Genomic DNA, 144,179 nt, shown 5'->3' on the forward strand with positions numbered 1-144,179 from the left:
CCCTGAAGCGGTCACTGGCTGACCTAGGTGCAAAGCACCACACTGCAGTGGAAAGAGAATAGACACCCAGCTCAGGATGGTGGCAGCAGAGAGGAGAGTGTAGGGGGAACACGGGGTGGGCAGGGGAGTTGGTGCTTAGGCAGGTGGGCTCCTGGCTGTTCAAGTGTGACACACGCAGTTTAGAAGGAATCCCAGGACAAGTCCAATAACCCAATTATATCTCAGACAGCCTGATAATGACGTAAGAGAAAGGAAGAGGAGCAAGCCATAGAGAACAGATTCGTCTCAATGTGGTAGGAGACGTGCAACCTTTTAAAAGACAAGGAGGCTGGGTGTGGTGGCTCACACCTGTAATCCTAGCACTTTGGCATGCTGAGATGGGAGGATTGCTTGAGCTCAGGAGTTTGAGACTAGCCTGAGCAAGAGCGAGACCCTGTCTCTTCGAAAAATAGAAAAATTAGCTGGGCGTGGTGGCACACACCTGTAGTACCAGCCACTTGGGAGGTTGAGGCAGGAGGATCGATGGAGCCCAGCAGTTGGAGGCTGTAGTGAGCTATGATGATGCCACTGCACTTTAGCCTGGGTGACAGAGCAAGACCGTGTCTCAAAAAAAAAAAAAAAAAGGAAAGAAAGGAAGGAAGTAAGGAAGGAAAGAAGGAAGGAAGAAAGGAAGAAAGGAAGACAAGACAAGGAACAGAAACAGCAGGTGCTTTAGCATGGGCTTGTGAGCCTGCAGAAGCTAAAACTTGCTACCTTTGCCAATCTGGATGCTTCCTGGGTTGGTCAGTTTTGTGTTTCAGGCCAACCTCAGGGTACCTCCTTCCGGTGAATCCAGTGAGGTTCCCTGAACTCTGGCCTGGGCTTTGTTACCGTTCCCAGCTTTGCCCTGCCTCCAGGGACATCTCATCTTCCCAGTGCCCACTCTGACCACCACTCTAATTTTTAAATTCATGCCCCATACTCTTGGGTTCTCTGAGGTGAGGGATTTGGCAGGAAGAGGAACAGTGGTTCAGTATTGAATTTTTTCAGTGCCTACAGAAAAATGAGCTGGAGATATACAGTTGGAAATGGGAATCTAGAGATTTGAGTGTTTCTCAAATTTGATACAGTTGAGAGCGTTCCTCAGGGCACCAGCCTTGGTCTTTTTCTCTTCTCTCCCCACCTGCTCTCCCTGAGCAATGTCATCTTCACTTCCTCATGGTTCACATGGCCACTGACAAGCTGATGGCTCCCTGTCTGTCCTCTAAGATAGCTTGACTGTGCTCTTTCATAATGTTCAATGTTCAGTTCCCTTCGCTATAACCTATGACTCCAAAGAACAGGACTGTCTTCATTTATCATTAAACCTCATCTCCTCGCACACCCAATAGTACTTACATTTGTTGAATGAATGCTGATTCCAATAGCAGGAGGAAGATTAAATAATGACAGTTCCATACAACAGAACATCAAGCAGCTATTATAAAATCTTGTTTTTGAAAAATATTTAGTGACATGGGAAAGCGCTGACAAACTAGAGGGTGAAATGGCAGAGATACAATACTGCATCTTCATAGGATTGCAACCTTACAAAAACATACACATCTATGAGCAGACAAAAAAGATGAGAAGAAAACACATCACCATCTTAGTGGAAATTATCTCCAGTGATAGGATTTTGTTGCTTTTGTTTTTTCAACTTTCCTATAGTTCCCAAATTTTCAATGAGAAAGTATCATTTTTCCTATTATTTAAATATAACTGACTGTTAATACTTTATGGTATATTTTATTTCTAAATACTTGCCTTAATTATCCTCCTTTTATCTGCTATTGAGAGTTAACACCAATTGTGAAACAAATTTCTATTAATACCCACTGGTTAGGGATCATAGATTTTCACACACGTATTTTCAGTTCACACATGAAAGCTACACTGAATTAATAAATCTGGGACTTGACTATTTGCTGCAAACCAGCAGAGGTATGTATATGGAATTTTATCCTATTTCTATTAACTCAGCCACTCTTGTGATTGTAATATAATTTTTTAGAAGGCAAAAAGTACATTAGCTAAGAAGTGATGGAAAGTCAGAGTTGTAAGGATTAAAGATACTTTGGGGCTGGGCATGGTGGCTCTCGCCTGTAACCCTAGCTGGGAGGCCGAGGCAGGAGGATCGCTTGAGCTCAGGAGTTTGAGGTTGCAGTGAGCTACGATGACACCATTGCACTTTATCCGGGATAACAAAGTGAGACTTTGACTCAAAAAAAAAAAAGATAATTTTGATTTTCAAAAAGTATTCAGTAGAAATCTTTCTTTGAAAGCTCTTAAAAGCGTATGTGCCGTATATCTATATACATGTATGCATAAACACATCTGAATTGTTCCCTTTTAATAAAATAAAACAACTTCAGGTGAGCACTATGGTTTTAAATGGGTAAATGCTTGGACTAGTGTCTCTGTGGCTCAGGCTTCTATTTGTCCCTTCATTGTGCCCTGGAGGCCCCTCGCACAGGTCCATCCTTCAGGCCACCTTCTGTAGTCCTCCTCCTATTAACGCTCTACGGGACCAATCTCGGCCTTGTCAGAGGGAGGTGTTAAAGCTTTGATTATATTTCTTTGTATTTTCCTTTCCACATTCACCCAAATACATGTATTATTACATAGTTTTCTTGTTTCATCCTGTTACTGATAACATTAAGAGTGTCTCTGCTGGTGCATTCATGCCCGCTGTGCAGGCTGGGGAAGGCATGTGGTAAATCACTGTGTATAGGACACAGAGGCTTAGGTTACTTAAATTACAAAATTAAATAAAAGGCATCTGTGGAACATCCTGAAAATAATTCAATTGCTCTAAAATAATCTATATGTAGTATATCTTCCCCCTTGAGACTTTAAAAAAAATTCACTATTTCCCCAATGAAGACACATATCAATATCTCATTTGTATTATTTGAGATTCTTTGGGTGCAAGTTACAGAAACCAACTCTAGCTAGGGCAAGAGAAGAGTACTATGTCACAGAAACATGGAGAGTTCTTTCCCTGCCCTTGCAGTTGGGCTTCTGCAAGGACGAAAACAGACCAGAACAGTGGTGGCCTCTTTGGGTTTTTTCCCAATAGATTTAGGGGGTACAAGTGTTTGGTTTTCATCTGTTTCTCTTTCTGCAGGTCAGCATTCTTGCTCAGATCTATGTGGCAGAACTCGGCTGCCCCACATCTCCTGGGCTTACATGTTACAGCTTTGCCCTACAAGCAGCTAACCTCCCTTCCCAGTCCCAAGTCCAAAAGGCTTTGAAGAGAATCAGATTAGTGCAACTCAGGCTAATTGTCCATTCTTGGTGCCTTCAACTGGTGACACAGGTAAAGTGGGTTAGTCATGGCTCCTGGAAGCCCACACTGTGGATGAGGGGCAGGTCTCAGAGAAGCAAGACTCATGTGTGCAAGGGAGACACTCCAAACTGATAGCCTTGTAAGTATAATAGAATAGATCAACGGCAGAGAGCTTCTAGAGCAGCAGTTTCTAAATGTGGGCCCAGGGAACAGAGAGGTCAACAAGACATATCTCTGGGGAGAGTAACCATCAATATTAAAGGAGTCCAAAAACCTCCCCATTAACAACCTTTAATTCATACACACACACACACACACACACACACACACAATTAGGAAACCCATTTTTTATAATACACACCATCCTATTAACATGAACTAAACAATCTCAACCATTCAGCTATTAGATATTGCAGGGTTAGAGAGGAATGTCTGATTTAAATGAGATTGTTAATGAAAAATTGAGAAATTTTGAATCTAAACCTACATAATGAACAGCCATGAATCTGGCCCTAAGTACATTATACTTCATTAGACTTGATCATTTAAACAGATTAAAAGAAACAATAACTCAGGTAAAACTTTTTAATTCTCAATTTATTCTTATAGTTAGGAAAAATATTTTGTTCCATATGGGTTAGTTTGTTTAATTAAAATTTCTTGTTTCTTGATTCTGTCACATATAAAATTACACATGGAAAAAACAAAGGGACGCTAGGATTTGAGTATAAGATGAAGGTTTATAGTAAAAGTTAATCTTTTACATAATTTTTGGGACTACCTTGAACTCTACTAAAGTATTGTATTTCTTCATTCTAAATTTCATAAAGAATGTAATTTTTTTCTATGTGTATTATATTTAAGTTATATGTATTTTCTTTTATTTTTAATTATATAAGTAATATATACTACTTGTAAAACATTCTTGCAATGTGTAAAACACACTGGTATAATCTTTCACTCTCATTATACTCTCCTCTCCAAAAGAGCCACTTCAACATTTTAGTATTATTTTCTGCTAAAAAGTTATATGCCTTTTTGAGCAAAGGTCTATGATATGATTTATGAACAATTAAAAAAAATTTCACCCATTAGATTTTCAGGCCTTAGCATAATTTTCAATTGCTCAAAAACACATTGATGTTATTCGATTTTATTTATGTCTCTTTTATTTTTCTGTAAGTAGATATAACTCTTCAAAAATATAGTCAATTCCCCAACTTATATGTTGTTCTTCAAAAATATCAACCTTCTCAAGACAATGAATATTGCATCTTGTACCTGAAACAAGGAGAAAGGGCAAGAAGTTAAAACATTATGAGGAATGACATCAAGGGTTATTCTAAAAATACTTTAAATGATTTTAAAAATAGTATGTACTGAAACTTTTTCTCTTCTTTTTAATCAAAATGGGGAAATGCTAAGGGCAGATTTTCTGAACTCTGAATTGTTATCACTTATAGCCCCTGAGAGCAAAAATAAATATGCCATCTCTCTAGAAACGTTCAAATGTCTTCAACATAAAGCATATAGCTAAAAAGACACATTACAGAGACTGGTTCCTTTTCTGGAATAAAACAATCTTTAATAAAATTGTCTCTTTTAAATTTTATATACATACTTTAGATACTAATAGTTCACTAATGGCTCAAAACAGTTAACCACTGACTGTATTTAAAAAGTTATAGCAAAAGTTATAGTATAACTTACCAAACAACCTTTTAATTTCAGCAGCTGGAACATAAAACGGTGGGCCTAAGTAAAAGAGAAGTGCAGTGAAGATTAATTTCTATAAATCTTCTAATTCTAAAGAGAAACAAATTCTCAGGACCCACCTCTCAGCTTATTTCCAATGACCTGGGTGTATTTATTTTATATTCAACTTAATTATCCAAATAGGTGACCACGTGGCATGTTCTAATTCTTCTTTTGCAGATCTCATACCAAAGAAGTAAACTGGCTTACTGAGGGGATGGCAATGTTATGTACCCAGAGAGACAGCCAAGCCAGCTGAGTGCCTTAGGAACATTGAAATCAAAGTGGAATTCATCAGCAAATTCCTTTGGGTTTTCCTTCATCTTCCAGGGTATTGGTTTTCTATGACTCACCTACATTCTATACCCCTTTCCCACTCTGCTGCGGGATATGGATTTTATAAGGAACCTTAGTTCTGCCCCTTTCAAGAGCAGTATTCTGAGTCTCCACCTCCAGACAGAGCCTGCTGTGTTTTCTTCCCACAGCCCCTTCCTTAGGCCTCCTGTTTATGAACAGAATTTAAATCAGATTAGCAGAGCTAACTGCTGTCTCCCTTAATTTCTATTTTCATCTGATGGTCTCAGACTTAATTAAGGATATTAGGTCTCATCTTTTAATGAGTTTTTAAGACTCGATTTACTCAAACAGAAAAAAAAATACTAACGTATGTAAATATTTATAAAACAAGGCACCTTAGAAACTCAGTTAAAAATCAGAAAGGGGATTTTTACAAATTAAAAGTCCGCATATTTTGTTTTCACTTCTCCCTGACAATAAAAGTCCAGCCATGACAAAGGTTCAGTTTCAATGTCCAAAGGCATCAAAATGAGTCCAGAAGAAAACATGCATTTTACAGATTCAAAACAAAGAGTTATAAAAGAATGCAATAGATAAATTATAAAATTTCACAAGTTAAAAAACAGCAACAATTTAGAGGTTTTTCCTGCCCAACTGCTCCCTCCCCAACCCACATCTCACCCCATCCACTATGAGGGTACATTTGTGTGTGCAGACAGCAGTCCAACACATTGCTACCACCATGGATGCCAGGGGTTTGCAATATCCACAGCAGGGCAACCAAACTGCTCCTTCCTCCTAATCCAGGGCTCATGAGATTTTTATATTAGGATCATCCATTTCCCCCCTCTTCTATAGTTTGAGCTATGAATGGTGGGCAAAGTGGGAGACGAATGCAAGAAAAACACAGTTTGGAAAGAGAAAAAAATGTTTCTAGTTTCCATGAGCCAAAAATGGAATTTATCTTCATGTATACAAGCAGTATGCTTCCTATGAGATAAATTAAGAGAAAATAATTCTTATCCATGTCATAGAATTACATCAGGAAATTAGGCAACTATAAAAAGAGAGAAAAAAACATTTTACCTGGATGTTTAGTTGGATCGTAAGACATAACAGCCAGGAGGTATCGAAACCCTTTTCTCAGGAGGGACGACATTATATCTGCATAGCTAAAAAGAACACAAGAAGGTTTTTGTTACCATTTCTCTACACAGGCAAAGGCTGGGGCGGGGGGCAAGAGGCAGGGAAGGAAGCTGGCATTTGCTCTCAGCGACATTACTGAGTTTAGTTCTCCTAACCATCACATGAGGTCGATTCTTATTTTAAAAGTGAGAAATGGGCTCAGCAAATTATGTCGCCTGCCTAAGCTGGGACATGGTCAAGATGGGAACCAAACTGAGGCCTGTGTCCAGTGCCGGTCGGACCAGAAGACCTCACACAAACACGAGCAGAGGCTCCTTCCAGCATGATGCTCTGCTGACCTTGGACGTACTGCCTGAAGGACCGCCGTGCTTCTGCGTGCTGGAGGGCAGTGGTTTCTACACCAGGCCGGATGTCAAAATCTCCTGGGTGTTTGTTGAAAGAAAAGATGCTTGAGTTCCATCCCCACTGACTGATGCAGTAGGTCTGCTGTGGGGCCTGGGATCCTGCAATTTAACACATATCCCAGGTGACAGGGACCTCTCCAGGGGCGTATGTAAGAGGTACAAAACACAACCCCTTTCCCCTATTTAGTTGGAGAGAAACAAGACTAACAAGCAGGCAAAAAAAAAAAAAAAAGAGGCATTAAATTAAAGTTCTACAGGTGTGGCATAAACCACAAGTGCTGCTGGAACATCTTTTGAGTAGGTGGCTCAGGGAGCAGGTGACGCCACTTCCCAGCCAGGTCTGATTGGTTCAGAGTGGGGCCCTGACCCTAACAGTACCCATCAGTAGACTGGCCGGGACCTGATACAGAATGATGAGTTGGACCAATCAAATGACACATTTGGACATCAAGAGACCAAAGAGGAATTGCTAGCAAGCTGTGGTCGTTGTACTGAAAGTTAGAGCTTTTGTGCTGCGTTGAGTTTGGAGCAAGGGAGTTTGGAGGGTTGTCAGCAAGTCAGCTATGTGGGGACAGAAATGGAGAAGCACAGGCGGAAGGACAGAAGGACAGAGGTGACGCAGCAGGGAGGTGGAGATGCCATGACAGCCAGGCCCACAGAGACGGACAGATGCCCCCGCTCAAGGGAGGAGCCTGCCTATACTGTGATCCCTGCCCAGCGCTGTGTGGGATTAGGAGTGTGGACTCTGTGAGATGCCTGAGCTCAAACCCAGCTCCTCCACTCGCTGGTTATGTAAGCTCGACAAATTTTCAACCTCTCTGTGCCTCAGTTTCCTCACCTGTAAAATGGGGATAAGACTAGTAACCACCTCACAAGTTGCTATGCAAATTCAAGAGTGGATCACTCTTCTTTGCAGGTGAAAGAACCACACCAAAGCAAACTTTTGGGCAGAAACCTTGACATCTTAACTTTCTAATTCTTGTTCTTAAGAAGAGCTAAGAAGAAACTTGCTGTCCCCATGAAGGTGATCAGGCAGACTGGTTTGCAGGGTTTCCCAGGATAACAGACTTCCTTTCTTTTGCAGTGTGGACTTTCTCTCTCAACCAGTCTCAAAAGATTCAGAAAAAGGAGAGAGGTATGCCCCACTGATTTATGTTAGGCGATAGCTCAAGAGTTACAGCAGAAAATACGTAAGTACATGACAATGTGCAATCTAAGCAGAAGACACCCAGTAGTAACAATAGTACTGAGATAAAGTCATAACACACTCAGTACCAAGACATTAAGTACCAGTATATAAAGTAGTTTATCTTTCTATTGGTTCAAAGTAAGTAGTCATTTTGGTAACAAAGGCCAATACGTTCTCGGGTTCTCAGGTGACCACACACACACACACACACACACACACACACACACACACACACACACACACACTGCTGGGAGGAGAGGGAAGAGGTACAGTGGGAGAACTAGGGAGGACACAGAGTCTATGGCCAAGCTAGAACAGGATTCCCTAAATTAGAGTTCCAGAAGGGTCCTCATTATTCCTCATTAACCACAAATAAACAGTTCAGAGTCCATTCAGATGGATTTTATATCCAAGGACAAATGACGTGGTGATGGTTGGCAGGAAACAGTCTATTTCCCTTGCACCGAGTCTAGTTTTCTTCAATTTATTTATTTATTTATTTATTTGATACGGAGTCTTGCTCTGTTGCCTGGGCTAGAGTGCAGTGGCATTACCCTAGCTCACAGCAACCTCAAACTCATGGGCTCAGGCTACCCTCCTGCCTCAGCCTCCTGAGTAGCTGGGACTACAGACATGCACCACCATGCCCAGCTAATTCTTTCTACTTTTAGTTGCCCAGCTAATTTTTTTCCATTTTTAGCAGAGATGGGGGTCTTGTTCTTGCTCAGGCTGGTCTCAAACTCCTGAGCTCAAGCAATCCTCCTGCCTCAGCCTCCCAGAGTGCTAGGATTACAGGTGTGAGCCATTTCACCCTGCCTCTTCCATACATTCATCAAAAAAATATTTACCAAGGGGCAGGTACAGTGGCTAATGCCAAATCCTGTGCTTTTTAGACAAAGCTGGTATTAGATTTAGGTCTTCTAACTCCAAATACAATAAACTATTTCAAACTAGTAAAAGTCCAGCTAATTTTCTGCAACTCAGAAAGTGTATAGCATACTAAATTAAAAAGGCAAAAAGAAAAAAAAGGAAAGAAAAAAAGAAAAAGAAAAACCAGCATAATTAAAGAAACCAAATTACCTACCATTCACGGTCACCAGGATTAATGGCAACTAATGCTCCTCTATCCCAAATCCTGTCAAATTTGCCAATATTTGTTCTACCAGAAAGGAAGAGAAAAAAAATGCAACATTTTATGTAAAAAAAAAAAAAAAATCAAATCTTTAACAGAATGAACCATGCTCCCCATGGTGCGTGCTGGTACTCCACCAATTGTCAAGAAATTAAGATCCCATGTCTGCTTTTCCTCACAGAGTCCGTAAGGATGTGTTGACCTGGGTGTGGAGTGTCTACCTCCTCTTGGTTGCAGGAGCCTGGGGCAGCAGCCTCCCCACTCTGATATGACTTGGGAGCATGAATGAGGAACAATGCACAGTGTGTGACAACTCTGCTCCCAGCCCCTGGCTTAGGTATCAGAGACTTTCAGGAGATCTTGCCTCCCTCTGCACCTCGAAATTCATTTCTGTTACAGGCCCAGGTGCAAGGTAGAAGACACTGTCTTCCTCTCTTTTCCTTTTCTCTACCTGCCTTGGGACACAATAATGTTTCCCATCATTTGGGAGCTATCTAAGACAAACACATTAAGTGTGCAGACATCTAGGCTATAATAAAAACCACTGCAGAACAGAGACTCAAATCCGTGCTTCATGGATGTTACAAAAGGGGATGGGAGTGATGAAAAGACCTCCACCCTCACGCCCACACTGCCTAGCAAGCACTCAAATTTTTAAAAGTACAGCTGTGGTATTCGGTCCTACCTGGGAAGATCAAAAATGCTGCAACAGTACAATGAAATGTTCCCTGAAGAACTCTGAAATGAAACAATGAAAAAAATTTTTTCTACTTACTTAGGAGATACTTGAATGGTCAAGGTGCCCATTCATGGGCCCAAGCAAAGCAAAGGTGTTAGACAGAGAATATATATTGAACATAATTAAAGTGAACACTTTTACCGCACTTTACTGGCACCTTACTTTTTTCTTTTAAAACCTGTGTAGGGTTCTTTTGGGTCAACTCACAGAGGAAAATCATAGTCAGGGTAACCCTGAAGATTATTTAGCTATTATTTGTTTTAGAGCTTGCCATAAAATTCTAGCAATGTTTCCCTGAGCAGATCCTAATATTTTGACTCTGCTAACGTCAAATCTGCAGGTCAAGCAATGAGCAGGAAGGCTGACATAGATAGGCCGGATATGTTAAGTTATTCACGAAACATGCACTTGTGCTGATTCTCTTGTTTTTTGCTCATTGATATAGCTCATGAACATTTATTTACTGAGCATCTAGTAGACAGGACACCTATCCTGGGTTCTAGACGGTGGACGTGAATTCAACACAGTCTCTGACTGCAGGGAGGACAGCCTGGAGCGGAGAGGTGTGGGCACAGAGAAACACTGCGATATAAAATGGTCTGTACTATTACGGTTGTGCACTCGGGAACTATGTGAACACAGAAGACACAGCAGAGGCCTGCCTGGAAGCAGCAGGGAAGGCTGAATAATAGCTGGCTTTTGAAAAGGTGTCTTGGTGCATCTGCTGATGCATCCAGGGGGTGGGCTGGGGGTGCACCCAGAGGGAGCAACATGACACAGACTTGAGCAGTCTGGGAGTGGGCATGAATGGCAGGGTAGCAAAGGTGTGTCAGGACATCAGACTGCTGGATTTTATTCTGAAATGAGGCACCCACACAGGTTCACAGGTAGAGGAGGAAGGGTCTTTGAACACCAGCCTGGGAGCATCAGCTCAGAAAGGGCTGGGCCTGGAGGCAGGAGAACAGCTGGTAGATTTCAACTTAGCCTGCAGATTGGGATCACTAGGGAGCTTTAAACTGTGCCGATGCCAGGGCCCCACTCCTGGAGATTCTTATTGAATTGGGCTGAGGTGAGACCTTTGCTTTGGAAATTTTTATAAGATCCACAGATGATTTCAAATGTGCAGCCATGGCTGGGAACTGCTGCTCCTAGAGGAGTCTGGAAGTAGGACTAGCCTCTTTGGACTGAATAAACTCCTTGGAGTTTTTAAATGATTTGGGAATGGGGTGAGAGGAAGCTATAAAACAAGGTACTATCAAGCTTCCTACTGATCTGAGCAATTAATTTCACTATTTAGAAAAGAGTACTTTGTGAGAGTCTGAATATACAAATGGACGATGGCCAGACCCTAGATTGGAGGTCCCCAACCTTTTTGGCACCAGGGACTGGTTTCATGGAAGACAGTTTTACCATGGACAGGATGGGGGGGGGGTGGTAGGCAGAGCTCAGGCGGTGATGCCAGCAATGGGGAGCAGCTGTAAATGCAGAGAAGCTTCGCTGGCTCACACAATGCTCACCTCCTGCTGTGCGGCCTGGTTCCTAACAGGCCACAGACTGATACCAGAACCATAGATGACAATAGACCTCTGACCCACAACCTCTGCAGCAACTGGCCTGGGAAACCAAACCACAACTTCTGCAGTGACTTGGCCAGTGACTGCCAGCTTCCCTGGTTTTTACCAATACCTGACTTCTAATTCAGGACCAACTAGAGAAAGGCAAATATGCTCCCACAACCAATCATACAGGATGCCCTGTTTCTAGTTGCCCACCTCCGGCTTCCCCATGCCAACAGCCTCCCATCAGCACACACCTGAAGCCTTTGCTTTTGCCCACTTCAAAGCTTTCCCACCCCCCTGCCTGCCTGTGAGTCTCTGCCAGACACGAATGGCTGACTCTCTCTGAACACACAGCCTCTGCTTGTCTCACAGGGGTGGTATATATTTATTTTCACGTTATTACCCCAAACTGGTGAAGCAGTTACACTGGATCATTCTGGTCATAGGTTGAAGAAAAATCCCAGACTTATAATTTCCAGCCCAGACACCACCCTGTGCTCTAGAGACGTAAAACCTTCGTCATGCCACAGGTCCCTTAAACTTAACATCTTCAGAACACTCATTGTCTCTGCCCTTCCACTTGCTTCTCCCGGATTCTCTACCATCCAACCAGTTATCTGAGGCAGAAACGTGAACTCACCACTCCTTTGGTTCCCCACTCAATTAGCCACAAAATTCTGTTGGTTTGACATTGTAAACGTTGCTTTAATGCATCTTATACACTCCATATGCCCCGTCATTCAGGCCTTCGTGATCGCTTTCCTCGTCCACTGCCCACAGACTGCTACCTGGTCTCTCTGCCAGGAGCCTACTTCCCTTCAAATTACTTCCCATAAAGGGGACTTATCGCAAAAGCAAATCCGGCTGTGTTATGCTCCCAGGGAAAACCCTGCTGTGCAGTATGAAGTACAAGCTTCCCAGGGCATCTGAGACCACGGACATGGGCCCTGCCTGTCTCCAGCCCTACCTGTCACCATGTTGCAGGAAGCACCCCCAGCCTGCACAGGGTAACACTGTTTCCCAAGTCTTTATACTTAGCCTCATGTATTACAAAGAGCTTCATCCCTGTTTCTCTTCTCTCCTAAGCTATGAGATCCTTTCAGGGTAGGGACTATGTTATCTTTCTCTCTTCAATGTCTTTTTATTATTATTATTATTATTTTTCTTTTGAGACAGAGTCTCGCTGTGTTGTCTGGGCTAGAGTGAGTGCCATGGCATCAGCCTAGCTCACAGCAACCTCAAACTCCTGGGCTCAAGCGATCCTCCTGCCTCAGCCTCCTGAGTAGCTGGGACTACAGGCATGCGCCACCATGCCCAGCTAATTTTTTCTATATATATTTTTAGTTGGCCAGATTATTTCTTTCTATTTTTAGTAGAGACGGGGGTCTCGCTCTTGCTCAGGCTGGTCTCGAACTCCTGACCTCGAGCGATCTACCCGCTTCGGCCTCCCAGAGTGCTAGAATTACAGGCATCAGCCACCGTGCCCAGCCTCTTCAACATCTTAATCAGAGTCTGGAATATGATAGGTTCTCAAAAAATGCATTTGTGAAAAACCAAACAAACCCCAAAACAGGAGTATAGAGAGACTTTGACCTCATCTTTTACATATATGTTAATATAATGTCTAGGTGCATGTATATGATAAAGAGAAGCCCTCTGACACATGTGTAGTGCCCTCATTTACTCATGCTGAGAAAAAACTTTTTTGTGGGGGCATGGAAACAATTTTTTACCCAAACCAAAACCAACCTTAAATATTCTGGCTCCAGGAATTTCTGTGATTGGTTCTTCTGAGAATGAAACATTCTGCTCTGTAAAAAATTCTCGTATCCCAAGTTCACTGATTTCCACACCAACTACACTGTGTCCCAGGTCTGCAAACCTGCATAAAAGCATACATTTACACTTAAATTTTTTTCCAAATTCAGTACTAAATAAAGGGCTATATATACTCCAATAAACATACATTTTCCTTAATTCTTTATTTTTTTTAATTTAAAGATTTTTTTTAGAGACAGGGTCTCACTCACTCTGTGCAGCCTTGAACTCCTGGGCCCAAGGGATCCTTCCATTTCAGCCTCCTGAGCACCTGGGACTACAGGTGTATATCGCCAAGACTGGATAATTAAAAAAAAACCTTTTGTACAGACAGGGTCTGGATACGTTGCCCAGGCTGGCACCGAACTCTTGGCCTCACACACTAGGATAATAACTGTGAGCTACCACACCTGCCCACATTTTCCTTAATGTTAAGTGATTTATATGAATTTAGGCTCACAGGGTTTCATAGAACATATAGGAAAGTGTATCTATGTATTTCAAACCTCATGTTATGTGGAATTCTGAAAAATTGATTTATGTGACCTTAGGAAAAAATTAAAAAGTTGGAAAATTATATCTTAAAATATTGACTAATACAAATGCATTTGACTAGAGGAAATGCTTTCAATTTCCCTAAATGAGTGTTGTCCATTAAAATTTTCTGCAATGATGAAAATGTCTGTATCTGTGCAGTCCAACACAACATCCATCAGTCAATCATACTGGCTATTGAGTATTTGAGATATGGCTAATCTGACTGAAGAATTGAATTTTAAATTTTCTTTTAGTTTAAATTTAACTAGCCACATGTGGCTAGTAGCCACTGTATTAGAGCACACAGCTCTAGGACATTAGCATCGAAAAAAAAATTAGCTGGATGTAGGGGCACACACTGTAGTCCTAGCTACTTGGGAAGCTGAGGCAGGAGGATCCCTTGAGCCCAGGAGTTTGAGGTTACAGTGAGCTATGATTGTGCCACTGCACTGTAGCCTAGGTGACAGAGTAAGACCTGGTCTCTAAAAAAAAAAAAAAAAAAAAAATTACCAGGCTGATAGAGAAGATGAGATAGGTCACAACATTAAAAAAGTCAGTGCCACATTAAAAAGAAAAAAGACAGGAATCTAAACAACAGTTTTACACATGGTAAATGGTTAAGAAACAAATAAATACTACACTGTGGCACTTTACCTTGAAAAAGACCTAAAGTTTACTTGTAGAACTGTCTGTTGGAAGGGCTGCAGTTTGTGAGTCATTATGAAGTGATGGAAGGAGGGTTTTTGGAAATCAAATGTTAAGTTGTATAATAGTAACAGCTGTGGACTGGGGAGGTTTCTAGCACCTGAGGTAAACTGATGTAGCTGGGAGATGTTTCAAGTATGCGCACGTGTGCATTTTGTCTATTCACACATGACTTAGTTCAGTTGGGTGTAGTTTTCTGCTTTTTACCCAAGGCTTCATGCAGACGAAATCACACACAAATGTGAAAATCACTTCATGCTCAAATTGTTCCCAATTGAGTTAGAATTAAATTCATAGTTTCAAAACGAGATATAGCAGGTCTGATTGTACCTATTATCTACTTAAGAGTACAAGCTTTCGATGTGGGGAGAGCATGAACTGTTCTAAATGAAATATCTTAATAACTTATCTGTCATATTTCCTAGGAAATTTGTAAGCTAACATATAGCGAATATATTTTTATACTTCATACATTTTTTTGAAGTTATAAAAGGTAAACAAAAAGCTATTCAAATTGACTGCATGCATTTTTATTTCCTGTTCAACATATGGAAAAATGAAGCATAGCCTACTACAGCCTGGCATAAAAACAAAACACAAAACCTAAATATCTTAAACATTTCATCTTAATGCTTTTTTGTATTAGCTCATGGATAGTTTATCTATTCACATCTGATGTCTGTATAGACCCCAATGTATAGATTAGTTACATCATTAAAAACTCTCTAATACAATAACTTACACACAATTATGGTAGCTCAGTTCTGATATTTTTATTACAGATGGCTTCAGACCCAAAATATTCAACAATCATATTTAACTGGCTATTTCATCATATCATTTTCCTTATGTTGCCTCAATATCTCTGCTAGAGCTACATTATTACCATTTATGATAGCACTGTAAGGCAATCTGTTTAATAGAGTTAGTATGTTTCTTGTAGGTGGTTTCCAAAGTAACTTTCTCTTCTGACTCTGTGGTTAAGATATAGGTCTAATAATATAGTGTAAATGTTCTCAATTTCTTGGCCACACTTGAATCTTAAGCCAAAACAGCCACTGAACAAATGCTCTCAGCTACAAGTTGAGGGAGTGTGAGCTGGCTGTAAAAATTCTATCATCTCTACTCGAAACTCAACTCCAAATGCATGCATGCTCTGTGAGTCAGTCACCAATATTTATATAGGGAACAGAATATTTTTAAGTAACTGTATTTTGCTTTTACTAACCTTTTACATACATCTTTTTTTCTTTCCTGCTTGATGTTCAAAGTTCTCAATATTCAAGCTTATAAATGAATACATATCTTGGCAGGTATGACTACATCTATAGATTATCACAACAGAGTTCTGTATAGAGAATGATTTTGAGGTTTGTGACTTCAGGGTAACCCATAGTAATAATGGCTTGTTATTTAACATGAATTCTCTTTGTAGAGATTTATTCACAAGGAATACTTTCTTCATCACTGGTTTTATAACAATGATTCATGATAACAAAGTCTTCCATGTACTCCTAGGGGGAGGGGAGAATTGAGCTGAACTGTGGACTATAAATATTGTCCTGCCAAAAAGTTGTAATTCATTTTGAATTTTTCTGTCTGCACCACTTCAAGTATCTAAAATTAACTTTGCTAAATTTCTAAACCACCTACAAAAACTGAACCACACACAAAGGTCCAGGAAATGTAAGAGAGAAGGCGGGATTTTCTCCCCCATGGTTCCAAACTAATTCTTTTTCTTGGAAACTCAATACAGAAAGACTAGGTCATACCTGTTTCTGCTCCATTTCTTACTGTTGAGAATATTACCTCCAATTATGTGCCCAATACGAATAGTCTACTAAAAATAAGGAATCCCTGTGCATTTCACTGAGAATAGACTTTTTAACCCACATCCTGTTAAACATTCACCCATAGAATTCATCATTGCAACAAGAGAATATGTTAATTATTATCTTCTCATACCATTTCATCTCAACTGCTTTTCCGCAAAGAGGAAAAAATACCCTCAGTCCACTCTCGCCTTTAAGAAAAGTATCCAAATGCTTCTTTAATAGCCTGGAGAGGAAAAAAATCAGTTGTTTTTTGAGGGGGTTTCAGTCAGCCTAATACATAGAGGAAAGGACAGTTGTATGATACTAAGCTCTTTTCATGCACTGCCTCACTTAATATTCCGAACAACCTTAACAAATATATTAATTATTATAATCTCCAGTTTACATATGAAGAAACAGGAAGAACACCATTCCTTTTCAGTATAAAGAATTGGAGGCATAAACTTTGTTTGAACATCTGCTGTATGTATAAACATGCATGATCAGTACATAGATGCTGCAGGGGATGTTTAAAAAAGACATATTTCATAAATCTGAGATGCCATCAATTTTAAGTTACACCATCATTTATACACTGTGGGCAGAAAAGACACTGTCAATTAAACTGTGACATGCCATAGATGCACTGTGGTATTAAAATGTGAAAAACTAAAATGTGTACTTTAAAATCAGTCAAATAATGTATATCTATATTATTTCTATCTCAAAGTCACTTTCTGATAGAGCATTTCTCTGTTATTAGTATGTACCAAACACTTCTTACTGATGTCCTTCTTCTTGATGAAATGCAATTTTGCGGTTCACCCACTTGTCTTGCCATTCTTCCAGAGTTAGTACTTGGTTTTTCTGTACCTCAGTATCAGGGTCCTCTTTAATATCAGGCAAAATTTTTGTATTATCCATAGTTTCGTAAATATCTTTGTCTCACAAGGATATGTCTCCAAGGCCTAAATGGAAAACATTTGCAATGTTGTCATTTCAAGGGCATCACAATTCTACTGATGAATTAATCGAACATCTATTACCCCTATTATCCTTACCAGTATGGCTTTTAAAGACATTTCACCATCCAATGAAAAGGCCAATGAAAAAATTACTTTTCACTGAGGATGGTGGTAGAAGCATACCTCATAATACACATCAGGAAAGATCTTTAAATAAATTATATCTTAACATTAGAGTAAAAGGGTTTGATTTAAGTGAAAAAAGCTGGGGAGGGGACAAAAACTAGTTTGTTCCACAGTTATAATTTTCGTGAGCTTAGGATGTTTTCTAGTATCTTATTTCCTCTTTAATTTTTTTTTCTTTTTTCTTTTATTTATTTCAGCTCTTCATGGGGGTACAAAAGCTCAGGTTATATATATTGTCCGTGTCCCGCCCATCCCCCCGAGTCAGAGCCTCAGGCGTGTCCATTCTCCAGACAGTGCGCCTGGCACTCACCATGTAGTCATACCTCCATCCCCTCCCCCTCTTTAATTTTTTGAATTTCTTTTAATATTTACTTCTTACTTTTATCTATAATACACACAATGTAAAGAGTTCAACAGATTTGTTATGAAATTAGCAGTCCCCATTCCCAAAGAGAGAAGAAACCATCTTTAACTCTTTTAGTTGAATCTTGAAGTCTGTCTACCTCTGTATCTCAAATTAGCATGCTCATTTTGTATATTCTTGATTTTTCACTTCTAGGTAGCACCTAGCACTCTTTCAACTTCCTGACACATATACCACCTTCTTATCTTTCCTATCCTTCCAATGTAGTCATCATGTTTTTGATTAAATGCTTGGGGTGCACATTATTACGACTAGGTAAATGCTATTCACAGCTAAGCTATGTAGTATTCTATGATGACTTTGCCTTTTCCATACAACTTTTTAATGCTGTAGTTAATAATTGTCTAGCTTTTTCATTTATAAAATTTCTATGTACTTGTTACTAACTCAACTCTAAACTCTGCCAATTGTTCCAATCTCCTGTTAATGTACTCTCAATCTCTTTAGTCATCAGATAATCAATATCATCTTCTTAGAGAAGACTTCTGACTTCCAGTAGACAACTAGCATTCTGAGATGTCTCTGATGATCAGCATTCTGGGAATTTCCTTCTTGTCTGAATCTCCAGTTTCCTTTATCCCACATTTTCCTCTTTTCTTTTTCTTTTTTTTTTTTTGTCACCACCCTTATATTGGTAAAGCACAATCTCCAGCAGCTTCCCGACAAAGAGTGCAAGGGAGAAATTTTTTTCCGTGACTTTGCATGCATAAAATGTCTTTATACTATTTACCATTTTTGATGTACAGTTCTGCTGAATATTGACTTCTTGGTGAGAATCCATTTTCTCTCCCAATTTTGAAGGAATTGCTAGAATGTCTTCTACCTTTCAGAGTTATTGCTTAAGTTCAAAGACATTCTGACCCTTATATTTTTCCACGTGGCAATTATTTTCTCTCTCAAAGATTTTCTTTGCTCCTAGTTTTTGTAATTTCATAATTTTATGCCTTATTTTGGGTTTACTTACATCTATTTGGCCAAGTTCTTTAAATCTAGAAGTGCATATCCTTTAATTCTGGAAAAAAAATCTTGAATAATTCAGATGATGATTTATGTCCCATTGGTTTTTTCTTTTTATTTATTTCTCTTTCTGGGACCCCTATGATTTGTCTACAGAACTTCCTGGCTTGGTATGACAAATTTCTCATTTTATCTGTTTTCTATCTCTTCATCTTTTTGCCCTATTTTCTGAGAGATTACCTATATTCTTATCTTTCTACCTTTCTGTTTCTTCCTTTCTGCTACAAAGTCTTTAATTTTCAGGAGTTCCTTTTTGTTCTCTGATGTTCTCTTTTTATATTATTTCGTTCTTATTTCATGGATATAATATTTTCTCTTATTTATCTACATAGTCTGTTACTGACATGTCAGTTTTTCTGTCGGTTTCTTTTGGCCTATATCTTTCAGATTATAGAATTTCCTCAAATGCCTAGCAATTCTCATTATCTGTTCATATTTAAGAGCAGGTACCAAAATGCTGAGGGGAAGGCTAAGAATGTGGATGGGGTTTATTGACTGTAAGCTTTACTGTAGGATGATGTGAGTGGATTTCATTTGGAAACCTAGATGTCATTATCTTCATTTTCTTTGACTTTCCATAGATGGATCTCTCAATTCCTGGGGCCACTGTTCTATACTCTCACGAGAGAAGGAGAATAGAAGTGAGGGAGGGTCCCAGCATTCAGTCTGCCTGTGTTCAGTTAATCCTTCTATTTTCAGTATAGTATTCCCATCCTCAGCTGTGTCTCAACTGTGTACTGTGTCTTCTCAGTCCAGAGACTCTTTGTTTTACCCTCTCCAGAGAATAAAACCCCACAGCCTGCTGGTGTGGTGAGGGGCAGATACCTGATTGCAAGAAGTTGAGAAAGGAATCTGGGGATTTAGCTTTTCTTAACCAGAATTTCAAGCAATCCTTCTTGTGTCAATCACACCCTTTCGCTTCATGGAAGTACCTGTTGCTGCTAATCCTGAGCATTTGGGGATTTTGCAAAACAAAATGGGTTGCTCATTGACTTTCCGCATTGCTGGTTTAGAATTCAGCTTTCTTGAATTTGTAAAATTCTTTCTCCCTTGTCCATCTGCCTTCTAGATTCCAAAATGTTATTGGTTTTGTCTCCTCTCCTATCCTAGTGGTTTATGCCTTAAAAAAAATCCTGTTATTGTTATCAGGAGGGAGCAAAAGTAGATGACGTAGGTTCAATGTCCTATCTCTACTCCACAAATTTGTATTTTCAAATAAATTTTTATAGCTTCTTTTTTGCATGGGAAAAATATGTAAATCTATGTGCAGATCTATCTGAATGTATGAGGAAAATGCCTGTCCTTTCAATGTCAACTTTGCAATATTAAGGACAGTATAACACCATAATTCTAACATTCCCTTTAAATCATTAGTGAAACTAGATCTCACTTTGAGAAAGAAAGAAAAACTAATTTAGTTTGGATTATACTAGTATGCTATTATTGGTGGGTCTAATTTAATGATTAACCCGGGAAAGCAAACATTACATAGAAGCAAGTATTTCAGGAAAACTTCTTTTGTCATGAAATTTGGCCTTTGTATGCCTAGGATTTAGGGAGAAGGCATTTCTTTCATTACTGGGAGCATGCATTCACTTCTCAGCAAACCTTTGTTAGCAAATGGCTTTTGCTAAGACCCTAATGATGTCAGGAGGTGACTCAGAGTTTTCCGAGAGGTCAGTGGGAGTATCTGTATAATATGCTAGGTAAAGAAGAGCAGAAGAGAGTTGCAGTTTTCCCATCCTTATTTTCAGCCAGAAATTCTGGAACCTAAACTCCAGGCTTCATAAAGCAGTTCTCTACATAAAATAAAGGGATGCATAATCTTCTATCATAGAGCCACTGCAACCCAGAACTGCACACCTCTAAACCTTTCATACAAACCTGAAATAAACTGTATAATATCATTAATATAAACTTAATCACTTCTTAGCTGTTCTAACAGTCATTTCTGGAGACACAAAAAGTTTCTGTGATACAATAAAAGTGCACATTACAAGAATCAGGGAAGGTAAATTTCACAATACTTCCTGATCATAAACAGAAGTTGCAAATATGCTCCTGTGGTCGCCTAAGTTCTCAGGTTGTTCTGGTCTCCTTACCCACTTTAAAAAAACAAAATTCTGCTTTAGTTTTATTTTTAAATTTCGTTAAATTGAAGAGTAACTTCCGTAAGGTGCACAAATCTTAAAAGAGGATGGCTCAGTGAATTTTTTACACATGCACACATCTGTGTAATCACCACAGAGCAAGACAGAATATTTACAGCATTTCAGTTGCCCACATTCCCAGGGCATGGCTATTTGGCCATACTTCTCTTACCTTACAAATGGCAAATACACAGCAATGCTTTGGAGCCACTTTGGATCATGGGCTCAGATAGGTCATTTAGTGCTCGACCTCGTGATTTCCAGTTACCGCTTCTGCTCCGTGAATCCCATTTCAGAGCGCGGATCGCTGGGCTGTCCACGCTTGTTGGGACCCCGGTTCCCAGGAATCCTATCCCAAGGCCACAGACTCCAGCAAGTCGTTCCACTTCTCCCCCGGCACCCTCCCTGCGCCCGGGGAGCCTACCTCGCTCACAGCGGACTGCAGACCACGGCCTCCAGCGCTGGAGCCTCACCCACGCCCCGCCTCAGCCCCGCCCCCGCCTCAGGCCCCGCCCCCGCTCGCAGACCCCGCCCCCTTCCCTGAGCCCGGGTGTGCGCAGCGGCGGAAATGGGCAGGGCGGGGCGAGCGCCGCGGCTAAAGCGAAGGCGGGGCCCCTGCTCCTCCCTGGGCTCGCCGGCTCCTCCCACCCCGGGTCACGCCGTGACAGGGGCGGAAGCGGCGGCGGCGGCGGCGGCGGCGGCGGCGCCCGAGCAGGGGCTGCGGCTCGCTGAGCGGATCCTGCCGTCCTGTGCGCGCGGCGCGCGGCGCGCGGCTCCGGAGAGGCGCCTGCAGTCCCGGGCGCCGCGCTCCGCCCCGCCGGCGCTCGGAGGTGGAGGGCTAGCGACTCCGGGGGCGGGCGTGGGGGCGGTGGCGGATTTCGGGTGACAGCGCTGCACAAAGCAGCTGGGCTGGGGTGCGAGCCCTCCTTCTCCCCCTGTGCGGCGTCCCTCGACCGGGTGGGAGGTGGGCGAGTGCCCCAGGGGCTGATCCATCTTGCCCCGGCTTGGAAGAGGGTGCGGGGTGGGGATCCCTGCCTGAGGACGGGGGAATTCCCGGTTGGGGCGACAGGGTGACCCATTGGTCGCGGTGTTGGGAGTCTCCTAACCACCCTACAATGCTTCCTTTACAGCGCTGCCTTTTCCCCGAGACTCCTTGCGCCCCTTCAGCGCTGAGGTGAGCCCCGGGGCTGTTGCTTCTCTGACTTCGGAGAAGACACGAGAAAGCTTTTCGGAAAGCGAGGCGGCTGCAGCTGGCTCCGTGAGCGCTGGGGCTCCCTCCTGGGGCTGTCAGAGCCCTGTTCCTCGGGCGGGTGCCTGCCCGGGGAACCCCGCGGTCTGGGAGTAGGAACTCCCTCGCATGTTCTTCCAGCCGGTAGGGTGCGGCGAGGAGCCCGCAGAGCCTTGCAGGTGTGGTAATACTCCGGCATCGCCACCGCGCTTTGGGACTTGATTAGCATTGCCAGGTTGCTGAGGTAACTCCTCCGGGATTGGAGACCTGGAGGGGGTGGCCCGATGAGGGAAGCAGTTAGTCAACAGTCTGGCCGCTGGCAGGTGAAAGAGGAAGGAAGAGGCAGGCAGGCCCGGCTATAGAAAGTTGGGGTTCAGTGGTCTGGAACGCAGCCAGATACAGGCCCAGTCTTCCCCTGGGTGAGCTTGCAGGACTGCAGAGACCCCTCGAGTTGGGGGGATCCCCCACTCCACATACATGCGTGGGACTCAAGGCTTTGGCCAGTTTTGTTTTGTGTCTTTAAATCTATTTTAGTGGCAGAAAGGCGAGTGGGAGGGAAGGTTTCTTCAGGAGGTACATGAGAAAATTACCATCAATAATTAATTGTCTTCCAGGCAGAGAAAGTAGTCAACAAAAGACATCCAGGCAATTGGGGATTCAATATTAAATTATTGAACTTCATATTTAATATTGAATAATTCAACATTGAATTATTGTACTGGATCCATATTTCTGAAAATTTGATTATAGTGTGGCAGTAATAAGGTGCTGCTAGTCCTGGCTTATGTTAAGTGTTCCAAAGGGACATTCCTGTTTCAGTTGTGTCAGAAGAAGTTTCTAGTAGTTTGTCCTACTTTAGAAATTATACTGACTCCACTAATTTTTATTGTAACCTGAAGTCGATTTGATTCATATTTGTATGAATTCTGCGAGTATGTTTTAAGAAAATCTTTCTGAATAAGCTGCTTCATGAAAACCTGGGAATTATTAAAATAGAAATCTACATATTGATATATCCATTTATATATACCAAAACCCATTTTTTCTTTATTTTATTACATTAAAAGAAAACTAAAGCCAAATTTGAAATGAGGAATAAATTTGCTAATAATATTGAACATGAAACAAATTGGTTATATTTAGGTGTGTTTATTAATTTGAAAAATCAGGTGGGAAAACACTTTTAGTGTACTGGTTTGTTTTAATGTCATTTTGGTCAGTATTTCTAAGTTTGTTTCAAAGCACAGTAAGTTTAGTTCTTCCCACTTAAATTTTTTTCCTTCATTTTAAGACTCAAGGACCCAGGAACTGGAAATAGAGAAATTACATTAAGTGCCAAAAAGGAGAGAGGCACATAACCCTCAGTTGTATAACTAAAGGTGAAAATGTGCTACCTTAAAAACCTTCAGTCAGAGCCCAGTAAAAAAGAAACAAAAAACCCCCATTCAATCAGATTTAATAATGGCTTTTGTAGCTAATGTTTTTATATTATCTTTAAACATTACTTGAATTATATTCTTATTGAATTAAGTATATATTTTCCAGTATAAAATTAGATTAAAATTCTTAAACTTCTGGAAACTATGCTTTCTTTTGAGAATGTATGCTTTCCTACGTGACAGGGTCCAATGTTGTATGAACCTGGGCTGATTCAATTTACATTTCTAACCCCACATTGGATTTCAAATATTTTTTACTACAATACTTACATATATTATACATTGACAAATACTATGTATATTTACATATACTATATTTGTGGTTCATTTTATGAATAACGTGGGATATGTTTTATACATAAGTGAGATTTATGTATTTATATGAGAGTTCATATTTACATATGTATATGAAGAGATTCATTAGATTGGACAGCCTTTTGAAAATATGAATGGGATCCAGAAAGCCGCCTTTGAGTATAACAATTACAGGTAGATAGTACTTTTAACATTATTAGTGCTTTATTCAACAGTATAATGGATGCTGTAGAACTAAGTGGCAATTTAATGCTTAAAGAAGTATAATACATTTCAGAATATGTAGGGTTTATATGTTCACAGCCAATGTAATATTTATTGGTTCTGAGAAAGTGAAGACTAAGTCAAAGGAAGATCATCCATAACATTGATGTCAAGATTTTCAAAGTCAATGTAGATGGCAAAATGAGTTTTTCTACATGATATTAATAATCTATGAAAAATATTATTATGAATGTTAATACAACTCACAAATATGAAACAATCACATTACAAGCTCCTCAAAGATCTTCTACAAGATTAAGATTATATATGTGGAATTTGTGTTTTATGGTACCAATTTTCCACTTTCAAATTCTTTATCTAGGTATGTCCTATTTTTCAACTATCGTTTTGTTTGTGTAAGTACTAAATATGATGGATAAGGGGAGGAGATAAATGATAGTTATAGATTTTATAGATTGTTGAGTATGAACTTATGCTAAGCATTTTTCATTCCTTATTTAATTGAAACAAATTCTAGCAGCTCTTATCTTTCATGGTTGCTGTGTGTTATTTCTCTTACAGACTTTGATTCTTGTTACTGGACTAGTTTCAGAACTCCTAAAATTTTTCCAGTAGGAGATACCAGTGCTTCTACCTAATTCAGATTCCTATATCCAGTAGTGATTAGAAAGTGTGCCTGATATTTATATGTTGAGTTTTAAGGAAGGAATGAATGAGTTCTTTTTAAAGTATACTGAGAGATCAAAATGCAGGAACTGCTAAGAAGATACAGATGGAGAGGAACAGACAAAAACTAGGTGGTTTTCTTCATTGGATTTTCCAAACACTAGTGTAATTTATTGATCATTCATGTGTGGTATTTTTCTCATTTTTATATTTTTAAATGTACATACTACTAATGGTTAATATTTATTGAGTACTTATAATATTCCAGTCCTGGTGCTTTAAATAGGTTATCTTGTTTAATCTTATTACCAATGTTAAGTATACTCTTACTGTGCCCATTTTATATATGAGAACACTGAGACTTAGAGAGGTTAAGTAATTTGAAGATGATGGCTTAATACTCAGGCAGTCTAGCTATAGAGCATACACTCCTAGCTACTAAACTGCATAATAACTTTGTTCCAGGCTGGTGAAAACATTAGCAGATGCTAATATTTATGGTTTAATTTTTTTTTTTTATGGCAGATTTCTAAAACAATGGCAACCCCACGGGGGAGGACAAAGAAAAAAGCACCTTTTGATCATTCTCTAGATAGCCTTCCTTTGAGGAGCTCCGGTAGGCAGGTATTACTCATTTGTTCATTCAGTGTACCTTTTCTTTGAACACACAGAATTATTTTGATTGGGACCAGAGAATAAAAGTTGAAAAGATACAACTCCAGTGCTCAAGTTGCTCACAATCTAGTGGAAAAATTCACAATACAGTCATAATGCAATGTGATAAAGTGATAGAATGGAGAAAATAGTGTATCTGGCAAAGCGAACTGCAAGTATAAAGGCATAGCATGTGACTCAGCATGAGGTGTTCAGAGAATTGCAGTTGTGTGGTTGCTTCCAGAACATGAGGCTGGGGCCAGATCGTGCATATCATTCATAGGAATTTGGACCTCAGCTTCTAGTTGGTTGGGTGTCATTGGAGGATTGCTTTTTTGTATTGGAGGGCTTTTTTGGTAGGGCTTTTATTTGTTTTTTAAAAGAAAAAATGGAAGGATAGAGTAATTCTGTAGAATTTTTCTAGTTTGTTATCAACAATACTGAGCATATAACTTTTCTAAGTAAAGAAAAAAATTTTTAATTTGAGAATGGCTTTTGTTTATTTTGACTGTCACTTTTTCCTAAGAATGGCTCACCTGAATTTGAGTTCTCTACTCAGATACCTATCATTAAAATGCTAGTTCTATATCTTTAGCCAAGTTAATGAATTACTTGCACAGAGCAGTTGCAAGGATATTGCTGTATTGTCCACCCCTGACCTACTGCCAGGATGTTCTTGACCTTCACATTTAGTACTTCTCACGTGGATGTGATTTCAGTAGTGAACCTTCTGCCACCTTCAACCCTGGTCATTTCGGTGAACTTTTAACCTCGGTTGGTTCCCCCTCAGGCAAAGAAGAAAGCAACAGAGACAACAGATGAGGATGAGGATTGCGGGTCAGAGAAGAAGTACAGGAAATGTGAAAAGGCAGGCTGTACAGCAACATGTCCTGTGTGCTTTGCAAGTGCTTCTGAAAGGTCTGTTTAGATGGTGTGTCTTGGCATCGTGTTTCTGCCCGTGAGAACATTCCTTGTGGGAACATCATCCTTGAAGATAGTTTTCCTAAAGATAGATATACATTCTGTAAGTCATCTAATAATAGAGACATTGCCCAGACATTCTGTACACACCACACCCTCCTTGACACCCTCCCCCTGTTACACTTCGCCCACTGGGAGAGACTGTACCCATATCAACTTTGCAGTACAGTGTCCTCACATCCTGCCAGCCATAGCTGTACCTCTCCTGGAGGTTGAGGGTGGGATGGTGTGGAGTGATGAGACAGTAGAAAGAACCCATTAGCTCCCTGTAGAGACCAGCATGTGTTTACTTTTCACTGTGTTTTCTCCCTCATGAAACATACCTTCTCTTCCCACATACACATAGAGGTCTCATAGACACTGTGTAGCTAACTACAGTCTTGCCATTTTTATTGGGGTGACACAGGTATGACTTTTTTTTTTCTCCCAGAGAAAAATCTTCAATTAAGGCTTAAGAGTCAATAAAACCTGGAAAACAAATTCTGTTTTTTTTTAAACATGAAGATGTGGTAGTGGTCATGTATACACTGGCATGATTTTTCATTCTCTTGCTATATTATCAGCTCTTTGACAGGTTATGTTTGTCAGATTGCCTGCTTGATGTTTAGATTACAGGTGGCCAGATTCCTTCTCTATCAATACTGGGCCAGATATTATTACTAGAGACTTCACTTCTCTCCTTCACACACATGGAGCTTGCAGCAAGTGCGGTGGCATCTGTTGTTTTGTGTCATAAAACCCTATCGTTGCTCCAAGGAGTCTTGCTTGTTAAGACTCCTAAGCCCCTGGCAGCCAGCTAGGTTAGGTACCACTGGTTTAAGTCCTTGTATCCTTGCCATGTATTATTATCTGTCAGTCATCCATTCCAGTTTCTCCTGTTTTTTTTTTTTTTTTTTAAATTATCCCCTGTTCTTAGCTTGTGGCTGTTAGGAGTCTAGGTGGAGATAATGCAAAATGGGTGCATAGGAGGTGCTTGCTAAATGTTTTTTAAGAAGAGAGAAGAAATCTTTATTCACTACCAAAGCTACATGTTTTCACTATTTTCAGATGCGCCAAAAATGGCTACACATCCCGATGGTATCACCTTTCTTGTGGGGAACATTTCTGTAACGAATGCTTTGACCATTACTACAGAAGGTATGTTTACTAATTGTTTGAGGTTTCTGTGGAGAATGGGGTATTCGAGGTAGTCAGATGCTTAAGTCCCTAGGCTTACTGAAATTATTTGACTGTTTCAGCCATGACTATAATTTTGACCAGAACTTTGCTGTAGTTTTGCGTGTGTGCACACTCAGGACTCAAAAAATATCTGCCACAAGACAGTTGTTTTTCTTAGTCTGCAAGTCTAAAATCCAGGTAATTCAACGTAGTATAAAAGAGGAAACTAAAGTCTCACCACTAGTCAGTGATAGATGCTGGAAAGTCTAGGAGCTGTTGATTCTGTTTTATTGTTTTCAGTTTCATTGATTTATGCTCTAATTTTTATTATCTCTGCTTGCTTTAGGTTTAATTTTGTTTTTTCTCTAGTTTCTTAAGTTGGAAGCTTAAATTACTGATTTTAGATCTTCTTTTCCAGTACATGCATTTAAATGCTACAAATTTCCCTCTAATTTAACTATATTCCACAAATTTTGATAACTGTTATTTTCATTATGTTTAAAATACTAATTTCCATTGAGTCTTCCTCTTTGACCCATAGGTTATTTAGAAGTAAATTTTTAATTTCCAAATATTTGGGACATCTCCAATAAGTTTTCTATTATTGATTTCTGGTTTAATTCTGTAATGGTTTGAGAATGTACTTTGTATGATTTCTGTATTGTAAGTTTGTCAAGGTTTGCTTTATGGCCCATAGTGCCCTGTGTCTTGGTGAATGTCTCACGTGCAGTGGAGAAAAATATGTATTCTACCATTGTCAGATGGAATGATCTATAAATACCAGATAGATCAAGTTGATTGATAGTACAGTTTAAGTCATATATATCCTTCTGATTTTATTCCTACATGATCTTTCAATTACTAGGAGAGGTGTCTTAAAGTCTGCAATTATAATTGTCTCTTGAAGTCTTCAATTATAATGCATATTTGTCTTTTTTCCTTTCAGTTCTATAAATTTTTGCCTCATGTATTTTTAATCTCTATTGTTAGTACATTTTACATCTGTCATTGTTATGGCTTCTCTGAAAACTGACCTCTATATGTAATATCCCTTGTCTTGTTAGCCCTGATAACAATCCTTGTTCAAATTAATATGGCTGTTTCAATTATCTTTTTATTAGTGTTAACATGATAACATTCTCCATTTCTTTACTTTTAATCTTTCTGAGTACTTTTGTATTTTTAGTAGATTTGTTGTACACAGCATATAGGTTTTTATTTATTTATTTTTTTAGAGGCGGGGTCTCTGGACGTTGCCCAGGCTGGTCTCAAACTTGGGACCTCAAGCGATCCTCCCGCCTCTGCCTGCCAAAGTGCTGGGATTACAGGCATGGGGCCAAAAAAAAAAAAAAAATATATATATATATATATATATATATATATATATGAAATTTCTTTTTAAAATAGTCCTATGCCCTCATTAGTTTTAGATATTAAAACTGACAAGAATGCACCCTTCTGACAGCCTGGTTTTAGGGGCCATGATAACTTCTCCGTTCCTTATATACAAGGCTAGATAAGTCCTTTACCTGAGATTTACTAACCTACCTCCTATTTTGAAAACCTGATTACTTACAGATAACTTGATATATATATTTTTTGTTTTTCAGCCATAAGGATGGATATGACAAATATACTACATGGAAAAAAATATGGACTAGCAATGGCAAAACTGAACCTAGTCCCAAAGCTTTCATGGCAGATCAGCAACTCCCCTACTGGGTAAGAATGATGCTCTCTTGTTCTGTAAAGCATTTGTGGAGCTAAATGTAAGAGGAATGGATGAAAATATTGATATTTAGGAAATCCTTCTTTTATTACGTTTGTTCTTTCTATGACTATTAAAACAAAAAAGTTTTTTTTTTTTTTTTGTGGAAAGCTTAGATAATTCAGCATAGTCTAAAAGAGGAAGCTAAAGTCGTCATACCATCCAGTGATAGCCATTGCTGAGCTTGATATATAACTTTATAGTCTTTTTTTCTGTACATAGTTTTGTTTGTTTAAATGCAATTTCATGATTTATAGACAAATCCTAATTAGATTTAAAATCAGACTTCAGATATAATTTTTCTGACTTTTAGTTTTCTTAATTAGACTTTATATTCTTTTTTCATTTAGCCATTGTTTAAAAAGAATTTTTATGATTGTATATATCGTATAAATATACCACCATTTAATAAATAATGTGCTAATATTTTGAATATTATAAGTAATTCTGAGCTTCTCTGTGCACACTTAAAAATTTTTTTCATTGACGTGAAATTCATATAACATAAAATTAACCATTTTATTTATTTATTTTTCAAGACAGTCTCTCTCTCTGTTGCTCAGGTTAGAGTGCCATGGTGTCAGCCTAGCTCACAACAACCTCAAACTCCTGGGCTCAAGCGATCCTCCTGCCTCAGCCTCCCACATAGCTGGGACCACAGGCGCACACCACGATGCCCAGCTAATTTTTTCTATTTGTAGTAGATACGGGGTCCTGCTCTTGCTCTTGCCTCAGGCTGGTCTCGAACTCCTGACCTCAAGCAGTCCTCCTGCCTTGGCCTCCCAGAATGCTAGCATTATAGGCATGAGCCACTGCGCCTGGCCAAATTAACCATTTTAAAGTGTACAATTCAGTGGCACTTAGTATATTTACTGTGTTGTGCAATCACTACCTCTATCTAATTCCAAAGTATTTTCATCACCTACAGAGAAGCCTTAATTATCCCTCTCTCCAGTCCCTGGTACTAGTAATGCTAATCTTCCTCATGGATTTACCTATTTTGGATGTTTCATATGAATGGAATCATGCATTAGGTGACCTTTCATGTCTGGCTGTTTTTACTTAGCATTATGTTTTTGTGGTTCATCTACATCATAGCATGTGTCAGTATTTCATTCTTTTTTATGGGTGATTAATATTCCATTGGGTGGATATGTCACAGTTTGCCCAGTCATCTGCTGATTAACATTTGGGTCATTTCAGCCTTTTGGTTATTGTGAATAGTGCTGCTGTGAACATTCATATACAAATATTTGAAGTAACTGTTTGCAATTCTTTTGGTAATATACCTAGAAACGGAATTGCTGGATCTTGTGGTAATTCTGTGTTTAACTATTTGAGAGGCCTCCAAACTCTTTTTGTTAGATGCTGCACCATTTTTCGTTCTTTCTCTAGGGTATGAGGGTTTAGTTTTCTCCACATCCTTGCCAACTCTTTTTTATTTTTTGATGCTAGCCATTCTGTTGGGTTTAAAGTGTTATCTCATTTGGTTTTAATTTGCATGTCCCTAATATCCAACAACACTTTTTGTGTTATTCATTTGTATATCGTTGTAGAAATGTTGTTCATGTGTATATCATTGGAGAAATGTCTGTTTACATCCTATGCCCGTTTTTAAATTCAGTTTATCTTTCTGTTGTTGAGTTGTAAGAATTTTTAAATATACTTTGGATACTAAACCCTTATTAGATCTGTGATTTGCAAATGTTTTCTCCTATAGGTTGTCTTTTTACTTTGGTAGTGTCCTTTGGTGTACAAAATTTTTAATTTTGATGAAGTTGAATTTATCCATTTTTTTTTCTTTTGTTCCTTGTGCTTTTGGTGTTGTAGCTAAGAATCCATTTCCAAATCCAAGGTCATAAAGATTTACCCCTTGTTTTTCTTCTAAGAGTTTTAGCGTTTTAGTGCTGACTTTTGGGTATTTGAGTTAATTTTTGTATATGTCTCTTCACACATGTGTATATGTCTTTACACATACACAAAAATTATATAGGGGGTCTAACTTCATTCTTTTGCATGTGAATATATCTGCACACTTTTTAAAAATAAACTTTTTATTTTGGGATAATTTTAAATTTACAGAAAGTTGCTAAGATATTACAGAAAGTTTCCATAGATTCTTCACCCAGTTTCCCCTAATATTATCATCTTACATACCATGATTATTTGTCAAATTAAGAAATTAAAATTGGCACAGTACTACATTATAGACTTTATTTGGATTCCATCCATTTTCTCACTAATGTTCTTTTACTATTCCAGGATCCAACTGAGCATACCACATTGCATTTAGTGTGCATACTTTTTGACTAACAAACTAAATTTAACTCTGATTATTTCTTTAGGTTATGGCGGGAAAAATCTTTCTGACAACCACACTCAGAGCCCCTTTGCACTGAGCTAGTATTGAATCAGAAATTACCCTAATGGAGTAAAGGTGGATTTTATGGGTGGTGGTGATGCAAGGGGGAGAAAAAAATAGGATTGCTAAAAGGTTGGAGAAGTTGACAAAGTGGTGGAGGATAGAAATGGTAACTGATGATTAGCCAACTTGTTGATCTTGATTTATTATTTCCCATCTAGGTGCAATGTACAAAACCTGAGTGTAGAAAATGGAGGCAGCTTACCAAGGAAATCCAGCTTACTCCACAGATAGCAAGGACTTACCGATGCGGTATGAAACCAAATACTACTGTTAAGGTATGATCTCTCTTGGTTTTCCCTTTGAAGTAATTGACACATTAATGTAGTTGTCAGTAAATAGGAATGGTGTATGTTTTTCATTTATTGTATTAATCACTGTTACAGGGGTGTAGTGGTGTGCATGTAATAGAATCTCATCTATAATGGCTTAATCAATTAAGGATTTTACTTTCTGTCATTACAAGCAATTTGGAATTAGGCTGTCCAGAACTGAGTTAGTTGCCCAAGGAAGTCTCCTTCTAGTTTCCAGTCCAGCCACCTTTCTTTTATCTTCCATCCTTATGGCTGTGAGGTGGTTGCTGCACCACCAGCCATTGTGTCCAAATTCTAAGCAGAAAAGAAGGGAAGGGCAAAGGGCAAGAAGGGTGCTAGCTGAGTCCATCCCATTTTTATTCGGGACACAGGAGCTCTTCTGCAAGTTCCAGCAGTACATTTCTACTTATATCTCCTTGGTCAGAACAGAATCATGCAGCTACTCTTAATTACAACGAGAACAAAGCAAGAAAATATTTTATAACTGAACATGGTGCAAAACCAAACAAAACCAGGATCCTGGTAGTAAGGAACAAGGGATGAATAGATATGTTTGGCAGTTAGGACTCAGCTATGGTTGGTTTACTGTGCCTTTTTTGAAATCTGGCAATTACTTAATGTTTAAAAATGTAATTGTTTTAGTGTGTTAGGGGTATTAGTCTATACAAATGTTGTTCATACCTACAGTACATTACAGAATATTAGGAATCATTGTAGTCTCCAGGAGCAAAATACTTTGTTTTTAAACATTGAGATATAATTCACATACCATAAAATTAACCCTTTTAAAGGATACAATTCAGGCCAGTTGCCTGAATTACAGTGACTCAGGCCTGTAATCTAGTACTCTGGGAGGCTGAGGCAGGAGGATTGCTTGAGCTCAGAAATTCAAGACCAACAAGAGCAACACCCCATCTCTACTAAAAATACAAAAATTAGCCAGGCATCATAGTGTGCGCCTGTAGTCCCAGCTAGTCGGGAGGCTGAGGCAAGAGGATCGCTTGAGCCCTTGAGTTTGAGGTTGCAGTGAGCTACGATGATGCCACTGTGTTCTACCCAGGGCAACAGAGCAAGACTCTGTCTCAGAATAAATAAATAAAAAGTATACAATTCCATGGTTTGTAGTATAGGTTGACTGATACAAAAGTCTGAAATGCTCCAAAATCAGAAACTTTTTGAGTGCCAACATGATGTGCAAAGGATATGCTCATTGGAGCATTCCACATTTTCAGAATAGGGATGTTCAACTGATAAGAATATTGTAAATATTCCAAAATCTGAAATCTAAAAACACTGCTAGTACCAAGCATTTTGGATAAGGGAAACTCAACCTGTATATTCCCTAAAGCTTGGGATTTAAAATACAAGCAGTATTAAAGCAATGCATAATATTGTAAAAAAAATTTAGAAGATTTTATAAAGTGAAATGATGAAAAAAAGGGTATGAACATTAAGGAGTTAGATTCTTTTTTTGTTTTAAATATTACATGAATATAATCTCAGGATTTAAAAAAAGTATATTGAATGTATGTATAAATATATACACACATAATACACAAATAATAAATGAAAGTCCTCCTTAACTGCTTTCATAGGTTACCATTCTTTACAAGTCATTAATCCTACTAGAACTTTTAAAAATACATTTGATTACATCTTTATGATAGGCACTTTTTAAAGGTTATTTATATGAATATCCAAACTACTTTTTAAAGGTTTAAAGATCGATCTATAGCTCAGAGCGATCACTATATCAAAAACTAACCTGCATAACAGATTTTTAAATTGCATATTTTTGTTATTGTGATATGATTACATATTATAATTACATGCACAGATCTTAAATGAGTTTCATTGAGTTTGGGGAAATATCTATAATGGGTAGCCTGTGTGCCAACCAAGATATAGAATGTTTCTATCACCGTAAAAAATTCCAGTTATTCGCTCCCGTAAGAGACAACTGCTTTTCTGATTTCTATCCCCATAAATTAGTTTTGCCTGCTCTTCCACTTCATAAAAATGGAATTAGCCAATGTAAACTCTTTAGTAATTGGTTTCTTTCACTGAGTAAAATTGTTTTTGGGATTCATTCATGTTGTTATATGCATCAGTATTTTCATTTTATTGCTGAATATTCCATTGTATGTATATACCACAATTTGTTTAACCATCCTTCTATTGAAGGATGCTTGTGTTGTTTTAAATTTTTTGCTATTATGAATAAAATTTTAGTGAATATTCAGTGCAAGTGTTTTTGTAGACCTATGTATTCATTTCTTATGAGTAAAATACACAGGAGTGGAATTGATGAATCATATGGTAAATTTATTTAACATTTATGAAACTGCTGAACTGTTTTCCATGGTTGTTGTACCAAACTACATTTGGTAATGTATTTTTTTTCTTTAATTATAGCCATTCCAATGGGTATGTACTGGTATCTCATTGTGGTGTTAGTTTGCATTTCTCAGATAACTAGTGATCCTGAGCATATTTTCATATGCATATTGGCCATTCATAGTTCCTCCTTGGAAAATATGTTTTTTTTTAATTAGGGCTGTCTTACGGATTTGTAGTTCTTTATGTAATCTGGATATGAGTATGTAAATATGTAAGTATGTATTTTGAATCTTTTTTCCCAGTCCATGTTAAGTCTTTTCTAAATAGGTCTTTTTTTAGGAGCTTTCAACTTTGAAGCCTACTTTCTGCATTTTTCCATCTATGCTTAGAGCTTTTTGTGTCTTTTCTGAGAAACTATTGGCCACCTTTCACCTTGTAAAAATATTCTGTGTTTTCTTTACAGTTTTAGCCTTTACATTTAGGTCACTGTTTCTTTAATTTTTGATTTTGATGTAAGGGATAGGCTAAGATTCAACTTTTTTCTATACAAGGCTGGGTGCTGTGGCTCACACCTGTAATCCTAGGCACTTTGGGAGGCTGAGGCCAAGAGTTTGAGACCAACCTGGGCAACATAGCGAGACCCCATCTCTACAGAAAAATAGAAAAATTAGCTGGACACGGTGTCATGTGCCTGTGGTCCCAGCTACTTAGGAGGATGAGGCAGGAGAATCACTTGAGCTTGGAGTTTGAGGTTGCAGTGAGCTATGTTGATGCCATTGCACTCCTACTGGGGTGACAGAGTGAGACCCTGTCTCAAAAAAATTTTTTTTTTCCATACAGATATTTAGTTGTTCATTACCATTTGTTGAGAAGACTATTCCCATTGAATTATCTTAGCACCATTATAAAAAAATCTGTTGACCATATCTGTAGGTCTATTTCCGGACCTCGTTCCATTGATCTTTGTTTATCTTGATTCAGTGCTATGCTGTTGTGATTATTGTATCTTTATGGTAAGTCTTAAAATCAGGTAATGTAAGTTCCTCTAACTTTGTTTTTCTTTTTCAAGATTGTTTTGGCTAGTCTAGGTCTTTCATATTTCTATATAAGTTTTATCAGCTTGTTAGTATCTACTAAAACACCTCTTGGATTTTGATTGGAATGCATTGTGTCTATAGATCATTTGGAGGAGAATTGACATCTTTACATTTTTCAAACTTCTAAGGGCTTGGCAAATGATGGCTCATGGGCCAAATCTGGACCACACCTATTTTTGTAAATAAAGTTTTATTGGAAGACAGTCATGCTCATTTATTATGTAGTGTCTGTGGCTGTTTTCATGCTGCAGTGACAGAGTTGTTGTGACAGAGCCTTAACTATTTATTATTTGGTTCTTTACAGAAGATGTTTCCTGACCCCTCTTTTGACCCATGGGCGTAGTATATCTCTCCATCTTTTCATGGTTCTTTAATTTCTCCCAACGATACTTTCTAAGTTTTCACTGAGGTTGTCTTTTGTTAAATTTATTTCTAGATTTGTTTTCTGTAATTGTAAGTAGAATTTATTTTTAACTCCATTTTTAAGTTGTTCATTGTTGCAATTATATAGAAAGACAATTGATTTTTGTATATTGACCTCATACGCAGAGATTTTGTTGACTTCACTTACTAAGTTTCATAGAACGTTTTGTAGATTCCTTTGGGCTGTCTACAAAACCAGGCATATAATCACGGCTGTCTACCAACTTTTCTTTTTGCTCTTTGTCTTGCCTTATTACATTGGTCAGAACCACCAGTGACAGCATTCTCTGTAGAAGTGGTGAGAGCAGACATCCTTGCCTTGTTCCTGACTTTAGGAGGAATGTGTTCAGTATCTATTATTATGTACAGTGTTGGCTGTAGCCTTTTGCAGATGCCTTTTATGAGATCGGACAAGTTCCTTTTCCTAGTTTGCTGAGAGTGTTTTGTTACAAATGGATGTTGGATTTTGTCTAATACTTTTGCTGAATCTTATGATCATATGTTTTTTCTCCTTTCATCTGTTAGTGTGGCGAATTACACCAGTTTTGAAATGTTGAAGCAATGTTGCATTCCTGGGGGAAAAAAATCCCACTTGTTCTTAGTGTATTATGCTTTTTATATATTTACCAGATTCGATTATATTTCTGTTAAAAATTTTTGCATCTGTGTTCATGAGGGATACTTTGTCACTTTCCTTTCTTGTAATATCCTGATCAGCTTATGCTTTCAGAGTTATGCTGGCTCCATAAAACAATAGGGAATTATATCCTCCTTTCAGTTTTGTTAGTTTTTTGTATTAGGTTGATATTATTTCTTTTTTAGTGTTTGGTTGAATTCACTAGTGAAGCAATTTGGGCCAATAGTTCTCCCTGTAAGAAGTTTAGAAATTAAAGATTCAATTTCTTTAATAAATATGTGGCCATTTAGGTGGTTTATGACTTCTATCCATTTTGAAAGATTGTGTTTTTCAAGGAAGTTGTCATTTTCATCTACATTGTCAAATTGTTAAAGTTGTTTGCACTGTTCCCTTATTCTCCTTTTAGTGTCGGTGGGCTCTGTGTTGGTATCCCTTTTATTCCCTGATGTTAGTAATTTGGGAGTGCGGGATGGAAAGCCCAACCTGGGACCAGGTGTCTGGAATTGGTAAGACCTGTTCTAAAGTCTTTCACTTTAGCCCTTGATTAATTCTCAAGCTCAACTTTTGAGAGTAGAAACCGTCTCTGAAGGGTAGAAAAGAAAAAAATGGAAGGGGGCTGTCAACAAGGGGGTGGGTAAGTCCTTTCCAGGCTGAGTGGCTGCAGTGATGGGAACTGGAATCTGAGTAATGAAGACACCACGGGCTCGTGAGGTGGCGTGGAGCACGTCCAGCTGACAGGGACGATGCCTTGGTTGCACTGACCTTAACGAGCACCTGTGCCACTCACTGATTACTTCTCAATAAAAAGTAGACTCAGTAGCTGTCATTATAATGTTAAGGGAGAGGTTAGCTAAGCAGTCCAAAAAAAGCAGATTATTTTAATAGATTCTATTTTTTGAGCTATTTTCATGCAACCTATTTATGTGATGATTTTTAGTTCCAAACAATTATTTTAAAAAGATTTTGGATAACTTGTATAATAATATTGTTATTAAATACTAGGTATGATTTTACATTTTGTTCTGTGCTTTGACTAAACTGTAATTTGGAGTTAGCCATAATCTCTCTTTTACCTGCTGGTAATTGAATGTACAACTTTGACATTATCTCTATGAATTGCTCAGACTATCCACGTGCCTTTTTTTATTTGTTAGAATTTTTCTTTGGGTGGCAGTTGTCATTTTTGGTTTCTTCAATTTAAGTAGTTTTTGAAAACTCTAAGGTTTTCTTTAGAATGTTTTTAGACAAATGATATGTGTTCATAATTGAAAAATTCAAACAATATAGAAAAGAATAGATAACTAGGTGAATTTTTTTAGTTGCCTTTATGAAATAACCACCATGAGTGAGATTCACTCAAGAATATTCCTGCATGTGTACCGGGAGAAGGCCTGGTTGACAGATAGCTTCCTATTAATGAATAGTACTATACATGCTGTTTTTTTTGTAAAATGATTGAGTTTAACATCAATTTAAGAAAAAGAAGCCAAAGTGAAATAAAATTGCTGAACATAAAATATTTCTTCATTCCAAGAAATATTAGTTTTTTAAAAATTCCCTAAAAGGTTGAGAAAATGTATTATGACAATGATAAGAAGTTGGAATCATTCTAACTTTAAAAAAAAAAAAACTTGTTTCAATTTTAGATGATATTGATTGATACCCTGCTATGAAATCAGAAAAAAGTAAATTACGTTACACTTTAGCCTACCTCCCCTTTTCCTCTCAGGAAAAGGGTTTTTGTTAGGGTTTTTTTTTTTTTTTCCCTTAGTGTGTCAGAGATTTTACTAATTATTTTCTATAACCATATTCCCTTGCTCTCACCTCTGTATTAATGTGGATTTACTACTCTCTGCAGTTTCTCTTACCTTAGTTCTTTTTATCCTAACTTCTTTATTTTGATTTGTCACTTTGTTGGCTGTATTTTAACATCAAGTGTTTTTTTTTCCAGGAGAGTCTCAGAGATGTAAGACTTTTTACATTTTAGAAAATTTAATTTCTTTTCTTTCTTCCCACCCCACCTTATAGTTGGAGCCTTTATGATCTCCTTAAATTCCAACTCCTAAGGATGATATCAAATCTCTTTAATCTCCCCCCCATCACCCTCCATTGAGACCCCTCCAACCAGTCTGAATTGATTACTATTTATAACCTAAGGTTTTTTTCAATACAGCATCTTGCTCTGTCACCCAGGCTAGAGTGCAGTGATGCCATCATAGCTCAGTGCAAACTCAAACTCCTGGGCTCAAGCAATCCTCCTGTCTCAGCCCTACCCACCCTCTAGCTGGGACTATAAGCGTGTGCCACCACACCTGGCTAATTTTAAAATTTTTTATGGAGACAGGATCTCAAACACCTGGCCTCAAGTAGTCCTTCTGCCTCGGCCTCTCAAACTGCTAGGATTATAGGCATCAGCTACTGTGCCCGGCCGTAACTTGAACTTTTGAAATATTAATTTAAATGATGTTTATTGACCCAGGGTCATTTTGGTTTTCAGTTTAGTATGCTTTCAGGGACAAAGCTGGGGAAGGTTTATTTGTGGAACAACATGAAAGAGAACAGTAGCGAACTACGCATACTGTTCTGGATCTTTGTCATGTGATATGCCTTAAAGATGCTTCCATATCAATACATAAAGATCTCTTCTTTCTCTTTAATGACTGTCTAAATAACAGTCGACTGAACAGATGTCCCATGTTTAGTTAAGCACCATCGAAGATCATTTAGATGACTTTTATTATTATTATTATTTTATTGTTTTATTGTTAGTGATGGGGCTGTAGGGAATAGATTTGTATTTATGCCATTTTTGAGTATAATCAGGATCAATTTCTGGAAATAAAATTTCTGTATCTAAGGGTATATACCAGTTGTTTTTATATGAAATAATTTTTAGACACAAAAAGATATATAACTTGTATGTAAGGAATAAAGAATTAAAGCAAACATGTGTGTACCTGCCACCTAGTGTAAGAAACAGAGCACTTCTAATGTTTTGGACCTTGCAGTGTGCGCCTCAGTAGTTACTCCCTGTCTTCTCCCTGCTGGGGTAAACAGCATTCTGAATTTTGTTTTTCTTATTCCCTTGCTTTTTGTTAGAGTTAATAACATATTTTGGAAACCCTAAACATTAAGTATTGCCTGTTTTTGTACTGGTTTTAAATTGTATCATCGCTGCTTGTGTGAATACTTGGTGAAAATTCATTGAGCTGCATCCCCATAAAGACACTGAACGCTCACCAGCCACTCAGAAGCCCCCTGGGTCCACTTCTTGCCACAGCCTCCATCCCTTCTTCCCCAAAGTAGCTGCCTGCTTTTGTGACTTACAAAACTATCAATTTTTTTTACTTGTTTTTGAATTTTATGTAAATGAATCATTTGGTCTGGCTTCTTTGGCTCAACATAATGTTTGTGAGGTGCGTCCACATTGTAATGTGTAGTTGTAGTTCATTCTCATTGCTGTGCAGCGTGCCAATGTTTGACTATATGACTTAGGTATCCATTCTACTGTTGATGAACTTTTGAGTTGTTAGCTTTTTTCTATTACAAACAATGCTTCTTTAAACTTTTTTTTTTTTTTTTTTGAGACAGAGTCTCGCTCTATTGCCTGGTCTAGAGTGCCGTGGCATCAGCCTAGTTCATAGCAACCTCAAACTCCTGGGTCAAGCAATCCTCCTGCCTCAGCCTCCCAAGTAGCTGGGACTACAGGCATGCGCCACCATGCCCAGCTAATTTTTCTGTATTTAGTTGTCTGGCTATTTTCTTTTTATTTTTAGTAGAGACAGGGTCTTGCTCTTGCTGAGGCTGGTCTTGAACTCCTGACCTCAAGTGATCCTCCCACCTCAGCCTCCCAGAGTGCTAGGATTACAGGCATGAGCTACCACACCTAGCCTGAACATTTTTCAATACTTCTGCTAGGACACATGTACAAGGGTCTCTCTAGAAAATATATCAAGGTTAGAATTGCTGGGCATATCATATGTATCTTTGGTTATACAAGATAATGCAAATTGTGCATTTTAAACTGTTCATATTTTGTCACGTTGCTGTCTGTAGTTGTTATATTCCTTTATATTTCCACCAGAAACATCTTATGAGAGTACCTGTCTCTATACACTCTCACTTATACAGTATTTTATCAAAACAGTTTTTCTTTGCCTGTCTGATAGGTGAAAAGGGGTATCTTATTGAAGGTAAATTGACACTTAAGATTATATTTTATAAGTAAACCTAATTAAAACTTGGTTTTGTTTTTGCAGCCTGAGACCTCAGATCATTGTTCCCTGCCAGAGGATCTAGTGAGTATTTCTGCATATTCTGGATTGGGGTTAATTGTGCCTTCAATAAGTACTATAAGTAAATTACAGTAACAGTTTTATCAGTTTCTTTGTCTTTATTTCATTGCTGATCAAAGACTTTTTAATGTAAAGTAACTATATTATGAAAATGCTAGCAATAGTAGTATTGTGCGTGATCCCACCCCCACAACTTAAAAAAGTAAAATGGTATTGCTTTACATTAAAAGGAAATAAACAGGAAGACACTGCTCCCCTGCCTCGTTTGAGGGATCAGACCTGCTATACTTGTTTTTCAAGGATGACTTTGTGACCTCTTCTCCACTTGACTCCTTCTAAGAAAAGAACAAGAGGGCCATAATTTGGTTGTCTTGGCTTGGATTCAGCTGCAGGAGTGTGTCTGTGCATTCTGACCTCAGCCAGACTGCTCTGTCCTGGCAGTGCCCAGATGTGAGGGGGGAACAGTACCCCAGCTGGCAAGGCCTCTTCACATTTCCTGCATCTTTATAAAACTTTGCTACCTGAGTTGACAAACTCCATGTGCCATGTAACCAGAGCCAGTGACTGTTTCAGAAAACAATTTTTAAAATTCTGGGTTTCTGAGTTTCTAAAATTCTGAGTCATTCTAATTTTGAGTGATTTAGGATTATGAATTTGAGGTTTTTCTAGATGTGTGAAACTCAGGGTCTATGATAGATTTTCAGAATTGACACCTGGCAAATCTGCTTTGAATCCATTCTGTTATATGAAGAGGTGTGTATATGTATATGTGTGTGTATATATGCATTTTTAATAATAGATTATACCCTCAAACCACAGTAAAGTGCTGGCCCAAATAATTTCTGAATTTAGCATAGAAAGGATGAGATTATATAAAGGAAAAATAGCTTTAAATACAGTTGCAGTACTTATTGTTCTGTCCCCTAATATAGAGACAGTTTTGCACCCAGAAGAATACAAACTTTAGGACAGAGGCCATATACATGGGCTATAAGAACTTAAAATATTTGGAAAAGTCCCTGGATATTCATCTGCCAGTTACTTATTTTTATGGTCAGTCAAAAAAAAGCCAGGAACAGGTCTATAGCCATAATCATTTACCTTTTTTTTTTTTTTTTATTCCTATGGATTATAGGGTCACTTTTAAAGCAGTTTCTAAATTTCAAGTTGGTGTGTAGGTTTCCTAGGGCTGCTGTAACAAGTTACCACAACCTGGTTGGCGTGAAACAATAGAAATGTATTCTCCCGCAGTTCTGGAGGCCAGAAGTCCAAAATCAAGGCGTTGGCAGGGCTGTGCTCCCTCTGGAGGCTCCAGGGAGGATCCTCCCTTGTCTCTTCCAGCTTCTGGTGGTCGCCAGCAATCCTTGGCCTTCCTTGGCTTATAGACACACCACTCTGATCTCTGCCTCTGTCATCACGTGGCCACCTTCCCTGTGTGTCTTCCCTGACTCTATGTCTCTTCTCTTCTTATAAGGACACTAGTCATAGTGAATTTAGGGCTTTCTCAGTTGCAGAATGACCTCATCCTAACTAATTACATCTGCACAGATTTTATGTCCAAGTAAAGTCACATTCTGAGGTTCCAGGTGGGCATGAATTTTTGGGGAACACTAATCCAGCACACTGGGTATTTGATTAAATATGTTAAATGGATTGACTACATAAAGTATCATTTCTTCAGTGGCATATGTATTAAAGATGACAGTGGGATTTTTGGTGGCATATTGACAGAATTCTAGCCAGGTGTCCATGAATGGTGCCTAGCAAGAGCAAATGCTAATTTATTAGTCACTGTTTTGAGTTTCTCCCATACTAATGCAGAGGCTGGGTAGGCATGCCCTCAGGTGGGCTTCTAGGGAAAAGAAAGACTAGAGGCTGGGTAGGTGGCTCTCGCCTGTATTCCTAGCACTCTGGGAGGCTGAGGTGGGAGGATCACTTGATGTCAGGAGTTCCAGACCAGCCTGAGCAAGAGCAAGACCCCATCTCTACTAAAAAAACAGAAAGAAAAACAAAATAGCTGGGCAACTAAAAATAGAAAAAAATTAGCTGGGCGTGGTGGCATTTGCCTATAGTCCCAGCTACGTGGGAGGCTGAGGCAGGAAGATCGCTGAAGCCCAGGAGCTTGAGGTTGCTGTGAGCTGGGCTGATGCCACAGCACTCTAGCCTGGGCAACAGAGCAAGACTCTGTCTCCAAAAAAAAAAAAAAAGACTAGGACTAGGTGGTAAGATGGCAAGGTCTTGGCTTTGGGTCTTTGGGTCTTGACTCAGTTTGTCCACTCTACTATGTGACCCAGGAAATAGAAAAGAATAGGAAGAGGCAGGTTCATGTTTTTTAAGGCACCAACCCTTCTGCCCTCTACGTGGTACAATCAGAGTGTCAGGGGCTGAATTCTGTTTAGTCTTTCCTAGGGACTGAGCTAGGAGTGGGCTTGGTAGAGGCAGACCTGGTGTGTTCAGGAAGAAGCTGGAGCTCCCTTTCTTTTGGGACAGTGTAGGCTGGTCAAGGATACCAAACCTAGGACAAGCCTTGAGAACAAAGGATGCAGACTCAAATACCTTCAAGGAGATATTTGTGAGGCAGCTGGCAGTAATTTATAGGCGGTATAAGGGCTTGTAGTAAACTGAAAAATGCTTGCCCCCATTTGAACTCTGAAATCTAAAGACCAAACAAAATGCATCTCTAAGCCAGATTTACCCTGTAGACTATAAGTTTGCAAACTTCTGCTTGATGGCAAATGGCATTTGCAAGGAGCCTGGAGACCTGTCTACAGAGGAGGTCCCTGAGCTCAAGGTTCCCTGTGACAGATTCTTAGAATTCTTGGAACATATGTTTAACATTGTGCTTAAAAAAGGCTTTCTGTCTACCATGGGCTTTGTGGCAATGTCGCTTCAGAAGCCATGTAGGTTTTATTTTTATTGCAATAGTTAGCCATCATGGGGGTGCTATGATCCAGTGACTCCATATGTTAAACCAACTCTGGAACATGATCACATATTTGAAGACTGAAAATAGCTTATTTTGTTCAGTTCTACATTTGGCATCTTACTTTGATGGTTGCAGTGTAGTTTTCTCTCTGAAAGCTTTGTGGTAGTGCTTGGCAAAAATCAGTAATCGTTGACCACTACTCAGAGGCATTATTTTTTATGCCCACTTTCTCAATTTCAACTGTCTTGAAATCCTGAGTAAAAGGAGGCAGGGGGGCTGGATGATAGATGATTACCAAGAAGAGATCTATTTCCCATGTCAGGCTTAAACCTGGGCTCAGGGTATAGTAAATGGATGCAGCTTTAAGACTTAGCTGGCATTGGCTGAGGGATGGGTGGAGGAGGCTATTGATGTATACCGGAAAGAATTCTGCCTAGGAAACATTCTCTCCAGGTGTCATCAGCCCATTTTCGTTTGAAAATCTGTGTGTGCAGAATTGTTAAGATTGAGAGGGGAAAAGCACAATAAGAGGGTTAATTAAAGATGAATGAAATGAAGAGAATCCTGTCCTTGGCGGAATCTGCATGTACACTTCTTGTCTGTTCTTCTCCCTCTTCTGCTCGGCCCCTCACAGCGAGTGTCGGAAGTTTCCAACCATTGGTGGTACTCCATGCTCATCCTACCTCCTTTGCTGAAAGACAGCGTGGCAGCACCCCTGCTCTCTGCCTACTACCCCGACTGTGTCGGCATGAGCCCCTCCTGCACCAGCACAAACCGTGCCACCGCCAGCAGCAATGCCAGCCCAGGGAAGCTGGAGCACTCCAAGGCAGCCCCCTCTGTGCTGGGTGAGAGCCGTTCCTAGTACTCCCTGCATTCCATTCCCCTCCCGTCCCTGGAAATGTGGGTGAGCAAAATGCAAAAGATTTTTTTTTAATGTAAGCAGCCTGTGACATGAAGCACATTGTTGTTTCATGGGTTTGGTCATCCTGTGGATCAGTCATATCGTTTGTATAGCGTGCAGTTAATTTTTCCCTCACGAATCTAGAAGGCCTGTAGCACTCACTCATGAATTACCTACAGGATTTAATGAATGTTTACTTGAAAGTTGGATAGCTGTTTCATTTAATGATAACATGAGCTCTGACTTGTCAGGAAGCAGTTTTGAGCTACATGAGCAGTCCTTTTTTCTCTGAGTTTTTCTGCTGCTAGTTATGTCATTGGTGATCTCAGCAAAATGATCTACTCTTGAAAAAATTTGAAACCTCAGGTCAGGGCAGGCATGCTGTTGACTATTTACTTTTAAAGAAATCTTTAAAATTCTCCATTAGAATCTTGGTGTAGAAGCAAGAATTCTGGATTTTCTAATGCCTGTACATGAACAAACTGCATTTTTGATGGTGCAAATAGATTTTTGCATTGTGTTCCTGTCTTAAGGTTTTTAATAACACCGGGCCCTCTTAAAATGTAGTTGTGGAAATCAAAGCTAAAGTGCTAATTCCCAGAGTTAATGAAGGTGTACTGAAACAGGCACTCGAATACTATTAGTGAAAATATGCATTCTTGAAAGTTGATTTGTCAGTGTGCATCAAAAACCTTACAATAGACTCTTTGACCGAGCACTGCTATTTCTAGGAATTTGTCCTAAATAAATAATCAAAAGTAAATCTAAGGATTTTATGTACAAAGAAATTTGTTTTGGCATTGTTTGTAATGGTGAAATAATTGGATAAAATTTAAATGCCTAGCAATAGGGGAATGGTTAAATAATAAGAAAATATACAGCCATTGAAATCATAGTTGGTGACATGGGAAAATGATACTATAAATTTTAAAAAGTAGGTTAGAAAACACTTTTATAGCAATTTTCTAATATCTATTGTTAATATCTAATATAGATACAACAGATATCATCATAATATTCTCTATTCATAGCAACAGAAATAAGGGTAGAGTATACCCTTAAATGTAACCCCACTACTTGAACCATAATCAAGGATTAGTGATTGTTACTTATTTCTGTGAACCTATTTTATAATCAGAAAAAGGCCATAAAAGTTAACTTTTAAAATATATCTTGTGGAAAGTTGGTGTTCAATAGGTATAGAGTTTCAGTCTTGCAAGATGAAAAAGTTCTAGAGATCTGTTGCACAGCAATTTGAATATACTTAACACTACCGAATAGTACATTTAAAAATGGTTAAGATGGTAAATTTTATGGTATGTGGTTTTTTGCCTAAAATGAAAAATTAAATTTTTTTTCCATACCACAGAAATTAAAATTGTAGATGACTTGTGAAGAAAGAATGGGAAAAAAAATTTAATTCATGTGTATTTTGACCAACTTGGATGGAGGAAGCAGAGAGATTTATGTAGGATAGACTGCAGGGTTTGTCTAGGCTATCCTTTTTGTTCGTTTTTTCTCTTTAATTCTTCTGGATTTGGAAGTCACAGCTTGTAGATTTGCTCATCTGTGTGACTTGTCAGTTCCAGACATGAACCGGTACTTCCAGCCTTTCTACCAGCCCAATGAGTGTGGCAAAGCCCTCTGCGTGAGGCCAGATGTGATGGAACTGGATGAGCTCTATGAGTTTCCAGAATATTCTCGAGACCCCACCATGTACCTGGCTTTGAGAAACCTCATCCTCGCATTGTGGTATACTAACTGCAAAGTAAGTAAGGGCGCGTTAGGTAACAGCACGTGGACAGAATACTTTGTTGAAGGAGGGGATCTGCTTTATGCAGGGATGGAACCTTTAGATCGTATTTTCTCAGCCTTGGCACTGTTAACCTTTTGAACAGATAATTCTTTGTGGTGGCGGCTGCCCTACACATGGTAAGATGTTTAACAACACCCAGATACATCTCTAGACATTTCCAAATAGGGGCAGAGCCAACCCTTGTTGAGAACCACCACTTTACACAGAATCAGAATGCTGACTCTGTAGCGAGTGAGTATAAGGTACAAAGTTGGTTCAAAGAGTTCCAGTAGCAATGCCAGAAGGAAAAAGGAAAAATCAAAGATTGGATTATAAACATTTGAGGGCAGGGACTAAGTTTTATTCTCCTCAGTGTCCTCAAGCAACCGAGACCAGGGCTTTTCTCTCTGTTGGGACTAAATAAATGTTAGAAACATCACACAGCACCCACCTTGAAAAGGGTGAAGATAAATTGGGGGGCAGAGTGAGAATACTAGCTTTTTAAAAAGAAAAAAAATACCAAAGACTTGACCCTAGGATTTTTCTGATTTAGTAATTTCTTTAGCAATTGAGTCACTGCTGAATGCAGAATGTTATGCAAGAGTGACAAAGTAGTCTTGATTAAAGAAAGATAGTCCAACTTCACCGGGCTGTTTCACTGGATTAGAATCCAGTATGAGCTCTTTTCGCTACAGCAAGGGGTCCAGTCATCATCTGTGGCATATGTATCTTGCTCTGTAAACCTATATCTTACTCTTGCTCTGTAATCCTGCCTTGCCCCACCTCAATAAATTTCACCTTGTGCTTGCAAAAAAAAAAATAATAAATCCAGTATGAGAGATGACCTGATTAAGTTATGGCTGTTAGTGCAATTATATGAATTCTATCCAGGTGAGTTGGTTGGGCAAGGTAGAAATACTCATTTTCTGCCCAGCAGGCTTGAAGTAGGTACTCAATCGATATTTACTGAATTGAACGAAATTGTGTTCAGAATTTCGTATAAATAAGTTACAAAGATGTACTTTTCAGAAACAGCCTTGGATTCATTTTTCTTCACATTTCCTTTTATTTGACATTGAAATTTGACTTATATAGGGGAGAATGTTGTAGAAAAAGTCCTGAACTTGTCGGTCTGGATCTATCTTAGTTTTGAATGTGAAACTAGAATTTATTGTGTATACTTAATACTCTAGTGGAAAGACATAAATATATTTGCTTTTAAAAAAAATCAAAGATGTTGAATTTTTTTAAAACTTCATGAATACAAACCAATTTATTATCTTGTGCAGCAATTCAAGCCAACAGTGGTACGTGTTATTTCTTAACTACTTCTGGTATATGGTCATCTGCCTGTGTTTGATCAGGTTCTGGTGGAGCTGGGGGTTGGAGACAGGAATAGAGGAGAGGCCTGGGGTTGGGGGGAGCCCCTTGGTGCCTGTTCTAACTTCCTGACACTGGGCTGAAGCACTGGCTTCATGACTCTTGAGTGTTTGAAACAGACCAAGGCCTTGCCAAAGCTGGGTCTGCAGAGAAAGGCAACATCTCTTTTTTCCTTTAGGTTCTTAAATCAGCCCCCCACATCTTATCAGTCATGAGAATCCAGCTTTTCCTGCTGCCAGTACAAGCAGCAGCCTGGATTTCTGTAGTGGCCTTTGTTGAGTCGGTAATGTGATGTGCTCTGCCCCCACGCTCCTTGCAGCAGTCGTTCTTGGTGAGGGGAAACTCATGTGATAAGTTATAGATTGCTGTGTCTTCCTTTTGTCCCTTTTTTCTTCTTTTCCCCCACTGGGTAAACCTCCCTTTGTTCTTACTATCTTAGTGATAAATGATGGATTTGAATTGTCCTGAGAGTTATTTTTTCATGTGATAAAATACACATAACATAAAATTTACCATTTTTACTATTGTAAATGTACAATTTAGTGACAGTAAGTACATATACAGTATTGTAAAACCATCGCCACTATCTGGTTCCAGAACTTTTTCATTGTCCAAGAGGAAACCCCATACTCATTAAGTAGTCACTTCCAATTGTCCCTCACTCCTAGCCCCTGGCAATCACTAATCTACTTTCCTTCTCTATAGATTTGCCTATTCGGGATATTTCCAATAAATGGAATCATATGTGGCCTTTTGTGACTGGCTTCTTTCACTTAGCATAATGTTTTCGCGTCCATGTGGTAGCATGTGTCAGAACTTCATTCACTTTTATAGCTAAATAATATTCCATTGTATGGATATGTCACATTTTGTTTATCCATTCATCTACTGATGGACATCTGAATTGTTTCCACCTTTTGGCTATTTGAATACTGCTGCAGTGAACATTTTGTTTGAATACGTGTTTTCAGTTCTTTTGGGTATATACCTACAAGTGGGATTACTGGGTCATATGGTAATATTATGTTTAACTTGAGGAACCAAGAGACTTTTATTTGTGGTGTACAACATGTTTTGAAATATATATACATTGTGGAATGGCTAAATCAAGCTAATTAACATATGCATTACCTCACATGCTTATCATTTTTTGTGGTGAGAACACTTAAAATCTTAGCAGTCTTTAAGTATACAACACATTGTTATTAACTGTAGTCACCATGTTGTACAATAGATCTCTCTCTCTTTTTTTCTTTTTAAGACAGAGTCTCACTCTGTCACCTTGGGTAGAATGCAGTGGTGTCATCATAGCTCACTGCAACCTCAAACTCCTGGGCTCAAGTGATCCTTCTTCCTGAGCCTCTTGAGTAGCTATGACTATAGGCATGCCACAGTGCCTGGCTAATTTTTCCATTTTTAGTAGAGATGGGGTCTCACTCTTGCTTAGGCTGGTCTCAAACTCCTGAGCTCAAGCAATTCTCCTGCCTCGGCCTTCCAGAGTGCTAGGATTATAGATGTGAGCCACTTTAGCCAGCCACAATAGATCTCTTGAAATTATTCTGCCTGTCTAAACTGAAATTTTATGTCCTTCAACCAACATCGCCCCATACCCATCCCCTTAACCCTTGGTGACACCCATTCTACTCTCTGCTTCTGTGAGTTTGACTTTTTTTAGATGTCATGTATGAGTGAGATCATGCGGTGTTTGTCTTTCTGTCTGGTTTATTTCGGTTAACATGATATCTTCCAGGTTCACCCATGTTGTCACAAATGACAGGATTTTTTTAAAAGGCTGAATAGTATTCCATTATGTATATATACCACATTTTCTTTATTAATCCATCAGTGGACACTTAGGTTGATTCCATATCTTGGCTATTGTGAGTAACGCTACAGTGAACAGGGGAGTGCAGGTATCTCTTTAACATACTGACTTCATTTCCTTTGAATATATACCTAGCAGTGGAGTTGCTGGGTGTTATGGTAGTTCTATTTTTAATTTTTTGAGGAACCTCCATACAGTTTTCTGTAATGGCTGTACTAATGTTTATTCCCACCAACAGCGCACAAGGGTTTCATTTTCTCTCCAGTATTTGTTACCTTTTGTCTTTTTGGTAATAGCTATTTTAACAGATGTGAGGTGATATTTGATTGTGGTTTTAATTTGCATTTGCCTGGTAGTAATGTTGAGCATTTTTTATATATAGTTGGCCCTTGGTACCTATGGGTTCCACATCTCAAATATTTGGGAAAAAAATGGATTGTTCCATCTGTACTGACCATGTACAGCCTTCTTGTCATTATTCCCTAAAGAATACTCTATGTCAGCTATTTACATTGTATAATATTAAGTATTTTAAGTAATCTAGAGATGACTTAAAGTATATGGGAGGTTGTGCATGGGTTATATGCAAATACTATGACATTTTACATAAGGGACTTGAGCATCTGTAGATTCTGGTCTCCTCAGGGGCGTCTGGAACCAATTCCTCACATATACCGAGGGATGACTGTAACTGTTGGCCATTCATATGTCATCTTTTGAGAAATGTCTACTCAGATCCTTTGCCCATTTTTTAATTAGGTTATTTGTTTTCTTGCTATTGAGTTGTTTGAGTTCCTTGAGTTTTTGTTTGTTTGTTTGTTTGTTTTTTAACAGTTTGTTTTCATTTCCAAACACAGGAAGCTCTTACTCCTCAGAAGTGTATTCCTCACATCATTGTCCGGGGTCTCGTGCGCATTCGATGCGTTCAGGAAGTAGAGAGGATACTTTATTTTATGACGAGAAAAGGTCTCATCAACACAGGAGTTCTCAGCGTGGGAGCCGACCAGTATCTTCTCCCTAAAGACTACCACAATGTAGGTGACTGTAGCTTTAGTGATAGCACTGGCATTGGTCAAGACAAATGCTAGTCTGTTGCCGTTAATAATACTAGTAAAAGTCAACACAAAACTTATTAAAACAAGACTTTTGTGGAAATGTGTTTCTCCTAAGAGGAGAAGATCAAGCACTGTTTACTCGGACTGTAGAAAAAAAGGAAGGGATTTACTTAACACAAGTACCACCATATTCTTTAGGAAAATAACTAAGGACATCAAAGAAATGTAGATCAACTAATATTGCTTGGCAGTTCCAGAGCAACTAAAACAGTAAATTGTTATCATTACTCTAATTGGAGTTTTGTTTCTTTTCTTTTTAAGAAATCAGTCATCGTTATTGGGGCTGGTCCAGCAGGATTAGCAGCTGCTAGGCAACTGCATAACTTTGGAATTAAGGTAGGACTTTTTGGGACATGTAGTTGGAAACAGACGGTTGGCTGTTCCTTTTGGTCCAACTTTTCTAAGACTTAGAAACCACTTTCTGGCCGGTCATGGTGGTGCACACCTGTAGTCCCAGCTACTTGGAAGGCTGAAGTGGGAGGATTGCTTGAGTTTGAGGCTGCAGTGAGCTGTGATTGTGCCACTGTACTCCAGACTGGATAAAAGAGTGAAAGCTCATCTCCTTAAAAAAAAAGAAACCAGTTCCTATTTTTAGTGAAGAGTGCCAAATACATTATATCTTTATATTAGATCCTAGAAAAGTTAGAAAATTTGGAATTGATTTGATAAAAAGGTGAAGGAAAATAGAAATGCCCACAGCTTTGGAGAAAGTTTTGAACTCTAATGAGGAAGTTAGAAGAAATTCTGACTTAGTATTACAGCAGAAATTCTTGACGTTATTATTAACACAAAAGAGGTGATGGGAATAAGCTCTTGTTTCTGCAATAGTTTGAGACAACAAACAGCATGGAAATTCACCATTTCTTCTGTAAAAGTTTCTGAAATACCCAGTTAAATTTTTTATGCAAGTCAAAGATACCCTTTGAGTCTTATTCTGAAAAACAAAACCCTTTGCTTTTGGAAGCAAGATTGAATTAGTTAATCCATTGGTTGAGGTAGAATTAAATGACTGAGTACTGTACATATTTAAGGTAGCCTGCTTCCCCAGGGTAGGATAAAGCAACATATTGTTGCTAAACTCTTGCCTTATTCCAGTTCAAAATTAGCCAAAGTAGAGACTTTGATGAAAAAGCATGTGTGATTTGGTATCTAATTTAAATTAAATTCATTCAAATTAACCATTCCACAGATTTCTGTGATTTTTTTTTTTTTTAGGTCTGACACATTTATTCTTTTTAAAAACTTATTTTGTAAGAACTCTGTTTTTCAGTTAACCAAAAGTGTAAATTAATTGGACAGAACTGAATTAGTCTTTTCACTATTCTCCCACTGGCTGAAAGAAACAGCACTCTTTTTACTTCTCTGTGGGAAGATTTTCCGAGATGAGAAAAGTTTTCAATAGCTACGCCTAAGAGAGATTTTCTCTTTGTTGAATAGAAGACCCACGTCCTGGATTACATTATGTTGCTGACAAAACAGAAGGCTCTGAGTGTGCTTGCATTTAAAAAAATTTTTTTGTGTGTGGTATTAAGCTAGAAAGTGTTTTAATTGATTATTTCAGCCTTAGATATTAGAGCCAAAGCTTTTTGTTAGTTTGTGTTTTACTTGGGAAACCTACAGATCATATGACAAGGAAGGTTATTATTAATAATACCCAAAGTCTAGGGAGACTGTCTTTAATGTTCACCCTTCCTCTCATGTGAAAAAGAAACTAGAAATGGGTGGTTCTGTGTAAAATTTAAGTCAGAGAAAGAGGATAGGGAGGTAGAACCATGAGTTATAGCCTTCCTAGTTAGAGAAAGTGAAGAATTTAGGTCTGAGAAAGAATATTCAGAGGACTCCTATTACTTTCCTCTTACTCTCCCCAAGTGGTGAGGGTGATGTCTAGGAGACCATCCACCCCCTTCATGGTTTGGAAATAGATTCCTCTGACTAACCTGAGAGATGGCTTATCTTGGGAGGCTCTTCTTGAGCAGTTTGAAGAAGTGCTTATAGGGATCTAGAAATGAAATGACTGGCCTTGCAATGAATAGGACTCACCTCTTCAGTTAATGCAACCCATGGAAGGAAGCTTGGCGCTTTGAATCCCAAGGCTGCAGGAAGACACGGCCTTTCCACTCAGTGGCAGCTTCTTGTGCCACCAGCATTAGAAATCTGGAGAAATCCCAGCTCCTCCAGAGGCTGAAGTGAGAGGATCACTTGAGCTCAGGAGTTCAAGGCTGCAGTGAGCTATGATCCTGCCACTGCACTATATCCTAAATGACAAGAGTGAGACCCTGGCTCAAAAAAAAAGAAAATTCGGAGGTGGAGGAGATGAAATAGTCTGGGTGTGGGACCAATCTGGCTAGCCCAAGCCCATGAGGTCAGACTCACATGAAGGGCATACCGTTTTTGTTTTTTTTTTTTTAAATAGTAGTCATATCTGAGGGAAGTAAAGGCTTATTTACAATGCTAAAGGAATTTTGCTACATACATAGATATTTTATAGGAAAAAAAATTACCTCTTTAACTTAGTTTTTAATGGTGCTTTCAAATTTATGAGATACTATTTTGTAAAAGCTTTCAGAGTATATTTCATGTGTTCCTTAAATCTTATTATCTGATTTGAGAGAAAACCGTTGGAGGACTTTCTCCAGTAGACCACTCCTTGCTAGAGTTACTCCTTCTAGAATCTGGGTTATTTTGGACATCTACCTTGGCTTCTACTCACACTGCCTGCTTTTTAAAGTTGTTTCTGTAGAAATAGAATAAATTAACTAAATATTAGAGGTTATCGAACAATGTCATTCTGCATTTTTATCCTACTGTATCTGATATGACTCTTGTATTTAGCTTGCCGGATTGTCTTTTTAGGTAATGGTCCTGGAAGCCAAAGACAGAATTGGAGGCCGAGTATGGGATGATAAATCTTTTAAAGGCGTCACGGTGGGAAGAGGAGCCCAGATTGTCAATGGCTGTGTTAATAACCCAATAGCACTGATGTGTGAGCAAGTGAGTTTCTTTAAGATTCCTATTTTAGCTAAAGAAAAGAAAAACTGTTTCAATTCGCTTGTGTGTAGTATTTATAAGCTTCTAAAGTAGTTAACATGTAACAGGTCCCCTCTGCAAAGTAAGTAAGAACAATTACACTCTGCCTTTCTAAGAAGGTGGAACTGGAGGATGTAAAATATTTTTTTCCTTTTTCTAAGATCTTTAATTTTATTTGTGTGTTCTTTGCAGGCTACTTGATTAGCTCATAATTTTAGAGTTGCCAGATTTAGCAACTAAAACTATAGGATTCTTAGTTACGTTTGACTTTCAGATAAACAAGACATTGTTTAATACAAGTATGTCTCAAATATTACATGGGTTATTTTGCATGCAATATTTGGGACATACTCGTACTTCAAAATGTATGCATTATTTATCTGAAAGTCAAGTTTAACTGGGAAGCCTGTCTTTTATCTGGCAAACTTACATAGTTTCTTTGAAGACCTCTTAGGCCCAAGGCTTTTTTTGAAACATTAATGATGGTAAATTGAATTTCAGCCTCTGCTGTGGGTGTTTGTGTGTTTGTGTGTTCATTTACAAGAGGGTCCATGGAGGAGATAGAACATTAGAGCAAGGACAGGCAGTGCCTATCATCTGAAATGTTAGCCAAAAAGTTACAGAGAGCATGGTGTAGAAGCTGTTGCTGCCATCTCACATTCTTATAAAATAAGGTCTTGTAGATCTCATGCTATTTTTTTTCACTGCCTGACTTTGCTGCCCTTCCCCATGAAGCACGTTTAGCTTTATTTTTGAGAGGTAATAGACCCTTCTCTCCATGAGAGCTCTGTCTAATTTCAGCTTAGAACCTGTAAAATATTTTTTCCAGGGAAAATTATTTTCACCTTCTTATTCTTATTATTTTGAAGCTTGGCATCAGCATGCATAAATTTGGAGAAAGATGTGACTTAATTCAGGAAGGTGGAAGAATAACTGACCCCACTATTGACAAGCGCATGGATTTTCATTTTAATGCTCTCTTGGATGTTGTCTCTGAGTGGAGGAAGGATAAGACTCAGCTCCAAGATGTCCCTTTAGGAGGTATGGGGAGAATGGTGTTCTGATTGTTCCATCTCCGTTTCATTCTAACCTGAGCTTGATCAGTAGTAGGACCATGCATTCACGAGGGTGGATGTCTGCGACAGGGATAGATGATGAATTCTCCAGACTGTTCCTCAGGGGGAGCAGAACTGCCCCAGGTGCCTTAGATGCTTGTGTTGTGTGTGCATACACACGGACATTACTTTACACAATAGCTGGTGTTTGACAAAGTTATCTAAATGTTTAATTTTAAATTTCTAGAGGAGCTTACCTTTAAGGAAACATGTGGTAAGCACTGTGTGAATAAATCATCACGTCTTTTCTAGATGAGGGTTTCTTTATGCCAGGATTTCTTCTCTTTTCTTTTTTTTGGGCCATAGGTTAAGGTTCTTTCAGTATATTTTGCTTAAGAATTCAAGAATATATATTATAATTTGAGAATTTTAATTCAGAATCTTTTGGCTTTGGGACTTAAATGGGCACTATTAATCAGAACCCTTTAGAAAACTTGACTGCCTGTAATGACTCATTTCCACGAGGGTGTCAGCTGAAATTTTACTGTTATTGCTTCTTAAACTGGTAGTTATATAACCTACAATTTTGTGACTTGAATGTATTCATTTGTAGTTCTTAGAGGCATGTTGAAGTTTTTTGAAGTGTGAACATTTGAACTCAATTTGCAAGATGTTAATTTGCTCCAACTATATGTTTCTTTGCAAGGGGTCTCAATTCTTCAGACTGATATACACTTCATCTGTTTGGGGTAAACTTCTCAGTAGCAGGGACTGTCTCTTTTTTTCCTTCCCCTCCCCCTCAGCTACCTCAAGCTACCACCTCTAAGAGACTGACCCACAGTGTAATTGCCCTTAGTAGATGCTGACTGACACAATAACAGAACACTTTCAGAAATATACTCTGGTCAACAGGGATCATTTAATCAAATGTTGTAGTGTCCAGACCAATTGGTGAGTTGTTTAAATTTTCTGGACTTGAGAACAGTTATTATACTGACTTGCAGGATGCTCTCAGAATTTGGTTAGTGTTTTGCATCTGTGTAGTAGTCGCTGGCTGGGGTTTTCTTTACATTTCTTTACGTTTCTTTCAGTCACCAAATAAAAAAGTTTAATGACATTGCTTTGCCTTGGCCTTGCATAAAAAAAAGTAAAAGGGAAGCTCAGCAATACTTACTGTGTAAGTAGTTATTTCATCATATTAATATTTTATTAAAAAGCTTTAATAATAGTACATACATCTCTGTAAGGTTATAGTTATACCCTGCCTATTAGTACCTCAGCTGTCTGAGATCTCATTAACACAACGTTGGGAAAACCCAAATATAAATACTAAGAGATTAGATTTCATTTCACAAAGTACGGTACTAAAATTTTTAAATATTATTTATATAAAAATCACATTAAGGCCTCTCTCAGTCTGTTTATACTTAATTTTATATACTATTCTAGCAATATTGTTTTTTCTTACTCCATAAAAATGATGGGAAAGTAGAAACTGCATATCAGGAAGCAGGAATGGGACTGCTACAAAAGGCCCTGAAAAGGCCACCGAGCCCCGTGGTCTAGGACCAAGTGCTTGGCACAAATCCAGAGGTCCCTTGGACATCCCCATGTTACAATCTAGTGTAAGAATTGAAAATGTTAATGAGAACCTTGAGCTATCAAAAAGAAGTTAACTGATATTTGGTTCTGTCTCTAGTCAGGCAAGTATGTGATACTTTGTGGAAACTTGGTGTCTGTGATGTATGTGTTGGACGGTTGTCATCACTGAAAAAGTTATAAAGAAGTCACCTGCGTAAGGATGCTTAGAATTAGTCAGACATGAGCCCAGAACCCTCTTCCATGCCCAATAGCCCCCCAAAAGAAATCTAAGACAACAATGGGGATGATATCACAGGGCTGTGTCTGTATAGTTAAAAAGTCCAGTTGGGTGGGAGAGATGAGTGCTGGGGTTGATGACGGGGAGATGTTTCAGAGGCTTGCAGCAGCTGGGTGATGCTGCCCTGTAAAGAATGGACAGGATGGGGTGGGGTGGAGTTCTTGTGATGGGGAGCTGGAGCAGCAGACCTGCAGGGTTGGGATTTCCCAGGAAAAGATTCAGCAGCAGCGCAGCAGAGCCTGTAAGTGGACAGGTGGTAGTTGCTACCTTTAGGAGGCTAAAACCACAGCCAGCTGTGCCTGGCTATGGTTTTTGGAATGTACATAGGAAGCGGGGAACCAGTAATTGAAGATACTGAGGCAGAGGGCTGACATGGTAAATGTCCATAATGGGATATTCTTGTTTGGGAAAGACGGTAGCCAATAGTTAGTCTATTTATAGGTCTCTTAGTTGAGGTGAGATGTTATAAGAATTGACTTTAAGGTGATGGCAGTGGCCCAGAAAGGGAATGGTAATCCTCTCTGTGTATATGTACGTGTATGTGCAGGGCTACTTTTTCTGTATCTTGAGCAAAAGAGGAAATGGTTTTTCAGCTAAGCAGAAATGAAACATGTTTGAAGATATGGAACCAACATGGCTTTGTTTCCGGTTAGGATAAGCTTTCACTTCCTGAGACAAATCAGCCTGATCAAGAGATCCTTTTCCCCCTGAGTTTGCTTGGGAAGAGACTTCGGAAGTTTTGGGTTTTGCTGTGTGAAGGAGGTTGAAAGCAAAGGATAAGGAATTAGAGAATCATGTTAATGCTATTTTTTTCTGCTTTGATCCATTCCCATTGCAGAAAAGATTGAGGAGATCTACAAAGCTTTTATTAAGGAATCTGGTATCCAGTTCAGTGAGCTTGAAGGACAAGTGCTTCAGTTCCATCTCAGTAACCTGGAATACGCCTTTGGCAGCAACCTCCACCAGGTGTGCTTGGGTTTTGTGAAACGTGTGCTTTGAAAATACTTGTTTTTGCATAGGCTTGTATTTTGTGTATCTAAATATTGAATTCGGCTAGTTTTGATAAATAAGGAAGAATAGTTTTGCTTCTTAAATATTTGAAAACCATGACTTCTGAGCATATTAACCCCAAAGTGGTTTTTTTTTTAATGTTTAACTGTTTTTTTTTTAAACAAGAGAAATCCTTCTTTATTTTTTTTATTTTTTATTTATTTTTTTATTTTTTTGAGACAGAGTCTCGCTCTGTTGCCTGGGCTAGAGTGCTGTGGCGTCAGCCTAGCTCACAGCAACCTCACACTCCCGGGCTCAAGCAGTCCTCCTGCCTCAGCCTCCTGAGTAGCTGGGACTACAGGCATGCGCCACCATGCCCGGCTAATTTTCTGTGTATATTTTTAGTGGTCCATATAATTTCTTTCTATGTTTAGTAGAGACGGGGTCTCGCTTTTGCTCAGACTGGTCTTGAACTCCTGACCTCGAGTGATCCTCCCGCCTCGGCCTCCCAGAGTGCTAGGATTACAGGCATGAACCACCGCGTCTGGCCTGAACAAGAGAAATCCTTCTTTAAATAATACATGTGAAGAAGGTCAATATGTAAAACCAAAGAAAGGAGGGCTGTTGGGCTGAATCATAGCAGGGTCTCTTTGACTGCCCTGCTTTCCTTGCCCTCTGCAGAGGCCCTTGAGTCATTTCTGTGGAACCATAGCGTCTAAAAACACTGCTCTCCAGACCCCAAAATATAGTATCCTTGCAATTCTGGTCTGTTTATCTTGTTAAAATAAACTTAAGCTTGAGCCTAAGTCATTTAACCAACTGTGAACTTAATACTCCAGTATTCTGTATTTTGAATAGAAACTCCATGGATGATTTAATTTGTCCCCTTTGGGGGGACGTCTCCATTTCCATCCAATTCTGCATTGTGATTGGAATCACACTGTTTCCCAAGATCTATAGAGTTTCCATGTTGAAGACAAATAGTTGGCAAATTCATATGGAGTTGATCAAACACAGTTTTACCCTCATAGAATTCTCCTTTGCCAGAGTTGTCGATATATAAAATCGGCTTTTATTTTTATCAAGGTATGGTACCCATGCCCAAGTCATATAGACCTTTTGTTCTAAAATAAACTTTCCTGTGTGTTATCAAGAGACATTCTCCTGACAGTGGTGTGCACCTGGGTGGTCTGTTCATCCCCCACTTCCTGGATGCATGCCTTGTGGTTGGTAGCCCTCCCTCCTGTCTTGGGTGTCTGTTCCCACCTGGAGCTCCTTTTATTGGGACAGGCTCAGGGATTTACACTTCTGTGTCCCCTCAACCTCTCTTGATTTCCAGGTGTCTGCTCGCTCCTGGGACCACAATGAATTCTTTGCCCAGTTTGCTGGTGACCACACTCTCCTAACTCCCGGGTACTCTGTGATAATTGAAAAATTGGCTGAAGGGCTAGATATTCGACTCAAATGTCCAGTGAGTATTGACAGTGGTGGGAGGCTCTGGCTTTGCCTTGTTTGGGGAGTATGTGAGGTTTTGGGCATGTGGGTTACTCAGGAGGCTGGGGTTTGCTTTGACGTTCAGCCAGTGTCATCAAGTACTTTTGTGTGTAGTTGTAGCCGTGCGACATTACACATGTCAGTGAGGTGGCTGCTACTGTTTGGAAACAATAGTGGCCCAGATACATTTTCATTAATAAAAGGTGCTCAAATTGCTCACAACCTCCCTAACCCAGTGTGGTTATTTTTGCTTTTAAATTTTCCCTTCAAATCTTTGTCCCAATGCATTTGTGTTGTACCTTATTGTGGTCATGGAGGTAATTATATATATATATATATATATTTTTTTTATATATTTATATTTTACTTTATATCATATTGTAAATATTTTCCATATTCTGATACGGTATTTATGAGTTTTAATTCCATGAGTTCAGCTATAACTCTTCAGATCTCTGAATGCCAGGAAATGATTTTCCATAGCTTTGGAGGTGTAAACTCACATAATATGAGAATGGGAAAGGATCCTGGATCATATGGTTGCATCCCTCATTTTTTCATGGTTGTTTTTGAGCAGGTGCAGAGTATTGATTATTCTGGAGATGAAGTGCAGGTTACCACCACAGATGGCACAAGGTTTTCTGCACAAAAGGTAAGTGCTAGGATTCCACTAGGTTAGAGCCCCTTACTGCCAGGGACCTGGAAGGAAGGAAAACAGTCTTTCCCACTAAGCGATTTGCCTTCGGCAGTTTGCCTTGGAGCCTTGTTGGATTTCTGATGAGTTATGAATCTCCACTTAATTTTGTGTAGATGTGCACAGCCGATTACATTGAGCTAACATTGTATAGATTCATGGCAGATGGAATTCTGAATAGTGTTCCTCGAAGTGGGTTCTATGGAATGTTAGTCCTGAGAGTTGAACAAGAAAAGAAATTCCTTGGCCAAATAAGTTTGGGAAATATTGTATATTACACTCTACTTTTAGGGTTAAACAGGAGTTATATAGGGTTAAATGGAATATATTGAAGGCTCTGACAAGTCTTGCATTAACGAAATCTGTTTTACTTTAATTCTGCGCTCAAGTTTTTTTGTTTGTTTTTTTTTTACCATGGAATCCTGTTTCAGATCAAGAATATTCTATGTTTTCATCTTGAAACTGTCAGAAGTACCTTTATATAACTTAAATTTTTTTGTAAATGGCCTTAGTAAGCAAACAGGACAAGGTACTGCTGAATCTAATATTTGAAATCACACTGAGATTTATAGTATTGGTAAATGAAGTTGCTTACTTGGGGTAGAGGGGATTTAATAAACCTTGAAAGCTTATTTTAAGTTTAGTTATGTCTGAAGTGATTATCAAAAAATATTGATGAACTATCACTAGTCTCCTAGGCAAGCTGTGCTTTCTACATTTCAGTTGTCTAAAGCCTGTTTCATAGTCCTTGATATTCACATGGAAATAAAGGATTGCATGTCACATGGGAAAGACAGGGTCTAGATTCAGAATGGGTGCGGTGGGAGGTATCCTCGTAGTATTCCTACCATTAACTAGCTGGGAGACTTTGGACATTCTCGTCCCAATCACCTGGGAGGTGCTTATAAGAAAAGTTGCAAAGGTCATGTTTTTAAAGCTTCCCAGGTGATTCCACTGTGCAGTCCTGGTTGAGAACCTTGGCTACAGGGTCCTTGTCTATAAGCCCCTAATATCTAAGGTTCTTCCTAGTGGTAAACATTTTTTAAAAATACGACTCTTTAAAATTACAAGTCAGCTGACAGTTCAGCCTCTGGTATCTGTAGCTCTGCTTCTTGGTGTCCAGGACGACAGGCTAGTTATGCTTCCCCTGCCTGGTCACCCTCTGCCTGATCCCGGCCAGCCACTCGTGCCCTTCTGTTTGTATTCCATCCTTGCAAAGAAATTAGGGCACAGCTTCAGGCTGTGCTTTGAACTGTTTAAAGCAAATATTTTTATTTTTATGTAGCTAGCGCACATTGCAGTTTATATTGGAAGTTTCCCCAAAGTTGTAAGTGAAAGATTTCCAACCCAACAGGATAGACCGATAAACCTTCGACAAACTGTAACTCGATCTAGGCTGCTTCCACTGAGATTAGCTTTTAGTTCCTTACTAGGATGTGTTTATATCATTTGTTTGTTTATCCAAGTTCTTGCCTCTTGCTCAGGCTGGTCTCGAACTCCTGACCTCGAGTGATCCTCCCGCCTCGGCCTCCCAGAGTGCTAGGATTACAGGCGTGAGCCACCACGCCTAGCCTAAATTTTATGTATTTTCTTGCACTTCTTATATATAATCTAACTGGGCAATTATTTTTGTTTGCATTTTTTTCCTTGGCTGCATGGTGGCTGTTATCTCTAAACAGGTTATAAACTTCTTGAGGATAGAGAACATATTTTATACTTTATAAAGTTTTCATGTGGCAGAGGCTGGTTGCAGTGGCTCACGCCTGTAATCATAGCACTTTGGGAGGCCGAGGCAAGAAGATTGCTTGAGGCCAGGAGTTCAAGGCCAGCCTGGGCAACATAGCAAGACCCTATCTCTACAAGGAATAAAATTTATCTGGGTACAGTGGTGTACACCTATAGTCCCAGCTACCGGGGAGGCTAAAGTGGGAGGATTGCTTGAGCCCAGGAGTTGGAGGTTGCAGTGAGCTATGGTCATGCCACTGCACTGCAGCCTGGGCGACAGAGTGAGATGTGTGTCTCTGTATTAAAAAAAAAGTTTTCATGTGGCAGAAAATAGTGACAAAATCACAGGGAGAACTCTAAACTTCCTGTGATCCTAGAATTGAGGGCTAAGGTAGATATGGTGCTTGGTCTTCAACTCCATCCCATGCTCTTCCTAGTGTCATCCTGTACCACAGATGTGGGAAAGTAAACACACACTCTTCCCAGACTCCCTTGCAGCTGAGGGTCTGAATACGAACAAGGCTCATCCAGTCTAATGCACTTGCGTGAGATTTGGAAGGTGTAGGATGGTTTTTGCTTCACTTCTGTTGCCTCTGCTAACAAGCACAGCGGTCGAAGTGTTCGGTTCTTCTGCAGCAGGGATAGTAGAGGTCCCAGGGTTCACTACAAGGGAGTGAAGGGGTGGGGTGTGAGGCACCATTTTGCTGGTCTAGGTTGATCTGTATGGGGTTTGATTTTGGAGCTGGTAGCAGCAGTAATGGCTTTCTGAGTGTAGAGGTGGTAACATGGTCTGGAGCCAGAAATTTCCTGATTTTTATGGCGAAACAGCAGCTCTCTTTGGCCTGGTTTTGTGATGTGGTTTTGAGAGTCATTCTCGAAGGCTCAACTTCTCATCTGTTTCTTCAGCCCTTCTAAATGATTCTTTAGACCCACTTGAGATCCTGCAATAAATTGCCTTTCTCTTTGGAAAAATTTCACGTGGCTTTACACGGTTAAGATAATTCCAAATGTTATATGCTTTACCATTTATGAAGCATTGTAAATATAAGTTTTATGCTTTACCCTAATCGTTTGAGGTTAGTGGGGCAGCTATTACCTTCATTTTATAGATGGTTGGCAGAGATGAGTGGCAGGGCTTGCCACATGTTAGAATGGATCAGAAATGATAGAGTTCTCCTGACTCCATATTTAGGGCTATTTCCTCCTATAGCACTGCTTTTTAGGGTTGGGGGTCTGCTAATTCTTCCTACAATTATTGTTAGCCATCAGGACTTTTGTACAAATTCCTTTATGTGGATGCCACTTCTGCTCAGCCAGGCACCCACGTGCAGTGAACAACCTGCACCATCGCCCATGGCAACCCTTATTCTTACCATGTTAATAATCTCATGGTTGGCAATAGAGAACTTAGAGTTTGTAAGAAACTATCTTTAAAAACACTGAGATTTTCCTGGAAATAAACCCATTGAGTAGTTGTGGTGTTAGGTTCTGTTGCTGTTTGTGTTAACTGTTAATTATTTCCCACAGGTATTAGTCACTATACCACTGGCCTTACTACAGAAAGGTGCCGTTCAGTTTAATCCGTTGTTGTCGGAGAAGAAGATGAAAGCTATCAACAGCTTAGGTGCAGGCATTATTGAAAAGGTGACTTAAATTACTTCAGCCTCAGAACTAGAGAGATTATTAATAATATCAGATAATAGGCTTTAACTTCTGATATGGGGTATTCAGAGTATAATGTGGGTAGTATTTGAATCTAAATAAAATTCAAAGATTTCCTTTTCATTTGAATAATTGTTCACAAAGAAAACAAAAGAACATCAAAACAAAAGCAGGATGACTGGCTGATGTCTGTGAGTTTTGACTTTAGGAGAATGAATCTTGCTATTCTAAGTTTGAATTTGGTATAGTTAGTTCTTTTTTTTTTTCCCCCCTTTGCTTTCCTTGTCTACTTTCCACTCTTTGGCCCCAATGAGGACATGGTTTCCTTCCTCTGCCTTTGAAATCTCCTTTAGCAGACTCTGCCAGTGCTGTAGTAGATCCTGGCAGACCTATACATAGTAAGAATTGAACTTGTGGACATAAGCTTCGAGAACAAATCTCAGGAATGATTTACATCTTCAGATTACCCTGCAGGTTGTCAGCAGGTCCCACCTTTACCCGTGGGAGTGTAGAACTGAATGGCATAAAAAGTGGGAAGTCACCAAGAGAATAAAACGAGGTCAGCAGGCCGGGCGTGGTGGCTCACGCCTGTAATCCTAGCACTCTGGGAGGCCGAGGCGGGTGGATCGTTTGAGCTCAGGAGTTCGAGACCAGCCTGAGCAAGAGCGAGACCCCGTCTCTACTAAAATTAGATAGAAAATTAGCTGGACAACTAAAAAATATATAGAAAAAATTAGCCGGGCATGGTGGCATATGCCTGTAGTCCCAGCTACCCGGGAGGCTGAGGCAGTAGGATCACTTAAGCCCAGGAGTTTGAGGTTGCTGTGAGCTAGGCTGATGCCACGGCACTCACTCTAGCCTGGGCAACAAAGCGAGACTCTGTCTCAAAAAAAAAAAAAAACAAAAAACAAAAAACGAGGTCAGCAGAATAGAAAGAGGGAGTATTTTAGTTTGTTCTTTTGAACGTAGTTTGTTTTAAAGTAGAGCTCTACAGGTTGCTTCTTAGAGATTGCTTGTGCTTTTGATCTGAGAAAAGACTTAACCATCTTTCTCTTGCTTACTTTCCAGATCGCCTTGCAATTTCCTTATAGGTTTTGGGACAGTAAAGTTCAAGGGGCTGACTTTTTTGGTCACGTTCCTCCTAGTGCCAGCAAGCGAGGGCTTTTTGCTGTATTCTATGATATGGATCCCCAGGTAAAAATCATTTGTGAAATGTGCTTTGAATTCTCTTTTTAAAGTTTAGAATTTGGCTTGATAATTACTCACATGTGAAGCTCAGGAATTAATGAATATTGTGGAGACACGTGATCATGTGTATATTCTGGGAGGACATACGGACTGGGACATTTTCCTATTAGACTGGGACATTTTCCTATAGGACAGGAACCCTAATATTTGCCATATTTTCCTGAAGTACTGATGTTGCTCCCTGGGACATGAATGTGCTGCTTGTGGAAACTGTTATTTTTGGCCGACAGGGGAATTCCTCATAGGGAGCTGGCGACAGCACAGCGAGAGGGACTTGCAACTTGCTCTCTGAGGGTCCCCTGGTGCACTGCGAAGGAGGGGTCTGGGTGTGATGTGAGGGAGGGAAGGCAGAAGAGAGTCGTCCCTGGAACTCGATAGCTGTGATGGTTTTCCCTGCTGTCGCTTTGCTGCCGCACAAAAGAATCGCAGCTGTTGTTTCTTACTTTCTCTCAGTTTGAAGAAATTGTTAAAAAGGGCTCCCATGTGAACTCTTAAAAAGATTTCACGTGGGAACCAAGAGCAGAATTTTTTTACCATTCGAGAAGAGTTTTTTTCCCCATTATTTCATCTGCAGATTTCCCTTCTCAATCTCTTTCTCCTTCTTCTGAAATAAGTTGTAAACGAACAGCCCAGCGCAGCACGAATTCACTCTTTACGTAACAGTAGAGCAGACGTATGGAGAATGCGTGTTTGTGAGAAAATGGGCTGGCCGTTGAAGTGGGGATTAAGGGACAGTCGGAAAGCACGAAATTTAATTTGTGGGGATGAGGCCCTTACCTTTTTGGAACCAAGCATCTAGAGACTTCTATACCCAAAGCGAAAAACACACCCTGCTTTTATCTTCCGGGCCTCCAGAAGAAGCACAGCGTGTTGATGTCGGTGATTGCTGGGGAGGCGGTGGGGTCCGTCAGGACCCTGGACGACAAGCAGGTGCTGCAGCAGTGCATGGCGACGCTGCGCGAGCTGTTCAAGGAGCAGGTCAGAGGAAACGTTTCCCTTCTTGGAAGGAGGACCGCATGCTTGGGGTCAATGTCACGTGCTCTTCAGAGTGGGTGTGGAAGCTGAAGCCCCCAGTGTTAACGAGGAGGAAGGGAACTAGGCAGCGGGCCCAGTTATTCTTTCTCCCAACATCCCGCCGTCCACTTAGGCACCCAGAGGAATCTTCTAGGGCTGCCGTAACATCATCTCAGCCACAGACTGGGGGGCTTAGACAACAGAAATCCGAGATCAAGGTGTTGACAAGGTTGGTTTCTCCCGAGGCCTCTCTTTTTGGCTTGTAGGTGGCCGTCTTCTCCCTGTGTCCTCATGTGGTTGTCCCTGTGTGTATGTCTGTGTCCTCATCTCTTATAAGGACACCAGTCAGATTAGATCAGAACCCACCCCACCGACCCCCTTGTAACATCATTACCCGTTTTAAAAACCCTGTCTCCAAATATAGTCATATTCTGAGGTCCTGGGGGTTAGGACTTCAACATAGGAATTTGGGTGGGACCCGGTGCAGCCCGGAACAGTGCTCTGTACTTCTCTTATGCAATTGTCTTCCTTCCTTTTCTTCTGCCCACATCATGCACAGCCCGCTTTCTCTAAGGATGTGAAGGGCTCAACATTTTCTGTGGATTCTGTATTTGCCCAAACCCTAGAAGCTTTGACTACAACCTTCCTTTGAAAGAGGGACATTGTCCAGAATTTTCTTATATCCCACATAGATAGTCTCCTTCCTGTCGTTTCTCCAAGGAGCTAATTTATATTAGCCAATTTACTAAATTTCATCATCTCTGGAGATTTGTACATGGTTGTGGCTTATGTCTTTCTTCCGATAAAGGAGCAGAAACAGAAGTGAGTCAAAAGTTACATAAATTAGAGGGACATTCAGCTATGTTGCTAATTTTGTATGAGAGGATGTAACTAGTACTGTGATCATATCACACAATGGACCCTCACTTGGGTTTTTTGTCCAAGAGGTTGTTGTTAAATTAGTTGTTTAGAACTTAGCACACAGTTGCCATAGGAGTATTTTTCATGCTGATGCCTGTCATAGGCCAGCTGGCAACATTACAGTAGTTCCCCCTCATTCGAGGTTTTGCTTTCCATGGTTTCAGTTACCCGAGGTCAACCGGGGCCCGAAAATATTTAATGGAAAATTCCAGAAATAAACAATTGATAAGTTTTAAATTGTGGACAGTTCTAAGTAGCATGATGAAATCTTGAGCCATCCTACCCCGCCCTGCCTAGGACGTGAATCATCCCCTTATCCAGCGTCTCCACCCTGTAGATGCTGCCGCCCGTGAGTCACGTAGTAGCCATCACAGTTATTAGATCCAGTCACATCACCTTTATTACAGTATATTGTTCTAATTCTACTTTATTACTGTTCTTCTCTGTACCTAATTTGTAAGTTAAACTGTAGCATATGCATGTATAGGAAAAAACAGTATATATAGGGTTCAGTACTCTCCATGGCTTTAGGCCTCCACTGGGTGTCTTGGAGTGTGTCCCCCGAAGATAAGGGGAAGCTACTGTATTTTAAATTTGGTGAATGTTGCTGTTTTGTGGAGAAGCCTGTTGAGAATTCCGACTTGTGATCCTAAGACTCCACCCTTCCCCTTTCTACTCTGAGCCTGAGACTCCTGGCCACCATCTGTCCTGCACATGCCAGGCAATGAAAAGGGAAGGCCCGAACTCTTAGCGGTTGGTGATGGCCCCCGGTAGGTGGGGACACGTGTCCCTGGCAGAAGAAGGAAATATAGGAGTGAGGGATTGTGATTGTGGGTGGGTGGGACAGGAGATTGAAGATGAAGTGCAGAGGCTTAAAGGGGGCAGGAGGAACATCCTGAGAACTGCTGTTTCAAAATGCTACGAGAATGAACTCAGTCCTAAAGGGAGAGACATGTATTTTTAATTTCAGTTGCACCATGTCCAAGTCCCTTCCTGACCCTGTTTTATAATTTCTTTCTGTTGGATGCAGGAGGTCCCAGATCCCACGAAGTACTTTGTCACTCGGTGGAGCACAGACCCGTGGATCCAGATGGCCTACAGTTTTGTGAAGACAGGTGGAAGTGGCGAGGCCTATGATATTATTGCAGAAGAAATACAAGGAACCATCTTTTTTGCTGGTGAGGTGTGTATCTTGATCCTGAACCCAGTTACTTGTATTTGGGTTTCTTTAAAGTGGTATCTGCCCAGAGTTTGAAAACCAAGTCCAATATGGTTGAAAGTCCTAGGACCACAAACAGCAGAAGCTTTCTCAACAGCCTCCTCATACTCCCAGAGGCAGCATCTTAACTCTTCCAGCTGTTTCTTCTGGACCTGACTTCATATTTGGAAGCAATATGTTGCTGTCTTCTGATTTGACGTTAGACATTATCTACTTCTTACGCAGCTTTGTTTTGTTGGCAGTCATAATGGCCCCTTTGGTTATTAGCGTAACTCTTCTGGTCTCCCCTACCCTTCGGCCATCGCTAATTCACAGGCGAATCTCTCTGAGCTGGCCTGTTAGTTCCAGTCTTTGAACTCCCCCTCCCCGGAGTTCTCCCTCTGCTCCAGTCCACATTGGTTGATCTCTGAGATTACTCCAGAGCGTCCTCTGGGTCTTATTTTTTTAAAACCACTCTCCAGCATTGGGCCTCTATTTCCAAGATCTCCTCTCTTCTTTCTTGATTTACTTCTGTTGGAAAAATATTTTGTTATTCTGACTTCTGATCCTTTCTGTGCCTTTTTTCATTCCTTGTAATGTAGAAACTCATATCCTTCAATCCTAGAATTTTCTTACTTCATTTTATTATTTATCTGGTCAAGGAAAAAAAAACTTCTTTATCTTCTCTTCTGTATCTTGGAACTCTTGGGTTGACCATCTGATTTCCTCTTCTTTACTATTGTTCATCTCTTTTTGTCCTGCTTTTGGGGAGATCTTTTAAATTGACTTAAAATTTTGGCTTTTACTTCATGAATGCTTTGTTTGCAAAATGTTCCTTTATGGTAATACCCTCTTCTTGCCTCATAACTTGTTTCTGTTTGCCCCCTCCCTTCCTGATATTCTCAGAGTTCCTATTTTGTGTGTTTTAGTCTCTGCCTGTTACACATCCAAATCCCCAACTGTCAGCTCAGACTTGAGTAAGGCATTTTTTAAAAGCCACGTGAAAGCTCCAGCAAGCTCAATAACTGGTGGTTAGATCCACAAACATCACTATCTGGAAACATTCAGTTTCTTTTTGGTGGAAGCTCAGCTTCTAGGAATGTGGGCACTAGAAGCCTCATTGTTAGTTATGAAGACTTGACTAAATCCTCACTTTGTTTGGTGCCTCACCCTGCTAAGTCAGATCTCTGTTGCATCGGGCCGAATGCGCAATCTAGTGAGGAATGTAATTGCTCTCTAGTTTTTACTCCATGCCAACCTCTGTCTCCATGGTTCCTCCTGCCTCCAGTGGCTGAGATTTTTGTAAGGATTCTTAGGGATGAATTGGTTTGCTTTTTGTTATTAGAACCCCCACTCCAAACTTAAGAGTGAATTCTGTTACCACTCTTTCATCTGTGTTCATACTTTATATAATATGGTTTAGGTGTATAACATGTCTTGCAGTTTAATCTAAAATAGAGTTAGTGTTTTTGTTTACAAAAGAATGACATCTCTAAACCAGGTGTCTCTGGTTACTCCTTGGCCTGTGCAGAGCCAGCTTCGTAGGAAGGGCGTAAAGGTGGCACGCTGGGCAACAGGTGTCAGCTGCTTCCACGAGATGGCTGTTTCAGGCTGTCTTAGGGTCAGGAGCATGTCACCTTTCTTGCTTTCGCCTTCGCTGCTTCAATACAGTTGTTACTTCACCATCTAAAAACTCGCTTCTCTGCCACTTTCTCCCCTGCTAGTAATTATATTCCTACTGACCTGAGTCTTTGGCACTTGGATGTTTTCCCTTCTATCTCAGCCATCAATTCAGAGGACTATCAACTTTACCTCTTGTTCCTTATCCTCCATTTTCTATGGCCTGTTCAACTCCACTTCAGCTCCCCCTTCCCAGACCGTGTCATTATCACCTCCCACTAATGCAGGCCTCCCCCTTCCCCAGCCTCCTGCTTTGCTTATTGTATTCTCACTATAGCCCTTCCTTGGAAGTGAGGTTCTGCTATCACTGACGGCCTGTTTACTTCCTCCCAGTCCAACAGCCCTCGCATCTTGTCTTTTTCTCGTTGAACTTAAAGTCCCTGGTCTATCCTTTGAGTAACTTAACCTTCTACCCCTTTGTTCTATACATTTAGCAAAACTCCATCTGTGGAGAAACTGCCATCTATTTTCTGCACCTTTTTCACTTATCTCTGAAGGTACCAGCTAGATTACTTGTCTGATGGGAGGGACTTTATTTTATTCATTCTTCTTTGCCCCAGTACCTGGCACATACAGATACTTAATATTTTAATGAATCCCATATACTTTGCAGGAGTGCTGAATATATTGTTAAATGAATGGATTTGGCAAAGCACGGCAAGATAACCAGAAAGTTCAAGGCTCTCATGGCTGAGTAGTGTTAATACAAATGAGCACACAGGAGTAGCACCAATCTTTATTTAGGAGGACCAGATACAGTCTAAGCTTGTATTACCTTTTGAAATCAACTGAATTCTTTCTGCATGATCTCAAATTATGCAATTATTTTTTACAGGCAACAAACAGGCATTTTCCACAAACTGTGACAGGGGCATATTTGAGTGGTGTTCGAGAAGCAAGCAAGATTGCAGCATTTTAAATATAATTTGTTTGGATCCAGCTTTCTTCTGTACCCAAAATGGGAAAGTTTAAAACACATGTTGAACCTCAGTTTTAAGAGGGGGTAAAAAAAACCCCTCTGCATAGCAAGATTGAAGTGTTTTTTTAAGGTGATACAATAATGTAAGCCCATTTTACCACTCTGAAAGCACTGACCCCAAAAATCCTTATAGGCACTTATATTTAATTGCATTGTTCACAAGTCCAACTAGTGCTAAAAGTCTAGACTTCAGAATAAGGCAGAATATAACCTTAAATCGAGACCTTGTAAATGATTTTTCCATTGTTTGAGGTTCCCTTCAGATTTGACATTTTGTTTGATCAATTTTTATACATTGAGAAACCAATCAAGCAGGAATCATTAAAAAACTAGATAAAGCCATGTTTTTCTTCTGTGACAATTTATCAGTATCTTTACCAATGAGCCTTAATGTTTTTATATAGCTCCAACATTGAGCTTTTACTTAAAATTTAGATAGAACTTTCATTTTTGATACAGCACAAACTCTCCAGTTAATGGTAATATGAAGCTTCTAGACATTTTATATTGTACATACTTCTTCCCACTGGGTGTTCAAAAGAAATTTAAATTCAGGTATCTTTTGTGATAAAATATTTTAGATTTGTGCAGTCATTGGCAAAACAGGAAACTCTTTAGTCCCTTAAACCACATAGGCGTTGTCATCAACAGTGGGGCACAGATAGTGTGGTCTTCACACTGTAGATGGAGAAAATGCCTTTGCTTTAAATATCCCTCATTTTGGCAACTGCTAGCAAAAAGATCTTGCCAGAATAATTTAATAAAAGCCCCTCTCCACGTCTACTTAAAAATAACTGATTTAATCTCTAGGAATATTTTTTGCATAATTATGTTTACAGTATTCCATAGGCAGGTCCACTGGAAAACTGCAGAAAAATGTGAACTATCCTGGTAAATACTACACATTTTATAAGCCATATTTTAAAAGCCTATGAACACGGCACTTTTTCACTCAAGACTGAAAATGGTTTAATATGTCACTTTAAAACAAACTTTGGTTTCAGGGTCTTCACGATGCCTACTTTGCCAAGAAACTTCAGTTTACAGGTTAAAGATACGCTTTTGTTTTAAAGTCTTATGAACAATTCTTTCAATTATATTGGTTTGCTTAAAAAAGGGACTAAAGACTTTAAAGCCACTTTTCAAAATATTAAGTATTTTTAAAAATTAAAGTCAGCTTATAAATACCTTACAGAAAGAATGTGCAGTTAACCTTAGCATTAGATACCCCTCTTCCCCAAAGTATATTACATACAAAGGAAAGCCAACAACTGTATATTGCAAAGTTAATACAGGAAAACGCTGATATTTAGGTTATTTGTTGAGACTCATTGGCATTGACTGGAAAGTATTCTGCTTTAAAGTATTATGTACTAAAATGTTTAAATAGCATGTGTTAAGTGATAAATGAAAAATATGTTAAGTTTGAAATGGTTCACAGTAAATTATTACTTTAGTTTCTGGGCACTTAAACTTGCACTGTGCTACAAAGCAGGGTAAAACCTACTTAAGGCATGGTAAGGCATGGTAAATGTGTATTTTTTTTCATTTCCTGTCTCAAGTGATATACTTTGACATTTTGTTCTTTAAGGAACCATGGTACTTCATTTTCTTAAGTTACTTTGAATGTTTCTCAGTGTTGTCTGAAGATTTTGTAATTGAGTAGCAGAAAATACAGACTTACAATGTTTTAACTTACAGATGAATAGCTAGTTGTGTAAAACTGCTTAATAAAAACTAGGCTTGTCTTTCAAATACACTTTGCGTACTGTAGTGATGAACAGTCTAGTCTTATTGATGGATGTATCATATCATCATGAAGAACCTTCACACGCACCAACTCCATCATCTCACCTCCAAACCCTCTATTCTCTTCAGGTCATAGGCATTGCTACTCATCCTCTTTGTAGTAAATGGTCATAAAATAAACAACGTTGATTGATAGTTTTGTGAAATCACTTCAAAAATGGTCAGTTATCACTGAAGAGCACTCCAAATCATGTAAGCAGTGGGGCTAACTCCATTTAAAAATCTCTTCTGAAATCCTCACCTTAGGGGGGAAATGCTACTTAAGCGTGTCATCTGACATCAAATGCAAGACACTTAACACATTGATTTAGATTATTTTTATTGACAAGGTTTATAAGAACAAGTTTAAAATCATTTGTATTAAGTATACCGTACCCTAATGTCTTTATCAAGAAGCAAGTGAAACCTGTGAAAATACCTGTTAACATTCAACATATCATTTTTATATATTTCTGTTCTATAATGCAAAGATATCTTTCAACACTTAATTGGTACATCGAGTATCTAATTCTGTCATAAGCAGCATGTTATTTTAAAATTCAGAGAGATTACTTAATAAACTGATTGAGACAGTCAATTTCCAAGACAAAAATCAATTCCCTTTCAATTGCTTTGTTGTTGATACCTAAAATCCTGATTAGCCAAAATTTAAAACCCAACAGCTGATTCCAGAAATGTTAGAAATAAACATCTTATCACTTTTGAGATATCTGCTATTGCCTGTACATTATCTTCTGGCACTACACCTGGTACTTTTATCATAATTATGAAGATGGCCAGGTTTTCTGTAAATATATAAGCATTTTATATGGGCAAGAGCAGTTAATAAAAATCAGTTCATTGTCAAATAAGTCAGATGTGCTTAATTCCAACCCTTCCCAAAGTTTTTGAAGCTGTGATGCATTGATTTTGGTCTTTCCTTAATATAAAATGTACCTACAGACGCTTTGCAGAATTAATACTACAAATTGATGACACTTTTGAGGCAAAGCAGGAAGACTGTTCCTTCAGTGTTCCTGTCACTGAACCTTCACTGCTGCGCTCTGTTACACCACCTGGCTGAACACTGAGATTTCATAGTTTATAATTGTAAAGATACCTACCTATGTGAGTTTAAAAAGTGATTTGCTCAAAAGAAATAAAAAACTTTATATACAACAAATTGGTTTTTAAAAATACAAAAATAACATCTGTCACTTTTGTCATGCTGACAATTTGACATTATATACATGCAGGAGAAAAGTTCCAATTTAGTCATCTGGATAGCTGTAGTTTGTGTATTTTTAATACGATGAACATACTGCCACTGAGTTTTCACACTGACAGACACTGACAGAAGAGATATGTATTCAAAATAGTTCATATACTAAATACTGCAATAGTCTGCGTATAAATGCCAGTTATAATAGTTTTTGTTCTACTTGATTAAAAGTATGTCTTAAGCAAGCTAATATTAAGTGCACTAAAAACCACAATAGTCCAAGAATCTATGACCTTATATAAAGAAATCCAAAATGTACAAAATACAACTATAAAAGCAAGGAACAATTACTGCCATGCAAGATTTTAAACTAAAAACTGCACAGGAATGCAATTTAAAACGGCAAACTCAAATTTACATAACACTCAAGATAAAAAGGTCAACAGTAAATTCTACTAACAATGCTTAACAAGGATTTAGAAAAGGAAATACATTCTCTTTGCTGGTATAATGGTATAAATCAGATATCTATGGAAACAAGTCATCTGTCTCTGTCTTCTATCTCAAGAAATTAGCTGTAATAAAAGAGAAACATTACTTTACCATACCCAACATATAATATTAAGTATACATAAACCAAAACTTATTCCATTTTTCCCTATCTGTTTTACTACAGATTTGGGAAAGTCAGTTGACCTGGGAAGTCAGTTGGGATGGATACAAAACCGTAGTTGCCTGTAGATCTTTCCCTGCCTTTGACTGGTGTATAGGAGCTTGTCCTAGAGTAGCTGTGCGAGCAACTTTGTGGTGCCCAGCTACCCACGATCGCTATGTTGGGCAGCATTATGTGGGTAGCTAGGATGTGAAACCACATCTTAATCTGAGTTCAGGTTGTCACTAGCTGCTCAAACTTCAATTTTAAGATTTTAAAATGGGAATGAAAAGAAATATATTTCCCCATCTTTTATGAAGAAATTTGAGGATCAAATGTGATACTTAGTGCACAGATGGAAGTAAAACTCAATGGAAATCAAGTGGGGGGAGGGAGGAGATGGGTGAAATCACATCTAACGGGTACAATGAACACTATCTGGGTGATGGGCACACTTATAACTTTGACTCAAGCGGTACAAAAGCAATCCATGTAACCAAAACATTTGTACCCCTGTAATACTCTGGGGGGAAAAAAAAGTAATACTTGGTGACAAGAATATTTTTAAAATTATACAGTTTATATATATAAAGTTACCTTTGTGTCTTATATATCCAAAATGATCAAACCTGAAAGAGACTAATAAAACATTTACCTCTTTAACAGTTGTTTTTATGAAATCTTTTCTTTCAGTTAAATCGTAAGCAGGATAATTTTCATAGACCTACAGTAAAAAGGAAAAACAAAAGCAGATTTAAAAATCAAATATTCTCTTTTAACAAAAACAGGAAATCTATGCTATGTACAAATGGCCGCATGTACACTGTAACAGCACTCTGGTTCACCATATAGAATTCTATTGCAAATGAGTAGTTTTAATAATACTGTATACAAAGGAGAAAACCAGCATGTAAACATTTTCAGTGCTTTACGGGCTGGTAGGATGGGCTGAATTAACAATAAACATGGGTGAGGCAAACATGTAGATAAACCTCTTCCTTCTCCAACACTCTACATATGATTCCACAACCCGAACTTCAGTCTCTACTCCATTCTGCTCAATCCTCTCCCTAAAAGTTATCAGGTTATTAAGTATGAAATGGCCGATTTCCTTAAGTACTAAGTTTGACAGTCGATACCTGACATTTTACTTTCACACTTTTTTTTTTTTTAATTTGAAGGTACATCCTCATTCTTTCAAATGCACATTTTGGTTTGTGATTATCTTTCAAGTTTTTTTCACGGCAATTTTTGTGAAACCACGTGTAAATCAAAAATTCGTGTTATTTTTGAATATGAGTTGTGGAACCAAGGCAGCACAGACAGCTCGAAATATCAACGAAGTGTTTGGGAAGAATGTGGCTAACAAATGCACGATATGTCAATGGTGTGAGAAGTTCCATTCCGGTGATTTTAATCTTGAAAATGAGCCATGTGGCTGAGCTGAGACCAAGATGGATAATGATAAGCTGAAAGCTATAATGGAAGCACATCCATTTCAACCTATGCATGAATTGGCACCAAGGTTTGACATTACTATTCTAACAATATTGGACCATTTGAAATAAATCGGCAAGGTAAAGAAGCTGGATAGATGGGTTCTGCATAAATTAAATGAGCATCAGAAGAGGAATCGTCTTGAAGCTTGCCTTTCTTTGCTGTCACAAGGTGAATCATTTCTATACCGTATTGTTATGTGTGATGAAAAATGAATTCTTTTTGACAATCGCAAGCATTGGCACAATGGTTGGATAAAGATGAAGTGCCGAAACACAGTCCAAAACTGAATATTCATCACAAAAAGCTAATGGTGTCTGGTGGTCCAGCGCTGGTATTATCTACTACAGCTTCACGAACCCTGGTCAATCAATGACAGCAGATGTCTACTGAAACCAACTGAATGCAATAACGAAGACGCTTATGATTAAGCAGCCGAGATTGGTCAATACAGACAGGCCAATCCTCTTGCAAGACCACGTGTGGCAAAAAACAACACTGCTCCAACTATAGAAGCTAGACTTGGAAACTGTCATCTGCTGTATTCACCAGACCTTGCAACAACTGACTACCACTTCCTTCCAGGCTTTGGACCACTCCTTTCAATGAAAAATATTCAGTTCTCAATAAGCTGTGGAAAATGCCTTTTGTGATTTCATCACCCCTTGCTCTCCAGGCTTCTTTGCTGGTGGTATAAACAAGCTACCATTAAGATGACAAAACTGTGTCAATAGTTTAGGTGCATACTTTAATTGTACTGCTTCTTGTTTGAGATATAATAAACTAAATTTTTAATTCGAAATCAGACATTTCATATTTAATAGTTTCAGCTTTGGCACTCACAGTTTGTCACAACCACTCATCTGTGCTGTTACAGTGTGAAATCTGCCATAAATAATGCTTTAATGAATAGATGTGCTGTATCACACTAAAACTTTATTTACAATACCAGGTGACAGAGACAATAGATTTGGCCTACAGTCTGTAGTTTGCCAGTTTTCAAAACAGTCGATCATTTAAATTACTTAAATTACTCTAATTGTTTGCCTTTTTCTTTTCCTACAAAACTCCAACCCCAAACTGGTCTGACTACCCAGTTTTCTACGGGTAAGCCCAGGCCACAGATTGCTGTGGGAAAACAGCTTTGAATAATTTGGTCCCATTTTCAGTTCAGGGTACTCAAGTTCAAAGGCTCCCGAGGATCCCCTCACCTCCCCTTGCCAGGTTCTCCTTTCCCTCCCACCACTGGCAATTTCACCTCCTTACTCTCAAGTGCCCCGCACTTCTGCTTGCAGCCAAGAAGCCATTATTATGAATTCCTTCAACTCACTGGCATACCTCTTCCTCCTCTAGTTGTATCTGGATTTATCAGTTTCCTTTGCCTCCAGAGACCCAGCCCTCAACTCTCCTGTAGCTTCTCAGCTTTTCCTTGCCCAGCACTTGACCCTTGACGTAACATATGCTTCCCCCACCCTTAAAGATTTTCTCATCAACTTATATCCCCTCATTTATCTACCAAGTTGCTTGAAACTTCCTTCCAAAGCAAGTTGCTTGAAACAAGATTTAATTCATTTGTTTTCCTCACTATGCATTAATTGGCCTAAGGGTAAATAACTCTTACTTTACCAACCCTCAAAACCGCTATTAGGTGATCATCTCCTAAATGCACACTCCAAAAAAAGGTCAAGTCCTTTTCACCTAAACTCTGTGTTATTAATAATCCCCTTTTTAAAATTACATAAATATATTCAAAAATCTTTCAAATGGACAGAACTTCTCTCCAATTTCCCCTCCACTCTGTCCCCATCCTTCTCTCCCCTCAGAGGAAACCAGTGATCAGTTTGGTGTGCAGTCTTCCAGACCTTAAAAAAAATTTATACACACACACATATATGTATAAGCAGCAGTGGAGTTTTCCCATATTTACATAAATGGAGTAATAGTCTGTATATGCTTTAAAAATTTAACAATACCTGGAAGGTTTTTCCACGTTCTTTTGAACTGTTATTTAGTATTCCAAAAATATGGTTATACCAGTTTAACCATTTCCCTATCCATCGCCATTTAGGTTATGTTTCAATTATTACAGACATGCTGAACATTACTGTAATCATTTTGGTGCAGATGTGACTATGTCTTTAAGACAGAGATCTAGAAATGGAATTGCTAGGTTAAAGGGTATTTGCAATTTAAATTTTAAGACACTACCTAACTGTTCTCCAAAGAAGCAGTTACAACTTAAAGCATATGAAAGTACCTGTGTTTCCCTATATCCTTGCCAACAATGAAAACTGTCAATCTTTATAGTTTTTGTCAATCTAGCAGGCAAAAATATTTCAATTTTTCTGATCAGTAAGGAACATTGTGTTTTCTTATGTTTACGGGTCTTTTGTGTTTTCTGTGAATTGCCTTGCCTATCCATTGCCCACTGTCCCGTAAGTTAATTATTACCTCCCTCTTAACTGGTGCTGCCCCCTCTTGAGACCGCCTCCTCGGCTGGCTTTCACAGCATCCCTCCCTCTGGCCTTTCTTCTACTACACTGACTCTACAATTTCTAATTATTTGTAGAAATTATTTCTCAATTGTGTGGTGTTAGTGGTCCTTCAGGACTTTGTCTTTTGCTTTTCTCACCCTTTATCTTCTTCCCTGGGCCACCTTGTCTATACTGGTTTTAACTCACAGCCTAGATTTCTCTCCTAAATCAGAGAATTATAATGTTCACAATTTCACCCATTTGGATGTTCCAAGCACTCCATTTCAAAATGTCTAGAACAAAATGTAATCTTTTTTCCCCCCAGAGCCCGCACCTGCCCCTCCACCGAAACTTATCTTTTCTTCAAAAAGTATTCTTTCTGTTCTAGTCTCTATTATGATTAATGCTAACCAAGATCTTACATCCACAATGAAGCAACCTTTGATCAGGCTCTCTTGATTTCTGACTTAGATTATGGCAACCCTGTCATTTTGATTATGATATAAACTGGGGGTCCTGTCTCTCATCTCATCCTTTGCCAGTCCATTCTTCTTGACATTTCTAGGATAACTTTTGTTTTTTGGGTTTTTTATTTTTTTATTTTTATTTTTTTTTTTTGAGACAGGGTCTCTGTCACCCTGGATAGAGTGCAGTGGGGTCATTGTAGCTCACTGCAGCCTCAAACTATTGGGCTCAAGCGATCCTCCTGCCTCAGCCTACCGAAGTATTAATAGTAGGATTACAGGTATGAGTCAGTGCACCTGGCTCCTAGGATAACTTTTAGAAAATAAAAATAATGATTGTGTTATACCCCTGCTAAATACGTCTCAATAATCGACCCAGCTACCCAATTCCCCAAACGTTTCAGAGTTTGGAAGAAAATCAAACTCTATAACAAGGTACATATGTAAGATCTTTACAAAACTTTTTAATATTTTCTCCTAACTTCTGTGAAGACTTCTAGTCTTGGGACATGTTAAACTAGTTACTATTTCTTGCAGTTATCATTTTGGTGAGTGTTATTGTTCCTCAACTGTATTGTACAGCTAATACTCTACTAAAAGCTCTGTTAAGAACTCTTACAAGATGCTTTTCCAGATTCCAAGCCCAAGTAGGTAATTTGTTCCTTGGTGCTGCAGCACCTTCCATACTCTTCTAACACAGCCTTGACTTATAGTGCTCTAATCACTACAATATTTGTCTCTTTCTATCCACTAGACCAGAAACCCTCCTTTAAAGCCAAGTGATGGCTTCTCTGGCTCTACTTACAACATTTAGCCCAGTGCCTGACATGTATTAGAGGCTCAATGAATGGTGAATGAATAAACAAAACAATAATCAATGTCCTAAATAGTAGTACAGGATATTTTATCTCTGGTACGTTTCAAATTATAATTTCACTTTATCATAAGAAACAAGACTCTAAATCTCCCAATTTCCATCTAGGGTACAGAATCTCTATGAAATCAGATTCAAGAACAGGACACTTTATTTCCTGAGAAGTATTAGAAGAACATCACTGAAGTCTGAGTTAAAAACCTAATCTATAACAGCTCACTTACCATACTAACCAAGAGAATTAAGGTGGTCCATGAGATTCTGCTTTTTCAAACTAACACAATCTAAGGATAATTCAATAAAAAGTTTCCAGAGCAGGAAACGAAAATTTCCTAGAATGTATCACTTTAATTTTATTTACTCTAATATTATTTATAAAAATAAGTCCATTTTGACAGAGATTCTGTCTATTTAATGTGGTATCCCAGAAGCTGTAGGAGGATCTGGACATGCCAGATAGTAGTTCAATATATATTTATTCAATGAATGAATGCACATAAGGATCTACCTTGAAATTAAGGAATGAGTGAAATAATTTTTCTAATAAAAGCAAAATAACCTAAACATTTGTTTCATTACCTTTTTGCAAATTTGCTTCATTGTAACTTCCTCCAAGTTAGCACTGGCCAATAATTTCTTCACTGTTTCCTTTAACTCTTCATCTGTAGGAGGTTTCTTCAATTTCTTAATTAAAGGTTCGTCATCTGAACTATCTTCAGACTCACTTTCTAAAAGTAAGATATTTTATTAAATGTGAATAATAATCTTTCTTATGTAATAGGTTGGGGAGAATTTTATAAGCTTTCATCAGACTGAAGGGATATTGGATCCTAAAAAATTATAAATCACCACTTTGTATCACTACAAAACATGCATTGAATATCTGGCCGGGCGCGGTGGCTCATGTCTGTAATCCTAGCACTCTAGGAGGCCAAGGCGGGTGGATAGTTTGAGCTCAGGAGAGTTCGAGACCAGCCTGAGCAAGAGCGAGACCTCGTCTCTACTAAAAATAGAAAGAAATTACATGGACAACTAAAAATACAGAAAAAATTAGCCGGGCATAGTGGCACATGCCTGTAGTCCCAGCTACTCGGGAAGCTGAGGCAGAAGGATTGCTTGAGGTTGCTGTGAGCGAGGCTGATCCCACAACACTCTAGCCCGGGCAACAGAGTGAGACTTTGTCTCAAAAAAAAAAAAAAAAAAAAAAAAAAAAAAATTTATGTCAATTTGAAAAATTATAAACTATAGAAAACTGGTATACAGGTTGAGCATTCCAAATCCAAAATCTGAAATGTTCCAAAATCAGAACCTTTATTAGGACCAATATGATGCCACAAGTGGATAATTGACCTCATGTGACAGGTCACAGTTAAAACTGTCAAAACTTTGTTTCATACACAAAATCATTTAAAATACTGCATAAAATTACCTGCAGGCTATGTATATAAGGTGTATATGAAACATAAGTGAATTCTGTGTTTAGATTTGGGCCTCATCCCCAAGATATCTCATTATGTATATGTAAATGTTGGGGAAGAAAAGAAAAAACTAACTCTGAAACACTTCTGGTCCCAAGCATTTTGGATCTCAACCTGTACTACTTTCCTCTCCATGTTCTTTGCAGTTAATCTGTTTCCCACACACACTTAAATACTATGTACAACATAATGCTATATATTTAAAGTTGCTGATAATGTAATGTCTAACATACCTTTTTTGGAACTGTTTTGATTCTTCTTGGTGGTGCTGCTATCTGCCTTCTTAACATTAGCACTTTTTACAGATTTTTTACTTTTAGAAGTGGCTTTCTGCTTAGGTTTTTCTCTTTTGGATGTCTTTTTTGGTGGCTGTTAGAAAGGAAAGCAAATTACATATATTGATGAGATTCATTGCCATCTCTCTACTTCCCCTATGTCCCTCAACAATATTAGAGAAAATTAACATTCAACGTCAGCAGTTAAAGGTTATTGATACTTATCAATGTTTATGAGATGACTAATACACTCAACAATTTTATCACAAGTCCAAGCACAACAACAAAACAATCGTAAAGAATAGATGCCCACATTCATTATGCACCACTGATAGACGACTTTACATATATTACTCCACTTAATCTTGAAAAAAATTCTAAAATATAGATACCATTATCTTCTCTTATTTTCTGTCTCTCCCAATTAGAATCTAAGTTCTATAAAAACAGGGTATTCCCCTCATGTTCACTGATGTATCCTAAACTACTAAAATAGTGCCTAGTACATAGTAATTACTCAATAAATACTTATGACTATATGAGCAAACTAAGGATCAGTGAGGTTATCTTGTCCACAGTCACATTAATAAGAAGCAAGATTAAAATAAGAGATCTGATCCAGAACTTATATTCTCAAACACTAGGCCATAGCTAATTAAACAAAAGCAAACTATATACATATGAATAGATTAAAATGACAAAATTATAGTTTATAGTTACTTTGTCTCATCCAGGGCCTATGAAAGTAGAAAGCATTAATTCTTCACTTAATTAACATTCCCAAAGGCAAAGCATCCTATTAAACATGTCCCAAGACAACTTAAATTCTCATCTTTATACACCAAAACCACTGAAAATCACTTGACAGAATGGTTCTCCAAATATTTTACACTCTTGATTTCTGAGTTTCATCATCATAATTCAACCTTTTTCTTTAAAGGACAGAAACATTATGTTGAACCTGTCCTTTAGATTAAGGTGTATAGACCAATCTATTCCAAAAGTTAAATGGGCTCAGGCTATTTCTAAGTGTAGTTCATTAGATTTTAGTGTTTGTCTTGTCTTTTCCTCCTGCCTCAGCCTCCGGAGCAGCTGGGACTATAGGCACACACCACTGCACTCAGCAGGATTTCAGTGTTTGTCTTTCTTTTCGCTATAATACCATCAACCCATCTATCTATATAAGCCTACTATCACCCTGGACTACCTCAAATACTATACTGTTGGCTGAGAGCTATGTAGTTTAACTGCTACTAAAGAAAACACACATTTTTAAGAGGTGTCAAGGGACTGACATGTTTCTAAAAAGTACATTAGCTTTACCATGGATGTTAGCTATTTAGAGGCCATTTTTACTTATTTCCTAATTCTGAGAGAGATTCTAGATATTGGAGATTGTGGGACAGGTATCAATGGTTTATCACTTTTTTATGACTAACGTAAACTAAGTTTTAAGTTTATTAAGTGTCCACCTAATTCACAAGAATTATATTTGGCTCTGAAAGGGAATATTAAAAATTCTTAAGTTCTGTTGCTATGCTTACTACACAGAATAATCACTATTATATATTATTTCTTAGCCAAGGGCTAATAAAATCTTGACTTATAGGTATAATAAACTAAGTTATTACTGAAAGGGTCAGAGGGGGGACAAGAGAAAGAATACTATAAGCATTATTACTTGGTCCTCATTCAAATTAGGGAATTAGACAATTAAAATTCTTCCAGAGCTTTTTAAGGCCTGGCATTAAAATTTTAGAAGGGATATACAACGTGGCAGATTTTAAACCTGCATACTGGGAGTAGTAATATTCTGACAAAGCATAAACATTTGCAGTAATAAAGATCAAGCCATCTCCATAAAATTTTACTTCTGGACAAACATATAAAGAATTAAAAGTATGTTATCATTCTATAGGTCACATCTCCTATAAGGGATAATGTTCTACAGTTTTTCTAGATAGACAACTAGAATGCATCTATTAGCAAAATTTCTAGAAGACTGCAAACGTATTGCACGAGCACTGAGGAAGATATAATAGTTCAAAGAGTGTGAGCTCTTGAGGCAAGCTGCCTGGTTTCAAATTCCAGCCCCAGTACATCTCTGGGTCCTAGTTTCCTCATCTAAAAACTAAAGGAAACAACAGTTCCTATGGTTTTATGGGGAGTAAATGCATCAGTACATGAAAGTACTTTTGGTGGTGCTGGGCACATAGGAAACACTCAATAAATATTTGCTATTATTACCATTATGAGTGCTTGCTTTTGTAAAGTGAGAAATTCTTTCATTAGGCAAATGTAATTTATTTCAATAACTTGAAGTTTGTAAGTGTTCTTTAAAAGCAGGGCAGATACCTTCTGGCAATGTTGGAGAGATTAAACAATTTTTTAAATTAAAAAAAAAAAAAGGACCTATACATAGAATGTAAATTATAAAAGCAGTAAGATAGGCTTTTAATAACACCTGTATTAACTAATCATGATACATCATGCTTATTTCATTACATTATGGTAGCTATGACTTGAGCCACTGACATCTGAATCACTGTATTAATAAGTTACATTATCTATACTAGATCTCTCTTATCTTTAGTAAATTCTTCTGTGACAAACTTAAGGTTGGAATTCAGCAAAGTATCATTTTTAGATTGATTAGTGTTGATTTGCGAAACAGTAAAACGACTAAACTCAAACCTAGGGTTACCTTGAACAGAGAGCTAGGATAACCGATGAGCTCACTCTTGCGCTTTAATCCTGCAAGTATTAATAATCACTTCACATAAATTATAGGAGGAACAGGTAACTTTGGAAAACGGGAGCATCTCAAAGGACATGCCTTGGTATTGGGACACAATGGATAATTTTGGGCTTTTAAGGCAAGCATGGGTAACCAATATTTGGAGATAACAGAAAGAAACATTGGGAGAGCTGAGTAGGCAAGTTAAACCCAGATCATTTAAATTTTACATGAACTTTCAAATCTTTATTAACTTTCATGCCTCTTCTCTAGGAAAATCCCACTTATGATTCTAAACTCAGCCTAATAATTACCTCCTCTAAATCTTTCAAAATACCATCAATTTGATTAATCCATACTCCTAAAGTAGTTGACCTACAATTCATTTATCCCTACTTTATGGAAGGTATTATGATGCAGTGAATAGGAACAAGAACTTTACCACCAAACCTCCTGGCTGTAAGTCAATCCTTACTCTACTGCTAATTTTGCATTCTCAGGCAAATCACTTGCCCTTCTCTGCGCCTGTTTTTATCTATAAAAATGGAGGTACACAATACTACCACTTTGCTAACTTTAACACTTTTCCCCCTCAATTTTATCTCTGACATTGGGGTACATTTTATAATTTACATAAATATGATGCCTAAGAGGAATTGTAGGTTCTATGAACTATGGCCATATCTATGGAGTTTTGTGAGGATAAAATTAGTACATACATATAAGGCAGCAAAGAAAAGAGATATTTAATATATACACATTTATTAAACAGTAGTTATTTACATGTCTATTTTCCCACTACACTGCAAGTGGAAGCGTAGATCTGACAATCTCCATGAGAACACATACTTACTACTTCACTTAGTTCTATCTGTCCCCAGCAATTAGAAGAGTGTTTGGTATATAGCACCTACTTAAAATATTTGTTATGTTCACCTCTGAATCATTTATAAAACCTAGTTTACCTGTGCTTTGTTCCCAGGAAGTGAAAAATGTAATTAAAAGGAAAAAGAAAAATTTATTTGTATAGCACTGGTTTCACACACATGGTCTCATGAGCTATAAAATAAAACAAAACAAAGCAAAACAATAAAAAAATCCAAAGACAAAAACCAAACTATTTATCTTATTATAAATGAGGAAAATGTATCTGAGTAGGTAAGTGAGCCAACACCTTACAGCTAGCAAGAAGAACCTTTGATTAGGCAGTGTGCCTCCTACATATTACTTAGAGCAGCAAGTCCCCAAGCTTTTTGCCACCAGGGACCAGTTTCACAGAAGACAATTCTTCCATGGGGGGGTGGGGCATGGGATGTTTTGGGATGATTCAAGTACGTTACATTTATTTTGCACTTTATTTCCATTATTATTATCACATTGTAATATATAATGAAATAATTATACAACTCACCACCATGCAGAATCAGTGGGAGCCCTGAGCTTATTTTCCTACAATTAGACAGTCCTATCACCAGGGAATGACGGAAGATAACTGATTTATTATGGTCTCTGTGCAGTCAAACCTCTCTGCTCATGATAATCTGTATCTGCAGCCGCTCCCCCGCCCTAGCATCACCACTTCAGCTCCACCTCAGATCATCAGGCAGTAGATTCTCATAAGGAGTGTGCAACCTAGATCCCTCGCATGCGCAGTTTACAGTAGGTTTGTGCTCCTATGAGAATCTGACGCCACCGCTGATCTGAAATGAGGCAGAGCTCAGGCGGTGATGCGAGAGATGGGGAAGAGCTGTGGATACAGATGAAGCTTCGCTCCCTGGCCCACTGCTCACCTCCTGCCGTGCAGCCCAGTTCCTAACAGGCCACAGACCAGAACAAGTACATGGCCCTGGGTTTGGGGACCACAGATCTAGAGGAGTGACTGACGGACCTAAGTAATTCTTTAAGCCAGGGTTCAAACTACAGAACTAAATTATAGTAATAAGCCAGGTGATACCACAACTTATTTATCACACACATATATATACATTTTCAAAGAGAAAGAGCCTCATTTTGTCATCCAGGCCTGGAGTGCAAGTGGCCATGATCATAGTTCACTGTAACCTCTAACTCCTAGGCTCCAGTGATCCTCCTGCTTTAGCCTCCCAAGTAGCCAGCACTACAGGTATGTACCACCAAGCCCACTTAATTTTTTTTTTTTGTAGAGACAGGGTCTTGTTATGTTGCCCAGGGTGGTCTAGAACTCCTGGCCTCAAGCAATCGTCCCACTTCAGTCTCCCAGTCTCTCTCATAGGTATGAAGCACTACACCCGCCCTATCATATTGTTAAGTTTAGATCTTTTCTCGTTACATACAAATGTTACTAACCATAACAAAGAATAAAAAAATGTTAGCAGAAAATAAAGAATGCCAACAAAAGAAAACAAGCTCTGCATTAGGGCCATCCCCAGCGCTTACCCTCAAACTTTGTACTGGCTCCAGGATTCTTTCTTTACAATTTTTTAAAGCTAAAATGGGTCTTGGTGTAATCCAACTACAGTTTTCTCCAAATCCCTTTCCTTTTGCTATGCCAGCCTCTCTTGTTTATCCTTCAAGATCAAATTGTTACCTCCACTGTGAAATTTCTCTGGATCCATGAACTTTGCTCCCCACATTCCCCTAGAAGAGGTAAATATCTTTTCAGCTTCCACATTATATTTTTCATACCTCTTTTTCTTAGCTCTTAAGTTATATTCTACTGTAGGTTTTTTCCTCCTGTTCTTTGACTTCTCTTTTCCAAACAACTAAACTGAACTGTTTAAGAACAGAGACCTTGCCTTATTTATTTCTCCAGTGCAGAGCTTAGAACTGGCACTTAGTAGTTGCTATGAAATTATTTGGAAAATTAGAGTGGGAAAAAATACTTGGGGACTAGATAAACTTTAAAGATTTCTTCCAACCCTGAGGTCCTATTTCATTAAAATAATACTATTTGCTAAAACAAAAATGTTTTCTATTAATACTAGTTAGTCAAACTTCTTGATTTTCAATGCCACTACCTTCTGGTACAACTTACTTATATAGGTTGTACATTTAAGAGGAAATAAAGACGACCATTAGATCAAATTATCAAGAGTGGGGCGTGGGTACCTACGTGTGTGTGTGTGCGTGTGTGTGTGTATTTTTTAAGCCCCACAGCTGGCGCATCTAGCTATACCATACAGAATGAAAAGTACATTTATAGTTTAGATCTGCCATCAAGCTTTTTCTATAAAGTGCCAGATAGTAAATATTTTCAACTTTGCCAGCTACATATAATCTTTGTTGGTATTTCTCCTTTTTTGTTTTTTACAATCATTTAAAAATGGAAACACCATTTTCAAGCTTTCGGGTTGTATAAAAACAGGTCACAAGCTGGAGCTGGTGTACGGGCCTTAGCCTGCTGATTCCGAGACTAGATTATAGATTACTAGCAATATATACAGAAAAGATAGGAACCAGATAAAGTAATAAATAGGTTAATTCCTCAAGTTATAAAGTTTACATTAATAGCATTTAGTTTTAAGTTTTGATAAGAAATAGATTTATACTCAATAACTTTCTTAATGTTATTGCTTAAAATCAAATTTTGATCTAAATTGGGGTTCTATGGAGAACTCTGAAGACAGACATATATCTCAACAGGAAACTTTAGAAAGAGTAATACATAGTTAACTCATAGTTTCTCTTTCCATATGTGGTTTCAGTTACCTGTGGTCAATTGTATCCCAAAAATATTAAATGGAAAATTCCAGAAATAAACAATTCATAAGTTTTAAATTGCATGCTGTTCTAAATAGTGTGATGAAATCTCATGTTGCTCTGTTCTGTATGGGACACTAACCACCCCTTTGTCTAGCATATCCATGCTACAGATGTACCTGCCCCTTAGCTCATTAGCCATCTATCTCTCAGTTATCAGGTCGCCTGTTGCAGTATCACAGTGCTCAGTTCAAGAAACCCTTGTTTGACTTAATAATGGCCCCAAAGTGTAAGACCAGTGATGTTGGCCATGGGAATATGCCAAAGAGAAACTGTAAAGTGGTTCCTTTAAGTGAAAAGATGAAATTTCTCAATTTAAGAAAAATAATTGCACACTGAGGTTGCTGAGATTGCTAGGATATACGGTTAAGAATGAAATCTTCTATCTGTGAAATTGTGAAGAAGGAAAAAGAAATTTGTGATAGTTCTGCTGCTGCAAAACTGCAAAAGTTATGGCCATAGTGTGTGATAAGTAAAAGGCATCAAATATGTGGGTGGAAGACATGAACAGAAACGTGTTCCCAATGACAGCAATCGGGTTCGGTACTATCTGTGGTTTCAGGCATCTACTGGGAGTCCTGCAATGTATCTCCCTTGGATAAGGGGAGACTACTATATAGACAAAGCACTAAAAACATGAATTTATTACATTGTCAAGTATAAAAATGAAGTTATACCCCTCATTTCTAATGGAGTCAAGACTAAATGGGATGCAAGATGTGAAAGTACAGGGCACAAAGATTTCTTTTTTTTTTTTTTTTTTTTTTTAGACAGAGTCTCACTCTGTTGCCCGGGCTAGAGTGCCGTGGCGTCAGCCTAGCTCACAGCAACCTCAAACTCCTGGGCTCAAGCGATCCTACTGCCTCAGCCTCCCGAGTAGCTGGGACTACAGGCATGTGCCACCATGCCCGGCTAATTTTTCTATATATATTTTTAGCTGTCCTTATAATTTCTTTCTATTTTTTTTTTAGTAGAGACGGGGTCTCGCTCTTGCTCAGGCTGGTCTCAAACTCCTGAGCTCAAACAATCCGCCCACCTCGGCCTCCCAGAGTGCTAGGATTACAGGCGTGAGCCACCGCGCCCGGCCCACAAAGATTTCTGATAGTGTCTTCCTTGTATGTACTAATAAATGCTTATTGGGTAAGTGGTACTTCTCCCCAAGTAGACTGTCAGTTCCTAGAAGATAGAGAACATGTCTCATTTTTTTCCCTCCCACTTAGCAAAATGCTCAGGTATAGAATAAGATAGTCATTTTGAATGAATGAGAATAACAAATCTACACCCAAAGGTTGTATTAGTTACATAACAATGACCAACACACAGGTTCTGTATGGTCTGACTTCAACCTACATTACTCTAGCTTCGTCTCTCATTGCTCTACTTCTGGGCACACGACTCTAAACGCAAACAAGCACGTCAGTCAAAGGCACCCTGCCTTCCCTGGTCCCATCTCTGTTCACATATCCAACTTTCCTCTCCATCTCCAAGATCAATTTGAATTGGTGGTACTTCCATTTCTCCCCAAAGCCTTTTCTCAACAGATATGATGATTCTCCTTTTGAAATCCTATAATATTAAGTATCAAATGGCATTTGTGTAGAAAACATCCTCTGTAACCCCAACAGCATTTAGCATACTCCCAATTTATTGAATTGAGCAATCAAAAAGTAGTTACATTAGCAATCAAGTACTGACCCCCCTGTTTTAAGTCTCTTTATTAAATATTCTGAAAATGTTAGTAATTATAATAAAAACATTATATGGCATTATTAAGGAAAAATATTGATGGCACTAATGATAGTTGACACCTTTGTTATTTAATCAAATAGGAGCCAAGACTGAGTCTTTTAACAAAATGTACAGAAGAAAAATTAGGTAAAACAAAACAAAAAAAAAAAAAAAAATCAAACCTAGTTTCCAGGGGATTTATTTTTAAAGATTCTGGTTTGCTATTTCTGAATATGCTGTGAATGGTTTAATCAGGACCATCAAATATTTTAAGAATTTTTGATGTACCGAAGAGAAACATAAAAATTGATAGCTGCCATTAATTTCAGATAGTACAATGTACTACAATCTAAATTTTGTAAAGATCAGTAATATAAATTTCCAAAAATTTGAAGGGGATTTTCCCTGTCTCTAATAACCATAAAGGTACAGAATCAGAGGACTGACATAAGCACTTTTTGAAGGAAGGCAAAAAAAAAAATCTTGGGAGAATAAGGCTTACCTATCTTTTATAGGCAGCAGGGCTCTTGAAGGAGGGTCTCCAAAAAAGACGCCTGTCACAGAGCCAGAATTCTGTCCTCACAGCAGAAAGGTTGTACTGGGTGAACAGATGAACAAAATAAAAATTAGCTTAAAATACACTATTCTTTTAACAACTTGGCTGAGCAAACTCAAAACGCCAAGAGTAAAGAATGTGCAAGTCTAGTTATGTTTCATAAAAGATTATGAAAGTTTAAGTCTAAATGGATTTTATTAGGGTGATTATTCAACTTTGCCTTCCAACAAAAGGTTTAAATGGTTTACAGTTTTGTAATTCTTGTGATGAAATTATGAGATGAGATTTCCTTACCTTCTAAAAACATACTTAAGGATTAACAAAACTTTCATATTCACCCTCACACCACAGCCAAACAATCCCCTGAATGGTCCAAATAGTTTACCAAAAATTATAACTGAAAGTTTCTTTGATTTGGCAAACACTGTAGGATGGCTCACTCAACAATACAGGCAGGAAAGCTAACAACTGGATCTCACAGCTTCCCCTGCACCTAGATAGGGAGATGACAAAGTGTTGGCCGATGCCATGAATATGGAGATCTCTGGTAAAAGGGATCCCTTCCAGGAAAAAAAGCCAAACCATCACCAGGAGAAAGCCCTTTGCTCTTACTTGTCTGGAACATGGATACAATGTCTAAAGGTAAAACCACCACCTTGCGATCAGGAGGTTAAACGCCATATACTAAAGATGGTAGATCAGGAAGGTACCCACATCTTTGAAACCTCTCTTGAGCAGCTATATTGGCCCAGAGTTGCCTGTCTGTGGACTTCCTGACATCAAAGTAAAACTTTTGTTTCGAACATTATTAGTAAAGTTGTGAGTTACATCAGCTGAAAATATTCCTGATACATATGAGAACATTCAGATAAATTCTAAATACTCAAAAAGTAAAAATCCAAAAAGTTTATTTTATACTTTCTAAAGATAAAAGTGTGCTATAAAAACTGGAGAGGTATTACGATAATATGAAAAAAGAAGCAAAGTATGCTTTTAAGGGGCCAAAAGACTATTACAGTTATTTTCTCCAACTGGCACTGATTTTCCTTTCTTTTTTTCTGTACTCTCCAGTAACTTCTCTGTGCTTAGGCTAATCTGTGAATAGTATGATCAGAGCATGGTTTAACCTCAGTGGCTCACTTCAGCAATCTTCCCCTAAAGTTAATCCAACATGGGCATGAGTAGATTTTTCAGAACCAGTTTATACAAAAATCACCAAACCTGTTTATTTTCTTATTCTCTCATTTTTAAAATTTCAATAGATTAGGGGATACAAGTGTTCTTTGTTACACGGATGAATTGTATAATGCTGAAGTCAGGGCTTTCAGTGTACCCATCACCAGAATAGTGTACATTGTACCCGATAGGTAGATTTTCCTAATCTCTCATTTTAAAGAAAAATTCATCTACCAATTTCTTTCTAGCTCCCAACTGCTCTCCTTCTATTGCTCTAAAAAGCCAATGTCCATGAGGAAAGTTAATAAGGAAAATCAGAAGGAATCTTTCATAAAGGAATTACTGAAGTTACTCTCCGAAAAAAGCAACCTCTTTTGAGTTAATTCCAAGGAAAAAGGATTAGAAAACTGGTGAATTACTCATTGCTTATCATAGAAACAAAGGTACAGAAGACCTCAAATGGTTTAGCAGTTTTCAGCTAATATGCTAAATCTGACATATTTTCTTTCAAATGACTTTTAAAAAACTCATTTCTATTTTAACTATGTGGATTTCAGTGATTTCATTTTAAAAATAATGAATTTACTTATAAACATCCTAATCTTCCACACAGCTAAACATGAAAACTAGCAGGTGAGCAAATACTATTCAACCTCACATAATCAGCCAAAAAAAATACAATTTGAACTGGATTTCTGCTTGAGATTTCTGACTTCGACAATAGATTATATTTAGACTATAGAATATAGTCCAAACCCCTTATTTTACAGAGGAAATTAGAAAAGGTAAAATTAATCTACCTAAACTTACAGTTAATTACTCCAATAGAAGTTGATCTTAATGGAGAGGAGTCTTATTTATCAAACAAAAATTAGTTTCAGAAAATAAATAATTTAATAATTTTCTATCAAAAAAAATCTACAGGCAATCCACAGGTTTTCTGATTAACCTGTAACTTTTTTTTATAGCCTCTTAGAAAAGAGGTTCTTTCATAGTAATGACCAAAAATACCTCCATTTATGAAGTTCCTAACACATCTGCCACTTAACTGAGTCTTCATAAAATGGAATAAGGAAAAACAAAGTTGCCATAGATATGTATAAATTCTCTTGCCAGAACTTACCTTTCAAATCAGCAATGAAAGGTTGAGAAGGACAGTGCTAAATTTAAAGGGTCTTTAGAGCAATAAGAATACCTGTGTGCTTGTTGGAGGGACATATACAGAAAAAAGAAAAGACTTCTCAGTCTAGACTTTATTGGAATATTTTATGAAGTCTGTCAGTACTAGCACAGGCAGGAAAAATTGCACACACAAGAATATGATAGAGCTTTTATGCTGTGTGATTTCATATACTTAATGTTTGTAAAAGCATTTTTGAGCTTTCTTTTCTTCCCCTATGGATTTTCATCATTTGACCTGGGTTTTTAGCAACAGACCCTAGATTATGGTACCAAAGGAAGTAAGGCTTTCATTTATAATGGGACAGTTCCACTTGCGATTATTATCTAGGAACCAATATGGTTAATAAATCAGACATCATCTGTATACACAGAGTTCAACTAACTTTACGTAGAACTATGGAACAACCTGGAAAATAACTAAGAAAATGAGTATAAAGTACCCTTACTTTTTAACCTACACCTTGGTAATGATGGGAAGATTAGATTAAGAAACTTTACTTGTTGGCCGGGTGCAGTGGCTCGCGCCTGTAATCCTAGCATTCTGGGAGGCTGAGGCGGGTGGATAGCTCGAGGTCAGGAGTTCGAGACCAGCCTGAGCAAGAACAAGATCCTGTCTCTACTAAAAATAGAAAGAAATTATCTGGCCAACTAAAATATATATAGAAAAAATTAGCCGGGCATGGTGGCGCATGCCTGTAGTCCCAGCTACTCGGGAGGCTGAGGCAGTAGGATGGCTTAAGCCCAGGAGTTTGAGGTTGCTGTAAGCTAGGCTGACGCCATGGCACTCACTCTAGCCAGGGCAACAAAGTGACACTCTGTCTCAAAAAAAAAAAAAAAAAAAAAAAAAAAAAAAAAAAATTTACTTGTCATAAAAGGTCATCTTAATTCTTATATTAATACCAGCAACTAATATTTACATAGTACATGTACCAGGCACTGTTCTCAGTATTTTAAATAAAGTCATTTAATATGAGACTATGAGGCTGGTACTATTACCACTCCCACTTTACAGATGGGAAACAGAGGTATGGAGTTTAAATAATTTGCCCAAGGTCCTACAGTGATAATTCAAGGTAGAGCTGGGATTTGAATCCAGTTTTCAAAGCCCATGCTTCTAATCACAATGTCTCTATAAAAAAATTAGATGTTATACTCTATGACAACTTTTCACGCTTTAACTCTGTCCTTAAAAAGGGTTTGGGAAACAGTGAATGGCACATAGAAGACAACCAAATATTTGCTGAAAGAATACTTTTAAAATTGTCACTATTATATATGTACATATAAACAAACATGTTTTCCTACCAGATGTCCCATCCATAGAAACCTTAGTGCTTCAGTTACTCATCTTCTTTCATGCCAAATATATATTAAGATATTTATGAAGCATCTGCCAGATTTGTAACCATCTTTCTTAAATTATGAAGCATTTCATACTTAGCTTTACACAAGTCTTTGTAAAATGACATTAAAACAAGCATGAATTTTAAATACTTCAAGACAAATACACGTACTAAATTCATACACATATTAAAACCAGAGTTCACTGCATCTTTATTCCCTCTAATTCAGTGGTCTCAACTGGAGATGATTCCCTCCCATCCCCTGGGGACAATTAGCAATGTCTAAAGAACACCTTTGGTTGTCAAAACAGGAGTTTGGGAAGTATCCCCCACAATAAAAAATCATCTAGCCCCAAATGTCAAGGTGGCATTAATCAAAAGTCCCTAAATAAGGCACGGTTTATTACCCAACTAACAGACCAAGTTCCGACCTCTGAAAGAAGGCACCAATACACCACTGACAATAATATGAACTCATCTCCTGTACCACCCACTCTCCCTGATCTACTTGATTGAACATAACATCAAACAAAGGGTAAAGTTAATCTTTTTAATTGCTTCAGCAGTTCTCTTCTTCCCAAAGTTTCAGTTTGGAAGCTAAGTATTCTCAACATTTTACAAATGCTACCAAATAAAAGAAAATTGCAGGCATTCCAAGTGATATAAAACTTACCTGCTGATCAAACAAACTTCAAATACCGTTATTCTCATTAAATAACCAACAGGTTGAGAAAAAATAATGGCTCTTAAACCCCTTGCTTTTGCATAAAACAATAAAATAGTTCAATTATAAAATATTAATATGTCATGAAAAAAATTCTGCAAGAATCTGCTTCTGTTCAGGATGCACATGTCCCACTGCCCTGCCCTTCCCTTTACCTACTCTAGTCTACAAGGTCCAGCTCAAGGCCCACTTCCAATCCAGTCTACACCAACCTCACTCTTTTCCAACCCCTACACTCCAGCATGGCAATGCAATTAAAAGGTCCGCAAGGAAAAAAAATAGGTTCATACTTCACTATTTCTGCATCTTCGGAATTAAAAACAACCAATACGGAACTCTGTTTTCTGGGTGTACCAAATATACAGCAAGAATATTAATAGTTTACTTCTCCCCACGGAAAGAATTTAAAAAATGGAGTAAAACATTTTACCTCCTCTTCACTTTCTTTATCTTCATCATCTGAAGACTCTTCCTTGTTTTTCTTTTCATCTTCATCACTACTAGATTCATCAGACAGAATTTCAGGACATTTGGTTCGCTTAGCTTTCCTTGCCATTCCAGAACTGTTCCGTTCCTTTTTACTGCCTTTGCTAGAAGTTTTTTTAGATTTTGGCAATGGCTGTGCAAAAAAAATTTATAAAGATAACATCACTGAGGTATTATATTTTAAAGTCAACCAACTCTTTCTGTTTTGTTTGGACACATGGTCTCTCTCTGTCACCCAGGCTAGAGTGCAGTGGCGTCATCAGCTCACTGAACTTCAAACTTCTGGGCTCAAGCCATCACATCCTGGTTCAGCCTCCCGAGGAGCTACACTATAGGCACATATCACCATGCCCGGGTAATTTTTCTATTTTTTTGTAAAGATGGGGTCTTGCTCTTGCTGGTCTTAAACTCCTGGTCTCAAGCAACCCTCCTGTCTCAGCCTCCCAAAGTGCTAGGATTACAGGCCTGAGCCACTGCACCTGGACTCAACTCTGTTTTTCATATCTACTTCTCAATTCAACAACTTCTTGCTCTCCTCTAAGAAAATTTACAAGCTTAGTAGCTTTACAGAGAACATCTTTAACTTAATGTGTCAGGTTAACCTAAAACTGTGTTACCTGTTACCAATACCTTTTCATCTGTGTTCTAAACACCTAAGCAAGACTTGTCAAATGCTGAGAAATATGTATTCTAATTTCTGACATGGGACTAGAAGCCCACGAACACACTGTTAGGCTGAGATGATTGTTTACACTTTATCAAGACAATATTTTAAGTCACATTGGTAATTTATTAAAACTGTTACTGCTAAAGTTCCTTGCTTTAGAGGGACTACCAAAGGAGTGGGCGGAACCATCTCTACAGAAAATAAAACCTTATTACCAATTATACAATCTGAATTTGTGAATGAACTATACAATTTAAATTCCCCACATTACTTCTGTGCTCTTTCAATAATGCCAGCATCATATTCTCATTGATGCTTCTAAGTATGCAATAAATGTTGAGTATGTTAATTATGAAACTAATTAAGAACCACAAAATAAGTGCACTGCTATTACTCTGATAATCAATTAAACCATACATATTTTAAAAGCAGAGTAGATCATGTGAGGAAAATGATTTGATTATATTCACCAATAAATACTTTCTTATGTGAGTTCTGCTAAATTCTAAAATTGAAAACCACAAAATTACCTCACATAAAGAATCTGAAAATATATACAGTAAGGAATTAACATTATTTATTTCTAAGATTGAACATCTTTTATATTCTTTTATTTTTGCCTTTGTTACTTCATTTTCGGCAATAAGCAAAAACATTACAGTAAAATTACATAATATAATCTTAAAGTATTCAACTGCGTAAATGTTTGTGGCAACTTTAGGCAGTATCTGTCATGAAATTAGCAGAACCGCAATCTCTTCCCTCCCAGGAACCTCTAGTCTTCTAGAAGTCACTGTCAAAGTGGCTACTTTGTGTAATGTAGTCTTTTCAGGCTATCTACAAACCACAGGATAGCCTCTAGCTTGCCCAAACAACCCACTCTTCTAAAGACTGAGAAACAACCAATTTAGGTCACTCTGGAAACTTTAAGTTAATGGACCAATCAAAGAACATTCTTCAAAGAAGATTCTCTACAAGAAACTTTCTCGAACATATACTGATATCCTTGCTATGTGAACTACTACCATTACCAACTATAATCAGGATCTTAATTGATTTGGATAAATTCTTTGATAGCACTGTTTGGAGCAAAAGTGACTCTTACTATCCAAACTCTTACTTACTTGCTATATTAACTCCAGGTCTCAAATATATTAGAAAAACGTGGTATCTCTCACTAACTCAGCTCAGAAATCAGATGCAGGTAGCAAGAATGTAATCCGTATACATACAGAATTATTAATATGGGGACTGAAACATGTAATGGATAAATCTATACAAAAAAGTGAAAGGGTATTAAGTTATTCAAGCAACCAATCAAGAAAATGCAGCTCCCAAAAGTAAACGAGGAGCTTTAAAAACAAAAATCAAAAAGTTGTAATATGTGAATGCTTTACAGTCTTTCCATACTCGTTCTAAAAACAGTTAAATCTATTAATCAAAATCTAGTGTCAAAACAGCATCATCTCTTTTTGGTAACAAAAATCTGATAAATAAAATGATCAAGGTAGAAGTCCAAATAGAAGAATAGTGAAACAATCAATGATGAATGTTATGTTCATTTAACAATCTAAAAATTATTATACAGGAGAAAAATAATGAATTTATAGCATTTTTCTTAAATGATGGAAACTTGTGGCATAGAAAATAGCTTGAGTCTGATACCATCAGATTAAGGGATAATCATCACAAGGTCATATACGAAAAACTGATATAAGAGGTCCTGTATGAAAGGACAAAACAGTGATTCTCCAGGTGTGGTTAATGGACCCTGGGGATTCCTAAGACCTTTTCAGGAGCCCACAACATACTATTTATTTACTCTTTTCACTATGTTGACATTTGTACTAATTATATAAAACTAAAGGTGGGTAAAACCACTGGCGCCTTAGCACTAATCAAGGCAGCAAAATGCACTAGTTGTCACTGTATTTCTCACAACCACACACAAGCAGCTATCAGTAACAAAAAAACCTCAACGATCTCACTTAAGAATGCCCTTGATGAAGCAATAAATATTACTTCTATTAACTCTCAACTCTGGAGTACATCTTTATACATGACAAAATGGGAATACACATAATCTAGCTACTTTACTGAAGTTTATTGGTTTTATCAAGGAAAAGATTCTGTGTAATTGAGTTGTGAGCTAAACTAGCTACTTTTTTCATAGAACACCATTTTTAAAGGATCTGACAAATATGGCTATTCAGATTTAGGTATCTGATAGACATATTCTCAAGAATGAACAAAGTGAGCCTGTCCCTTCAAGGAAAACTCAGAGTATTTATTACCAATGATAAATTTCATGACTTCAAGTGGAAATTAGAGTTTTGGAAAATTCACATCTACTACCGTGAACTTGACAGTTTCCAAACACCTAAACATTTTTCTGATGAGATGGTGTTTGCATTAATTACTGTGACTCTTTGACAGTGTTTAATGAAATGTGTCAACATCTAGAAGATCTGCATAATTCAGGGAACCAATATTTATGAATGGTAAATGCATAATACTACAAAACCATACATAGGTAAAAGACCAAGTTAGTTAACATGGTTTCAGATCTGCATTAAATATTACAACTAACCTTTAAAAAACTATCAATTTGTAGAGTTTTGGTGTTGTGTGGTGTTGTGCCAAAGGAGAATATCCAGAGTTATCTAAAAGGACTTTAAGGATACTTTCTTCTAACTACATACTTATGTGAGGCTGAATTTTCTTCATATACTTAAAGCAAAACAATACACTGCAACAGAATGCACTCAGAAACAAATGAGAATCAAGCTGTTTCCTCTTAAGTCAGACATTAAACAGATGTGCAAAAACATAAAATAAGGCCACTCTTCTCATTAGTTCCTTTGAAAATATATTTGTCATACAAAATATTACTTTTATTAACATGTGAATTTAAAATAAAAATATTCAGTTTTAATTTCAAACATAGTAAATATCAAAATAACCCACATAAACAAAAGCTCTTGGGATCCTCATTAATTTTTTGAGAGGATAATAGGGCCCTAAACCTAATAAAATTTGAAAATCACTGAGAAAAAGATGAATATAAACATCTCTCTCATAACAGGAAATACGGTAATTCCTTCTGAAGAAAGTGATCACCTTGCCACATGAAATTCTAAGAATGTACAAGTATAGCCATGGTAAAAGTTTAAAAAGATTATCTTTTGTCTTTAAATAAGCCAATATGAAACACCAAAAATCATCATACCCTTTTGGTTGTAGCTGCATAACAAAAGTTAACACCTTGAATATCCTTTATCTGTCCTTGCTCAGCTAATGGTGATCAGAATCACGGATGGGCAAAAACCAAGTCCCAGAGCTATTTTCTGGTTTCAATTCTTCATGCCCTCTTTCCTCTCCAGATGGTGTTCACCTGAACTCCCAGGCCTGCTAGATTTTTTCTAACAAAATGAGGAATAATACAAACACATTTGCTGACAGACCTAAAACATACTGAAGAAGCAAGCTCAACACTAATCCCTGATACCATTTGTTACTGTTCAGTAGTTAGGGCAAACCTAATCTAGATTTTATGAAGAGTGGGAAAACTTAAGGCCAATTTACTTCTTTGCCCAGCTCCTGGACTCTGCTGAAGATTCTGGAATCTCAATCTAAGAAACTTGTAAGAGTCAGCTTTTTAAATATCACTTTTAATAACCTTATTTCCAACATCTAGAAAACATCCAGTTCTAATGTAACTCCCCTTTTTGTCTTTTCTGACCTGATTATAGGTTACACCCTCCGCCAGCCCAACAACTCATCCTCAATTCAACCTGTTTCCATTCTTCCAGGGCTTTCTAGATACATAATCCTGAATATTTTTTTTGGTCCCACCTAACATTAATTTATGTTTCTTAATCTTACATCTCTTTTACCTAAGGGAGCACATCCTTACGCCTTCTATATTATTCCTATCATGAAATTGTTATCGATATGTCAATAGAAGGTATAGTCTTTGAATGCAGATATTACAGTATTGACAGCAATGCTATTAACCAATTACTGTTTCACAGAAAAGAGAAAGTAAAGAGAGGCTATAATTAACTGATTTATTACGAAAATAGAAAAATTGATCCTTACTTTGCCAGATGGCTTTGGATGCATTAAGAAATTCAGGATCCTCTTCACTAGTTCACTATTTACACCTGATCTCTCCAAATCAAGAACCTCACAGATGCTCTTTAACATGGCATTTCTAAATCTGAAACAGAAAATGGAAGAAACCAATGTAATACAGGAAAGTTTATAAATATTTTCTCTAATATAATATAAAAGCAACAGCCAATAAATTGGCTCAGTTACATACTTTTTTTTTAAAAAGTAGCCAATGTTTCTCTAAATCTTACTCTTAATAATCTTGACTAGTGTACAACTAGATATGATTAACAAATTGAAAATAGCACTTACCAGTTAAGTTTTAAAGGCAGCACAAGAATACATGAACATTTAATAAATTCTAAATCAGCAAAATTATAAAATTATGTAAAAAGTTTTGAATACTATAAAATTCATGGCCTTGATAACTCTTCTGGCTGGTGATTAAATATTACATTTTCCCCTCAACATTGCTACTATGACAATGTTTCAATGAAAGAACAATTACCTTTATTATTCAATTTCTTAAACTACAAGGTATTTAATAAACAAAAGCTCTAAGAATATATCATCTTGGCTGGGCACAATGGCTCATGCCTATTAATCCCAGCACTTTGGGAGGCCAAGGCAGGATTGCTTGAAGCCAGGAGTTTGAGACCAGCCTGGTCAACATAGTGAGACCCCATCTCTACAAAACAAAACAAAGAATCAGCCAGGTGTGGTGGCAGGCACCTGTAGTCCTAACTACTCAGGAGGCCAGGGCAGGAGGATTGCTTGAGCCCAGGAGTCTGAGGTTACAATGAGCTATGATTGGGCCAATGTACTCCAGCCTGGGTGAAAGACCAAGACCCTGTCTCTAACAAAAAAAAAAAAAAAAAAAAAAAAGGGAGAAGGATGCCATTTCTATCTATCAAACTGATTATCTTCAAAATAGTTTAAATGGTTTAAAGGGGACAGAGTGATCGACAAGGGACAGGAATTGGAAAGATTTTTCATTACATCCCCTTTAGACCTTTTGAATTTTGGATGCTGAATGAATGACCTGTATGTATCACTCTCCTAGAAAATAAAAATTTCTTTAAGAGTTTTCAATAAATCTTGATAGGAACTATTGGAAAGTTATGGACACCCCAAGTTCACAGCTATGAAGATAAGTCAAATATTGGCATTTAATGCAAAGAATCAGCAATCTACCGAAAATGAATGAGCAATCATTTAATGTTAAAAGCACACTAATCATAACATAATATTTATAAAAATAACTTACTTTTTCAACATTTCTTCCTTCTTTTTATATTGGGTACTTCCTTTTTCAAACGGAAAGCCACTGAACTGACCCACATTCTTCTTTAATGAGGACACCTGAAAATGTTTCTCATATTATTAATGCTATTTATTATGCAGTAATGTACACAAGAAAAAATTCAAAAACAATTCAAAGCCAACATACTTATTTCCAGGTGTCTCTGAGTTACAATATTGGTTTATTCGATATTTCTTGTTCAAAATTGAAAAATATATTTGTTACTATAATAATTTACTAACGTTATAAAAATCCTACAAACTTAATTCTTTGCGAATAACAGTTTAAATTTGAATGAATTTCTATCTGAGAATTTTTTGTACCAGAACTAAATGTTATCTGACGGTATCAGGGGATGTGAACAGTTACTACTTAAAAAGACATCCTTTTTATAAGTAAGTTACTAGTGTTAACTCTAATATTTATTTTCCAATCACAAAGTCAAGGACTTCATTCTTTGAAAAGAATACTGAGTACCTCAAAAAGTTAATACCATTTACTAGTTATGGGACTTACGTTAATTAGACTATTGTGAGGATCAGTGAGATTAACATAAGTAAAAATAAATTATACCATGTTTCAGACATTCTAGTCTAAGATCAAAGTTTACTTTGCCAATGTACAACCTAAAGCAAAGTTTTCTCAATTATGTAAAATACTGTTATATGTACAGTATAATAAATCTTTGGGCAAAGAATTACCACCCATTTTATCAGGTATTTGCTCAAAATGAGATACAATTACACCGAATCATTTATTCTGAATGGCCAGAAAAATCCAAAAAATAAATTTCTTCTAATACATTTAAAGATTACTAAAACCATCACAATTTGGATTTCATAATTCAAATTTCAGTTTGGAATACAAAAAACTACAGTAGAAAGTCTTAGATATTACAACCCTAATTGCTAATATCCAGCTATGTCCTGTGACAAGTCATTTAACAAGTGTCTTAGTTTGCTCATTAGCATAGTGTGGAAATTGAACTAGTGGACTGAAGTCTTTTATAGAACTAAAATTATAAACGTGAGATAGGTTAAAGGTATAAAAAGGTCTTACTGTGCCTGGCCTGTTGTAAAGTAGTTTATGCAGATTTCTAAGTTCATCTGTTTTCTTCTTACTCAGAAAGAAATGTATCCTCTCAATTTCACAAAGTTTCTGCCCTTTTCCTAGAAAAAAACAGCATAACTAAATACTTGCTTATTGACACGTTCACAAAGTTAAATGAATAAGAATTATTTTCACAGCATAATTTACATGTAACTTTGCTTTAATGAAGCAAATTAAATTATACCAAAAGTATATTACTTACTAAATACTAAATAGTACTGAGCACTATTAACCATTATTTTCACACATTTAGGCACTTTCACCATAAAATGAAAGGAACAGAGAATAAACTTACCTTGTGCAATTGTAAATGGCTCTCTTTGTAAGGAAGAGACTTGCATCGTCAACCTCTCTACTTTTTTCTTTTCCCTCTTGCCTTCCACGATGAGACTCTTTTCTGGAAATTAATTTAATATTTCTTAACAAAAAGCTTAAAGAATGTTTTAACTTTATTGGATAAACATGAGAAAAAAGCTCCCCAAAACTTAATATCTTACTCTTCTCCTGAGCATGGTTTTAGGAAGCAAATGACATAAAAGATGAAAACACTTGATAAATTGATAGAGCACCATGAAAAATTTTTCAGAGTAATATTTTACTTACCTGGAAAACTCACAGGAACTCAGTTTAAAAAAAAATCAGAAAGCAAACAAACTTTTATCCAACTAAAATTACTGCTATTAAAGTCCAGTCACTTTGTGAAGAAAAATCATCTTAGCTCTCTTTAATTTTTGCTTGGACATAATTCTATTAATTGTGATTCACAGTTTGCTGTACATCAGAAATAGCAAGTTTAGAATGGGAGTTCTAAGAACTTCAAAAGACAGAACAGTAATAATTTAATAAATTGACAAAAATAAGGACTTCCAGTCAGAACAGCATGGAATAACCAGATAAGACAAAATTCTACAAGTTTACATTTAATACAATCAACTGGGAAAGCACTGCTTTGTAGTTTAATAAATGTTCATAATGATAGCCATAAATCACTCTGAAAAAAGTTAAATTCTATTTACTCCAGGTTGCTTAAAAAATTGTTTTTGAAAATACATAGCATATACTTTAGAATTTAAAACATTAAGCCTCATTTATCTAAAATTTACCCACTGATTGAAATAAAATCAGATAAATAAGCAAACACTATATTATTAGAGGTACTTCCATTCATTCAAATGAATGCCCAGTTTTGTGCAAGTTACACTCAGTACTAAGAGGGGATGAATAGATGATTAAGACATTGAATGTCTTTTGAAATCAAGAGATGTTTACCAGAGAAATGAGATGTATTTTACTTCAATGTAGAAAATAAAACATCTTAAAGACACAAATAAGTTCTGTGAGTTGAGGGACTGATTACTTTTGGTCTAGAGAAAAAGTATTGAAGCACTCACTGGTGCTAGCTTTGAAAGATAGGTAAAATCTAGCGATACGAGGATTTGCACAGAAAGAAGAGTCAGGAGAAAGGGATATCAGCAGGTATATTCTGGCCATGTTGTACAGACTGAAGAGTAAGAACACAAAAGCAATCCTTATTATCATTCAAATTCCTCTCCCCCAGTGATTTAAACCATTTGTTTGCCTCTGATTACCACCTATAAACTAATGACTTCTTGGTCAATCTCCAGTCCAGAGCTTTCTTCTGAGATTCATATCAACCAATAGTCACCCCTAGGTATTAGTACACAGCATGGATTGGTGCTCCCCCCAACACCAAAACCCACAGATGCTCAAGTTCCTTACATAAAATGGTGTATTATTTGCAGATAACCTACGAACATCCTCTAGTATACTTTAAATCATCTCTAGACTACTTACACTTCATATAATGTAAATGCTAGGTAAATAGCAGTTATACTGTATTGTTTAGGAAATAATGATCAGAATAGAAATCTGTACATGTTCAGTACAGACACAACCATCCATTTTTTTTTCCTCAAATATTTTTGATTCATTCTTGGTTAAATTCATAGATAAAGAACCATGGACACGGAGAGCTGAATGTATATGCCTGGCTGCCACCTGGACAGCTCCACTTAACAGGCACCTAAACTCAACACATCCAAAACAGAAGTCATAATCATCTCCAAACTTGTTCATCTCAGTGAATTTTTTTTTTTCACAAAACACTAATATCATCCACCCAGCTTCCAAAGACATTAACCTAGGAATATCTTTTACAAGTTATTTCTCTCATCTTCCTCTCCCCCAAAATCACTGCCAGTTTTGGCTAATCTAACCTTTATTTAGCAGACTTCTCTGATTTCACTGCCTTGCTTCCATGATGCCTCAGTGCTAAATATTCAGATTTAAGTAGAATAAAGACTTTCATAATTCTAGTTGTCCCACAAACACCTCAAGTGAGTAAAAAGAATAATCATAAACCAGAACTATAAAACCGTTAGGAGACAAATGTTTTACATAATCATGTTTTTTTTTTAAAAAAAAAATCACAATTTACCCATCTAGAACAAAATACGAGATTCTTTGAACTACCACCAGTCCTCCAAGCATCACTGTGTTGTTGGTCATTTACAGTCTCTTTACCTGACTTCTCTAATTTTTTCCTGACATAAAGAAAATTCACCATCTCTGTGATATCCCAACTCTGCCCTCACAGAAAGACTAAAAAACAAACAAAAAATTGGATGAAAAACTGCTGAGTCTTTTGCTAGTAGTGAGGTACTGCAATTTTCAGTTACTGTATAATTAAAAAACCATTTATATTAATAATTAAACAAAATTTATAAATAAAAAGCAGTGCTGTACTTAAATATGGTCATGCTCCCTTCTTAGGGCACATATCACACTAAACAAACAAAAAGCATACCTTGTAATCTTAACCCAGACTGTATTTATAAAATGCTGACCATGGGCTCATTGAGGCTTGAAACAAATTAGCAGTTAAGTAACCTGAGTTTGGGAAGAGAACGTCAACCTCTTCACAAGTCTGGCTAAGTTCTAGCCATATCCGAAATAAACCTAGACTAGACTAATATTAAAAAATGCTAAGAGCTGTGACTTGGATTTTTAAAATGGTTGAACACATCTCAGGAAGCTGGCGCTGCAGCGAGCATCTTGGATAAACGGACAGAGGACCACTCCTTAACACCTCCAGTCCAGTAAGGGTTAATATTGCCCTCCCGTAGGGCAGACGCAGCTCTAAAACCGAAACAGCTCTGGGCTCACATTTAACTTTCTTTTCTTTCACAGTTCACTTTTTTCATTTTTAACTACTGTCTCAAATAGCAACACCTTTCACCGGTGTTCCCCTGTGAGAGAAACTCTCCTTTGAAGGAGGTTCAGCAAGTGCAAAAATATTTTTTAAAATATTAAAATACTCCCAGAACTAGCATTGATAACTTCTCTTAAATCTTAACGTGTGATTAAAGACCTTACAATAACTTCAAAAGGCAAAAGGATGTGTAATGAAATTAGCAAAATTAAAAAACATTCACTTAGCAACTTCAAAGTGCACAGATTTCTAAAAGCAGATCTGAAACTTACAAACTTCCTGTCAAAAGAAGAAGTGTTACGAACGTATAGTGCAGGCAAGAAGTCAGCTGTACTCCAAAACACATCACAAACACGTCAACAAATATTTTAAAAATTGGAACTCACGAAAATTAAGTCTATGCCACTGCTCAACACAAAAGCAGACAGATTTCTGCATACATTCCCGCTGAAAATCACTCCGATTTAATGCCTCTAAGCACCAAAAGAGCAAAAAAACTGCTTCCTGGAAAAGAAAACTTCAGTCCGAAAAACCCAACACTTGGGATGCGATTTCCCCCCCCCACCTTTCTCTTCCTCTTCCTCCTCCTCCTCGTCGTCCTCGTCCTCCTCCTCACTCTCCTCTCTGGGCCCGGGCATTTCGGGCTCCTTCTCGGACGCGGGCTGGGTGAGGGTTCCCTCTCCCTCCGCAGCGGGGGCCGAGGAGGACATGCTGTGGACCTGCGGGCGGGTAGGAAGCAGACGTCTCGGTCCCCTCGCTCCGGCGGCCTGGACCGGGCAGCCTCCGGAGCCTGACGCGACCCTTCGCTGCCCCAGGAGGCGGGGGGCCGCGGGAAGTTGCGTCCTCCCGCAGCCGGGACAGCACCGCTCGGCCCCCAGGGGCCGCTTCCCTCCGGGCTCCGCCCGCCGTCCAGGGATTCCCCGAGGCGGGAAACCTCTCCCGCCCCTCCCGCCCCCGTCCCCCCAGCGCGCGCCCGCCCCGCCGCCCCAGCCCGCGCGGTCCCCGGCCCGGCCCCAGCTGCGGCCGGCCGCGCCGCGTCCCCTCCCCCGCCCCGGGCTGCTGTCCAAATGGCCGCGTCCCTCCCCAGGCGGCCGCGGCCGGGCCTCCAGTCCCCCGACGCAGCCCTCACCACGGGGCCCGGCCGCCGCGGGCCTGGCGCGCGAGGGCACGAGGAGGCTCCGGGAGACGGCGGCGGCCGACGCTGAGAAGAAGGCGCGCGGGCCGCTGTCTGGCGTGACGCTCGCGTCGCGCGCTCCGCTCCCCAGAATCAACAAGATTTTCAAAATGGCGGTTCGGGAAGGAGAGCGGGAATGCGGCAGCCAATCAGGGCCGCGAGCTGGGAGTTGGCGGGCGCGGGGGGGGGTGCCGGGCGCCTCCGCGGGCAGCTAGCGCCGGCGGGCGGGGCCGCGGGAGGTCGCCCAGGCTGCGGGCGGAGGGGCGCGTGCTCTGGCCCGCGCGGGCTGCGCACGTCGTCCGGTCGGCGCTCGGGCCGGGAGTGCGGGCGGGAGCGGGCGGCGAGCCGGCCTGGCCGCGCGGAACGGAAGGTCGCACGGGGGCCTGCGTGTTTATTGTCTCGGCAGTGGCTGCCCAGGAAAGATGATGAGCCGTCCTGGGCCGGGGAGGGGCGCGGCGGGTGTTGGTTAAGAAGTTTAGAAATCCCCTGAAGTCACTAGCGAGAGTATTTCACAGAGATGGAGGGGAATTACTAAATGGGAGTGATCTCAGTGACCCAGAGATCTCGCTGGGTGATGACTCCCAAGTCTTCTGTATTTCTGAGGACCCCATCACTGGTAACATGAACCGTAAGGGAAGAGACCGTGCCGCAGTCAAGGTTTATATAACCAGCGGCATAGATGTGCACACCTGTAAAAGCAGGGGAAACTCCCCCCCCACCGCCTTCCCCTCCCTCTCTCTCTCTTTATACTAGAGGAAATACGGTATTTGCCCAGTCTAGACCCTTCTCCCAGAGTTTTAGGCCATCTCCGCAAATACCTTTTACACTCAACATTTCAAAAAGTCAACTCAGTATTTTTTTCCCCCTGTTCTGTATGTGATTCCTTCATTTTCTTCCAACTCCTCAACCACTAGCTGCCCAAAGGATCCTTTTACTCAATGGACTTAATGGAAATACCAGCAGTCAAATTTGACCGGACTCCTGGTTGCAGGACAAAAATTCGACATTTTCTTTGAATCCTCTTTTCCTTTTGTGCTTCTTCCCAAACATAAGCAAATGCTGTTGTTTCTACCCTCAAATTTTATACCATTTCCCATCCTACTGAGTACAAATCCTATAGGCACTGCTTCTTGCGATTACAACATAGCCTCTCACTGGTCAGCCGCCTTCGACATTGCTGCTTTACCCTCAACCCCCACTAGTCATAGGGCAGGCAGCTAATGGGATCTTTAAAAATAAAATTACCAGATTGGGTACTCTCTTGTTTAAAACTCTCCGGTGGCTCCCCATCACACTTGGAATAAAATCTAAAACCCTTATCATGTATTATAAAGTCCTACATAATCCAGCTACTGACAATCTCTCTGATCTCATCTCTGACACAGCTCCTGACACAGACCTTTTCTGATATTCCTCTGCAAGGCCAAGGTCATTACCACTTTTGAGTTTTATACTTAAATATTTTTCTGCCTGGACTGCTCTTCCCTCTGGATCTTCATATGACTTGCCCCCCTTCACATCATTTAGCTCTCTGCTCAACTGCTTCTCTCTCAATATTATCACTATTTCCTTACTATTCTTTTTCATTCATTCATTCAAAAATATTATTTGAGCTCCTACCCTCTGCTGGTCACTAGGAGCTAGTGCAAGACCGAGTGCTTGCCATCTTGAAGCTTAACATTATTCTAGTAGAGACAACGAACAACTGAACAAGTGAATATATTGTATGATAAATCATGATAAAAGTAAAGCAAGTTAAGGGAGATAGGAAGTACCAGTAGGGTGGATGGGATTTTATTTTGTATATCCAATGATTAAAGAAGGTCTTGTTAAAAAGATCCTGGGGAAATCGGAGCAGCAGAGATAGATATATTCTAAAGAACTCTCTAAAGTATTTGATGTGGGGCGTAAGAGTCAGCTACAAGTCAATGATGACTTTGGGTTTTTGGTTCAACAACCATAAGAACAGAGTAGGTATTTACTGAGATGAAGAAGACGTAAGGGGTGGAGATGGGCAGGACTTTTTTGAGGCAGGTTGTAGGAGGTGGGACTCAGTTGTTTTGTTTTAGACATATTCCTGTTATCATCTAAATGGAGATTCAGAATAGGCAGTTGGATTTGAGAATTTGGCATTCAAGTGCAGAAAGACTAGCTCAAGATATAAATTTAGCGGTTGTCAACATGTAGATGGTATTTAAAGCCCTGAGACTGGATGAGATCACTAACAGAGTGAATATAGGTAGTGATGAGGCACACTCCACATTGTACCCTGGAGCTCTCCAATGTTTAGAGGTTCAGGAGAGGAAGAGAAGCCAGCAAAGGAGATGAGAGGGAGCAACTGTAACCAGTGAAGTAGGAAGAGAATCAAATGAAAGTTGTGTCCCAGAAGCCAAGTGACAAAGGAGTGTTTTCGAAGGAGAGGGTGGTCAACTGGGTCACATGCTGCTAAAAGGTCAGGTGAGATGACAACTGAGAATTGATCATTGGACATAACAGTGTTATCAGTGACACAGACAAGAGCTATTTCTGTGAGGTGGTGTGTATGAAGGTGCCAGGAGTGGGAATTTGGAGAGACAGGTAGGCAAGGAATGGAATCAGACACTCTCTCCAGGAATTTTGCTGTACAGGGAAGCAAACAGATAGAGCAGTAGCTCAGAGGGAGTCTGGCTTTTAAGAAGGGAGATGTTATTGTAGGTGCAATGATGGAGATGAATTGGTAGAGAGCGGACATTGATGCAAAAGAGGGAGCTGGGAGTAGCTGGAGCCAACCTAAAATAGATATGTTAGATTGGGTTCTCTGTAAGCAGATGCTGAAACAGAATTTGGGACACCACATATTTATTAGGGGTCAAGACCTGTGAAAGGAATGGAAGCAAGATTGGGCAGAAGTCGTCAAACTGCATAGCCAACTTGATAAAGCTTCAGCCAACCCCACGGGGAGCTCTGGAGTAAGTACTGCTCTTCGGGGTACCCTGAGTGGCTGGGTTTTTTTTACCCCTACATTGCCCAGTCAATGCATGCAGGCAGCCGCAGGAAGGGTATGACCTAGTGAAGTGACTACAGCCCCTGGTAGACTCTGATGGAGCTGACAAATAGAGGCTGTCTGCTGACCACGGGCTCTGCAGCTGGGCAGCAGATCCTTCTTTGAAGAGGGATCTGAGTGGCACATCTCCATGTCTGCCAAGGAGATGAGAGGAGTTGGGATCTAGTGCACAAGTGGAAAAGTTGTCCTTAAACAAGACAATGGACAGCTTCCACATAGTAACAGGAGAGAAGATAGAGGATATGGGTACAGACTCAGGATGGGGGTTGGCAGATGTAGGAGTTTTAGAAATTCTTATTTAAGTTTCTCAGTGAAATCAGGAGCAAAAATAGTAACAAAAAAAAAAAAGGGCATTTAATCAGGTTCGGATTTTGCCAGGCAAGTAGAAGAAAGGGGAGAAGGGTAAGTGATTTGAGGATATGCACAGGACAATGAAGGTAGTGATAGACCATAGAGTCTGAGCTGAGTAAGAGGGAAAGTTAGGACATGAGAAGGGTGAGACTTAGAAGGGGGCAGGACCAATAAATAAGATCTTTATTTGTCTTTGTTACATTTATCACTATCAGAAATTTTTGTTTATTTATTATCTGTCTTCCTCATTAAAATGTAAACTCCTTGAGGCTGAAGGGACTTTGTCTTGTTCATTACTGTATTTTCAGCACCAAAAGCATTGCCTAACATATAGCAGGTGGTCAATAAGTATTTGCTGAATGAATGAGTGCAAGCCAAAATAAATTGTATTATGAAGACCCAGAATATTTTTTGATTAATGTGATGAGAAGGTATAATAGTCAGGATAAAACAGGCTATTTTAATAAGCAAAATTTAATTTTTGCTTTATAAAGCTGTCAGTTCAAGCAACTCTCCAGGGCTTCCATTCATGTGGCTAACTCACTGCTATAGGCTACTTTGATCTTATAGATCTGCCATCTTAACACAAGTCCTTCACGTTCACTGTCTAGGGGAAGAGAGCAGGAGGAGAACTCATACCTGCTGCTCTTCTATGATTCTACTCATTGGCCAGTGGCCAGATCAGTCATATGATCCCACCTCACCACAAAGAATCTAGACAAAATGGGGGCGCATAGAGAATAGTTGATGAGTATTACTGTCTCCGCCACATAGTTGATGAGGGCTAATAATTGCAACTGTATCTGTTACAATTGGGATGAACAGGGATGTGCCTGAAAATCTGTTGGATTTATTTTGGCAATTATTAAAACCCTCATTCTTAACATTTCTCTCCTTTTGTCTTTGAGAAGTTTAACATACGCTGCACACATATATCGATCTTTCTCATACACGTATGTAGCTCTTGTATAAATAGATTGATCTTTCCCAGACTGTAAGCTTTCTGGGCAGAGACCCTGCGCATGCTTTTATTATACCATACTAGTGTTTGGCATGGTGCCTGACATATAGTAAATACTTTTAAAATATTTAATTGAAATGTACCCCCTGTTGGTTCTTAGTGGCATGAGTCTATCCCCTGGATGCTATTTAAAGACTGTCCAGCAATACCTACCAACTCAGTAAATTAACATGGATTGAATAAGCTGATGACCAGATTCTTTTTTAAACCTGGTCATAAATATAAATATAGTGACACATTTGGTCCTTCTAAAAACAAGATATCATACTCTATTTTGGTGGAAAGAGTTTGAGATTGGATTTGAAAGTATATGAATGCAACAATATCCAGTTGGTTGATAAACTGGAGGTTCTAGCTTGACAATGGCCAGAGAGCACTACCCAAGGTAAACAATTGGAGAAGGTCAGGGAAATGGTGCTGAGACTTAGAAAACTTGGAGAACAAAGGATGAGTGGTTATTAAACTTTTGCTCCTAGTAACTAATTTTGCTCTAAATTTATTAAGTATTATTTGTAATTTAATTAATATATCTTATCAACTGTTCTATGGAATGAGACTAAAGAAATAGAGAAGCATAGAGCTTTGCTGTTATTTCCCTTATATATAAATAGAGCTTTGGTGTTATTTGTCCTTATATAAAATAAGGAGGTCATCTTTGCAGAAGGGGGCTTTTGTGCTTATGGACTAAGATTCAGTACTTAGGTTATATTTAATGCCAAATCATAACATCACAGTCTGAAAAATGTTTTTCACTACAAGTTGGCTAGATATCAACATTGTCATAAGACTGTCAAAATGGGATGTTATCTTAGAAAATAGATATGTCTAACAAAATATTTCTATAAATCTTATTTTTAACAAGACTTTTATAAATAAAACATTTCTTGTTATAACTTATTCTTTATTTAAGGTAGCTAGAGAAACGTGCCTGTTCCACAGGCTGCTTGGGTTTAAAAAGTCAAATTTAGAACAAACAGGTGTTTTCAAATTAGGAAAAGAAAAAGACATTTTTTTAAAGGTGATGCTACCTCCTAATATTTTTTTGAAAAATACATTTGTTATGTCTCTTTTCCATTCATGTCTCAGTGTAATACAATGGTTCTCAAGTGAGGTGGAGATATTGTAGACATGTGATAACGTCTGGAGACATTTTTGGTTGTCAAAAACTGGGAGGAAATGCTACTGGCATCTAGTGATTAAAGGCCAGGAATGCTACTAAACCTCCTACAATGCACACAGCCCTAGGACAAAGAAGTATCTGGTTCAAAGTGCCAGAAGTGCTGAAATTGAGAAACTCTGATCTAACGCAATGTACTTACTTTTCCCCTACCACTCCATTAAAATTTCTCTCATAAAGATGAATTGTAACCTCCAAATAGTTAAGTTGAAAGGCCTCTTTTGAATACTTCTATAATATTGCTTAGTTTCTATCCACACCCATGATATCAGTGACCTCCAGACTAATAAAGTCCAAATCAATATGTTCAGTAACTAACTTTCTTTCTGAGTATCATACTAATGTTGACTGCCTATTGAATATCTTCTTAAAATATCCCATCGATATCTGAAATTCAACATATTAAAAACTAAACCCATTCTCTTTTCTAGCAAATACCTCCTCTTTTTACTGATTCATTTAATCTCTTTGTTGTCCACCTTGTTGTTTAAGCTTGAGTATTTGAAGTTATCTTTGGCCTCTCCCTCTTTTCAACTCCCCACATCAAATACTCTGGATTTTAAACCTCTAAATATCTCTCATTTCCATCCCTTTTTCTTTCAGACCATATCAGCTCTCAACAAAATTGTTAGTAATATAATTGTCTCCTTACTGGTCTCTTTCCCTGAAGCCTCATCCTTTCCCTTACTTTCCCTAGTAAAAACTAGCTTACCAAACAAGGACTGCAAGTCCTATAAACTAGCTAGTGTGTTTGTCTGGCAAACACAAATTAATCTATCAAGACTCAAAACATTGTCTTCTTGAAGCATGCCTCATGTTTCTGAAGCTGAGACTCCTTCCCCTTTGTGCTCCCTTAGTACTTTGTTAATATCTTTATTATAGTACTTATGAAACTATATTGTAATTACTTATTTACATGTCTGCTTTTATAGTGAACATCTACTAAATTGCCTTACTAGGGTATCCTTTCTAAAGAGTTGCCCTTCCCCCTCAACCTCCTCAAATATCTTCCCATCCTCATTTCCAGTCCTATAGCCACCACCCACATAATTAGATGAAGAACTCTTGTAGGCCTGTCTTTAACATCATGACTCTGACCGGAGTGAAGATAATTAGTCCTCTCTCTGGGAATTTGGAATTGAGAGAAATATTGATTCTACTTGGTAATTGGATCTGTAGCATATAAAGTTAGAAACTGTAGGGACGAGTTTTCTGCCACATGAACTGGAGAAACCCTATTCTACAGGAAGAGAGAGGAATGGAGATGAATGAGGATCAGATAAGGCAGTGTGACAATTAATTTTATGTGTCAACTTGACTGGGCCATGGGAAGCTCAGATATTTGGTTAAACATTATTTCTGGGTGTGCCTGTGTGAGGGAGTTTCTGGAAGAGATGGTATGTGAACTGGTGGGCTGAGTGCAGCAGATGGCCCTCCCCACTGGGGTTGGAAACCGTCCGACCCACTGAAGGCCTGAATTGAACAAAAAAGGTGGGGAGCATGGGTGAATTCACTCTGCATGATTACTTAAGCTTAAATATTGATCCTCTCCTGCCCTTAGTGTTCCCGGTTCTCAGGCCTTCATACTCAAACTGGAATCTATACTATAGGCTCTCTGGCTCTCAGCCTTTGAACTACACCCAGCTTTCTTGGGTCTTCGGCTTGCAGATGTAGACTGTGGAACTTCTCAGCCTCCATAATCACATGAGCCAATGCCTTATAATAAATCTCTCTCTATATATATAAATAGGTTTTACATATATGTATGTATCTACACACACATATACTATTGGTTCTGTTTCTCTGGAGAACCCTGACTAATTCAGGGAAGAACAGGAATTCCTAATTGTACTCAACTCCCAATTCCAGATTGTTGAGGAGACCTGTGTGTACCCATGCCTTTGGCCAGGTGCTAGCCCTGTTGTTACCACTAAGCAATTTGGGTGAAGAGAAGAGAGTTGAAATAGAGGAGAGGAGAAATGGAAATGAAAAAATATGAAGGAAAATTGAGAACCAAACTGAAATGAGAGAGAGGTAGCAAATGATCTGGAAAAAAAAAATTATGAAGAGCGTTGATTTAGTGGTAAAATGTTTGGCTGGCCTGCTCTGGCTCTGCTCTAAGGCCAACCAGCCTTTCCCCCTTCCTTTCACCTCTGCCCATTTGCTGTCAGAGTCAGGTGCGAAGATTTAGCAGGGGAGCCCTGGTACCTCCTAGTGGCCCTACCACTTGTACTTCCATTAGGTCTTCTGAGTCCAGCCCACCATGGTTACAGGGAGGTGACTCAGCTCCCAGGGGCAGCCAGAGCTGTGTAGACCTTAGCAAACCTAGGGAGCATGGCCCAGTGGAAGTAGCATGGACTTTGATTTCAGACAGGTGGGTTCAAATTGAGGAAGGTCATAAAATGATTAGATGGCAGAGTGAGGGATAATACAAATAAGATGACTCTCAAAAGGAGAGTGAGCAGGGGTAGCAGCATGCTAGTTTGCTGTTACATAGTAGGAAATTGGAGATATTAAATTTCCCTTTAATTTATTCCACTACTCAGTTACAAATCAACATTCTTTTTATCCTTGAACTGGGTGAGATAGAGTCACTATATAAATATTTAGATATTTAGTAAAAAAAAAAAAAAAAGCCAGCTTTTCTCTATCTCTAATTTCTATTTACCTGTATTGCTTCTTGATTGTTGGTCACCACTGACCTTCCCCCGCTCCCCATCTCCCTTCCAGGAAGGCTTGTCTCTTAGGGACTTGTCATGAGACTGAGCTTAGACTCCACAAAGGCAGGAAGATCTCAACATTTGTTTTCTTTGTCCTTGTTAGAGCTCTTTTTCCTGATTTGTCCTCTTACTCTTGTCCCTACCTCCCATCCTCATTAGTTCTCCACCTGCAGCCAGTAGTCCTTCTCAAACAAAAATATGATCTCATTATTACTTGGCCTATAAAATTTCAATGCTTCCCCATCGTCTATGGAATAAAGTGCAATTTTTAAAACATGGCCTAAGGCCGGGCGCGGTGGCTCACGCCTGTAATCCTAGCACTCTGGGAGGCTGAGGCGGGTGGATCACGCGAGGTCAGGAGTTCGAGACCAGCCTGAGCAAGAGCGAGACCCCGTCTCTACTAAAAATAGAAAGAAATTAGCTGGCCAACTAAAAATATATATGGAAAAAATTAGCCGGGCATGGTGGCGCATGCCTGTAGTCCCAGCTACTCGGGAGGCTGAGGCAGTAGGATCGCTTAAGCCCAGGAGTTTGAGGTTGCTGTGAGCTAGGCTGACGCCATGGCACTCACTCTAGCCGGGCAACAGAGTGAGACTCTGTCTCAAAAAAAAAAAAAAAAACACCAACCAACCAACCAAACAAAAAAACATATGGCCTAGAAGACTGTACGTGATCTGCCCTCTGCTCACCTCTCCAGCCTTGTCTCTCCATTCTTCCTCCAAGTCACCCCCATTCAAGAAAGGATCCTCCAGCCATAGTGAACCTCTTTAAATTGCCATGTTCTTTCTTACCTTTGGCTTTCTCTCCATGTTGTTCCCCCTACTGGAAAACTCTTTCTTCTCCTGCTCTCCTGTTGCAGGCCAAAGTCTACTGACTCTTCAGGTCTCATGCATGCTGCCTCCCATGTGTGCCACCCTCCATCAGAGCAGCTACTTTTAATGGCCTGTTTCCTTGTCTATACCCCTCCCCATTCGGCTTGTTGAGGGCAGGGACGTCTTTCTGTTAGCTCTTCCACTCCCAGCACCCAGCAGTGTCTTGCACTAGCAAGTGTTCAATAAATGCTGGCAGGGAGAGTAATGCCAATGCCTTCTTCGTACTTATGGCACCCTCTTCCCCTCCACCTTTGCTTCTGTCAGCTACGTTGGTCCTCTCAGTTGCAGTAACTTAATTTGGTGAGTTTATCTTCTATTATCTACCTCCTACCCAATAGAGAAACCTGTCAGTTTTAGTAAGTGCCCATATTTTTTCTGCCCTCAGATTTCAAAAGTTTTTTGATAAATTTAAAAATGATAGTGGATTAATATGGAGTCTCTTTAATACATATTTGCATTTTTCAAGGCTCTGGTCCAACCTGGTTAAGAAGTTAATTTCTATCAGCCTTTAAATTAAACATGACTGTGAATAATGCTATACTGCCTTTAACCTATTCTCCCTCTCTCTGTATATATAATTGAACGAATGAATGAGTGAATAAGTGGAGTGCCATTTAACAATTCACCTTCCACTTTCCCAGGAGAGATTATGTCACTCCCAGCTCCTGCACGTTAGCGATACGGTAATGTTTCCCAGATCCCTTCCCATTCTTACCTTCTATATTATTCAGCAAGCTCTGCCCATGCTAGTTCGTTCTCCATTAGAACGCTCTTCTTTGAACACATCCACCTACTATCCACAACCCGAGCCTCAGAACTGAGTCTCTCCAAAGTGACAACAGAGGCCCCGGGGCATGTTCAGTAACCAAAGCCAGAGTGTAATTAACCGCTCTTGCTCCGACTCAGGGCCCTGCCGACAGGTGGCAGGTATCGACAGTGCTGGCAAAAAAAGACTTGCCCTGTCTTGTGCGGCTGAACGTAGCATTCCCGAGGCCAATCTAACGTCCTGGCAAGCGAAGTTTAAATAGAGGGTATGTCTGCATTGTAAAAACACTAAAATGGAAGGAGTTATTTTGGAAAAATTAAAATGACCGGTTGGAAATTCTCAGACCTCAATCTTTACGCGACTCTCGAGTGTTAAATGATGTTGTGGTCAAGACAAAAGAGGACAGAGGCAGGGGATGAATGTACATGCTGCCCTACTTTGAACGTCCTTGGGCAGATCAAAGGTCTTTACAAGGGTTTTCTAAAGTTGTCCAGCTCCGAAGAATTGCAAGGACCTCCCTCGCAGCCTCCTTCCCGGGGAGAGTGCGTTTCGGGGGGAGGCCGCGGAGAGGGGCCGCGGCGCCCGGAATAAACAGCAGAGGGAGAGGCGCGGCGGCGCCGCGGGGAGGCGGGGAGCGGGGCGAAGGGCGACGGGGCTGGGAGCTTGAGGAGGGAGGGCAGCCGGGGCGAGGGCCTGAGGAGGGGGCCGAGGGGCTGGTAGCTAGGAGACCCGAATGCCTTTGATACCCGAAGCCGCTGCCCGAGGAAGCTGACCGCGGACCCGAGCGGGCGCACGCCCTGCGGCTCCGGGTCTCCCAGCTCCGCGCTCCGACCTCGCGCGCAAGGTAAGGCTGGGCGCGGGGTGCTGCGCCCGCCCTCGCGCTGCCGGGACCCGCCGTGCCAGGGGCCAGCACGGCTTCCCCGGGGCTGTCACCTCCTCACCTCCTCCTCCCCCCTTCACCCCTTCCCCGTCCCCTAGACGCCGCGCTGACGCCCCGGCGGGCGGCCCGCAGGGGCTCCGACCCTCACGCCCCGCGTTTCCGCGCGGTGGCAGGAGGGACCCCCGCCTCCTCTCCACGCCCCACGCCTCAGTTTCTCCCCTTTCCCGGGGCAGCTCCCGAAACCCCGCGCCCCCGGCTCTGGCGACAGGGGTAGGCGGTAGTTCCTCCACCTTCTCCAGGTTGGTGGCACAAACACAGACTCACCGATTTCTCCTAGGGTCTGTAATAATTTCCAGGCTGAAATGTCACAACTCCTCTCCTTCCAGAACATACCTTTTTTTTTTCTCTTCCGTTACTACCCTAAACTTTGAAAAGAATATTGGCTACTGCTCAAGGTAAAGGTACCATCTTATCTTTTCTATTTGCACTGGTTGAGGTTCTTAAATAGTGTGAGAAATTTACAAGGGTTTCAGGGTGACCAGGTGCTGGAACTTTATCACAGATTAAAGCAATAGCTAATATTCAGGAGCTGGGGAAAAAAATCAGGCCCTCACCCTGAGATCCTGATTCAGAAGTCTGGGGTGGGTGTGGGTGCACGTGTGCGCACAGGTCTTGTGCAAATTTAAAAAGCATCTCAGGTGATTGTGATGACTCCCCCTGCCCCAGTATCTGTAGAGTCCACGAGGGAGTGAGGGGGGCACCCAGTGTTGGTAAGCATCACCTGGAAATGTTAGAGTGAATAGAGGCTAAAAACAGAATGAAAAGAGAGACAGCCAGTTCCCCTCAAGTTGATCAATCTGGTGTGGTATCATTGGTTCTGGGATGGGAATTTTGGGAAGGGAGGGTTAACTGTTAATTTGAAACTCAAATGTAGGCTAGGGAGAAATGCCATACTTCTAGGAGACCTGGTTAAAGAGTTAGCTTTTAAACAACAAATTTTAAAATGTAAGAATTCCTTTACAAGGATTCTGGCAATTAGAAAGGACTGAGGCCTGTTCTCCTGAGAATCAGAAAATCTTCCTTTACTCCTCCCTTGACTGAAGTTTTGTTAATAGTCTAATGCAGGTTATTGGCATTTTTTACATGTTGCTTACTTGAAGGTTGAAGACTCAAATGGACTGTTATCTCTAGGAACCAAGAAGAGGAGTTTTCGTATAAATTGATTTAGATCCTGTTTGCACTCTTAATTATTTGAACCAAGTTCTTCTGTCCTAAATTGATTAAGAGAATCTGTAACTTATATTGTATTTACACAAATACTGATGTTTTTCCATCTTGCCCTTTGTCGTAGATATACATCTGCCGCTTTTCATGTATCCATATATGTACCTGAACCATATGTACCTATCAAACTATCAGAAGGTAACTACCAGGGAAAATAAAGGTTTTTATTTGTCTATCTTTTGAAAAATTGAAGGACTAATTTTTGAAAATACCATAAAGTAGGCATAATATTAGAGTATATGTTTCTTTTTATGAAACCAGATGCCTGTTATGAAATAAGGATGATATTCAGTACTTGCTTTCAAGGCTATTAAGGACAAGCAGGAGACTGTAAAGTATTTTGAACTTTTAAGAGTCACTGTCTAGTTATTGAGTCAATGTGATTGTTTTCCTGGCAAACTTTCTCCTTTCTAAAATTAACTTTCCCCCAGGAAAAATAGTACAGATGCACATGATTAAGCCAACCAAGTTCAGCAAATACTGTTTGAATTTTTAAAGTGATCCTAATTCATCCCTATAGATCTAGTGTTTGCAACCTATACCACAAAATATGCAGAAATACTCATTGCTTGCTGACCATTGCAAAGTGTTAGCTTAACAAGGGTGGTTATGGAAAGGGTATGATATTATGTTATACATTTTGTTGGTTTAGGCAAAACTATTATTATTTTCCTAAGGTTTTTGTGTACATATGTATGCTGGGTCTGGGACTTGCATAATTATATATATATTAAAAAATATATATGTAACACATGTTTTCAATAGAAACAAAATCCACAATATTTTTCTCTCTGGTTGAGCATTAGGTTTTGATTACTTTTTCATAGAAATTTTAATATGACAGAACTAAGAGCTTGAAGGAAATCATTCCATAAAGATCTGTTTGGAACTAGAAGTCCTTTTTTAAAAAAAGATGTTTGAAGCCCTTAGTCTACGTGCTAAACCTACATAGAACAGTCCTTTGTGAGTAAGGGTAGTAGATCCAGTTCTGGCAGCCTCAGACAGTGGATGATTAGACCCTGCCACTCTTCTCCAGACCTTTAATTTGGTCTGTAACTTGATGCTTCACTGACCCTACACTCTCCCTGCCACGCTAACTCACAGAGGAATTGCTGGCACTCTCAATTGAATTTTTTCCCCTCCCATCAATTAGAACATGTTTGCATAGGTTGCAGAATGCAGTTACATTTTTAGCTCAGTATTCTAAGAAATACCTTCAGCCAGGAAGAGAGTGGTCTTAGTGCAGCCTGTATCACAAATCGCCTGTTTCATTGAGTGATGTTAATTTCCCAGTGGTTGAACTATGTAAGAAATGATAGAGTATTAAAATTGGAAGGCACTTTAGAAGTCATCTAGATTTTAATCATTTCCTCCTACAGATGAATATCAAAGTGTTCATAGCCATAATCCAAACTTTGAGAATAGATATTAAATCGTATGTTCTTTCCAATTCTTTTAGTAATGAGGATTTTGCTCATTTGAGGTGAATTTATTTATGAGTTCAGTAATGTAGCAATGACAGCAAAGGCGGTTGCAAATTTCAGCTGGTTTTCCAACGAAGAATGTGGCTTTAAAGGCAATGTAGGTCATTCACAAAGGCAGTGAACTACTGTAAACTAGCATCCTAGGTTTTTCATTATATTGGGTGGGGACTACTTCAACTGAAAGACACAAGACGAGTACACTAAGACAAATGAGTGTAAAGAGAGAGGAAAGAGTAAAGCGGTGTGTGAAGAGTGTGACTTACTAAATCAGTAAATCATTCAGGAATGGTTAGCCTTTACAGCCTGCCTTAGAGATTTTCATCTGAAATAATGGAACCAATCACTGGAGGTTCTAGCCCTCAACACCCTACTTCATTAAGGCTTGCCCTTTGGAAGTCCGGCTTCCTGATGCTTTTATCTGTCAAGATCTTCTATCTTGAAGATCTACTTTCCCAAGAGCCTAGTGGTGAATATTTTTCTTTTCTCACTAGTTATAAAAGAATTTGTCCTCATATATGGGCACCGAGAGGATTGAATTCAATCTCAAGAGACCATATAGAAATAGAGAAGTATTCTTGTTAGTACCCACAACTTGCTACCACTTATTGAGGTACTTTGCATACATTAAGAAAATATCTTCACAGCCCTTAAGAGGTCACTGTTATTATCATCGTTATGTAGATTTGTGATTCAGAGAAGTTACCACTTCCATCAAGGACACATACCTCTTGTTAACACTCTACACTGCTTCCCTAATGAGTGCAAGCTATGGAGTGTGAGTCTGTAGATGTTGAAATGGTCACTTCAAGATATCTGAGATATTTCCTAATTCTGAAAAGACTTTATAAAAGTCTTCATATGCTTTTATATTTTAGTTTAAGTGTATTTAATGTGTGAAACTCAGCAGTCTTACATTGATTTAATGATTAAAGACAACTGGTACATTTAAAATATGTGTTCCAAAGTGGACTTAATACTCAACATTCAAGTATCTTTAAAAACAAATTTTTTTAATTTTTTTTTAATTTGAGTCTTGCTCTGTCACCCTGGCTAGAGTGCAGTGGCATTATCATAGCTCACTGCAACCACGAACTCCTGGACTCAAGCAATCCTCCTGCCTCAGACTGCCAAGTAGCTAGGACTACAGGCATGCACCATCACGCCTGGCTAATTTTTCTATTTTTTTGTAGATTCGGGGTCTTGCTTTTGCTCAGGCTGGTCTCAAACTCCTGGCCTCAAGCGATCCTCTCTACTCAACCTCCCAAAGTGGTAGGATCACAGTTGTGAGTCACCGTGCCTGGCCAAAAGCAAATTTTCTTTATAATTTCATGAAATTTTGGTGATTCACAAGACATCTATAATATGACTAATTAGCACACTCTCCATTGCTCCCTACAAGTGATTCTCTACTACATGATAACTTTTCCTTCAAGGCTTTTTAGAAGTTCTGTCTTTTAGTGTCATCGTCCTGCCAGAGCAGTTGCAAATTAAAATGTATACTACATTATTCAAATTTACTTTATGTCTTCTTTGTATTACAGTTGCGGTGTCATATTGCTTTGTTTTGAAAGTATGTATGTATTTGTTTATATTTTCTATGAATTTCATTTCAGGATAAGAAAGGGGTAGCTTATAAAATATGTTATAAAAGTGAATGTTAGTCTGATAGGGTTGAGTCATTGCTCTATATATTTTTTACTAAATCTGAGACAAATAATTTAGCAGTAGAAGTTTTACCTTTCATTTTATGAATTTATACATTTTAATCTGTTTCTTTTGGCTTTTGTTATTCTGCTTGATTAACATTAAGCCATTTTACATAAAGAGGTGAATAGTTGCTTTTACCCTAGGAGATAGTCTTGCACCCAGAGAAGGCTCTCTCTTTCACCACCATTCTTCCGTTGCATTCATCTCCACATCCCCAAACACAGAGACTGTTCTCTGAATTAGGAGGTTCATAGAAAACTTTTGTAAACACTTTGAAAGGCCCCAGGTCTAGTTACATACAGCAATTTACCCATGACCATGCCCTTGGCGTGGTCCAACTTGCAGGTCTGCAGCTTGGGAATGTGGCCAGAATGTTTGTCCACACTGCCCCTTCACCCCCTTTTGGAAAGTGTATAAGTGCCTCATGAAATTTTGCTTTAAATTTTCAAGCAAGTTCTTGTAACCTAATACTTTTTCCCATAGTATTGAATTAGTCTAGATTTTTTTTTTTCTTTTAAAAGTCATCTTACACTGGGGTCTCTATTTTAAGCATTTTACATATGTTAACTTTTTTTAGCTTCATAAAACAATAGCATAAGGTATGTACTAATTTTATTCCTAGTTTACAGATGAGGAAATGGAACCCTATACTAGTTTTCTGGTGATGCTTAATGGATTACCACAAACTTATTGGCTTAAAATATCATGCACATTCACTATCTCACATTTGCATGGTCAGGAGTCTGGGCATGGCCTCATTAGGTCCTATTCATGGGCTGCCTAGAAGAGACGGTTAAAAATGTTCCCAATACAAAGAAATGATAAATATTTGAGATGATGAGTATCCCAATTAGCCCAATTTTATTCTTATACATTGTATGCATGTATCAAAATATCACATGTACTCCATAAATATGTATAATTATTACGTATCAATTTAAAAAAAGACATGGGTTGGGGCTGCAGGCCTGTCTGAGGCTTGTGGTCTTCCTCCAAAAAAAAAAAAAAAAAAAAAGTCATACTCTCCATTAATTAGCATACTTTAATACTTTCTCACTATTCAAGTGTTTTCTGGGAAACCATATGAATAGAAAGAGTATTTGGGGTATTATATTTAAATTTGTTTATTATGAAAAAACGTTAAGAAGCATGTCAGGCATGTGCCTTATTTTACATTTTGGGTTGGGGAAATATAGAGGAATACAGAGGAATACATGACTAACAAAACTACCTCCAAACCTAGGGACAACCACATCTAACTGACTTTTGTAGTTTTTAAACGGTAAAGAAGTGTGTTCAAGTTTTGTTGTTACAGAATTGAGATTTTTTTCCTATGCATTCTTATTTTTGACCTACTTTTAAAAAATTTAACAGTATATCATGAGAATTGCCCATGGTATTGAGAATTTTTTTTTTCACTCTCTGGATTACACTATTTTACTTGCTCAGTTTTCCTCTGATAGTTTGGAAGGTATGTATCATATTTTAAAAATCCACTACCACTGCCTTTAAGGTTTTCCCTAGTCAGTATATGCATGTTTTCCCTAATCAATGCCAAGAAGACATGGTATTTATTAACTTTCTTTCTGTAAGATGGGAAATTTGGCACATTTCCTACATCTTTTTCTCCAGCTCCCACATTTCTTAGTTTTTTGTTGATATAATCTAGGATTATTAAAATACAATTTATAATTATTATTAATAAATGAAGTCATGCATATTCTAGTTAAATAACTTTAGACAGTTTCTTCAAGGCTTATGCCCATATGAGCCAAGTTTATTTAGGCTTCACTCTCTTCAAGTTGTTTGTTTCACTGCTTACACTAGTTTAATAGTATTACAGTTCCTCCATCCATAGGTTCATGTCATAACTCGTTTAAGTATATATCCAAGTCACATTTTTAGGAGGCCATGAGTAGCTGAGAATGTCTTCAAGAAATTTTTTTCAGGATCCATTGTATAGATAAGAATGTTTTCCTATTTTTCTTACTTTATATTATGTAAGATACTTGGGTCACAGTCTTTACCTCAGTGTTTTCCATGTATTGCTCCGTGGAATTCTATCAATTAGGGTTGCAGAAGAGAAGTCTGACTGAGGTCTGTCTGGTTCCTTTTCCTTAGAAGTTAATGTTTTTTTCTTCCTGGATACTTAAAGCATTGTTTTCTTTTCTTTAAAAAATTCTTTAAAATTTTTTATCAGACCATATCATGGTGATCATCTGTTTTATTAATTTTTCTTGATACTCTTTGAGTAGTTTAGCTTTGAAAATGGAAATCTTTTTGAAATCTTAGTATTCAGTTTTTCTCATTATTCTTTTATTGATACTTTTCTTCTTGGAGTTATGTATACATGTATGTATTTATCTTCCATATCTTATCTTTTATTAATATTTAATAAATTTAATCTTTTTTGGCCTTTTTTCTGAATATTGGTAGAATTTCTCAAGCTTATCATCTACTTTGATTAGATTTTTAGTGATTTCCAATCTGCTACTCACCACCTCTATTGTAATTTTTTACTTGGCAATGTTTTTGTTATCCAAATAGTCTTTCCTAATCTTGGATCCTTCCAGCTTTTGCTTCTTACTGAGCCCACTAAGTAGAAAATCTGTAAAAGTTTCTACTGTGCAACAACTTTATTTTAGTAGACACCATTTGTGGTAATTCCTTAGAAGCATCTCCTTCTTTTGAAATATACTGTTTTCATACACCTAGTATTTGTTGTCTGTGCACTCTCTCTTAGAGAGGTAATCTCTGCTAGTCCAGAATAAGGAGTTAAGATGGATACAGTGTGGTCCCCTGGCTGACTCCATGGTCAGATGAAAGGAAAAGGAAAAAGTTGAAATGTGTGATTTGTTTTACTAGTATAGAGAGAGGGGAGGGAGAGCAAGAGACAGATGAGACTAGCAAAGGGATCTTGGACTCTACAAAAGTTTCTTTATTTTTAAATGCCTGAACTTCATTAAAATAGAAGCCTTTTCTTCCAGTCTGGAAACACTTTTATACACGATCTTATTTTATCCTTAAAACAATTGCTTTAGCGTCAAAGAACCATCACCCTTGGATTCAGAAGGTTGTGGATCAAATACTTTCATAATGCTAATAATGGAACTTTTTGCAAATTACTTTAGTTTTCTTAGTCTCATTTCCTTCACCTGGAAATCAGGGTTTGAACTTCCGGAAAAGGTAATATTTACCCCATAGAGCTGTAAAGATTACACAGGATAATTAGATAGGTGTTGTCAGAACACGGAATGATGATAGTAACATTGCATGAGATGGCCTGGAGGGAGTGTGGAGCAAGAAGAGGCTTTCACCAGTGAAACCCTGAGGACGTAGAGAAGAAGTCAGCAGAAGGAGATGGACAGGCAGTGGCCAGAGGGTAGGAGGAAGAGCAGGAGAGAGTGAAGTGGGGGATCAAAGAGAATATAGAAATTTAAGATGAAAAGAGCAGTTATTGGTGCCATGTAGTATGAGGACAAAGAAATTTCCATTGGCTTTGGCAATTAGGAACTTAGTATGACCTCAGCCATAGTCAATTTTAGTGGAGAGAAGTAGAGAGATACAGGTAGAAAAAAGACTATAATGGAATGATTAATGAGTTTAAGGAAGATAGGAAAGTGTAAATAACCAATTAAAAAATGTTTCTCCCTTAGGAGAAAGGGAAAAGATAGGGAAAGGAGAGAGAGAGGTCAGTAGCTAGACAGATACTCAAGATTGAGGAATTGGATTTAGATTTGGAAGAATAGTAAAATTTCAAAAAAAAAAAAATTAAGGACTGAAAGTTTGCCAAGTTTAAATTTTTTTCGAGTAAGGTTATTAAAAATATCATCTAATATTATTTCAGAAAAGAAAGAAAATACATTAAAAAGTTAAATAAATTAATTTTATGGAAAGTGTCTCAGTTGAAGTTTTTCTTTTCCTGCTTAAGATTTGTCTTTTTCCCTCCTGGGTTCAAGGTTCCATCTCTTCTTCTCCTTCAAGGGGCTGGCTTCATCAATTGTTTTCTCTCTCAAATATTTTCTTTTCTTTTTTTTTTTTTTCTTCGAGACAGAGTCTTGCACTGTTGCCCAGGCTAGAGTGCCGTGGCGTCAGCCTAGCTCACAGCAACCTCAAACTCCTGGGCTTAAGCAATCCTACTGCCTCAGCCTCCTGAGTAGCTGGGACTACAGGCATGCACCACCATGCCCGGCTAATTTTTTCTATATAGATTTTTAGCTGTCCAAATCATTTCTTTCTATTTTTAGTAGAGACGGGGTCTCACTCTTGCTCAGGCTGGTCTCAAACTCCTGAGCTTGAGCGATCCACCCACCTCGGCCTCCCAGAGTGCTAGGATTACAGGCATGAGCCACCGTGCCCGGCCCCTCTCAAATATTTTCAACCTCTTCTTCTCTGTTGATGCTTTCCCAATAGCATATAAGCACAGTCCCCTCTTTCCTCTTAAAAGAAGCATAGGTCAAAGATAATGAAGACCTAAGTGAAAGTAGTGGCAGAGGAAGGGGAGGAGAGGCTAGATGAGAGAGATGTTATATAAATAGTGTTAATAGGACTTGGTGACTGATTGGATATGGCAGGTGAGAGAGAGAGGGAAGAATCTAAAATAACTCCCAGGGATCTGGTTTGGGTGATTATGGTACGTGGTGCTGTCATAGAAAAGGAGGACCAGGGCTGGAAGAATGAAAACTCATGACTTCGGTCCAGTGTGCTGTAGGGTGTATAGGTCAGGAACTCTGATTCTGTCTTGAGTCCTCCTCCTACATCCTTATAACTAGGCTCCCATCCCACCTCAACACCTCTAACCCATTGTTATTACTCTTTTTCATGGTTGGTGCTTAAACCTTGGTTTTTGGAATTATTTAACTATTGGGAGTTCAAACCCTGCTTCCTAGAGTTTGTGAGCCAATAACATGGTTTTATATATATATATATATATATATATATATATATATATATATATATATATATATATATATATATATATTTTTTTTACTGAAAAAAAATAGCCACTTGATAGAAATATGAGTATACATGTAATAGGATGTTAAAATGGAACCTTTTCAGTTTCAGTTTTAGCTGTGGCTCAAGACAGTAGAGGGCACATTCCAAAACCAGGTAAGCACTCAATGCAGACTGGGAAAAGGAAGCACAGGAGAATCAGTTCGAAGGACCAGGTTAGCTCACTGGCCACCTCCAGCCAATAAAAGAGGTTGGAGAGGCCAAGAAAATAATGATTAGAAGTTGATTTTTACAGAGTTGATGGTGGATTTGAGTCCCCCTTCCTGGCCACTATGAGAGAGGGATGTGAGGTACTTGCCCCTTCAATCCACGTCTAGCTAGAGAAAGGGTTTTTATGCAGAGCATTTGGAATGTTTCATGTATATTCCCGCACAGATTGGGAGGCACAGGGGAGAAGTGATTCATGCCTGAGAAATCTAAAGAACAAGAGACTGGTTGGCCAGCTCCTCTGACGGTGGAACAAAAGAAACGTAGTGGATTTTCCCATGGTTTGATAGAGCACAGTGTTCAGGGCTGTTTTCTAGGGACCAAACGTAGACCATATTGGAGAGTGAAGTGGCCTGGGGTCATCTCAGGTCGTGTGTAAGGGCCTCCTGGACCCCAGCAGAGTAAACTGAAGAAAGAGCCATAAGTGACCATCTGCAAAAAGGGATCTGCAAGTGAAAGATCCTCAGGGATGGGTGGACTGGGAGGGTCTCTACTTCCCGTCCCCATCACTACCATCTCACCCAGGGCTCAAGAGAAAAAGTAAGCTTTAAAGTGCCAAGCCCCACATCGCCAGCCTTAGATCATTGCATTTGTCTTACTTAAGGAAGTACTTTCCTGCTGCCTCTTCCTCCCCCAAACTCATCCTCAGAATGAGGGATTGGTTTCTGATAAAATAAATAAATTAGCAATTTGCTAAAGAGAAAAGAATCCTTCCATGTCCACTTTTCCTGGTGCCTGTGGCCAGCATTCAGTAGGCCATCACTGAAAAAAGAAGTTTAACTTTACATCAAGTAGGAAGAGTTTCAGCGCTATATTAGATTGGACACGTTAATTACAGAGCTGATTGATTTTTGGCCTTGGAGAGACCTGAGTGTTTTCATTATTTAAGAGTGACTAGAAAAGTCATGACAACTGTTCTGAATTCCATCCAAGGACAAGGGAAGAACTAGCCCCACATAATAAACTTAATGAGTGTATTAAGGTTCATCAGAGAAACAGAACCAATAGGAGATACACACACACACACACACACACACACAGACACACACACACACAGACACACAGATAGATAGATAGATAGATAGATAGATAGATAGATAGATAGATATTTAAGAGGAAATGTGTAATAGGAGTTGGCTCACATCATTATGGAGGCCAAGAAGTTCCACAACCTATTGTCTGCAAGCTGGAGAACCAGGGAAGCTGGTGGTATGTTTTCGGTCTGAGTTAGACGGCCCAAGAACTAGAAGCTCTGTTATATGAGGGCAGGAGTAGATGAATGTCCCAGTTCAAGAAAAGAGAATTAGCCCTTCCTTTACCTTTTGTTCCATTCAGGCCCTCAAAGGACTAGATGATGCCCATTTATATTTCTGAGGGTGGATCTTTTTACTCAGTCTACTGATTCAAATGCTGATCTCTTCGAGAAACACCCTAGACACACCTAGAAAGAATGTTTTACCAGTTATCTGCATATCCCTTGGTCATGTTGACACACATGATTAACCATTAGATAGAGGCAATGGAGAAAACAGATCAAGTATTAATAATTTTCTGATTGTACCACACAAGTCCTGGTCGTACACACATGTAAAACCACCTACAGTTATTCAGGGTTGTATAACCACCGAAAGGAGAGAAGGGAAGGGCATAGATGGTTATTATATGAATTAAATTTATTCACAGAAATGTCAAAAAAACTCTTTTCTTAAAATTATGCTATCAGCATTTTAATCAACCAATTAAAATATATGCTAGATAATTTTAAAACAAGGTGTACAGTTTGTTCCCTGGCTGGGGAAACCATCTGAGATATTGTCTGTGTATAGCAAGCACATAAGACATTTTTCCCTTCTGTTTCAGAGAACCACAGAAGCAATAAACAGCTAAGATTAATTGTTCGCCATTTGTATTCTGCCATTGATCAATTGAAAAAGAAACCCAACAAATGTGTGTGTTCCTGTAAAACAGTAAATATGATGCCCATAGCTAATAAACTCTAGAATAAACAAGAATCCTAATGGATTTCTCTTTTCAGCTTTTCAGAATTTTAAAAGGGCTTTAAATTAGCTTTCAGATTACCTTCCCAGAATTTGTGATGTTCTTATTCAGTCAAAGTCTTTTAATGGTGGAGGAGTGACAAGGAGACAATCCAAATAATGTTTCTATTAATGTGTTCCTAAAAGTTGTAAAGACAATTTGAAAAACAAATGAGTTGCACATAAAGTATTTATAATGACAGAATGTGTGCAATTTATTCCATAGAAGTGGAATTTTGGACCCAGAGATAGGATATTTGATTGGCATAAAACAGTGGAAGAAATGCAATGACGTGGCATAGAGAGGTGACTCAGCCTTCTGTGGCTCTAAGGAAACCCTTGCTGTGCCTTTAGGATCCCAAGGGCAAGGCTGTGTTGCCCTAATGCTTTGCTGAATGCTGGGTGCCATCCGTTAGGGTGGTGGTAAGACCAAGAGTGCCAGAGGTGGCCTGCTGGTAAGTAGTTCCACAACTGGTAAGTATGACCAGGGCATATACTCTCTTCTACTATTGCTTTTTCCCTGTGGTAGGCAGAATGCCAAGGTGGGGCCCAAGATTCCTACCTGCTGGTGTACATGCCTTGTCTCCTTGAGTGTGAGTGGGACTTGTGAAGATGATGGAGTAGTTATTCCCATGATTACGTTCCATCATGTAAGAGTCTGTCAAAGATCACTGGAAAGAGATTCTCCCGCTGGCTTTGAAGAAGCAAGCTGCCATGTTGTGAGAGCCATGTGACCAGGACTCTAGTGCACTCATTAAGGTAGCGGTAAGTTGTTTCATGGCTACAGCAAACTAATACATTCCCCATTTTCTCCAGTCTACACTCTCACATTTATTATAAGCATTACTAGAAATTCTCATTCTGTTTTTGTGTCCCTTAACTTCATATATTTCCCATTAAACTTTTTTCCCTCTGTATTGTATCAGAATCTGAAGGGCTTCCTTCAGATTAATCTTTAATTTCATGAATTATCTCTTTATGTTGATCAGTTTCTGTTTTGATAATATAATAAACAACCTGGAAATTGTTAGGGTGGAAAGCTTAGTAGGTATTTGTGGTGCAAGTGGAGAAAGATTTATCATGCAGAGATTAAGTTAGTAAAAAAAGTTTATCCTTCTTAGGGGAGAGAGAGAAAGAGAGAAAGGTTGAGAAAGAGAAAGAGAGAAGGGGGGTAGAGAGCAGAGACATACGTGGCATCTCAAAGAGACATACGTGGCATCTCAAAGAAAGAGAAGGGGGTACCAGCAGCAAGGTCAGGTGGTTCGCTGATTTTAAGGGGGACGAACAGAAGGAAACAATAGCAATGGCTGTCAGTTGATAAGAACAGTGGCAGCAGGTAGATAACAAAAACTGCAAGAATGCCAAAGTCCAACAGCTGGTTTCCTGCCCTTCCTTGGAGAAGTTATTATCACAGGAGATATGACTCTGTCCTTGAGATATAGTTGAGGCTTTAGCTTGTTCTCCTGCTGTTTACTCAGGAACTCTGTAAAAGCAGATTCTCAAAAAAAAAAAAAAAAAAAAAACCACAGAAAACAATTTTGAAGGAGAGAGATTTACATCTCTTTTCTATTCATTCAGCTTTTTCAGAGGTTGTGCAAAACAGAACTCCTGCAGGGTCCTGTTAGTTAGACAACTCATGGGATTGATCTTTAACCATTACTGGGGAAATTGTAGGATTAGATATTTTTCCTATGTGGGATTAGGTATTTTCCTGTTGTTTTTGCAAGGCCGCGCCTTTCAGAAATCTCAGTGGCTTACAACAGATATCCATTTCCTGCTCACATTGCCGGTCAGTGGCTACAGGTTGAGTGCAGTGTCTCTGCTGAAAGGCTGAGGGAGGACAGCGGCTCCTCTCTGGGATGTGAGGTTCTCAGGGTGCACAATAGGGCTGAACAAAACTCACGATGCTTCCTAAAGCCTTTGCTTAAGACTGGTGGGCTGTCATTTAGGCCATTGGCCAAAACAAGTCAATGGCTGAGCCCAACATCAATGAGATGCAGAACTAAATTTCCCCCCAGGGGAAGATTAAAGGAATATTTTTGACTAACAGTACAATCTATTATAGTAGCCTAATTTTTTTCTCCATTAACAGTATTTTTTAATAGATCTCTATTTTTCTTTGCAGTCTCCTTGTTTTTTATTTCATAATGTCTCTTTGTTCATTTATGTGTTCTATTCCATTCTTATAAAACATTTTAAAAACATTACAATTCTTAGTGCTCTGTTACCTGCACTTTCAGTGGAGTAAGTTCTCTTTTTTGTTTCATCTCTAATTGCCCCTTTCTCAGGCTGGTTTGTTTTGCTCTTGTGCCTACCTTTGACTGCAAGTTCATCAGCATGTGAGTTCTACATGTCCTGGCTTGCCGTGGTGTTCCTGTGAGGCAGTTCTACAGTTCCTCTGTCGAGGTACACCTGTTTTCTCAGTTTTGGATCCAGTTTCCTGTGTAGATAGGGTGCATTTGAAATCCTTCCTCTTGCCTTGAACAGGCTTAAATCTCTCATTTCTCATGAGTGATTCTTTTTCCATTTATAGGCCAGGGTGAATGGCATGCTTTTGTCTTGTTCCCTCCTGAGAGCGAGGTGGTATTTTTTAGTCCTTCCTCCCTCCTGACTTTATGTAAGGTGCTTAATTCCAACTGCATGTGGTATGTAAATCCTACATGAAGAGAAGAATATCCTATTGTTATATTTCTCCTATGTCTTCAATTCCTCATCAACATTGTGGATTTTGAGTTTTTTATTTCTGGAGGATTGCCCTATCTAGCTTCCTACCCAGCTATGTATTTAAAAATATTTTGTTATATTTTATCCAGAGCTTATATGTGTTAGCAGAGATGGATGTGGGATGGGGTGGGGATAAAGGTGAGCTTCCCAAATCAGCTTAGCATGGCTTATTGACTAGAAGTCCTTAAATTCATTTTGTGACCTTTCCCCCCAAAATTCTATTTAATTTTTATCAGATCTATAGAATACTTTGCAGGGAATTCACATATTTAAAGTATTGAATCCTCCTATCTATGAATCTGGTGTATATCTCAGCATTTATTTAAGACTTCTTTTAGGCTGGGCATGATGGCTCATGCCTGTTATCCTAGCACTTTGAGAGGCCAAGGTGGGAGGATTGCTTGAGGCCAGGAGTTCGAGACTAGCCTGAGCAAGAGCGAGACCCCATCCCCGTCTCTACAAAAAATAGAAAAATTAGTTGGGCATAGTGGTGCATACTTGTAGTCCCAGCTACTTGGGAGGCTGAGGCAGGAGGATTGCTTGAGCTCAGGAGTTTGAGCCTGCAGTGAGCTGTGATGATGCCACTGTACTCTAGCCTGAGAGACAGAGCAAGACCTTGTCTCAAATAAAAGGACTTCTTTTTAATGTCTTCCCTAAATTATGCATTTAAAAGATAGGTACTGTATACTAATTTAGTTCTAGGTTTTATACTTTATTCCTAGGTATTATTCCTGGCTTATTGAATAACCATGAGCAAATTATCTAATCATTTGGTCGAACGGTTTAATTACCACTATTTTACTCAATTGCTTAGTGAGTATAAAGCAACAAACTTAGTGGATGATTCATTTGTTTAACATTTTTATTTTTACATTTAGCCTCAACATATTATAGTTTAGAAATTTAAAATATACATGTATCAAAATTACAATACATGTAAGTAAAACTTCTTATTTATTTATTTTATTTTATTTATTTTTATTTTGGCATATTACAGGGGTACAAATGCTTAGGTTACATATATTGCCTTTGTCCCACCCGAGTCAGAGCTTCAAGCATGTCCATCCCCCAGACACGTGTGCACTGCACCCATTAGGTGTGTATATACCCATCCCCTCCTCCGCCCTCCCACCTGCCTGAAACCCGATGAATGTTACTACTATATGTGCACTTAAGTGTTTATCAGTTAATACCGATGTGATGGTGAGTACACGTGGTGCTTGTTTTTCCATTCTTGGAATACTTCACTTAGTAGAATGGGCTCCAGCTCTATGCAGGATAATACAAAAGGTGCTAGATCACCACTGATTTTTGTGACTGAGTAGAACTCCATGGTATACATATACCACATTTTATTAATCCACTCATGTATTAATGGGCACTTGGGTTGTTTCCACATCTTTGCAATTGTGAATTGTGCTGCTGTAAACATTCCAGTGCAGATGTGTTTTTTTATAGAATGTCTTTTTTCCCTTTGGGTAGTTGCCCAGTAATGGGATTGCTGGATCAAATGGTAGGTCTACTTGTATCTCTTTGAGGTATCTCCATATTGCTTTCCACAGAGGTTGTACTAGTTTGCAGTCCCACCAGCAGTGTATGAGTTTTCCTATCTCTCTGCATCCATGGCAACATTTATTGTTTGGGGACTTTTTGATAAAGGCCATTCTCACTGGAGATAAGTGATGTCTCATTGAAATAGGTAAGAAACATAAGTAAAAATAGAAACACAAACAGAATAGTAGCAAACTAAATTAATATATATGATTTTGTTACTTGATACATGTCAGAATCAGAATTTGTAAAAATCATTGCTTGAAGGAAGGGAATTATGATGGAACTCAGAGCAGAACCAGGTCTGTTGCTAGACAGGGGAGCTCAGCTTTAGGCAACAGACATTAAGTGAGCTGGGTGATCTTCATTGTTAGGCTGTGGTAAGAGCCAAAACCACAACCGAAACGTTAAGTTTCCAAAGAGGCCTTGTAGAGGCGCCAGTGGAGACTCTAGATCAGAGGCCATCCCCATTTCTAAGCAAGGTATCTGTGAAATACTGTACAGATCCAATATTAAAGCCTTCTCAATAGGTGTACCAGAAGATGGAGACCATGTGTGGTTCTTTCACTACAGTGGCACTATGTAATCAGTAAATTATTATTGCTTACAGAGCCTCATGGGATTCAGTGCAATAGAGCTCTTTTCTCATTGGTTCCATTTTTTAATGTAGACACTTAGAGCTAGAAGCAGCTGAAGAAGTTTAGAATTTACAAAGTAAAGGTTTATATCAGAATCCTTTTTGGGAACATTTTCAAAATACACATGACACCTGCTTTAGTGTGGATGGATTTGTATGTTTGGAAAAATGTTCTGGGTAATCTGATGTAGTCTTTTGGTTAGGAATCATTTCTTTGGCCTAACCACCTTCATTGTGTAGACGAGAGAGTTTACTTGTAAGAAAGAAAAATGCTTCTAATTTAAGATTTCCTTGGTTAATATTGGTAGTTAGAAAATTTAAGCTTTAATGATTCTATTCCTCCAGTTCTTTCTGAGCTCATATTTCACCACCATCAAGTTGTAATTTTGTTTCCAATTTAATGACTTGGGGCTTTAGGTAGACCTTTATTTTCAAAACAAAGCTCTGTTTTTCTATATAATATAGATGAATGAACAATGCTCTACACTGTGTTTTAGGTTCTAAGAATTATGAGATGCTCTTTAATTATTATAATTCAAGTTGGTTGTAAACAGCTGCAGCAGGGAGACAACAGACAGACCTGCTGGGTCCAATGCTGGAAACTGTACTAAAGTTTGTACAGTGTTCATGGGACAAAGACTTATCCCTAGCAGGAAAATAATTTTTAAGACCCAGTAAATTAATTTTATGTTCATTTATATCTGAAGTAATGAACGGCATGTGCAATTTATGACCTGGCATCATCTCCCATCCTGGACATGTTTAATGACTTTTCAAGGCAGATTTTGGAAACATGGTTCGTAAGTCTTGAGGCTTATACATATATAAAAGTTTACTTTTTCAGATGGGTAAAGCAGGCTCCTGTAGACAACTGGAGAGCAAGAGTGTCCTTTCCTTACATTGAACAGTGGAAAGAAACCGCAGAGAGAAATCTATCATTTGTGGAAAAGAAAATAGTATGGTTTATTTTAGCCTTAGTTCAGAGCATCCACCTTAGTTTATTAGTAGCTAACCAGGGCTGCTTTTTCATTCATTAGGCCCCACATTCAGCTTCTTTAATGCACAGATCAAGATATTTAATAACATAGGATCTGAATAAAGTATTTTGGGTTCATTTGACTTGCTTCATAATCTACCTTTTGTTAGAATGGATTCACTTTTTAAAGGGAGTCATATTTTATATTTCACATTTCCTTTATCAAAGAAGAGCTTACACTATTTTCTTTCCGTATTATATAAAATAAAAAAAATTTTTTTAAATTAAGATTAGCCTTAATGATCAGGAATACATATGAATGCCCATATCTCATCAACTGGTTAGATAGAATGACCTTAGTTTAGGTAAAGTGTATGAGCTGGTTCCTATAAGGAAAAAGTATTTATATAATGCTACATTATTGCCTTGTAGAATTTAGAATTCTCTCAACACTACAAGGGAAGAGACAAATATGAGCAGAGAGAAATAAATAACAAAAATATTGTGCATCTAGACTCAGTAAAGCATAGTCAGGTCTAGAATGAATGGAAAACTTTAGCTTTGGTTAGGGAAGCTACTTCTAGATGTTGGCGTAAGATTCTTTGAGCAAGCCCTATGCAAGCTACATGCTATAATTCTTGAACAAGGTGAGATTTTCTGCTTCTGTGACTGTTAAAAAAACACAGTAAAACAAAGCAAACAAAACAAATACAAACCAACAAATAATCATTTTTTTATGTTTTTTTGAAATTGACTTCTATAATTAAATGCTGTATTTTTAAGAGAAAATATTTTGATTTCAGTATTGCTAATGCAACTAGTGAAGAATCCTCCTGTAAACACTCATAAATTCATGTAAGTTAGTATTGTAGGTCTTATAAGGCTAGATGAGACCTCAGAAGTCGTCTACTCTCACCCATTATTTATTTTACAAATGAGGGTTGACCTGCCTGAGTTATCAGTTAGCTGGTGGTTGAACAAAGGTTATTGCTGGAGGTTCCTGATTCTTAGTGACGTTCTCTTTAGCTTTTTTGGCTTAAGATTAAAAAATTAGGTACTTAATGAACTATTGTGTATTCAATCTAGGAGGGTCAATATCTAGTTTTTTATGTTTCAAAAATACGGGGTGTGAAAGACCAATAGAACAGAATAGAGAACTCAGAAATAAATCCATATACCTATAGTGAACTTATCTTCAACAAAGGTGCCAAGAACATACAGTGGGGAGAGGACAGTCTCTTTGATAAATGTGCTGGGAAAACTGGATATCCATATGTAGAATGAAACTAGACCCTTATCTCTTGTCATATATAAAAATCAAATCAAAATGGATTAAAGACTTTAAGACCTGAAACTATGAAACTACTGAAAGAAAACATTGGGGAAACACTTCAGGACATTGGTCTGGGCAAGGACTTCTTAAGTAATACCCCCAAAGCACAGACAACCAAAGCAAAATTGGACGAATGGGATCTCATCAAGCTAAAAAGCTTCTGCACAGCAAAGGAAACATCAAAGGAAGGGGCAACTCACAGAATGGGAGAAAATATTTGCAAACTACCTATCTGACAAGGGATTAATAACTATTAATAGAATATATAAAGATCTCCAACAACTCAATAAGAAAAAATCAAATAATCCTATAAAAATGGGCAAAGGATCTGAATAGACATTTCTCAAAAGCAGACATACAAATGGCCAACAGGTATATGAAAAAATTCTCAACATCATTAGTCATCAGAGCAATGCAAATCAAAACTACAATGAGGTATCATTTCCCCCCAGTTAAAATGACTTTTATCGAAAAGACAGGCAATAGTGAATGCTTGGGAGGATGTGGAGAAAAGGGAACACTTGTACACTGCTGGTGGGAATATAAATTAGTGCAGCCACTATGGAGAACAGTATGGAGGTTCCTCAAAAACTAAAAATAGAACTAACATATGACCCAGCAATCCCACTGCTAGGTGTATATCTAAAGGAGGGGAAATCGGGATCTTGAAAGGATATCTGCACTCCCATGTTTATTGTAGAACTGTTCACAATAGCCAAGATTTAGAATCAACCTAAGTGTCCATCAGTGGATGAATGGATAAAGAAATTGTGGTACATATACATAACAGAATATTTTCTAGCCACAAAAAAAGAATGAAATCCTGCCATTTGCAACGACATGGATGGAACTGTAGGACATTATGTTGAGTGAAATAGGCCAAGCACGGAAAGACAAATCTCACATGTTCTCACTCATATGTGGGAGCTAAAATATTAAAAAAATTGATCTCATGGAAACAGAGAGTAGAATGATGGTTACCAGAGGAGAGGAATGGTAATGGGGGATGAGGTATAAAGTGGGGATGGTTAATGGGTGCAAAAATATAGTTAGATAGAATGAACAATATTTGATAGCACAACAAAGAGACTATAATCAACAACGAGTTAGGGTATACTTTGAAATAACTATTAATAAAAGAGTGGAAGTAGAATGTTCCTAACACAGAAATGTTAAATACTTGAGGTGATGGATACCCCAGTTACCCTGATTTGACTAATTCACATTGTATGCCTGTATCAAAACATCGCATGTGCCCTATAAAGATATATAACAATGATGTACCCATAATAATTTAAAAAAAGAAGAAAAAAGAAATACAGTGTGTGGTAGTTATTTGTGCTGTTCTCCAAATATTTCTGGCTTTCTGCCTTCTGATATCGCATTTCCTGACTCCCATGTGGTTAGATGGGATCTTGTGACCAGTTTGACTAATTATTTGGGAGAAGAATTGTGTGTAACTTCTTAGTAGGAGTTTTTTATTTTTTAATTTTTTAAATTGATAAAAATTGTATATATTTATCATGTATAACATGATGTCTTGACATATGTATATATTGTGTAATGGCTAAATCAAGCTAATTAACGTATCTTGAGTAGGGGTTTTTAATCCATGACGTGAAACGCCCTAGGGACCTGTCGGTGGTGGCTCCTCCACTGGCCTGTGTCCCTGAGCGGTGATGTGCAGCATGCCCTGTTGAACCAGAATGGACATTTAGTGTGAGTGAGAAAGCCCTTTTTGTTTTAAGCCACTGAAAATTTGCAGTTATTTAGCAAGTTACAAACTTGCTTAAGGGTGTTTTCTTGAAAGGAAGATAATGCTTCTAATGTAGACTGTAGCATTAAAGGGAAATGCAGAATTTAAGCAACATATTTGGAAATTTAGGGCAAAAAGAATGATACAAAACTTTTTGGTTATTGAGGGTATCTTTTTGTGGGATATGTTTCTATATTATTATTTTGATTCTCCACTTTTTAAAAATCCCCTATGGCAGTAAACTATGCATTGAATTACTGTCAGAATTAATCTTGAAATCTTTTCAACTATTGTCATTTTAAATGACAACCAGGATTCAGTAAATTAAACCCAGTCAAGGAATCTGGGTCCTAGTTTTCATCTGCCACTATATGACCTTCAACCTGTCTGGGTCTCAGGACACTCACTCATCTATAAATAGGTGTTGAAACAAATCATCTTGAATATCTTTCTAGTTCTGTAATTCCGGGAAATCAAAGTAACATGCTTCTAGCTATTTTGGGTGAGGGATCTTAAATAGAACTTTAAAATATAAGAACCAGGCCTAAGTATATCTTGGTGTAACAATTTAAGGAATAATTAATGCTTAAACTAAAACTTCAACTGTCCCACAACATAATATACTATACTTTCAGGGTCCTATTTCTTTCGTGAGTACTAGCCGTGATTTTTAAAAACCTACTTCCAGGTTTTTCTGGTATTTAAATATATTTTGTTGTTTCTGCAGCAACTTCAGTTAAAATCTGAGTCACAGCACCAAAAAAAAAAAAAAGAAAGAAAAGAAAAAAAAGAATAAAAAGGAAAAAGAAAAAATACATTTTCCTTGTACTTAAGAACTTTTTTCTTCATTAGCCTTCAGAAAAAGTTTCCCAAAAATGTAGCTGAACTGTGCTTCTCTTTTGTTTAACTTGCTTTTTTAGTATTTCCAACATTTCTTGTAGAGACGAGGATGCCAAGATCCTTACCACTTTTTCACGAGATTTACCAACTTTATCTAAATTTACCTTTCTTTCTGAGTTCTAAGATTCTGGAAAAATACTGACAAGCTCAGCATTTGCCTCTTTTTGATGGAAGTGCAACAATGGCTGCATTTAAAGATTCAGCTATCAAGTCTTTCAGGATGGTTTGTTTGCTGTCAACTTTGGGTGGAAGGCTCAAGTGACAAAGTCTTTAGGCTCAGTTGCCAAGTGTTCTAATGGTGGAAGCTGTGTCACTGGTTTCTCACTCTGCCTTTTTGACTTCTGTCTTCTCAGCCCAAAACAAGCTGGCCACAGAGCCACAAAAACATAGCCCTTGGCCAAGAGGTGCCCGTCTAAATTATAATAATTTCATTGCTAACGGATTGACAAAGGGACTAGATGGTCAACGAAAGCCAGTCCAGTTGTTTCCTTTTATGTAGACACTCTTCTGGACTGTTCATTTTTTGCTTATTTTTATACTGCAGTTCACTAATGTAGTTAGTATTGTAGCATGATACTCTTCATCTTAGGGAGCTATTAGATGAAGAAAGTTGCTCATAAGGATTATCATTCTTCTTGGTTATAAAATATACTTTTACAGAATCAGAAACTGCCTGAAAATATAACCCTATTCAATTTTACTGAGCTCCCACACCTTGTTTTAATTCAATGGAAAATGAAATGCTCTTTACGTAAAACTCAATTTTTAAGAAAGCAGAGGTGTGACATTTTGACTGGTGTTACTTATTTTGCATCCCTCAAACATTATTTTCATTTTCTGCCTCATGTGAATCTTAAATATAAAGACAGTTTCAGTGCACCTACCCAAAGAAATACAAGTAACCTAACATGAATACAGACATTATTCAGTCATAATACTACTTATTGAGCTTCAAGTCCCATGTACAAAAGTACCATTCAGTGCCTTAAAAAGCTGGAAATGGTGATCTCAGAGATACAATCTTACCATCTTAGACTCATCATCCTACCTGATCTTAAATAGTGACTAGTATGGTATAGTGCTCTGTTGGAGAAGGTGATTCAGCGTCTCCAGATTTCAGTTGACTTTGAGGAATGCACAAACCTCCAAGGCCAAGGTAATATACTGTAAGCCTTCTGTGTATTTGTGAACCACAATCTTGGGGTCTCTGGATAGGTATGAGAGGTACGTGAGGTCAGGTATTTTAGTGACTGCTCTATGCCACAGCACTCAACTGAGCTAAGCCACAATCTGCATGTCACAACTTGGGTGGCTTAATCACTGGGGCATGTGAATGGGGGTGGGATGTAGTAACAGAGAATGTCCTGAAAAATGTCCAGGTTTGATGGTATAAGAGATACATGCATTCTGTGTGATAATTTTCAGTGGAACACTTGCTACTTTAGATATGCTTCCTTAGCCTTCTAAAAACCAGTAGTGTTTGCTGGATTTGTTATCATAGCCATTTATCCAAGTCCAATGAACAGTATCAAGAAAACCCTAATAATCACATTACTCTGGGCTTTCAGTTAATAAACCTATAAGATTTCTCTTAGCTCAGCAACTATATTCTTGCAGTACTTAGTATTTGAGGTAAGTGCAGATTCTTTTCCTTCACACTTGGGAGGCTTTACAACACACTTAAGTAACTGCACCTAGCATGCCCTAAGGGAATGTTGACAATAATAGGTCTGGTGTTTGGGGAAAAAAAAAATGTTTGAGTTCATTAAAGTAAAAGCAAATAAAAGAGCAAGGAGACAATCATTCTTGCATAAGTGTTCTATTAACTTGTCTATGTTGGGCTCTGAGGGCAAGAGTGAGCTGATCTCCTGGCTGAGTGCTGGGTGCCAGCTTGCACCTGTTGCTGCTGCTGTGTCAGTTATGCAGAGCTCCTGACCTCTTTCCATTTTCAGAACAAGAATAGGACTAATTGTAGCATCAGGATGCAATGCATTCCAACATATATTTACTCTGAAGCAGTAATCTCTTCTACGTCCTGCAAAGCAACCAAGGAGGACGTATTTTTTGTCACATAGAATATTTTTGACATTGGCTATGAAACCCTAAACCTCAAACGTGCTGAAAAAATATACTTCAAATCCAATTTGTGTTTAATTCACATATTTTAATAATGAACTCTATGAGACATCCACATTATTTTACTGCAGTGGAATTGTGTCATGTTAACTTGTACTTAAAATAAGAAATTGGTTTTAGAGAACATCATCTGATAATGGTATTTGACATAATGACATTGAATCTGTATCCACATCCGACCCTAACCCAAATCATAAAAACTTCGTGAAGTTTGTATCTCTTTTCTTCATTTTATTTGTTATTAAGTTTTCTCTTCTGTTCAGAAGTCTTTGCCCTCATTCCAATAAACTCCCAGTATTGGACAAAGTCCGTCCTTAACCACATTAAAAAATCTGATCTCAAGATATCTGCACCTCCATGTTTATTGCAGAACTATTCACAATAGCCAAGATATGGAATCACCCTAAGTGTCTATCAAGAGATGAATAAATAAAAGGAAAATGTGGTATATATACACAATACAATACTATTCAGCCATAAAAAAGAATGAAATCCTGTCATACTTGGCAACATGGATGAGCCTGGAGGACATTATGTTAGTGAAATAAGTCAGGCACAGAAAAGTAAATACTGCATGTTCTCACTCATATGTGGAAGCTAAAAAGTTGATCTCATAGGAGTAGAGAGTAGACTAGTGGTTACTAGAGGCTGGGAAGGAGAGAGAGCAGATAGCCAGAAATTGATAAAAGGATACAAACTTACAGCTAGATAGGAGAAATAAATTCTAGTATTCTGTAGCACCATCGAATGACTATGATAACTTATCGTGTCTTTTCAAACAGCTAGAAGACAGGATTTTGAATGTTCCCAACACAAATGATAAATGTTTGTGGTGATATATATGCTAATTACTCTGAATTGACCATTATACATTGTATAAATACCTTGAAATATCACTTTGTGTCTCATAAATATGTACAATTATTACATGCCAATTAAAAAATAAAAACCCAAGAGTTATGTGGACAAATAGAGCTTGATATGGACATTTAAAAAATCTGATCTTCAGAAGGAATATAAAACTAATACATGCAAAGGTGTAATTAACCAATAATAATGAGCAGAAATAGAAAACCTCTAATTTTGATGCCCCTGGACTAACTCCATCTAATAATAGGGACGTTTTCATAGTTTCTGTAGGACTTGGAGCTTCAAGACCTGAGTCTAAGTCCTGGCTTGGTCACTCCATCTTCTCAGCTTCAGTTTATATCTGTTACTTGGAGGCTGTCATGATTCTATGAGATGGTGTGTGTTGGAGTGTTTTGTAAAACACGAAGCACTTTTACTCTGCAAGTGTTTCTAAAAACTGCCTATAAATCATACAAGGAATTCTAATTAGGAAGTCAGAAGTCCTGGGGTTAGTCCTACTTTGCTATTCCCTAACCTCTGAGAACTCAGAAAAGTTTTCTAACCACGCCAAGCCTGTTTCCTCATCACAAAAACCTCCAGGTTGAACCAGAATATCACTAAAGTCCCTTTCAATGTGAGGCATTTTACAGTTCCATGTATTAAAATCTTTTGCAAAGAAAGCACCATGACACCTAGAATCTGGAACATAGAAGGTGGCATGAGTTTGGACTAGGAGGTAAGTAGCGGAATAACGGAGGTGGTGGTAACCGGGGTTATCACCCCAGAGGAGCGCCGATGGGAGCTATAGAACAAGTGGTAAGTGGGGGGGGGGTGTGGCAGGCCCCTTAGAATGGGGGGGCCTTAGCTTGGATGGGTTCATGTTTTGGGGTGAAGGTTGCAGGAATATTTGGGAGCTGAGTGAACAGGGATTATTAGACTTTGGTGGGGGGCGGTGCAGTGTTGTCATGTGGGTGGGAGGTAATGCTGCCAGGGATTTAATGGTCAGCAACTGCAGGGGTGACAGTGGCAGGAGGAGTAGACCATGTCAGTGAATACAAAGATGACCTTCTTACCTTTTCTCTCTCCTGAATCCACTGGGCAGTGAGAGCGATCATGTTAAAATGTAAATCAGATGACTTCTCTCCCCTGTTTAAAATCCTTTAATGGCCTTCCTTTTATTGAGATTAAAATATATGACCATATATTTTACATTGGTCTTATCATTGGTTTTCAGGCCCCAAAGAAATTGGCACTTGCTTATCTTTCTAATCGCCCCTACCTCTCTGTTCCATTCCACCTCTTTCTCTCTGAATTCCAGCCACACTGGGCAGTTTGAAGTCACCAGGCTTCAGGTCCTTAGCATGTGCTGTTGTTATGAGCAAATGGGCTCACCTTCCCATGCACACAGAAGTTAACACCATGGTACTGGCCTTTTGAGAAGAAAAAGCCTTTATTGCAAAACCAGCCAGCAAGGAGACAGGAGGCAGGCTCAAATCTGTATGCTCGATTTGGGATCTGGGGCAAGTTTGTGGGCTCGGAGGGCAAAGGAAAGGATTTAGATGGTAAGGTATGCTGAGGTGGATTTTAGCCTCAGATCTTCTGGGCCAACAGACCCTTCCCTTCTGAAAGAGTTCTTGTGTCATGTCCTGGTTTTCTTGGTTCTGAGGGGTGGAATCATCGGTTCTGGGTGTTGTTAGAGCAGTGGTCCCCAACCTTTTTGGCACCGGGGACCAGTTTCATGGAAGACAATTTTTCCATGGACTGGGGGTAGGAGGGGTGGTTTTGGGATGATTCAAGTGCATTACATTTATTGTGCAGTCAAACCTCTCTGCTGATGATAATCTGTTTGCTGCTGCTCCCAGCACTAGCATCACTGCCTCAGCTCCACCTCAGATCAGGCATTAGATTCTCTTAAGGAGCATGCGACCTAGATCCCTCGCATGCTCAGTTTACAGTAGGGTTCATGCTCCTGTGAGAATCTAATGCCCCCACTGATCTGACAGGAGGTGGAGCTTATGCGGTGATGCTGGTGATGGGGAGCAGCTGTAAATACAGAGGAAGCTTTTCCTGGTTGCCCAGCGTGCACCTCCTGCTGTGTGGCCTGGTCTCCAACAGGCCAAGACCGGTACCGGTCCATGGC

At 38.6% G+C, this 144,179-nt stretch overlaps 3 protein-coding genes across 10 annotated transcripts; 1 reads left to right on the forward strand and 2 right to left on the reverse strand.

Moving 5' to 3' along the window:
• Positions 1–4,447: 4,447 nt before the first annotated feature.
• TPMT (thiopurine S-methyltransferase) lies at positions 4,448–21,643 on the reverse strand. 2 transcript variants are annotated; one of them, XM_045551855.1, is made up of 9 exons: positions 21,572–21,643; positions 17,190–17,373; positions 16,557–16,649; positions 13,281–13,413; positions 9,919–9,971; positions 9,186–9,260; positions 6,449–6,534; positions 5,021–5,065; positions 4,448–4,591 (listed from the first exon to the last, which is right to left on the reverse strand). In XM_045551855.1, the coding sequence occupies exons 2-9, from the start codon at positions 17,327–17,329 to the stop codon at positions 4,479–4,481; spliced, it is 738 nt and encodes a 245-aa protein (XP_045407811.1). In that variant the 5' UTR covers positions 17,330–17,373; positions 21,572–21,643; the 3' UTR covers positions 4,448–4,478. The 2 variants fall into 2 exon arrangements, with proteins under 2 accessions (XP_045407811.1, XP_045407810.1); XM_045551854.1 differs by having other exon boundaries at positions 21,320–21,620.
• Positions 21,644–21,788: 145 nt separating this feature from the next.
• Positions 21,789–72,374, forward strand: KDM1B (lysine demethylase 1B). Of its 6 annotated transcripts, none has more exons than XM_045551856.1 (22): positions 21,789–21,977; positions 22,278–22,321; positions 25,546–25,644; positions 26,465–26,592; positions 27,703–27,792; positions 29,424–29,535; positions 32,165–32,281; positions 41,074–41,112; positions 44,670–44,880; positions 46,520–46,704; positions 50,794–50,970; positions 51,313–51,387; positions 53,905–54,042; positions 54,948–55,119; positions 57,851–57,978; positions 59,342–59,473; positions 60,074–60,148; positions 63,443–63,559; positions 64,646–64,771; positions 65,681–65,803; positions 67,791–67,943; positions 70,474–72,374. In XM_045551856.1, exons 3-22 carry the CDS (start codon positions 25,558–25,560, stop codon positions 70,555–70,557), a joined length of 2,469 nt encoding a protein of 822 aa, XP_045407812.1. In that variant the 5' UTR covers positions 21,789–21,977; positions 22,278–22,321; positions 25,546–25,557; the 3' UTR covers positions 70,558–72,374. The 6 variants fall into 6 exon arrangements, with proteins under 6 accessions (XP_045407812.1, XP_045407813.1, XP_045407818.1 ...); XM_045551857.1 differs by having other exon boundaries at positions 21,906–21,977; positions 22,278–22,554; XM_045551861.1 differs by lacking the exon at positions 65,681–65,803 and having other exon boundaries at positions 21,909–21,977.
• Positions 72,375–72,728: 354 nt separating this feature from the next.
• Positions 72,729–106,752, reverse strand: DEK (DEK proto-oncogene). Of its 2 annotated transcripts, XM_045551863.1 has the most exons (11): positions 106,569–106,752; positions 106,005–106,158; positions 102,503–102,604; positions 102,157–102,266; positions 101,062–101,156; positions 99,780–99,900; positions 94,956–95,144; positions 81,300–81,435; positions 80,168–80,316; positions 74,935–75,003; positions 72,729–74,202 (listed from the first exon to the last, which is right to left on the reverse strand). In XM_045551863.1, exons 2-11 carry the CDS (start codon positions 106,147–106,149, stop codon positions 74,191–74,193), a joined length of 1,128 nt encoding a protein of 375 aa, XP_045407819.1. In that variant the 5' UTR covers positions 106,150–106,158; positions 106,569–106,752; the 3' UTR covers positions 72,729–74,190. The 2 variants fall into 2 exon arrangements, with proteins under 2 accessions (XP_045407819.1, XP_045407820.1); XM_045551864.1 differs by lacking the exons at positions 72,729–74,202; positions 74,935–75,003 and having other exon boundaries at positions 80,237–80,318; positions 81,301–81,435; positions 106,569–106,730.
• Between the last annotated feature and the right edge of the window lie 37,427 nt (positions 106,753–144,179).

The sequence above is a fragment of the Lemur catta genome, chromosome 5, assembly GCF_020740605.2.
Source record: "Lemur catta isolate mLemCat1 chromosome 5, mLemCat1.pri, whole genome shotgun sequence".
NCBI classification, from domain to species: Eukaryota; Metazoa; Chordata; class Mammalia; order Primates; family Lemuridae; genus Lemur; species Lemur catta.

Bases quoted from the DNA above. Each gene is read 5' to 3' on its own strand.
- TPMT (XM_045551855.1), bottom strand. From the start codon at position 17,329: ATGGATAATACAAAAATTTTGCCTGATATTAAAGAGGACCCTGATACT. The intron at 13,414-16,556 runs GTATGAGAAGAT...GCTTTTATGCAG, and splicing joins AAAGCAGTTGAGATGAAATG to GTTTGCAGACCTGGGACACA. The intron at 9,972-13,280 runs GTTGGTTTTGGT...GTTTCATTTCAG, and splicing joins CTGGAGCCAGAATATTTAAG to AGTTCTTCAGGGAACATTTC.
- KDM1B (XM_045551856.1), top strand. From the start codon at position 25,558: ATGGCAACCCCACGGGGGAGGACAAAGAAAAAAGCACCTTTTGATCAT. The intron at 50,971-51,312 runs GTAGGTGACTGT...TTTCTTTTTAAG, and splicing joins TCCCTAAAGACTACCACAAT to AAATCAGTCATCGTTATTGG. The intron at 54,043-54,947 runs GTGAGTTTCTTT...ATTATTTTGAAG, and splicing joins TAGCACTGATGTGTGAGCAA to CTTGGCATCAGCATGCATAA.
- DEK (XM_045551863.1), bottom strand. From the start codon at position 106,149: ATGTCCTCCTCGGCCCCCGCTGCGGAGGGAGAGGGAACCCTCACCCAG. The intron at 102,605-106,004 runs GTGGGGGGGGGA...ATTAATTTCCAG, and splicing joins GGAGGAAGAGGAAGAGAAAG to AAAAGAGTCTCATCGTGGAA. The intron at 95,145-99,779 runs GTAAGGATCAAT...TTTTTTGCACAG, and splicing joins ATCCAAAGCCATCTGGCAAA to CCATTGCCAAAATCTAAAAA.